Source organism: Taurulus bubalis (assembly GCF_910589615.1).
Source record: "Taurulus bubalis genome assembly, chromosome: 11".
Classification (NCBI taxonomy): Eukaryota; Metazoa; Chordata; class Actinopteri; order Perciformes; family Cottidae; genus Taurulus; species Taurulus bubalis.
The window spans coordinates 24,518,419-24,662,597 of NC_136599.1; the positions used below are offsets into that span (position 1 = coordinate 24,518,419).

The following is a 144,179-nucleotide window of genomic DNA, read 5'->3' on the forward strand; positions in this document are numbered from 1 at the left end:
CTTTAACTTCTTTCTTGTGTTGTCAATGCAGAGGAAAGAGCCAGTGGGGGAGGATGAGCCTGTGCCTGAAGAAGCACAGAACGTGGAGTCCTTAACGGCTGAAATACTCTCGGTACGACGGGTTTATGCACTTTCCGCTCACCCCACCTGTGTGGTGGCCTTTTTTCTTGCTACAGACAAATCTACATTTTTCTTTTTCTTTTCTGTATCAGCCCCTGACGGTCGGCCAGATCAAGAAGGTGCGCCTGTTGGTGGACGAGGCGGTGGAGAAAGCCGACAGCGAGAGGATGAAGCTGGAGGCGGAGCGCTTCGAGTACCTGAGAGAGATCGGCAACCTTCTGCACCCGTCGGTGCCCATCAGCAACGATGAGGTGGGTGGTTTGACACAGTCCGGTTAAAGTAGGAGCCCATTACTCTGCTCGGATTTGATGATACACTTGAAGTCGCTGTTAATCCATCGGTCTTCGCCAATGAGTTGGATTAGGTAATAAATGGTGCAGCAGTTATCGGGAAGTATCGTAGGGGTTGATGAAAAGATGGACAGCACTGTCATGTCTGCACGCTAAATTTGAGAGCTTAGTGTAAAGAGACTCTCACCCACTCTCATCACTTGTCTTCAAACTGCAGCTTCAAACCTTTTAACTTCAAACTATAAACAATATATATTTAAAAAAAGAACAGTCACAAGCATCAGGTGGCCTGATGGGACCGTGTGCAACAGAACTCAGAAACCATGGATCCTAAAACTGCTGCTTTGCTGGACTACACGTCATCATTAATATCAACTGGAAGAGATTTGTTCCAGCAAGCCGAGGACGGACGTTCAAAAGCTCGTGTCTGCTGCGATCTCTGTGTGCGCGCACTGTGAGTGTTGTGTGAGCGCTGGAAGCCCCGCCCCCTCGAGCCCCGCCCTGCATGCAGGCGGACAACAGAGAGTGGAGGATTGCGCTCTGATCCGCGCTATTTTAATAGTATCGATACATCAAAATCCTATCGTTTTTAACGTGCGGGTACCGCGCTACCTTTTTAGTATCTATATACCGTGCAGCATTACAGAGTAGTGTAAAAACAAAAGTATTTAAATCGGCTCAGGCACCGGAAGAAAGCACCGAAATCTGCGTTGCTTTTCGGTCCGGTAGGTACCGGACGTGTTGGAACTCGATACCCAACCCTAGTGCTAACGCTACGAAGGTGATGGGGGCAACAATTGATTCCTCACCGTTTAGTCTCACAGAAACGCTGTAGCCAGCTATCTGGCCCGTTAGCTCCGGCTAGCTCCTTGTTAGCGAATCCTTCAGGCACTGAAGCTGCGCCGTCAGTCCCCTCCAATATAGCTTTGCTCAGGACTCTTTGCTTGGCATCTTCTGACTCACACTGAAGCTTTGCATGCGTCGTAAGACACGTCCATGTTTAGATGCTCAGACGCGGAAGTGGAAACCATATCCGCCAGATTTGAAACCATATCTCTGACGTATTATTGCTACGGTCTAATTTTATTAAAAACTTAAACGTCTGCCGCCGCTTCGAAGCGGGCCCCGCCCCCAAAGGGTTATTGACTTCCTGTCAGTCGACCAATCACCTCAATGTAACCCTCCCTGTGATTTCCTCCCAACAGGACGCAGACAACAAGGTGGAGCGTACCTGGGGCGACTGCAGCGTCCAGAAGAAGTACTCCCACGTGGACCTGGTGGTCATGATCGACGGCTTTGATGGAGAGAGGGGAGCTGTTGTGGCTGGGAGTCGAGGCTACTTTCTGAAGGCGAGTGTGACTGTTTTGCTCCCGTTACATTTTACTCTCCGTGGCCTTGATTTCCACTGCAATATATGTCCTGCATCTCTATGGAAACAGCAGAGTACAGAGAGAGAAAAGATGTCTGCAGTATAACAAAGTTTAACTTCTTTAAAATAATTGGAAAGCAATAGAATCTATACATCCAATATGTTTTGTTAGATTGTTGGTAGAAAATTGAGGCTCTACTTGCTATATTTATCTATACTTTTTCTGTTCGTTCTACAACTTATTTTCTTTTTTTACAGTTGTTGGTTAGAGCAAAGTGTTTTTTGGGGATGCAAATTTGGAACAGGACATGTAGAATAAAATGTTTTTGCATCAATAAAGTTTTCTTACAGCTTCTGACTATCGTAAACGGTGTAGATCTGGGGATTGTTTGAAGAAAAAAACATGGGGTTCAGAGGGTTAACACATGCAGGACAGACTGAGCAACGTTCCCTCTCCTTTTTGAGATCACACACACACACACTCTCACACACTTAGGAGAATAATGTGCATCCACAGGCGAACCGCTACAGCCCTTTTGTGTCCTGAGACTGAAGAACCCGGTTGTTTTCTCTCCTCTGTTGTGTTCAGGGCCCCCTGGTGTTCCTGGAGCAGGCCCTGATCAACTACGCCATGAGGCTCCTCCACTGTAAGGACTACACCATGCTCTACACGCCCTTCTTCATGAGGAAGGAGGTCATGCAGGAAGTCGCCCAGCTCAGCCAGTTTGACGACGAGCTTTACAAGGTAAGGAGGCTTCTCCGGAATTCCTCAACGGCTCCTCTCAAAGAGAGACCTTGTGTCCCGCTAATGAGAAGAAATGATTTGAAGTCGCTTGGGAATCAAACACCGGCCGTATGGAAGCCAGTTTCAGAGTGGGATGTGCAGGCGTCCACATACTACCATGAAGTGTAGTTCATGAAGTGTAGTTATGCCCCCTGGAGGCTCAAAGGAGTACTGCGCGTAGTTAGGTAGTACTAGCAGTAGTACACGTTGTGCTGTGAGGAATAGTTTTCAGCTTCCAGCCACTAGAGGAGACGCTTCTGAACCTTCTAAGCTGTCAAACAGTTCACTGCATTTAAAATCCGTTTGATTATGTTGACATGATTTTGCATCATGGTAAAAATATGAATGTGGTTTATTGTTAAAGGGAGACGCTACAAGTGAATAGTGTACACATGTGAATAATAGATGCCACTATTAAACTTCCCCAGTTTATTGCTGTGATTAAAGACAGTTATTTATTTATAGTTTTCTGAAAATGTATTTACATATACAGTCAACGGACATAAAGAAACAAAAACAACGTTTCGTCATGTTTTTAGTAATACTATGTTGTATACATCAGGCTATGAATGTTATTTGAACACACCCCTCAGTAAAAACTGGATATTTGGGTGGAAGTAAGAGCTACTGAAGAGGAGATTTGTCTCTGAGGCTGAGTAAACAGCCTTTTTAATAATAAAATATAATATTTCTGAAAAAAAAATTCCCAAACCTTCCTCGTCCTGGGAAAAAATTAAATAAAAAAAACCTTTCCCGTGTTTTTTTCTTCTTCTTTTCCTGTCCCTTGCTCCTCCTCCTCAACCCCTCGTGCCCTTTTGACCCCCAGGTCATCGGAAAGGGCAGCGAGAAGTCGGACGACAACTCCGTCGACGAGAAGTACCTCATCGCCACCTCCGAGCAGCCCATCGCGGCCTTCCTGAGGGACGAGTGGCTCAAACCCGAGGACCTGCCCATCCGCTACGCCGGCTACTCCACCTGCTTCCGGCAGGAAGTGGGCTCCCACGGCCGAGACACCCGCGGGATCTTCAGGGTCCACCAGTTTGAGAAGGTCAGTCGGGTATTCCCAGACTTTTCGTCTATTTTGAAATGCAACATGCGGATGAGTAAGCGACGGAGGGTCTCGGGGGTCTTTGCAGATCGAGCAGTTTGTCTACGCCTCACCGCACGACGACAAATCGTGGGAGATGTTTGACGAGATGATCGGGACGGCAGAGGAGTTCTACCAGACGCTAGGAATTCCTTATCGCATCGTCAACATCGTCTCTGGTAGGTCTTCCCCACTCACAGACCCTGAAGTACTGTCATACTGAAATTAGTATGACAGTTCTTTGGTGGGGCTCTTGAGGTGATGGTAATTCATCACGGTGTTACACAATTGAAAGGAATTCTCCACTCAAAACATGATCCTACCAACCCTCTGAAGCCAAACAATTTCTTTAAACAATCGCCAAAACGACACCATTTATCACAGCCAGAACCTGTAAAAATAGTAATAGCTGTCCAAATTTCATCTTTCCTACGGCCCTTGAACACAACATGTCAGAAAAAGCAACCGAATCTTAAGCTTAAAATTGTGATATTTCGTCAAAAGCATTTTATTCCAAAATCTTGCCCCGTAGAAACCGTTTGAGGAAAAAAAGAAATTCTGAGCTCCTCAGCGCAACTAAGAAGCCATGATGGATTCAGCTGAGACAAACATTCACAAGACTATTATATTAATATATATTAGTATGAGGTACCTCCATTTGTTCCCCCCAACATTGTAACATTTGTGCTAACTTGGAAACACAATGTATGTATAGATATATAAATGCCTGCAGTCCAAAACGCCCACTTGTTTACTTACTAGTAATAAAGAAGTAATTGGCAACTATGTAGTTGATAATCATAAAGTCCTTTTTATATATCAAAGATGGCAATAATCCAGTAATAATTCCAGTTTGTCAAATGTGAGGCGTTGCTGCATTCCCGTCTGATATTCACGTGTAACGGAACATGTCGGCTGCTCTTTGATCAGCAGAGAGAAATGAGATACCGCTAACGTCCTGCTGCCGTACGTCTGCGCAGGTGCCCTGAATCACGCCGCCAGCAAGAAGCTGGACCTGGAGGCCTGGTTCCCCGCCTCCGGTGCCTTCCGAGAGCTGGTCTCCTGCTCCAACTGCTTGGACTACCAGGCCCGCCGCCTCCGCATCCGCTACGGCCAGACCAAGAAGATGATGGACAAGGTGAGCGCAGACGGAGAGCTCGGTTCCAGGATGCGGTCGAGGCCCCTCCCCCTCTAAACACGCCTCCTCTCTGTGCGTCCCGCAGGCCGAGTACGTGCACATGCTGAACGCCACCATGTGCGCCACCACCCGCGTGATGTGTGCCATCCTGGAGAATTACCAAACCGAGGACGGCATCGTCGTGCCAGACGTGCTCCAGCCGTTCATGCCGCCTGGTAAGCTGTGTGTGTGTGTGTGTGTGTGTGCGCGCGCGATTTTACTGATATGGATTATTGTTGTGGTTTTAATAATGCATTTGTTTGAATGATTAAATGTTTTTCTTTATTTTTCACACCATCTTTTTTTCTTTCTTTCCCCCGTCCAGGTTTGACTGAGTTCATAAAGTTCGTTAAGCCCGCTCCCATCGACCAGGAGACGTCTAAGAAAGCCAAGAAACAGAACGAAGGCGGGAAGAAGAAGAAGCAGAAGCAGGCCGGCGGGGACCAGAACCTTCCCGACGCCATGGAGACCATGTCCGTCAACGACTCGTAGCTTCGTCACGCAGAAAGACGCCGATGGAGCGGAGAGCCTCCTGTGTGCTGATCCTGGGTCAGCGGTGCTGTTACCGTCGATGGAGGACAGGCTCCGTCACATCTGTCTGTCTGAATGGATGCTGTTCATCTCGGCTGTTCTTCCCCACAATCACATGGAGCACCCTGTCTGTCTGCCTGTCTGTCCCTCTGTCTGTCCCTCTCTCACCTCAGCACCTCTTGCTGCTCAAATTCCGGCTTCACTTTATTGCAGTAGTTTGGAAGACTTAAACTTTCCGAGTACATGTTTGTCTGCAGCTTTTCGGGGTCTCTAACGGGCAATAAAAGGTTTTCATTTACTAGTGTTACTGATCGGTAACTGAAATCTCCTTTCATCCGCTTTTTTTACGAGATCAAAACCCGCATCTCTTCTGTCAAATGCAGTTAATACGATTCAGAAATGGATCTCGATCAATGATCGGGTATTTGAACCGGTCTGATTTAGACTTCCCTTCATCTTCCTCTTCGACCACAATCATCATCATCTTCGACCATTTTGCGCAACGTCATTGTCGACCATAATGCTTTTCCTGTCTTATGATTGAGACATTGTATGAACTCTTAATTATATATATCTATATACACAAATGATTGAGCATTGATGAAGTTGCACTATGGTAAAACAAATATTAAAAACCTTTGATATGGAAGATAATATTTGTGTGTGGGTTTTCTTTTCCCCCATTGAGTCCACAGTACATTTTTCTTTTTTTGAACATCGAGCCAGAAATCCAGATGGTTGAACACGCTGTCGCACTCGGGACTCTGCAGTGGGTTTGAATCCCGCATCTGTGAACGCGCAATAAGGAAGACTCAGCAGTTACTCATTGACACCCGGCAGACTTTACACCCTTATGGAATGCAATAAAAAGCTGATTCCCATCTGGTGAAAGTGCGTATACACACACAGGTGAGACTCATTTCCCAGCTTCTCCCTCCCGACTCCAAGGCGTTCAAACCCTGAACGTCTTGGTTCTCGTCCTGCAGAGTTCGGGTTTGGCGCCGCGCGTGTTGAACATGAGCGACACCTCGGAGGACGATAATGAAATCTCCTTTCAGGTCAAGGTATGTACGGAGGTTCGAGAGCTCAAAAGGGGGCTTTGAACCTATAGAGTCGAGTACAAGGTGAGCTACTATGATGGCGGCAGATCAATGAACTTGGGTTCCGTTTGGATCGTTCCGGCAGCTTCTCCTCACGTGACCTTGACCCGACATTCAGCCTCGTTTCTTTCTCCAAACTGCAGTTTCTGGGCCGGGTCGAGGTGCTGCGGCCCGACGGACTGCAGATCCTGTCCGAGGCCGCTCAGAGCCTGAAGGTGGGCCCCGCCGCTCCGTCACACCGTCACGGGGAAGCCTTTCTGTCGTCTCCATGTCGATGTTAACCCTCCCGTTTTCTCGGGGTCAAAATGACCCGTGCACGAGTGTGTATACATGTGTGTGTTGATGGGTCATTTTGACCCCAAGACAACGGGAGGTTGAAGCACCTCTCTGACTTGATTGTCCTGCACGTCAGTAACTTATATTCTAGTGGGGGCCTGGCTTGTATCCGCTATAATCAGTGATTCTCAACTGGTGTGTCCATCCCAGGGCACATTTTTCATGTGGCCTGGTGTATAACTCCAGACTTTGACACTCTTGTCTGGAGCAAAAAGCATCCCCAGTTCTCCCAGTATGAATTCCTCCAGACTCAGGTCTGTGTCAGTTTGAAGTGAGTGCTGCTTCATGTTTTTCAGTATTTACCTACTGATAAGGCAATAAGAAGAAAAGTTAATTTTGTAAACTTGAATCTTTTTTAATTACACTTTTTGTTTAATTCATGTTGAGTTTGTGGCTGAAAGCTGTTTCCCAAGACATAGTGCAGCGTGGGTTGTCATAGATTGTGATAGTGATGGTGGGGAACCACTGCCCTACATCAAACCTCCATCCTCATTAACTAACTAACATCCTCCACCCAGACGCCGGAGAAGTTCTCCTCCGAAAAGGCAGCGAAGAGGAGCAAAGTCCATCTCTTCCTGTCTCTGGGTGGAATAGACGTGCTGGAAAACAAAACCAAGGTGTGTGACGAGTTAATCGCACCGGCCCGACAATGCAAAAGGTTTTTGAACGATCACTTTGAAATGCTATTTCATTCTCTGCTCCCCTCAGTTCTTGCTGTACTCGTGCCCTCTGTCCACCGTCTCCTTCTGTGCCGTCCTGCCGTCCACGCCCAAAGTCTTTGGCTTTGTGGCCAGACACCCAGCGGCGGACATGCACCACTGCTACCTGTTCCAGAGCAAGACGTTTGTGAGTTACCTGCTCTGCCTGCAGGAGCAATTGTTGGTGGTTTATTGTTTTTAGGTCGCCGATATTAACATTGGAAGTATGATTTTTTTTTGTTTTGTTCAGTCCCATGTGCTGGTCTCGGCCATCGGGGACGCCTTCCAAGCTTCGAAAAAGGAGGAGCGCATCAGAGGAGGGAGGGACCTGATAGTGGAGGCCCTCCGACATAAGGTTAGTTCACATTACTGTGTGGGTCAGAAGTTGTGTTTCAGTTTTCTCATTCTTTTCTCGATTTCTTTTTCCCAGAACAAAATGCTGCAAAGAGAGAATGCTGAGCTGAAGAGGCAGCTTGCAGGACAGACTAACTAGCTACAGCTCCTATTCAATTCAGTTTATTTTGTATAGCCCAAAATCACAAATTACAAATTTGCTGTTGCACACATACACACTAAAACACTTGTGAAAAATCAGAATCAGAACCATTTATTTGCCAGGTATGTTATACACATGATGCATTTGTCTTACATACATTAGACAAACAACAACAATCTACAATCAAAACAGTGCAATAGAAACATATTACATTTACAATAGAATGTAAAATAAAGTGCACATATAACAGTACTGTAAACAAGTGTACTGTAGCTGTATGTGTTAAGTGTACAAATAAACCACTGACCCTGTTCTATACTGTTTGGCCTTATAACGATAATAACAACAATAATTGCTGGTGCTGTGTTTGTCTTCTTCTTCATGTTGACTCAATTGTAGGTGCAACTAAAGAAAGTCTTAAGTAGCACAGAGACGTGCAAAACAGTTTGAGCATAAACTACTTAAGGAGCAGTTCCATTGTGTCCTGTGGCCTGTTCCAAAATAAACCAGTCAAATATGTTTTAGATTTATATGATTGTGTTCTTTTGGTTTCTCTGTTCTCCAGAAGATGCTGGTTGAGCAACTGGAGAACGGGAGGCTCAACATTAGCAGCTAAGTCGCTAGTTTATTATGTGTTCTCTTTGTTGCCAAGGTACTGGACTGAGACACTGGGTCTTCACCATCTGGTTAAAATATGTTCATTGTAGGTCTGAACAACAAAAGGACCACAAACTACTGTCTTCAAAGATTTTAACTGTTGTTTCCCTCAATAACTTTTATTATGTATGTCATTAAAATAAATCAGAGAGCTGGAAAGAGGAAACACTTTTTACAACACGTAATGAAGAGAAAACATATTTATATTGTGGGTTATTTTATAATGATGTCAGAATTTCAAAACATACCGACGTAAATAATAAATAAATAAATAAGACGCATTCCGCCGGTAGAAATGGATCCTGCGCGTATAAGCAGGACACATCACAGTATATAAATACTCAATGCAGATTATTAAACGGAAACAGACGACAGAGAAAACATCTCCACTCTGACACTCATGATAACTGTGTCTTTATTAATGTAAGTAGTAGTTTAACACCATTAAATCAACTGAAAACATTTGTATCAATATTTTAAGTGCATTTTTATTGGAATGTTCGCTAAAAACTCTCCGGACAAAACTCATCAGCTGTTAAAGCGACTGACAGCGGATCACATGTGATCACAGCTGATCAGATGTGATCCGCTGTCAGTCAGCTGCAGTCATCATAAACCGATCAATGGAGCAAAATAATGAACCGGAGTGGGGCTCTACAGCAGTGATTCTCACCTTTTTTTTTTTTTTTTAGCAATGTACCCCTATGGAGTACCCACTAATCAGCGCAAATCATTTTTGGTTGAAAACACAATGTAATATACAGCGCTGAGCCATCAGTGTCTGATTTAATATAGAATATATACAATTCAGTTTAAGAATGTACACTTATATATATATATATATATATATATATATATATATATATATATATATATATATATTTTTTAAGTATTTGTGAATGTATGCTAATTTTTAATATATTTTTTTGAATGTCAAGTACCCCCTGGGGTGCCTTCAAGTACCCCCATTTGAGAACCACTGCTCTACAGAACGTATTGCGAGTAAATGGGGGCCGTTTAGTAGTTGGGACCGGAAGAGGGCGGTAATGCAACGAATGGGATACAAACTGCCGTTAAACACCACAGAAGAAGAAAGAAAGAAAGAAGACGAAGACGAAGAAGAAGCAGCAGCAGCAGAAAAAGAGGGCGGTACGCAGCTGTACGTGAACCCAACTTTGGGATGGACACGTTCAGCCGTTTGGTGTGAAGAGTAAACAAAGAGTGTAGTTAAGCGGACTTAACGTCACGAGCGGCTACAGCCACTTCCCGCGTGTAGAACACCAGTTAGCAAACGAGCTAACTAGCACAGAAGCGCCGCGCATGAGCAACTTTGGAGTCCGCTGACGTTACGTGTTGACTCCGTCAGCCGTGGTCTCGCTGGTCGCTGACCGGCTCATGCAGACCGCCCGGGGGGTCGCTGAGGAACCGGCTTGACGGGTCCGCGCGCGCAGCCTCCGCCATGGGAGCACGGTGGTCTCGCAGCCCGTCGCTGCAGCCGGAGAGGCGGCACTGCGAGCGGCGGGAGGAGGACTCGGACAACGACTCTCTGGACGGGCTCGTCCGACGGGAGGACATCGCGCAGTTCCCCTACGTGGAGTTCACCGGCAGGGATAGCATCACGTGCCCGACGTGCCAAGGCACCGGGCGGATACCCTCCGGTGAGTACGAGCAGCGCAAGTAAAGCTACGCACCTCACCTGGACTAACGGACTGATAATTCAACTTAAACCTAAGAGGTGTGTGTGTGTGTGTGTGTGTGTGTGTGTGTGTGTGTGTGTGTGTGTGTGTGTGACACACATTTGATAGACATTTGATAGACTTCTCATAGCATTGAATGCGTAGTGATGTAACTCCAAGAGTCCCGTGTCCCAAACAAACGTGTATTGGAAGAGGGAGACTCGTATCGATATGTCGCGTGACTCGTTATCTCCCTCCCGATAGATCAAGTCAATGAACTGGTCGCATTGATCCCGTACAGCGACCAAAGGCTGCGTCCCCAGAGAACGTGAGTAGTCCTGCTTGAGTCAGCCGTTCTCTTTCCACATCCTTAGAAACGAACAAATCATCTCTTATCACTGCATGCAGAACACCTGCGCACACCTTGGTGGAGGCCCCGCCCCCTGTGAGCCGCGCTAACGGAGTCCTGAGAGGTTTACAAGTGGATGTCCCACTTGCACCACACAAAAACCCCTGTTTACAATCATGGAGTAATATCACATACTAAATGGGGCTTTAACAGGGACCCTTCATCAAAGATCTCCAGATCTGTAAGGGGTGAAAACAAAAACCCATTTTTATTTTGTATAGCACAAGGGGCTGTGAGGGGGTATCAGGCAGGGGGCGTCATAAAATATAGATCCCAAATTCAACATTAAATAGACTTTTATTTAAAATGTTCTTTTCATTGTTATAGCTGATTTGTTGTATATGACTCTAAAATAATTAATTTTACAGTGCATCTTGTTCCTTTTTTGTTTTATAAACCATCGCTGTCATTGGTAAATCAAATGACTGATAAACAAAAAGTACACCGTGTACTCTGAGGACGTGTCAAGAGGATCAGTGACTCGACTAAAAGCTGGCAGCTGACCTGTCGTAACGATGAGCGTGCGCTTCTCCACGGGCGCCGGAAAAAGATTGAAAGCGCTCTGTTGCACGCTGTTCATATTCTGTAGTTCTTTAAGTGAAGTTGTGTTTGTGTCATTAAACTATTGTATGAGCGTTAGGCGCTCAGGTCGGAGAGAGGACCTACTTTGGTTTTGTTTGCGGCCCCAGGAAGCTGTACGTGGTCCTGTCGGTGGTGTTGTGCCTCCTTGCTTCCTCGCTCGTGGCCTTCTTCCTCTTCCCTCGCTCCGTGGTGGTGGTGGATGACGGGATACACTCGGTGACCGTGCGCATCAACCCCTCCACCATGAACGTCCTCATGAACATGACGGTAGGGTGTTTCTCACTCTGTGACTATGAATAATAATTAGATAATTAGCCACAATAATAGAAACGGCTGTCAGCGAGGTGACGGGATCTACCGGCCACTTGGTTTTTAATCCCGCTAAATCTGACCTGATGAGATCAGCAGATTAAAGGAGAACATTGCTTTTTAAGATAAACTGCTCAACGTGTTTAAATCTGTTCTCTTCAGACGTGATAGATGCTCTATTTGTGCCATAATGACCGTTATCGTCTAAATTATAACTGTTTTCACAATTTATTTTGACAGAACAATGAATTGGTGAACTTTATAAAGTGGTTAATAATAGTGTTAAAAGTAATTGTTAGTTGCAGCCTAAGTCCAAATGTTCCTATTCCTTCTATTTCTGATGGGAGGCTGAGCAGCAGAGTCTAATTCTTTGTGCGGGAACCCGTTCTTGGCAAATCCATCCGATTCTGGTCTCGAGGTCTGAACCTGAGCCTCAGTTATCATACGGCGGTCTAAGTTTAGAACCTGTAGTCTAACCGTGTCCATGTGAGACCTGCCGACTGTTGTGAAGCTTCTCTCCCTCTCCCTCCCAGAGCACTCTGAACCTCAGCAACCCAAACTTCTTCTCGGTGCTGGTGCAGAGTGTGAGCTGCCAGGTCCTTTACATGAAGATGGTGATCGGAACTCAGCAGCTGGACCACGTCACCACCATCCTGCCGCTGAGCCAGAGTCAGGTAAGGAAATGGAGAACCAGGCCCGGTTATGAGATATCTATCTCTCTATCTCACGAGCGAGGCTGTTTACTTTGTGCATAAAAACATTATCACTGCTCCCGGTACAAAGTGCATAGCCGTGCCCGCTATCTGTTTGGCGGACTGTTTAGAACACCAGCGCCTGGTGAACGGCTCCTGAACACACGAGTGCTACAACAACAACAACTACTACACTGGAAGAACGAGGCTGACGTCATTCTGCGTGACTCGCTGTCAGCAAAACCAGGACTGACTGGATCCAGCTCATCGCTGTCTCACCACAAAAGCCCACAGCTCCCCGCTGACGTGCCGCTTGCTCCGCCCACACCGCGTTCCTCATCTACCGCGGAGATGGGAGCTGTAGTGCCGTGCACCGTCCGGGCTGCCACCGGTGCAGCGCTCGCTGATGTGACAAATCTAAGGCTGCGTCAACATCCATCAGACAGGAAAAAAGAATCGCCAACTATTTTGAGAATTGATTAATCGTTACAGTGATTTTGAATGCAACTAAAATAGTGGTAAGAAATACTGTTTTCAGCCTCTCAAACGTGGAGATTTTTCCTGTTTTTTTAATTTTTTTTTAATCTTTTCAAACTTCATTTGTCGGTTCAAAACCTAAAAAGACATTCGAAGACCTCGTCTTGGATTTTAAGAAACCAGGACGGACATTTTTCTGTATTTAAAAATAAATAATTATGTTGTAGACTAAACAATTACTTGAATAGTCGATAATGAAACGTCAGTGTTGGTTGCAGCCATAGACCAACCCCTGGTGGGGAGAAGTACAGAATGAACTTCTGTGTTGGTACAGTTTGCTAAATACTACAGAACCAGCTGATGAGGAAATGATTTAGCCTTTGTGTTTAAATAAAATTGAGTATAGGTTTTGTGACCCGTTTTTAAAGTCAGCATATTTGGTCAGGATGAACGGCCACAGACTGACCGGGGGGTTCGAGAGAACACATTCTCGGCTTTGTTTCATCAGCCAAGAAGGAACTAAACTCTCCTCGTCCTGTCTGAAGCCCCGGCTGCTCATGCCGGAGCAGCGGCACTTTCCTTTTCTTTTTCCCATGAGCCATCAGGAAAACCCTCCCTCTCACCATCACCTCTCTGCTGATCGACGTATCCGTACATTTGCCACTGGAGTATGACGTCATAGCCTCATCGGGGCTCTGAGTAACGTCTCTGTCTCCTGCAGGTGAACTACACCGTCAGCGTGGAGATCGGCAGCAGCGCGCCGTACGTCTAGTAAGTGTCTCCGCCCAAACCGCTCAAACGGCCTCTTCAGGTGTCCATATGTGACTGTGACCTCTTCAATGGTGAAATCTCATCGGCTTCAAGGGCTTCTCATGTGATTTAAAAAAAATAATAATAATAATTTTACAAGCTTTAAAAAAACGCCCGATCCTACGTTTCCCACAATGCAACACAACGCCATCTTCTGCTAGACCTTCCCAGTCTCCTACATGTCCATCTATTCAACGCCTCCCCTGCAGTTTGTCACACAGGCGTTCTGATATTGTGCTTTTTATTTTTATTTTTCCCCCGTCTCGTCGATGAAGCCTCGTGTGAATTACACAAATAAAAATAAGTGGAATAACGTTCCAGTCTCGCCCCTTTCTGTTTGTTTTTCAGCGCCTTCTGCACCATGCCCAGCATCAAGGTCCACAACATTGTCGTCTGTATGCAGTAAGTATCTCTCTTCAGAAGTACTGTAAGTACAAGTAATGATACAGCTGTGTGTCAATCCTCCGTGACAAGTAGAAGTCCTGTGTTCAAAATGTTACTCCAGTAGAAGCTAAGAAGTACTGGCAGCAAAATACTGCATTTAATTAAGTACTTGTTGCCTACTTTCTAAAATCTTAAATATCTCAATTTCATAAAGATGTTTCTGTCCTGAAAAAACCATGTGCGTTTAAAAAAAGGTTTTATTTTTAATCCACTTGTCTTGAACATGAAAGAATATGACGGGTTGCAACACCAGAATGATGTAAAAATGTTCTTTAGTTTTAAAGTAAGAAAATAAAACTAAGGACAACATTCCAGACTACAATGACTTGATACAATGTGGTATTCATCCCATTTTGAAAGCTGACAATATATTTTACTTAAAAATAATAATTTGCAAAATTTGCAAAGTAACTGCAGCTGTCAGATAAGATAAGTGTAATAACTTGCACAACATTTCCCTCTGAAATGTAGAAGCATAAATAGCTGCAGTACTCAAGAGGAAGTGGCTCGTGCATTAAAGTCTCTCAGCTAACTTGCTGCTCGTGTGACTCCAGCACTTCTTAGTAGTTTAGACTCCACACACTGGAGATGACCAAACTAGTGCTCTCTGCAGGGTCCCCTCGCCAGTTATGACACATGACCTAGTGAGAGGGGGGCACTTGCTCTGTGATGGAAAACGCTGGTCTTTTTGTATTTATTCCCCCCCTCTTTGCTTCCAGAACCACGGTGAAAACCTCCTACATGGTGCGCACGTCCCAGAACAGCCTGGAGGCGTACCGCTACATAGACTGCGGCTCCAACACCACGCGCTACCGGGCCGGGCCCCCGCCCATCTCCTCCTCGCCGCCGGCTCCTCCACCGTGAGCCGGACGAACAGATCCTTTCTCCGGTGGTCGGTTTGAAACCAGCGGGGACAAATTACCAAAAGGTGCTTTGTTGTGAGCTCACTCCCATAGAGGGAACTATAATGTTAACTTGTGCCTTTTTTTTTTTTTTAACTGCACATTGGTTTTCATCAGACATCCAAGAAGGCCACCGATAGATCTCGTGGGGTTGTTGTTGGGCTTGGCTCTTTCCCGCCACTTGGTTTTAGTTGCTGATGGCCTGAACTCACCATGTCTATAGTACGTTTTAACAAAGGTTTATTTTTGCTATTTCAAACTGAGCTGAGAGAACTCTGCTTCAACGGGAACAGGGCCCTGGCGTTCCATCGCCTCGAAGACGTTCTGGTAGTGCAACACTGGTTTAGAGACCTGCTGACGTCTACTGTGTGTGTTTTTTTTTTTTTTTTTTTTTTTAATGCAATAGAGGGATACTTTTTTTTTTTTTTTGGCACCTGGGAACCCGGGACGCATTCACTTTTTGCTTTTGCATCGTTATTCAATGTTTCCCGGATGTTTTTTAAATGTAACTAAAAGTGAGTTGTCGGCGCCTCTGGTCTGAGCCTGAACCCTGAGGTTCTGAGGTTTTAGATCCCGGGGGATTCCAACATGAGCGTCATAGAGCGGGAAAGTGCTGATCCTGAACGGGAGACCACGGAGTGACTTCCAGCATCTCGAAGGTCTGAACATTCTCACTCCTGACTGAGGAGCATACTGAACAGGATCCCCACGGGTCTTCCTAGTTTTAATCCAACCCCGCTTGGACGTCGTTGGAACGCGTTCATTGCAGATCTCGGTGCTCGACTTCACATCCAAGTATTCTCAAATTAGTTCTGCTCCAATGTCATAACAAAAATGCAATTTTTTTTTTTTTTTTTTTTATAAAAGGGACTGAAGATTTTTACCAGGGTTTTTAGAAGAATACAGTTTATATTGTCATTCAATTAAAGGGACGTGTGAATAAATAAAACTAATGATGAACCTCACTGCTTGTCGTTTCAAAATGATTATTTCTTTCTCCAATTGCATCGTTGGAAACTAGAACCCTCATCATTGTAAACCCACTGTCTTATGAAAATTAATTAAAAATAATCAATAGCTGCAGCACTTAAAAACATTAACCACAAATAAGCAGTTACCCCAAAAACACTTCAGGTACCACATCATTTCAGTTTAATTCTGTTTTTGTTTTTTTTTGCATACAAAATAGCATAATGTCCTTTTTCAAACATACAAATGTTTCCTTTTTAAATGTCTCATACGTTGTCCTATAGCTGCATGTGAAAATATATTACTACATAATACAGAGATCAACATGAACAGACAATATATTATCGCTGTAATACAAGTAGTGTTTTTCTAGGTTTTATTTTTTATACCAAACAAGGCAACACACTAAATAGATGCAATAAGTACAAAAATATAGCTGAATAAAAAGCTTATTAATACAGGAGTGCTTTGTCTTTGGTTAAGTGCGTCTGTCGTCAGGCCACGCCTTGTGTGTGTGTGTGTGTACATATCCTCTCTTTGTTGGCTGTGCGTGTGTGTGTGTGTGTGCGTGTGTGTGTTTTTACCGGTCCTCTCTTTGTTAGCTCCTGCATGTGTGTGACTGTTTCATAATGAATTTGGACACCAAACATTTCACGGCAAGCGGTGTGCTCCAACCCTGAAACGTCCTTTTCCCATCTACACATACATTTCTTTTTAATAAAGGACGTTACCGATTCCCTGACCCGACATTATCTTCTGAAAATCCCCTCGACACGCTACTCCCTCACTCACACACACACTTGTTAAACATTAAAAACCTCACATTCATGTTTGCTTTCATCAGACCTGCGTCCCTCGCTCCGATTATTAAGTGTACGTGAGTTTGATTGTCGATTGTGATTACAGGTGTTCCACTTGTAAAAGGTAAGCGTAAATGTACATACGTCTGATCTACAGGAAATAAACAACATCGTCGAGCCTTTTGGCCGCTGTGTTCACACAAAGAAAACATAAACAAACAGCTGCTGTGTTTGAAGCCGGTCGTTATGTAGAAGTGTTGAAGGTCCTCTTTGTAGTTCACACACAGTCTGCGCGCGTGTGTGTGTGCGTGCGTGTGTGTGTGTGTGTGTGTGTGTGTGTGTCCTTGAAGCTGAAGTCATCTGTATGCTGAACACCAGTCGAGCCCAGATGATAAAAGCTGTATTCAACCAGTCTGTGCCATGAAGTGAGGCACTCTGGGTAGCCGGTATCATGACACGTGGGCGGAGGACCTGAAGTCTCTGGAAACTTGAGCTGCGCTCCAAATGGCGTACTTTTACTTTCAGTACACACTGGTCGAGCAGTGTGCACTCAGCTGGGACGTCGTACTTCCTCTTAACGTTGGCGCCTTGAACTTTGAGCCTAAAGGACTTGTGGGTCGGAACGCCCAGAAAAGCAAAAATACGCCCCGCTGTGGCAGAACATCCTGGTGTTCTTTTGGCATCCACTGCATTTGACCCGCGATGTATCGGGACGTTCTGGCATACTAAATAGTTTAGTAGTGCGGCTATTGGAACGCACAATACTCTACGACTTAATTCATGAGTGATATTAAATATTTAGGACTAAAGCAGCAATCAAAAGTAAAAAAAATAAGAACATTTGTTTTTTGGGGGGTTAATATGGCGGAATAAAACAGACACCCGGGGGGGGGCTCCATGTCGACTCTGAACTGAACCTGCTCTGAAAGGTTCTTCAAGTGAGCCCGCTTCACGATACCAGGGGAACCCAGAGTTCTGCTCATTCTTCCTTCGGGCCCCTGGTAGATGGTCTACATTTTTTTTTTCTCTGACGCCTCCCTCTCCTTGGAGGAGTTGTAACACAAAACATATTTTTAGTTTTTTTTACTTGGCTATATTAGAAAAAAATCAAACGGGAGTGTTATTACGTCACCCGAGCTTTTAGGAGAAGGACATTTCAGGGGCAGAGAGTGAAAACATGGTAAGACAATGATTTTCAGTTGCCTTCAAAATGGCCGACTGACTCGACAAAGGTGGCGTTAGCGCCCCGGCCAGAACAAGCGGCGGGCGGCGCTTGCCCCCCCCGTCGGTGGCCACTGCTCGTCTGCTCCCGAGTTGGGGGTCCCCTCTGCGTCCCCCTCTACCGGCGCGGAGACAACATGACCTTGTTGATGAAGTTGATGATGGCGGAGGCCGGCTGCTCGGGGTCCAGCTCGGCAAACAAATGGCAGACGTTCTCGGCCAAGCTGCCCGGCTTCTTGGCCACGAAGCCGAACACCCTGAGAGGGAGGGGGGGAATAGTGTGAGGATACAAGTCACTGAGCATGAGGATACAAGTCACTGAGCATGAGGATACAAGTCACTGAGCATGAGGATACAAGTCACTGAGCATGAGGATACAAGTCACTGAGCATGAGGATACAAGTCACTGAGCATGAGCGGAAGCTCAGGTAAGAGAGAGAGACAGAAAATAATGGCGATCCATTTTCTAGGTCTGACCTCTGTGAACTCAGGTGGGGAAAACAGCTTTGGCAGTGAAAAACTAAATGTTATTGTCAAGATTATTTTCTTCAAGTGTTTGTTGTTGTAATACTCATTTCAGCCACAGGAGGCTGGAGAGCAACACACACCCATAATTAGACTTATGTGACACTTTAAATAGTGGATTTTTTTAGCTACGATATACGATAAAAGATTATTGCTGACTGGAGTACAGCTTCTTAATTTAAATTTATAATTCTGTCTCTTAATACATCACTTCTAGACTTGCAAACACATAATAGGGACCTTGTGTTTGAAGTGCATGGGGAAATTCAAATCACCCAAAAAAGCTTTCACAGAATAATAAAAATGAACGTAGAAAACTATTCTGGCAAAACTTTGTATTTATTTTTTCTTCACCAGGTAAAACCTTTTTCCCCTCTGATGTCGCAATCTTTAAAACATTTTTTAAAGGGACTAAGGAAAGATTATCCTGAAAGAAAACACAGAACAATTATTTAGATCAGACTCAGAAAATGGATCTCCTGCATTTTTTCTTTTTCTCAGGGTTGACTTGATGAGTATTATGTAATATCACGTGAAACTTGATTTTCAATGTTAAATCATGTTTGCTGGAATTAAGTTTGCCAAGGCTCACATGCAGAGGCTTGAAGGTCACTTCTCAGCTACAGATGGGGAGGAGTCTACACACATCCTTTTTTTATTTTACTCGCATGCAATACACTCCTCCTTTCTCTCCATCATCAAACACAAACAGAGCACTTACTTCACGGCGGCGTTGTCTGAGTTAGTCCACCTAAAGGTCAAGAGAGAGAGAGAGAGAGAGAGAAACCAAACTCAGACACACACACACACAAACATACATATACACACACACAGGCAGAGCGGCCAAACAGCTGATGCAGCCTCGGCATGACTCAGCGACACAAAACAGACGTGCGGTCCATGCGGCGGCTGATCGTGAGTGCAACGGATTGCGGCGACGAGTCTCTGATTTCTGCTGATTTGAGGTTAGTTTTGGTTCAGACTGCGGCCACGGGGATCAGAAGGGAGAGCCTCGTGGCTTGTTGTTGCCTACCTCCGGTCCTTGGGGTCGATGCTGCTGAAGGTCACGCTGCTCACCGGGTAATGTCTACGGAAGAAAACCCTGGAGGAAGACAGACGAGATGGAGCGAGAGACAGAGACATCGTCACTAGAGAGGACTGAGAGCATCGACTCTGGTGTCCATGAGCGAATAAAGACTAGAGGTGTGGAGGGTAATCGGGTTTCCTCGACAGCAATACTTTAGTTTTCATAAGACAACTTTTCCACATAATGCCACTCATTTATTTCTGACACTTTTTTTGCACGTCCCGAGTGGAAACCAGTCAACAAAGAAACAAACTCCCACCCGTCAGCAGGGTCAACGCTCAGGTCTTACCGGCGCTGGCTGTCGGTCAGCGTGATGCCCTGCGACGTCACCTTGAACTGGACCACAGTGGCGGCGGGACGGGGGTTACGACCCAAGGAGGCGTCGGCCGCCTTGGCGATGGCCTGGGGGCCGGTCAGAGACTCCGTCTCCACCGAGTTCAGGTAGAGGACGTTACAGGCTGAGGGGGAGGAGCCAGAGGAGAGAGGTGAGCGTGATGACCACACCTCTGAAGGTGTGTCTGTGCTTTAGGGAGAGAAGTCACCTGCTCCTTGTTTCAGCAGGTCAGCGGCCGTGCTGATGTTATTCACCGGTTGAACCTCCGGCCCCTCCCCTATCAGATCTGAGGGAATAGAATAAGAATCAGAATACTTCTATTATAAGTTAATAAGTATAATAATTTCTTCTCCTGATCAATGTGAGCTTTAAAGGATCCATCTGTTCAAATTTGATTCATCTCAAACAATTTGTAAATCAACAGAAAATGAATCAGCGATTATATTGACAAATTAAGCAAAAATGTGTGTATATTTATAGACAAAATGATTAAGGTAGAAAATAACCTGGAGATGAATCAAAAACAGTATCTTGTTGCAGCCCACCAACCTTTCTCTGTGATCCTCAGGGCGCAGGGCAGAGAGATGGGCGTGATGGAGTGCTGGTAGACTAATGCAGACAGACTCCCTGTGGACGGCAGGCAGCAGGAAAAGTATTTTACATTCCTTCGAAGTAGCAAGACGTACAAATAGAATGAATGGTACTCAAAATATTGTCCTCGAAACGCAGATGTGAAATCCGTACCAAAGTAGGGCTCATTCTGGCACCCTTTGATCTTGACTCCTCGAGGGCCGGTTTCGATGAGGAAGTGCCGGACCAGCTGCTCCAGAGGGTCGCTCACTGTAACAGCAGAGTTCACCGTCAACAAGCGGCCCGCCAGGGACAGAGCGGCCGCCGCATAAGTGTGATGTTGAGAGGAGGAGCTCTATCTTTACCCTTGCCGCCGTGGTTGTTGACATTGGGAGGAGGTGTGGCCACCTTCAGGGCCAGGCCGTAGGCCCCCTGGAAAGAGTTGCTGTCCCGGATCAGGAAGGTTCCTGGCTCCCTCTCCTTCAGAGCTGCGATTGCTACACAACCAAGACGTTAGGGAATGTAGAAGAGTGGAAAGCGTTTGTAGAAGAAGACAAAATAAATGAGCGGCCTACCTTGCTCTCTGGAGATTCCGGGCTTGTACCAGAACCTTGAACTGTCCTGGACGAACTTCACGCTGACCCGATTCGCGTTCTCACTCTCCACAGACACCCCTGTGTCGTGTTTGCCTGTGGGGGTTGCAATTTCCCCCACGGTGGGAGAGAAGGTGACGTGGAGCTGATGCTGGGCGGTGCCGCCGGCAGATGGCGGCGCGGCGCCCGCAGCCGGCCTCAGGGTTCCCGCCCCGTCGCTGGGCGAGCCCGGCAGGACGGGCTGGTGGCGCTTCTCTGGCAGCGGCGGCTGCGGGTGAGGGAGGGCGATGGAGATGGTGGAGTAATTGGAGTAGGAGGACGGGGAGAGCTGAGCAGGGTGAGCGGAGGAGCAGGGCCTCTTGGTGGAGTCCGGAGCGGAGGCGTGCCCGGCGGCGCCGTGCTCTGTGCCAGGGAAGTGGTGGTGGTGCGGGGGCCCGGGCTGCTGGATGTGGTTCAGGTGGTGGGGGTCGGGCCCACTCAGCATCAGCCTCCGACCCAAAGTGGCAAAGCCGGGAACCGGGGCATCAGAGACCGGGGAGCCATCCTTACTGCTGGAGGCCGTCTGGGCGGACGAAGAGGAAGCTGGGTTGGGAGATGCGGGGGCAGACGTGGCGTTGTGGGTGGGGCTCAACACAGGTTTTGCGGCTTCTGGGTGTGGTTCCCCGGTAGGAGGAGATCCGGTGACCTGTGCTGGTCTTGTCAATCCGCTGGCTTGGGTCTGGCTCTGAGGCTGGGGCTCCGCCTGTGCCACAGTGGAAGGCAGAGCGGCAGCCTCTGAGGGACGGGGGCTCTGCAGAGCGAGAGGGCCGGGCTGGGGTTCACACGAGGCCCGGCTCGGGGACGGGGGGCCCCGGCAGAGCCCCTGGGTTGATGTCGTCGGAGTTGCAGAATCCGAAGGAGACGGGTTCTGCGTCGTCGATGCTGGCGGTGTATTCGGGCAACAGTGCTGCGGGTGTGGCGCGGTGGGCGGCGGCTCCGTCGCTGCAGTGCAGTGGTTGGGGGGCTGCGCGTCTCTGGCCGGCGGCGGCGGCGGCGGCTCTGTGCCGCTTCTTTGGCTTTCCGGGGATTCCCGGGCGATGAGGTCAGCGCGATAGTGTCCGGGAGCCTCGTAGTCACTGCCGATGATGTCAGTGGTCCGGATCTCGTACTCCCTCCCTCCTGGACTGGGACTTAAAAGGACAGACAGAGAATTAGTGTCCCAGACCTGCTTGTGATCCAGTGAAATGTTTGCATCGTCATCAATATTCAATTGTCACCGTGCTGTAACATGCAAGCTGTATCCGGTTATGCCGTCGGGATAAGGAACACCTGATGTGCTGTTGTGTAAACGAAGAATGCCATGTGATTGATCGGGATCAGTCAGATCACATCGGGAGGCGGTCTGTGATTCGATCTCTGCCGGGTGTAAATGTGGTCCGATGGCATTCTTCCAACAAATCAATATAACAAATTTCCTTTTTATATTATATTATTATATTAAAGGGGTCCTTCTGTAGATTTAAAAGCCCATGTTTTGGATCTAAGTAACTAATGTGGACAACCACATTAGTTCGCAATTTCTTAACCCTAGAACACTAACGTCAGGTCATCTTTACCTGTGCGATTGTGGTTACGTTATTTTCATTGTGTTGCTTTTGTCTGAATTGCGTGGGTCCTTGTGTAGCTTCATGCACAGAAGTTATTTAGGGTGGCCGTGTCTCTCTGCTTCAATCCCGTTAGTGATAGAAAATGGATCGGGTGGACCAAAGAACAAGTTCGGTGAGGAGCGCCTCCTTAGTAAGAGAGAGCGTGTAATACCTTCCCTGCGTGCGTACAGGGCTGCTGGTGTGCACGGGGGTGGACGGTCCAGACATGTCGGACGGCGTGGAGCATGCGGCGTGGCCATCTCTGTGGACTCTCCTAAAGGATCCGTGGGTAACGTGGTCCCTCCAGCCCACGCTTTCACCGGAGCTCCGGAGGCCGTCTGAAAAGGAAGGGAACAACGGATTACATGACAAAGAATGGAAGCTCAGTGGAAACATATGGAAGGAAAAGGTGGCTAGAAGACCCAGTTTGTGAGTAATGTGTCGGGAAATCTATCTGGTTAAGCATTACTAGTTCAGTGCAAGCTTTTGTTGGTTATGGATAATTCAAACGTGTTGCTCAGGGAAAACACATTTTTCAACGTCTCCGGTTCCGTGTGACTCACCAGTGTGTGAGTCAGAGCCGTATGACTGCTGCGAGTCTGGATGGTGATGGTTGTGGTCTGCCGGCCCGTTGCTATGGCTGCAGGGCCCCGTCATGGAGGACGCCGGGGGCAGCGGGGACGTGGACTCGGACTGGTAGCCCGAAGCATAGCCCCGGCTTTCAGACGGCGATGGCTGGTAGGGCGAGCAGGGGCACACCTGGCGGGGCGTCTGGTACCCACTGCTGCTGCTGCTGTACTTCAGGTCCAGGTGGGAATGGGCATGGGACCGCGACGCCTCTGGGTAAGCCGGGTGACCCGACGGCAAGGGGTCAAACGTGAAGGCCGGAAGATCGTGGCCCTGTGGCCCGTAGGAGGCCACGGTGGCCCTCCTGTGCCAATACTCCGCCTCTCTGTCCCGCTCCCACTGCAGCTCGGCCTCCCTGTCTCTCTCCCAGTGGATGGACATCTCTCGGCCTCGTCTCAGCCCAGGATCCCTCTCCCAGTGGAGCTCTGACCCTCTTGGTAACTCCGCCTCCCTGGCTCTCCTGAGCCCCACCTCCCTCTGCTGAAGCTCCGCCTCTCTGTCCCAGTGGAAGCCGTCACCTTGGTCCAGCCTCAGGCTGTGATAGGCCGCCGAGTCGTCTCTCCTGATGCCGCAGTCTCTGCAAGGGCAGCCGGGCGGTGGCAGGCCATCCAGTAGCATGATGTCGTGGTAGGTCGGGCTGGTGGAGGGTTTGGGGTGGTGCAGGTGTGGGTGGTGGTGGCTGTGAGGTGGAGGAGGGTGGTGATAGGGGCCGTAGTCGTCCTCTCGACAGCAGAGGTGGCCCGGGGCCGACAGGGGGTGGTGATGCGGGTGGTTGTGAGTGTGAGGGTCTGGGGACGGGTAGGGGCAGGTATGTCGAGACGAGGGAGCCTCCGAGCAGGAGCGGTGCAGGTAGTGCGGCGGGCCACCCTGGCGATCCCACACCAGATTCGGAGGCGGAAGGGACTGGTGGGAGTGGGGGCTGTAGTGCTGGCACAGATCCATGTGTGACGGAGGAGACGCTGGGTTTGGGCTCGCAGAAGGGGTCGCCCCGTGGTGCCCATTGGTGCCGGGGGCCCGGTCGAGGCAGTAGCCATTGGGCATGAGGAGAGTGCGGTCGCAGCCGGGCTCGGCACAACGCTGGGACCGGTACCCGGTCCGGCAGGAGCAGGACCGACTGAGCCTAAGCGTCCCGCCCCTCTCGGAGGGCAGAGACTCTCCGTCGTCCAAGATGGCCGTCTCTCGCTCTCCATCCCGGTTCCCCTCTATGCCTCCCAGAAGACGATCCAGCTCCTCTCTCTCATGCCGGGTCGGGGGCATCGGGCGGACGGGATCCTCCTGGCGCTCCGGATACACGGACGATTGGTTTAAATGGACGGAATGGGCCGAGAGGCCGGAATCAGAACCGTGAGCGATGGCGTGACCTGGCCTGTCTTCCTCAACGCCTGCCGCTGGGCTGCTGCCATTGGTTGAGGTGAGAGATCCGGAGCCGGGACCTCGGCGCTTCTTTATCTGAGCGTAGAGACTGCCATCTACAGGACCTCTGGTGTGGGCGATATCGACTGCAGGAGAAAGAGACGACCACGGTCAGCTCTCGTATTGACAGTACTCGTTGGCATATTACCATCTATCGACCTGAAATCTACTCAAAGTCTGTTTTTACGAACGTCTGCCAACTCTTTAGTGAAGACATTGAAATCATGCTGAGATCGTATGTGAAGAGAACAGTTAGTGTGTTACCCTCCAAGCTGTCCTGGTATCGCTGGTTAAAGTTCTCATAGGAATCCCAGCGGACCACAGGGTCGGCGGTGTTGTAGTCCACTGTGACAGCCGGGTCGTTCTTCTGGTACTCGCGGCCTGCGGAAAGATCGGATTAACATTAATTTGCATTGTTAACTAAAGTTAGTTTTAGATGTTTAAACAAGCTTTATTAGAGCAGTTGAGCAGTGTATCTTTTCCACATTTCCCCCACTTTCAAAGTAGAACAGCTATTTAGGAGAACATGGAGTGAACCCACCTTTGATTTTCTCAGGTCCAGAGGAGAAGACAAACTCAACTGTGGCGTCAGATGGAAAACGCTCATCTGGGAGTGAAGTGAAGGAGAAACAAAACATAGAGGGAAAAAAGTTGCTAAAATTCTCAAAGAACACGGCAAATATCCCCTTTTCCCTGTTTCTCTACACCACAGAATCAAACGTGGTCTCGGCTCCCAAGACATAAAATATGCAAATACCTTCCACGCATGTGCTCCGAGTTGCATGATGTGTTCATGTACATTTGAAAGTGAGTGGTGTAATGGACTGAAGACCACGTCCACAACAGAGGTGAAGTGAAACCAGGCAGGAAATGAGGTAATGAGCGCTTTGGTTACAGACTGGAGCAGCAGACCAGAGCTCACTAACGCTCTCTGAGGAGTACTTAGACCCTCGCTCCCTCCACCACTACAACTCATCCTCGATGTACTCGCCTCCAGGGAGCTATCATTATGTCCAGGAGGGAGATTAAGCTCCTACTATTAAGGGATTTATTCAACCTCAGTGACGTGAGGCCCCTCGAGGCAGCAACCCACTGTGAACACATTCCCACAATGGTTATTTTCAAAGATTGCGTCCGTTAGTTGTATGCAATGATTACCCTACAACGATTTACTAATTGTGCCTGAACGACAGTGTCTTTAAAAGAAAGAAAAAATGCACTCTGGCCTTCACTGAACAAAATAGACTGCATAACCTTTGAAAAGGAATTACCACAAAATGTTCTGAATAAAAAGATGAACTCATAAGCAACTCGATAAGTGCACTCAGGAGAGAGCTCTCTGCCAGCTGTGTCTGCAACCACCACAGCTGTCGTGTGTGACTGCAGGAATACAAACGGCCGCCTGTCTAGATTACAACAGTACCAGTTGTATTTTTCTGCTGTGTGCTTAGTTTTGTTAGCTGTTAGTTCTGTTAGCTGTTTTAGACCCATTAGCTGTTAGCTATGTTAGCTGTTAGTTCTGTTAGATGTTTTAGACCCATTAGCTGTTAGCTCTGTAAGCTGTTAAATTAGTTGTTTTAGACCCATTAGCTGTTAGCTCTGTACGCTGTTAGCTCTGTAAGCTGTTAGTTGTTTTAGACCCATTAGCTGTTAGCTCTGTACGATGTTAGCTCTGTAAGCTGTTAGTTGTTTTAGACCCATTAGCTGTTAGCTCTGTAAACTGTTTTAGAGCCATTAGCTGTTAACTCTGTTAGCTGTTTTAGCCCCATTAGCTGTTAGCTCTGTTAGCTGTTTTAGCCCCATTAGCTGTTAGCTCTGTTAGCTGTTTTAGAACCATTAGCTGTTAGCTCTGTTAGCCAAACAACTCTAAAATCAATTCAAATCCTTCAAAAGCAGGCTCTTAAAATACTTGATAAAAAGCCCAGGAGTTATCACCACTGTGCAATTCTAAGTAAACACAGTCTCCTGAGCTGGGATAACATCACTAAATTCTCCTATATGTATCTTGTTTTTAAAGTTCTTCATGATATGGCTCCTCCTCCACTTGGTGAATTTATCAAACAAAACACGCAGAGTGGTAGACAAACTAGATCTGAGAGAGAGGTGACTGTATCATCCCCTTTAGGAACAGTTCCTTTAGCCAGTCTGCATCCTCAGTAAAAGCAGGACACCTCTGGAATGCCCTGCCCCTGCATATCCGCACTAGCAGAACATATCCCTCTTTTAAACGGCCTGAAGAACTGGCTTATTAGCAATCAGGTGTGTGAGCATGAATCGTGACTCCCTCCTCAATGATTGTGTGTACAAAATGTGTGTATGTTTATTGATCTTTATGATGTTTTTATGATTTTATGATGAGGCCTATTTATATGTTTGATCGTAACCTGTATGTTTATTGCTTTTTATGATGTTTTGTTATAACCATTTCTTTCCTTTAGTGATGGCTTGTTAATCTGGCCACAGGGACTACGGTTGAAATTTAGCCTTAGCTAAGACTGACACATTTACCCCTGGGTTGATTGATGTGTACGGTCCCTGTTCAAATAAATAAAAAATGAAATGAAATGAAACTAGCTCTCCTCCTACCGACATGAGAAGCAACCACAAGAGCTAATACTAGATTAATTAATTAAGAACTTTAGTGCAAAATGAACACAACACTGTGGTATTGGCATTGAACTGAGTAGTTATGTAAAATGGGATGTAAAAACAAAAACCCCATTCTTTAAATGATACTCCCTGAAAATATTTCACATCAGATTTTTCTCCTAAAGTTGAGCTAGCATGTTGTTAATCTTGATATACGTTTTAATCACTATACGATTGAAAGACGACAAATGATCATAGCACAGCTAATATGGCTCCATATTTGGTCTAATGACCGAAAATGAGGACCGCAAACGATCATTCATCTGCGGATATTGCTATGGTTGGGGGGGAAATACTAATTTTTATAGTCATGACAAATGATCATTGCACAGCTAATATGGCTCCATATTTGCTGTGCTATGATCATTTGTCGTCTTTCAATCGTATAGTGATTAAAACATATATCAAGATTAACGACATGAAAAAAATGACATTTTGGCATTTCATAGCAGGTGAGCACAGGTGTAATTGATCAAATGAACTATGGTTCCATTCTATTTAGTGTGTCAAAATTATTCCAGTGAGCCAGCATGCACAGTACCAGGGTCCATGGCCCACTCACATGTGACAGAGCCAGAATAAATGGTACTGTTTACACATGCGTTTACCCCACAATGACATGTCAAAATGGCTGCTGTGAAAAGGGGCCTCTTCATTTCAGTAGAGCAGGGAAGCTGCTGGGCACTACTTCTCTGTGGGTTCAGAACACGTGTGACCCGTTTCATGTGAAAATAGTCATGTGATTTCATTGTAAACACAAAACATATGAGAGACAATTACATATGCTTTCAGGGAATGCTGATACAATTGTAGCCATTGTATATGCCCCACACTACACAGGATACCTGCTCCCCAAAAGAGGAAGTGTTGTTTCGCTAGAGGATTAAAACATGCTCAATGCCACCTGAACAAACGTACCAGTACAGGCTTCGTCCAACTCCCCTTTGCCGAACCACAGCTGGGACCCGTGGATGGTGCAGGTGTGAAACTGCAACCTGAACACAGCGTCTCTGTCAGCGCTCTGGGCTCGCCTGTGGTAGCACTTGACCTGCAGAGGGCGGCAGAGAGGGGAGAAGAGGCCGCAGCTCAACATGCATGTGGGATACCGAGGCGCTTTGGGCAGAACATCGAAGGCTTTGTGCTCCAAACGGAGCGGCACCTACACTTTACCAAACTAACTGGGACTCCTTGTTACCAAAGGGACAAAGGGACTAAACCTTTTCCCAGAACAAAGTGTAGACTTCAGAGATGATATGGCAAAAGTAAAAAAAGAAAAAGTCAGTGTATGTACTTTATATAAATATTTCTCCCGTCCGTTGAAGATGAAAAGCGATCACGCCGGGCTCGCGACCCCACCCACGCCACGGGTTCCTCTGTCGTGTCATGTCCTTCCTGTGTGAACTCACCATGATGTCACCCTTCAGCAGCAGCGCCGGTTCGATGGTCACACACAGCCGCCGGCCTCCGGTGCCCTGAAGGTCACTGTCGACGACAAAGCAGACAACCACCAGTTAAACAACTCAAAGATCTCGGGGACGCAGAGTGTGGCCAACGGATTTGTTTGTGCATGTGTCACAGGCTGCTGTTTAAATGATCGATTCCCAGCGGCGTTCTCATGGTGTTTTCACTCGTCAGTGGCCGTGTTCTCGTGTGCGGGCTTGGAAAGGCCTTGAGGTAAACAATCAAGTTACAAGATACGAGTTCAAAGCTGCATCGGAAGAAGAAGGATGCCCTTTGTGTAATTTCCTCTGCTCCTATCTTGTTAATCCCTCCGTGACGTTGATGTTGAAACCTCAGCTCATGAGCGAAAAAAACACCCCCGAGCCAACGAGCACGCCCTGATCTGTGCCATCAGTTGGTCATGTGCCAGCAGGAGAGACTCACTATATGCCCGAAGTGTAGACCAGCTGCATGGACTGGTAGATCTTCAGGAAGGGGTAGTAACCTAGCAGGAGGAAAAGAAGGGGAGACATTCAGATTTAACGAGAATTATCGGCATAAAGATTTGAAGCAGATTAAAGATAAACAAGATTATAATGGTTTGCGTGGGTGGAGGGTGAATGAGACCACGAATGAGAGCTCTGCAGCATAAAGCCCTGTCAGAGCGCCATCAAATCACATTTTATCTGCACGGATGGACAGAAGGGGAACATCTCCGTTCACTTAGTTGTGTTCATGTTTTCCGCCGGAGGAAGAGAGATAACAATAAAGATGTAAGGGAAAAAAGAAATCCAGGGAACAAGAGACGTCCTTTCCTCTTTGCCGTTATGTGATGCAACGTCACGATGTGATGACGGTTGGCCCAGCTGGATCAGCTGTCCGTCAGGTTCAATAGCTCTGCAATCGTGGAACCCATCATCTATCGGCTTGATGACGATTAAAGCTTTGTTCGTACTGGAACGGAGGAGTTTATGCTCAAAGCGCTGTTTGTTGCATTATTCTCCGAAACGCCAGAGGGGGTACAAACAAAATGAACTGTGAGGAACCACAAAGACAGCAAGTGTAACCCAGAGACTGTCCCATAGAAGAGTAACCGGCAAAAAGCCATAAACTAACCTCCACAATGCCGAGGAGGGATTGTAACTATCTGAAAACTCATATCTCATATTCATAGTCTACTTGTTTCTAAAGCATTTAAAAACAAATTAGCCATGTAAATAGTTCTTTTATCAGTGAACTATTTGTGACAGTCACATGAGTTGATTACGTCATTTTCTGGTCTTCTTCAATACAGCATGAGGCTCATTGAGTAAATGATGGTCCATTTAGGACCATAAAGCAGGGTATGCTTTATGGGGATTGACAGGTTGCTGTCAATATATGGCCTGCAGTCCTCTTAACATGGTCTCTGTGTTCACTGGTTGTAAAAGAGCTTCTAAGCAGCAGTCCACAAACCAGAGGATTATGCCCACTTCTTCCATACAGTCTGTGATTGCAGCCAGCTGATAATGCAGCAGACTCGCTGGTCATTGTTTACAGTCCGATTAGCAACTTGAGACCAAAGACTGGAGTTGAGAGACGACGTACACAGCTACTCTGTTAAAAACAGATATTTGGGTATAATTATTTTGTAAAAGCTAAATCGTTGTCAGATGATAGCCACCAGGTGTATCTGCATGTAACCAAAGCCAGCTCAGACGTGATACTACAATACTACTCGGCTACAAACAAAACCAGAACGCTTCCGATACCTAAATCCTGTCTGACACATTCTGCATCCACATGCAGATATTTGCTAAATAATTTGATATTGATAGCTCTGTAATGCTTTTCTATGCCGTGGAGTTTTTATTTGCAGATAAAATGATGTCATGTCCAAACAATAATACTATGGGCCCATTGTTACTACTACTACTACTACTACTACTACTACCACCCGTTAGTACTTTCCACTTAAAATCCACCCACACATACTGTACATTAAAAGGTACTTCTTACCATTTCATAAACTCGGTCCCATCATTTTTAGAAATAATAGTCGGTTAAATGATGTAACTATATCTGGTGATTTGGCTGAAAAGACTTAACAAACCTCCTTCTCCCTGGAAGTTGGGGAGTGATGGGATGAGGACTTGGTGGAGGAAGAGAGGGCTGCTGTTCATCTTGATCGCCCCGGACAGAAGACCCCCAAAGTAATAGATATACCTGAAAGAGACAGATTGATGCGACACCAGTGAGACCAACATGTGGAACAACAATAACAGATGGAGAAGAGTCTTTACGAGGGTAGAGAAATGCTAACAGTCCCGGAGCAGACGGTGCTGTTGTCAGACAGCCAACAGCAGTTTCCTCAAAGCAGCGAGGCAGGTAAAAGAAACAGGAAAACATCTCTCGGAGTATTTTCCTAAAACGATTTGCCCATCGGTAAAGGACATATTTCTTGTGACTGTCACAGTTGAACGTTATTCAGGGATGTTCTTGAATCAGTTGTCATGGTCTTGACCAGTTTTCTGCCTTCAATATGAGCATGCATCCCAGTCGACAGGAAATGTTTTTGTATTTGTAAGCTACCCTACGCTGCTACCCGCTACGCTAGTTTGACGAAACATATAATGCCAACATTTTCTCTTGCAGGTCGGAGTTTTGAGATTAAATCTAGAAGTGTGTTTGGTACTTCAGACACCAATAGCAGGGCTGGCTGTTTGCCCCTGCTTCCTGTCTTTAGCTAAGCTCTGGATCATTCTCTCTAGTGCAGCAGTCACCAACCACCGGGCCGTGGGTCCCTTGGTACCGGGCCGCAGAGAAAGAATGAATGAAAAAAGAAAAGAAAATCAAGGTCGAAAAAAAATAATTGAAAAATGAACGGATTCATCCGTCTCAGCGTAACCTTACGTGATGCGTTACCCCAGAAATGAAACTTAAAAGTCCGTTCCAACTCGGTGTTCTGGATTAAAATCAAGGAAGAGTATCCTGAGATCGCCAAAAAAGCTCTGAAACCCTGCCTCCATTTCAACACCCTGTCTTTGTGAAGCGGGTTTTAATGAAGTGACAGAGTGACATACAGGTTTAAGGTACGGAGTAGAGTCAGTAGACTGGACATAAACAACAGACGCCGGGGTCTTTTTCTCCTGTCACCTCGAGACGAACCGGCTCGTAGCAAAGAAACAAGCTCAGGGCTCCACTAATTCGGTGTAATGGTGAGTCGTATCTTTATGCACATTATAATTGTATTTATGCCGGTCGTATCATTTTTTTACGTCATATTTATCGCCCACATCGTGAAGGCCGGTCCGTGAAAATATTGTCTGACACAAAACCGGCCCGTGGCGAAAAAAAGGTTGTGGACCACTGCTGTAGTGTACGTCTTTTTTTTTTGCAGGGAGTGAAATGGGAAGGCATACACACTTTGAACTTGGTTTCATTTTATTATGATTATTTAATAATTTTCTTTACTCTCGATGACTATATCACATTGCTTCTCTACATTAATATTTGAGTGTTTTATGTGCCTATTTCACAGGAGACATTTTGACTCATCTTAGCAGGAAGAGCCCAGGTAGCTATTGGTATCACTACTAACATTAACAATCCCTCAGTTCTATTCAAGTGTCCCAGCATGCGCAACACCAGGACCCTCAAACTGCAGCAGCTGAATGGAATTCGGCCATCTTATTGTTTTACACCTACCTTGACGTGACAAAAATGTCAGCTGTGAAAAAGACCAAAAACCCAAAGGTATAGATGAATCAAACACAGCAGTTGTACGTGGAGGGCTGCTTCCCTTACATAGGATGCTAACTGGGGGTGCATTTCATAACATCTGTTGTGATGTGGAATCACTTCCCCTCACCTGTTTTGGGACGGCTGGAGGGAAGAGGACACCTTATCTTCACAGAACTTCCTCATGGCCAGAGTACTGAGAGCCTGGTCCGCCCTGCACATAAATGCCCGCAAACACACACACACACACACACACACGCTTTGAGTCAACACTTTCCATCATGGGCCTTGCACCAGACCCTCCAGATGCCAGAGAGTACATGGAGAGGATACAGCTGGCACTGGCCACAGGATGAACCCGTTTCCACAGTTCCTCAGCAAAATCCACTGGGCTTAATTCATCAAGCGCCCCATCAACAAACAAAAGCCTGAATGGAAATCATTGTGCTGCGAATACTTGAATTACAGCACATCAGCTACTAGAGGTACTAGTTTTCCAACATACTTGGCATGGCTCTGTGAAAAGTTGACCTTAAATCCAGTGTGACATCTATAACATCTGCTGTGTACCATAAATGGATATTCTGAACAAGAAAAAGATCAAACTGTTGCTTTCGGATGCCCCCAAACTCACCCCGCGGAGATCTTGCTGTAGTGCATGTAGGCTGCAATGATCACGCCCGTTTTACCTTTGTGGCCCTGTAGGGAGAGAGAAAGAGAGAGAGGGAAGTCACGATGAGCTGATCTTCACATCTTGTGACATGTGACGGGATCATTTCTGCAGGGAGAAATGACGGAGCGGCAGGGACCAGCGGCGCTGAATTCAATTCAAAAAGCTCCCTGTGGCGTTTGTTCTGCCACACCGGGTGCTCCTGACTTCCTGACACATTCCGAAGACATTCCTGGCCTCGACGCTCCTAAAGCGACCCCTCCAGACACCAATGAGGAGGCCGCACCTCGGCCCGGGGCGCACATTAAGGCTGGTTTTGCTCCGCGGGCCCCTCAATGGAAGGTTCTTCATTGACTAGGTCAAAAAAAACCTTTGTGTTTCCTCCCGACCCCGGCGTGATGTGCAGCTGGGAGAGAGTCGCCTGGAGCTGGAATGTTCTGGGGAGTCGGCGGTCCTCAGAAGCAGTCTGGTTTCAGCATTTAAACTCAACCAAAACCGATAAATTAGACAGACAAGCTGTGGGAGCTCGGTCGCCCCTCAGTGTTCGCTGGTTCACATTGACACTTGTTTCCTGGAAGCATGACGTACAATGGAGTTGACACAGCGTGAGGCAGATTGTAGGGTTTGTTTTCTGGCTCGTTGAAGTACACGGAGCACTCTGCAATTTTGGTTTTAGTCAAGTTATATTTTCACTGCAATATCCAACTGGATTTAGAGCACTTTTACATCAGACATGGTGGATGGAGAGATTACGGTTGATTGAACACGAGGAAGTGAGGTAAACTGTCACACGTTCCTATTTTGCCAAGATGGCCGCTGCAGCCTGTAATCATAAATAAGAACTCAGGTGGTTTGTTTCTGTAACATTACTCTATTCTGTGTTAACAGCCTTTTAATATCTGGCAGAGGTGGAATGCAACCAAGGACCTTAGGTCTTTTTTTGTATCCTTTTGATGTACTTGTTCTGGAGTTATGTTACTTTGAATATCATTTTTATGTACTTGAGTTTTTTCCTTTTGAAACGGAGCAAAAGGGCAATATTGTACTTTAACTCCATTACATTAGGATTTTACACACAAAACAATATTTATTTCTGAAGATGACACATTGTAACACACCATACTGGAAACAGTGTAGTTATACAATTATGTTGCATGAAGAGAACTCTTACCCTTGGTAGTTTGATTACATTTTGCTGTGAGGGATCTGTACAAAACTTCAAATTTTCCATTGAGCCTCCCAAGAATTCCGAAGCTCTTACGTGTCTTAAAAAAAGTGTCTTAACTGAGACGACAAAATGCCATCGCTAGTCCGCCTTCACAGCCTCGTATGTTTAGCCGTTGTAACGTTAGTGCTTTGCTTCTGCCGAGTGCTTTCACGAAAAAGAAGTGTTCGTGAGTATCAAAAAACTTTGTAAGGCCACAGAACTTATTTTCTTCAATCATCCAAAATCAAAAGGAAAGGATGTAGGATGGAGCCAGTGTGAGGCTAACTTCCTGCTTGGCATTTAAAAGCTACATCGTCTACTCTCAAAGCCCTTTTCACTTTTACTACAGAACTTCACTCATTACTGCACTCCGAAACTTCCGCCCGTTTCCGAGCCTGTGAGAAAACCCCGGCGGCCCCCCTGAACTCTGACCTTGCAGTGCAGGACCACCACGTGCTGGGGGTCGGAGATCAGCCACGTCTCCATGGCCTTGCATATGGCACAGATCTTATCCAGCGGTGGGGCGTGGAGGTCGGGCCAGCCGAAGTCATGGACCTGGTGGTTGAGGCGGAGAGGAAGGGTTGTGTGGTTGAAGCAGGGTTAAACCAAAAAAAAAGTCAGCGAACTGGATGCCGATACGAGAAAGGCTCTACCTTTGTATTCAGCCGGTTGATATCGTGGCGCCTCTCGGAGAGGTTCAGGAGCTGAAGGAGAAAAGGTGTTTATCGGTGTGGTCGGTTATCCCTTCAGCTGTTTTATGGTGGGTGTGACAGAAACAAACACAACCAGACTGATCGTTTGTGGGTCGCTAAGTTTACTTCCTGTGTCAGAACCTATCGTCTCTATTGCGCAACAAGCATCTTCAGCTGCATGAAACCGTGAGGAGGGGGCGTAGAATCTACGCTGCAACAAGACAAACCACCACTCCTGCCCTTACTGTGTGGCGCTTCTCTGCCCCCTCACCAGAAACTTGTCCTGGTGCTTGGACTTGAGCATGGCCGCCACCTCCTTCAGGTTGATGCGGTACCGCTGCTCCTCCAGCTTCGGGGGGAAGAACACGGAGATGATCCTCTCGGTGATGTAGGTCAGGTCGAAGTCGTAGTGGCGCTCCATCACTCTCTCCATCACGCGGTCCACGCTGAAGCTCCTGGAGGAGCGCAGAGGAGAGAAAAGAAACCCCGGAAGGAGCAGATGTGGAAACACATCGACATGGTTCGTCAGTCATTCTTTTTCTGGCACTTCAATAGCAGGTCGTCGTTATGAGCAACGAATGAGATGACCTTTACCTCGGCAGGGTGTTTCTCTGCTTGGTATAGGTCAGCGACTTGGTGGACCCCTGTGGGAAAAAGAAGATAAGGTTGGTTCATGAGGCCATCCCATAACCCAAACACATGGTGCAGTCATGTTCAAAGGCTTTTTTGTACATATTTCCCAACAATGAACCAAAACATACGTCAACCATATCAACTGTATATGTCTACGGTTACAATCAAGAAAATGACTTAAACATTTAAATTGAGTAACCCAGAGGTGGAATGTTATTTCATAGGTTTTCTCTCTGATACAATTTTTTTAGAGAAGGAACATATTTCTCAAAATTATAGATGTGCTCAGTGCACAGCGGCGGGGACTAGCCGGCTGTTGGACAAAGGAGCTTGGATTACAACACTCCCTGATGGTAGACATTACTCCATATATACGTTCAGCACGGCTTTAACGTCAACTTCTTTATCATCTGTGGAGCACAGTCCACACCTGATCCATCCTCCAGCACCACTGGGCGTCGGCAGCGGAAGCACCTTTCAACGCTAAACATACACAGTGGCTAAGGGAATACAGCGCATCACGCCATGTAACCTCAACCACACAGGCTCCATTCCGGCCTTGGGACCTTTGTTGCATATCATACCTCTCTCCGCACAAAAATACATGCAAGACTGTTAGACAACCACTGCCCTCAATCAATACAGGTCACAACATTATTCCATTCTATTTACTATTTAAACAACAATGTCTGGGGACAGGAAGTCTATGTGCCGAATCAAATTCAATGAAGCCACAAACGGGTTTTCAAAATAGATACTGGGGGTGAGGGAAAAAGGAAGATGCAGAGAGAAAAAAAGGTGTGCGGGTTCGGAGGACGAGGAGATAGAATGGGAGGTGTGCTCACCAGGTGCTGGATGTTTCGGGACGGAGCGGTCCCTCTGCGCTGCTGGATGCAGGGAAGGGGGCGGGGATATGACAAAGGGGAAGAGAAGGAGGAGGATGGTGGAAAGGAAGTAGGGCAAAAGGAGGAGGTCGAAAGGAGGTGAGGGAAAGGAAGAACGAGGAGAGGGACGGGGGAAAGAAGGAGGGCAACAGAGGAAGGAAAGGAGAGTTAATTAAACAAACAGACTCTCTAATGGGTACACATTACTACTGTAGCAACATCAACACATTTTGCTTTTGCTTCTTCTCTTCGAGGCTGGAATCCTGCAGTGCTCCAGGAATGAAAGCGAGCTCCAACCGGGTTCAGGGCTCGGCTTCCCAAAAGGAATTCAGCTGGAGGAAACCATATGCTGTTTGTTTTTTTGGGGAAGCCATACCTCGTAATAAGGCCAGGCAGAGAAGGGAAAACCAGTCGTTGTACACTGAATGCTACCGAGGAAAAGAAAAAGGAGGCTTACCAGATCATTGGCGGGGGCCGGGATGCACGCCGAGGTCACCTGGAACACACACGGACAAACGCTACACGTGAATGCAACAGGGAACGGAGGTGGTGGATGATGAGGAGCAAATGCTTCCTCAGACAAAACAGATCCACGAATAAAGCCTAAAAGCTGACGTTAAAGGAGGAGGGAAACATGCTTGTTCGCTTTCTTGCTTAGAGCGGATGAGAAGAATGACACCACTCATAGTGGCGGCCGGCCAATACAGGGCCCCACCTTGAGCCACCAAAAAAAGAAGAAAATTGTTTTTATATATTTATAATTGTACTAATTATAAAACATATAATAATATCAATAAATTATACAAATTGTCAATATTTGTGTTTTTGAGCTATGGAATATAGAATAGGATAGATTTACAATAGACAATAACCTCCGCCTCTGTATTGCTGCACAGGAAAATCATGTATAATTGCCAAAGAAGAAAAAAAGAAAAGAAAAGATTTTCACCTTGCATCTCAACTTGTCAAACACTGGCCAAATCTAAGATTAAGATAGTATTTCACCACTTACAGCTGAGCGGTGGGAGGGGAGCAACACTTTGAAGAGGAGGAACGGAGCCCAAACACTGTCTGTGAAGCTACTCAGACGCACTTAAGCGCCAGGTAAACACAAGTGCAGCAGATGTTGGAGAGCATGTCTGCAACATGTAAAGTGCACCGAAGCCAAGTGCACAGCTGGAGGAGCACAGCCACGCCTCCAACTTCAAGTCTGTTATGGGCCGACAGGTCAGTGGACTGTGACCAAAGGAAGCAGGAGCCCAACAGCAGCCCTAATGAAGTAGGGGCGGGGGGTCCCAGTCATGCTTATGTAACACACACACACACACACACACACACACACACATAAAGCAGAGTTCCCGCAACAAGGCCCTTTTTTGGACTGTTTATTTGGATACAGGAAAAGGGCAAGGGCTTGTGTATATCTCATTGTGCACAAAGGGGAAGTTGCACAGACCCTGAACCTGCGGGTGTGTCACCACAGTGTGTGTGTGTGTGTGTGTGTTGTCCAGTTAATCTATCTTTCTTCCTTTAGTCTTTCTCAAGCAGTCCAGCCCTGTCTCTTACCGATGCCGTACGTAACTACAGGCATCAACAGGAAGCCAGAGGAACAGATAGTGAGCTAAATCCAGGCTCGTCTCGTTTGACAGAAGACGCAGGAAACGGGGTTCAGGTCCGGCCATCAGACGACTAGTTTTTTCTAATCTGTAAAGAGATTAATCTCAAATTGTATCCTGTGTTGTGGTCACTTTTATTATTTTGTAATTCTCTGCCTGAACCCAATTAATGGGCTCTAGTTCCCTCCGGCTGATGCAGGTCACTTTCCTTCTGCTACGATGTCGGTGTGTTTGGTGTCCTGTCTTATTGTGAAGTCCTTGTCTTGTGCGTCCTCCGTGTTCCTGCACTTCCTGTCCCCGTGATTGTCTGTCGGCCCTGTTCCCTGATTGTGTATTCCTTTCACCTGTGCTGCCCTCATTGCTTCCACCTGTTCCTCGTTACCTTCCTCTCGTATTTAAACCCTGTTTGTCTCCTGTCCCCTTGTCGGATTGTTCTGGTTCCCCCCCGTCTGTTACCGGTCGTCTGACTAGTCGTGTGAGTAGTTCCGTGTCGTCCCTGTTTTTGGATTCCTGTTTTGTTTTTGTTCGTTCCACATCCACTTTTGAAGCCTGTCCTAAGTTTAGTTTTATCGAATAAATTTACTTTTTCAACTGTTGCCCCACACCTGACACATTCCGTTCTTAAAATCAGAGCATGTGAAGCGACGCCTTGTGCTTTAAATCACACATGGAAAAGTCACGCTTTATAAAAGCTAGCGAGCTCGCCTCTGCGGCGACATGTGAAACTCATCTGCCGTGACACATGTGGGTCTGTGCTCTCTGCACACCGCAGGGCTCTTTGCATGCCGAGCCCTGCTTCTGTCATTCTTGTAAACTAAATACCCAACAGCCACGGCAAGCAAGCAATTACCCTACTTCCTGTCCCGGTCAAATCTCTCTTTACAGATAGCAGTCATTTCGCCCAACGCATGTCCACAGTTGGATGCCGGGCTGAATGTGGAGATGTGAGACCTGGCCTCAGAATGATCGTCAGGGGCTGCTTCCCTTTTCCCGGCAGGAATTCCCGTGGGACCCTGGGACTTTTTGGCAATGTGTTTGTTTGTTTGTTTGTTTGCGCGTTCCTGCAGTCGCACAATGAACATCACTGCATTTACTGAAACACGGGCGCCTTCTCCAGACCGCAGTGAGGCTTTCACGCAACTGCGAGACAGTCTGACCTCAAAATGCGGCGGGTTAGTTCTAGTTTTTGAGAACAGCTGTTGCAAATAAAATGTATATTTCATTTTTTTTTTTTTTTATTGAGCGATGGAAGCAGAGTATATTTGGGAAATTTCCTCGGAAATCTGGGAGGTTCAGCGAGCGCTGGGGTCAACGAACGCTTGGCCCGACATTCGGTGAAAAGCCACAATGAAATCTGGTGGTATTGCTGAAAAAATTAAAATTCAGCATTCAAACTAATGAAAACCCTCCTGGAATCATCTCCCGGTTCTGCTTTCTCGTTAATCCTGAATGTGGTTCACTTTCTTTCATGTCAACTTGCTACGACCACAGCTTTAACCGCTCTTTAACTGCTTTCATTTTCCTGATCGAGTCAGGCGTCACCTGGGAGGCCGTTCCTCTTCCTCACTCTTCCCTCTTCCTCCTCTTCTCTCTCCGTCCTCTTCTCTCTCTCTCTCTCTCACTCCTCTTCTCTCTCTCTCTCCCTTCTCTCTCCTCTTCTCTCTCTCTCCCTCCTCTTATCTCTCACTCCTCTTCTTTCTCTCTCTCTCTCTCTCCCTCCTCTTATCTCTCACTCCTCTTCTTTCTCTCTCTCTCTCTCTCCCTCCTCTTCTCACTCACTCCTCTTCTTTCTCTCTCTCTCTCTCCCTCCTCTTCTCACTCACTCGTCTTCTCTCTCCCTCACTCCTCTTCTCTCTCTCTCTCTCTCACTCCTCTTCTCTCTCTCTCTCTCTCCCTCCTCTTCTCACTCACTCCTCTTCTTTCTCTCTCTCTCTCTCCCTCCTCTTCTCACTCACTCGTCTTCTCTCTCTCTCACTCCTCTTCTCTCTCTCTCTCTCCCTTCTCTCTCCTCTTCTCTCTCTCTCACTCCTCTTCTCTCTCTCTCTCACTCCTCTTCTCTCTCTCTCTCCCTCCTCTTCTCTCTCTCTCTCTCTCTCCTCTTCTCTCTCTCTCTCTCTCACTCCTCTTCTCACTCACTCCTCTTCTCTCTCTCTCTCCCTCCTCTTCTCTCTCTCTCTCCCTCCTCTTCTCTCTCTCTCTCTCTCTCTCACTCCTCTTCTCACTCACTCACTCCTCTTCCCTCTCCCTCCTCTTCTCTCCGTCCCCCTTCAGCCGGCCCCCTTCACTGGGCACTGGGAGCCTCTAACCAGAGCAAACACACTACGGTCAGATTCCATCTCCCTCGGCCAACGCTTACGCACAAACTTCCTGCTAGTCGACCTCCACCCATCTCGTCTCATCCAGCTCTGTTTTTCCCTCCCCCCCTTTTCCTTGGGCTTTTCTCCGATGTCGTGTTTCTAAAACTTCAGCTCCTCCAAATATTCCACTCTCTATTTCCCCATTTTAATTTCTCTCTTTTTCTTCCATTTTCTTACTTTTACCTCCATCTTTTCTTTTTTCAATCTCTTTCGTTCTTAATTCTCCCCCCTCCCCTCCCTTTCTTTTCTCCCCTAATCGATTTTCGAACAAACAACTTCCCGTTTGCCTTCCCCCTTGACAATCTACGCCGTTGTTGTTCTCTCGCGTCTTTGCTGGTCCCCACGGGCTCCAAGTGTCCTAAAAAAAACTGGAAGGTCACACAGGTTTGATCCCCGGAAACCAAATATCCTTGAAGGAGACAAAAGGACCCTCGGCTAGCTTGTTCTGACTTGCTCCAGATTCAAGCTGCCCGTGACACGTCTAAAAGGTCCTTCCTTCCTCCATCCCTTTCCTTGCCCTCTTCCCTCCTCATCTCTGCCCGACCAGCCCCCGGTCCTCGTCCTCCGCGTCATGTGTTTTCTCGTTGTTCTGCCGCAGTATCCCCGGCTTCTTTTACGCGCTCTTTGATCCATCAAAGCCAGAAGCAGCATGGCCAATGGATACTGCACAGCTCTCCGCTCTGGACACGCGGCTTAAGAGCTGTGGGCTCCGAGAGGGATAACTAGGGGGTGAGGTAGCAGCCCTGGTATGCTATTAGTGTGAGGAGCGGGTGTGTGTGTGTGTGTGAGGGGCCCACCAGTTTGGGAGCGATTCAGTGTGTGTGTGTGTGTGTGTGAATAAAAAAAGGCACATTTACTGTGCTGTTCATTTTAATGTATTCATTGTGGAAGTTGCAGTTTGATTTCATTAGATCTCAATTTTCATTTTATATTCAAACTACAGGGACAGTCCCAAAACCTCACATCTTCAGCCACTGCCGCGCCAGAGGCTTAAAAAAAGACGACTGACGGACTAATTTGAGCGGTGTGACGGGTTAATGTACCGAAGAAGTTCACCACCCGTTTCCACATACCGAAACACAAGGCGATAGCTGGTCAAGAGTTTAAGCAACATGCTACGTCTCAATGTCTTACACCTGTTTCCTGTCAGAGCTCGAATTCCACACAGATGAACTGTAAAAGGAATGCATGTAAAGAAAAGAAGAGCCAATCAGAATCATTCTAAACAGGAGGGAAATACATAACAAGGAATGTTAGAGTGTGTGTGTGTGTGTGTGTGTGTGTGTGTGTGTGTGTGTGTGTTGGGACTCGAGGTTGGCCATCACATGCTCTATTTTTGGGCCGTTTCCACGTGTGTATCCACCTGTTAACTAAAGCCCTCGTGGTTACCGTGGGTGGAAAAGACTGTGACTTTAATTCTGTCAGCTGGGCAGGCAGATGGTCCGTCTTCTGCACGGTTACCTGCCGCGGCTTTACGACCGGCCCGTCAAAAGCACCCCGCATGTTGAATGTAAAACTTAATCGGGACAAGGTGGGCTTCGGGAGAAAAGCAGCCAGCCCGTATTGGCGCGAGGGGACTTCAAGAGCAGAAACAACACCTCTGGACTCAATGTTATCCGTGTTTTTCTGCACACGTTTCCCGCTCTCTCACTCCTTTGTCCCTCCTTCCCACACTTTCTTTTCGACTCCAGCCGTGGGTTCCCTGCAGTGGAGCCTTTTAATGACCCGAGGAGGGTGGGGGGTTGGGTGGGGATGCAATTCCCTGTTATGGAGCTGGGGGGTAAACAATCTACACACATGCGCAGATATGCTCTTAAAGTTATGCAGACGCCCATCTGGAAGCCCGGAGCCGGACGAAAATAAACGCGGATAAATAAACAAAGCAGGAAGTGGTCCGGGGTGAGATTCGCCGAAGAGGTCGGCGATGGGAGCGATGGGAGCGATGGGAGCGCCTCCTGGACACACGGGGCGTCATGACAGCGTCAAACGCACTCAGGCAGACTTTGTGCACAGTTGCTTCGATCAGGACGGCTCTGTTGTCTTTACGGTCCGAGGAGGTGAATTTAGGACAGCGGGACATTTGCTATAACCTGAGACTCGTGTCTGGCACCAGGAGGTGTGGGAGGTGTGGGCACCGGCCAATTAGCACGTTCCCCCTGGTGGTGTCTGCTGGCCTGGGTCACAACTCGGCCGACTCAGCTCAGTCAAGCCTGCGGTTTTAACTCTCAATTGATTCAGAAGGTTACTTACAATAAACCTTTTTTTTTATGCATGGTTTAATACCTTAACCTGCAGCCGTGGCACTGAAAGCCGCTAAACGCTACGCTGTTTTAACAGCAATGAGACATATTCCTGGAGCATCATCACAGGAAGCCAATTTAACAGGAAGTCAGTAGGGTGAGGGTCCGTTTCTGTTTGCCGGACTAAAATAAATATAAAATGACGCAGAATTGAGGGGAACGGCTCCAGCAAAGGAAGAACGAGGCTCAACAGTAAGTTGAGTTTGCAGACTGCCCGCCTCCCCCAGCTGTCGCCCTCTCATCTAGAATGCATTTTCCTTCCTAAAAATAAAGCAGGACTCCAAACCGCAACTGTCCTTTTATGTTGGAGGAACATCAAACGCTGTTGCTCTTCCTCTCATCCCTGCATCCGCCCCCACGTCCGCTCCATCTATCTGAACTTGATTGGACATCCTCTTCTTGTAAAGAGGAGCACTTCTCCGCTCGGTCTCATGTCCAAACGTTGGTTTTCTTTTTCGACGAGATAAGGACGAGATCCCAATGCGCAGAGGGGAAAGGGACACACTCTGCCAACTATCTGTCCATTTGTCTTATTGATGGATGTCAATTATACCAGGAATGTAATATCTTAACAAAATGAGAGCTAAATGACTCTATTTAGTTATAGAGAACTATGCAAACAAACTTCTTTGTTCTTTCCGCCAGAAGGCCGCTGTTTGTTCCCCGTGTGGAACGAATCGATGCAGAGGAGGAAGTCAGCTGACAAAGTCTGTCAAACAGGACTTTCACCAAGACATCGCTGTTCGCGTCCCGTGTGAAACCAACAGTCAACTTGTGGAGTCATTTAAATGTTACGTACGGAACTAAACAAACCGCAATCTCCTAGTAGTTCTGTTTCCAAAACCTGGCACCCATCAGCCACCTGCTGAAAGCGATCGGTTTCACAACGTTAAAGAGAACGGTCATGCGTGTCATTTTGAGAATCATCGGCAAACAACCTACAATCCCATTTTGGTATCGTGTTGATCTCGAGAAGAAGAAACTCAAAGTGGTCACACCCGGTCTACTTAGGCGTAGCAGTCAGCCAAATACTTTGAGTCACTCCACATCAATCCCGAGTCTGAGAAGAGTCCAAGGTCTTCAGCCATGCAGTCGTTCAGCGGAGCATTTCTCCTGGCTCTTCCGTCTGTTCCCCTCTGACCGGCGGAAATGCCTCTTCTGGCCTAATTAGGCCGGCATGCCAGTCAACTCGTCACGGGCTGCATTTCACTAATTCTAATCCTTCCTCCTCCCACTGTTACCCCCCACCACCCCATGTCTTTCCCCAACCTTCAAGTCCCTGCAGACTAGATTTTCCACTTGGGATCAAAGACAAGGAGGAACAGCGATCTGAGAAAGAGAACATGCTGAGATAAAGCGGTTGATGACCTGTGTGTGTGTGTGTGTGTGTGTGTGTGTGTGTGTGTGTATATAGATTTTTGTTATGTTTTGTAATGGAACTGAGATGAGTCAGCTGGAGGCTGTTGTGGGCAAAGAGTAGGGAACACAGTGACAGGAAACATAGACGTGCATCCCCAATCATTCTCTCTCTAGGAGGAGAGTTTGAGAATGAAGCGAAGGGTTTTTCCAGAGAACTAAGCAGGCCGGTGCCATCAATTAAAAAGATTTGTCACCGAGCTTACGGCAAACCCCTAGCCGGGTGGAAGTGTGAATGGGAGCCCGGGGAGAGCGGGATGGCACACAGATGACGGACCTCCGGATGTGCGAGCGGACATGAAGACGCGGTGAACTCTCTCGCGGAGGAGGGTGAAGGTGGAAGGATTCGTACGCGAGGTCGTCGGTAATAACTGCCAAATGTGAACGAGGTGCGAGCGAGGGGGGGGAAACACCTTGGACTAATAAGGGCTCGTGGGAAAGGAGGGCTAAAGCTAATCAGCGTAGCAGGCCCACCGCTGGGACCTGCTAGTGAGAAGGTCTCGGTGCAACAGATGCAGGGCGTCCTCAGCCCCGTCCTAACACAGTTTCCCCGCCGACATACGGTATGTATATATGTTAGATAACAGCTGATGGACATCCGACCGCTCCCTTCCTGGGCAGCGGCGATGGAAATCAGTCTCTAACAAGCAGCCAACAGCTGGACATCAGGCCGTCACAGCACACAGCAGCCCACTCCTTTCTGGAGAGCGAGGAATCTGCTTTTCTTTTTGCATAATTGGTTTCATCTTAAGAGAGAAAAAAACATTACGGCTAATGAGATGACCTGATGAACAACCTCGCTACGTACTCATGACAGGAACAACGGTTTGAGAAAATATATGAACTTGCAAATTAATGGCAAAATAAATACAATTTAAAAAAATCCCCGGTGTCAGTAAAAAGGCACCCATAATGCCACTCAAAGAAAAAAAGAAAGCCCAGAAACCGACCAACTCAGAAACCCTAAACAAAGATAAAAGCCGACGCCACAAGTTGCGGTGAGAAGCGTGATTTCAAAGCTTGCGTCAACGCCATCTCTTCATGTGTGATCTCACCCTCGGGGCTCGGCTCTCGGATGGAAGACGAGGGAGCAACGAGGCCCGTCTTTGCCACGTGCCCTTCGCCCCACTGGCTCTCTGCCTCAGCCTCTACACCCCCCCTCTTCATCACTTTGGCATCCCCCCCCCCTCTGCATCCCTCTGTCTATTCATCACGCCGTCCCCTCCGTCAATGATCCTTTCACGGGGCTGGTAGCGTGGGGTCGGAGAGAGGCTCGCAGCTCCTTCTGAGGAATGCGACTGAGCAGGCTTCATACGAGCAGAGCCGGCCAGACGCCTGCCGCTGTCACGCGTGGTTTCACGCCTCGGAACCAGCTCACATACGCATTTGCATATGTCACATGAACATATAGAAAGGCTGACTTCCTCCCACTAAGATTAGCGGGTCAGCATCTGGGCTTAACCTTGAATTAGTAATTTAACCTGCTAAAGAGAAGGTTGTGTCAAAACTGATTGATTTAAATAGTTTATTCTACTACAGTGATCAATACAGATTGATTTACTTAATATCAAGCTGTCTGAATTTAAAGGAATTGCATCGTATGGATTGTGGAAAGATTTACCGGAATTATTACCGGAACTATGTCACCAATGCTTATTTATAGGACCTGTATTTAGTGACGTAATCCTTTTATGGCTTACGAGTAGCAGTGCCTTTCACAGTTATGTTCTACTTTTCAAAATTTGGGTTCATACTAAAATAATGATATCATCTGCCACGGCTGATTACAACAATACTGTCCATGAGTGTATCGCAACTGTTGACACTAATTATTCTGAGGCCGTGCTCTGGAAGCGTGTGTGTGAGGTGCATCCTTACCTTGGCCTCACACTTCCTGTGGGTGGTTGTCTTGCAAACTAAGAGGAATGAGGGAGGGGAAGAAAGAAAGACGATAAAATGAGTATGTAGCCGACGCAGCGGTGCCTTAAACCTGCATTCTTTCTAATGGCCATCAGGGGGCGACTCCTGAGGTCTGATTGTATAGAAGTCTATGAGAAAATGTCTTTCTTGATTTATTAATTTATAACATTGTAAACATGAGTTTATGTCTCAATCTCTAGTTTCAAGTCTTCTTCAATGAAGCATGATGTTCATTTAGTAAATTAGGGTCCATTTAGAGTTATATAGACCATGAATAGGGTACGCTTTAGGGCTACCTTGTGATTGACAGGTCGCTTTTCACAGTTTGTTTTCTGTTCATGAAATGTAATTGTTACAACTTGATCTCACAAGAATGCCTTCTTCAGTGTTTGGTGGTACTACGCTCCCCCCTCTGGAGTCCCCTCCGACTGACTCGAACCCAAGAAGGCGCCAAACTCGAGGCTTCAAAACTTGATGATGTCACGGTTACAACACTTATTCTATACAGTCTCTGGTGATATGCAGTTATTTTGTCATGTTAGCTCACCAGATTTGGCCTCCGTATCCCTTTTGTCAGACAGGGATGTGCGGCAGGGATCACACCTGGTGTGTGCGCTGCCCTTTAGTCATTCATACGTGACACATCCTACAAACTGCTCGACCGCCGACAACCACACAACCTTTACCTCTGCAGAAGGAGCCGGCGTTGTCCACGTTCTGGCGGCACACGCTGCACTGCCGCCTCTTCTTGAAGGTCTTTTCCTTGAAGACGTGGGGCTCTCCCTTCCCCCCCTGCACACACACACACACACGGGAAAACGAGATTCAGGCTCAGTCAGAAACCCGATACAGCACAGAACCAGACGTGGCAACGCAGTCTGTGGAGCTGCCTACTCTCGGAAACAAATGCAAGAATCCTTGTTTGACCTTCATCCAAGAGTTTAACCCTCTGTCCTCTTCAATCTGACAGGAGGAAACTTCCCCAACTCTTCTCACAAAAGGAGAAGAAGAAAGAAGGAGTAATGGCGTGTGAGTTTGCCGTCTGTAATGATGACAAGAGCTCAGAACTGTCAGCTTGAACTTGTGTGAAAGACAGACTTGGGTGCATGGAATGTATGTGCACAACATAACTACATCCATGCTCTACTCCCTTTGCCTCTTGAACTCCTGTTCTGGTTGTGTAACTGTCTTCCAGTAATAATCCTTGTGGTTCCCGCCCATACCACACTACAATCCTTAGTGTGTGTGTGTGTGTGTGTGTGTAGGTTTGGGAAAGAGAAAAAAGGAGCAAATGTGTTCGTTTAATTCTTCACCGCATTTCTTTCTCATGTCCATGTGTGTCACAATGTGAGTGAGTGCATATACCTCAGTTGGTGTGTGCGTGAGTGCTTGTACGTCTATCTTTGTGAGGACCAAGTCGAGTGAGGCCCCCACGCCGTCAAAGGGCCCCGTTTGAGGGTTCAGACTTTTAGGTTTCACGGTTTGGGTTGGAATTGGGTTCAGGATCGGGGTAACGCATTTAGTCGGAATGGTTAGGGTTAGGGTAAGGGGCCTGGGAATGCAGTGTTTTAATGAGGGTTCTCACAAAGAGAGAAGTACGGGGATGTGTGTGTGTGTGTGTGTGTGTGTTTGTGGCAGTCCTTCCCGCCCAGTGCCCCTTTGTTACCCAACATGGGATTATGTCTACAGATGACTGGGCCTGACGTGACTCTGTGGGGGCTTTGAACATGAGAACTCTAACAACCCAGGGCTCAGTATGGGGATTGCTTAGCATGTTTTCTTGCATGGCTACATGACGGTAGGAGAGAAGTGAGTGTGGGGGTGGCCCTGTGAACTAGCGGTGTGTGCAATGTAATGCTGAAGGGAAACTGGCAGGAGTCCAGTCAAAGATGTAGGACGTGTTTTACCCGTTCACTCCGGAGAGAGAAGGTTGTTGCGACACCAATACTGGTCTCGTAAAGGCCTAGAGAGCTGGATCAGATATTAGCAAGTACGCGAGTCCATATCATGTCATATCATTCATCAGCTCATTTGTGCTCCACGGGAAGAACAACAACATGCGTCACTCGCTATCCAATCCTTACATCCTGCCAGATCCCTACTGCACATGTGCAAACTGATGATGATGGTCAACAACTGCTTATTATGAGAATAAGCAGTTGGACAGCTAGTTAAGGTTAGCTGTTAGCAGCCGTTGGGCCGCACAGTCCTGCTCGGCTAAAACAACGGCGCTAACAGCGAGGTTGCATTGAGTTACATTATGATGCGTTTGTAATGGGCAAAGGTACATTATAACGCTATAATGATGTGTTTAAATGTAAACTTGTAAAATGTAGTTGTTTGAAAATGTCACAGGAATATAAAATAGATATTAAAGAAGGAATTGACTTACTAAAACTAGCTCTAAGCAACTATTTATGCCTTCTTTTTTTCTCTCTTTTGCTCTTACTTTAACCAAACATTTAAATGCAAATACATTAATTAATTTCCTAATCATTTGAATGGTGTTTTTATGTAATATAAAGACTACAAGTATCAGTAGAAAAAAATGGTATCGGAACATCTCTTGAGCAAACACACCATCACCACGAGAAAACAGCTTTCATGCCACCAAACCTACTCAGTGTCCACAAGTCTGTAGCTTTGGATAATTAACCTGACACACATAACGCTTTTTTGTTTTGCTTTGTTTCCTCTGTGCGTGCTTTCCCTCCTTGGTAACAGAGAAAGGCTGCTGTTTACACACTCCTTTCCCATTATCCTGCCGCTCTGCACTGGGCCGTGTTTGGACAGCTGCCTGCCTGGCATCGCCCTCGCCAGCCGCGTTCAGGTGGTGCTGCAGCACAAGTGTGCGCTCGGGCCGCAGCACGCTGGACGGTGGAACCCGGTGGGCGGCTCGGGGGATGGTGGTGGACTGTTATGTAATACGGTGTGTTTATGGGGATTGAGATTTTAGTACTTTTGGAAAATCCTCCATTTCCAACAATTTTATTAATCGCCATTTGACTCTTGCCTTTTCTCGTTGACACTCGCAGTAACAAACAATTCGCACAGACTTCATGAAAAGTTCTCTTATCTCGATCCTGTTTGGATGAATCCTTGATTCATCTCTCCTCCCTTATGCCAAGTCCACACTTTCCTGAACCCTTAAAACGTGCCAAATGCTGCTTCACCATTTCAACAACATCACGTTATCTCTGCCTTGACTTTTGACACAAAACAACACAAAACTACACAAAACAACCGCAAAATGATTCTTATGTTGTTGTACATTTAGTCTGTAGTATGCATTCCTTTTGTTCTGTGAACGTGTGCATAATATTTTAAAGTGTGTGTGTGTGTGTATAGGCTATGTACACATATACACACAAGGCTATACACTGAGTTTTAAAAAAGCAACAAGTTACTGTCAGCTAAACCGCAGTGGTGATGTGGGCTGAGAGATAAACACATAGATTGAGAGGTTGGCAGCATTCTTCCGGTTACAGACACAATCAAGACCGCGATATAGTCCGACCACAGGCACTCGTGGTCAGACAGTGATACACCGTTATGCTACTGAATGCTGTTCACAGCCCCGTGTGGATGAGCGGCTGTACTCTGGTTCATGCGAGTGAACTGGATTTGGAGTGTAAAGGAATGACGTGCTGAAAGAAACAATTATCTTCCCAATGCTACGGTAGGAGTGTTCAAATGTCAAATGCAACTTGATATGTGAGCCATCCCCCCCTCCCCCTACAAAAAAAAAGGCTGCAGGACAGACACTTATTTTAGTTGTAAAATTGTAATTATCTTATAGAGGTTAAAAGTCAATTCTTTACCTTTTTGAAACCGTTGGTCCATTTGGTAGGACAAGCTTTAATGCCAACATGGAGGCCTTAAAGATAATTCCATGAAAACTAGGGGGGTAAAGAAAAATCCTGTGATAAGCTCCAGAATCGCTACAATGGCCTTTGGTGTGAGAGTGAACCGTATGTCGCATGGTAAACGAGACAGGTCCGCGTTTTCCAAGACGGGTTGGGTGGGAAGCAAATTTTATAAACATCTGATTTGGCTAAAACCCTAAATATTTACAACATGAAGTTCGTTGGCAAGTCAGCAAGTCAGTTAGTTCAGGAGCTTCTCGGTTGCAAAAATAAGTCAGTTTGTATAGAAGTCTATGAGAAAATGACTCTCTCTTCTCTCTTGATGTATTCCCTCAGTAAACATTGTAAACATGAGTTTATGTCTCAATCTCTAGTTTAAAGTCAAGTTCTTCAATACAGCATGATGTTCATTTAGTAAATGATGGTCATTTAGAGTCAAACAGACCATGAAGCAGAGATTACAGTGCCGGCTGTAATCCAAGATGGCGACAGCACAATCTCCAAACTCAAGGCCACAAACCAACGGCTGACGTCACGATGACTACGATCACTTCTTATATACAGTCTATGGTTCAGATACATAAATTACCTTTATGTTGTCAAATATATGCTAGCCACAGTGTCGTGTTAGCCAGTTAAACTAGCCACTTGGCCTAATATCTGATGAAATACACTTACGTTAGGCTACACAGAATCACCAAACAAAAGCTTTTAACGAACCAAACGTTTTGCTCATTGTGCAGAACTCACGTTAGCAATATGGCCGGTTGACTTCATTCTCTGCTCTGGTAGACATTACTCCATATACAGTATACTGCTTATATTTACTTGGCTAATAGTTTGTTGTTTACTGCCATATCAATGCTCTAAATGTTGTATTAAGCAACATTAACATTCACATGTTATGCAAAGAAAGAAAAAGAAAAAGCCATATTTCCAATCACCCCAAAATAAGTAAAGCTAACTTGGTTAAGTAGTATTATCTATTCGAAACAACTCTTCACAACAAAAGGAGTCCAGCCAAGGGAACCGTCAGTGAGGGAGGTTTACAACTTTAAAGGGTATTTTAACAGAGGAAGCAGAAAACAGCTGGAAGAGCGTAAAGAGTAGAAGTACTTAAAAAACAACAGCCTGTGATGCTGAGTCGGTTCCCCAGGATAGTAATTACCGTCACCACCGTAAAGGATGAAAAACATCTTCCCCTGGTAAAAACATGTGTTATCTGTCACGGCGTGGGCTAATAAAGTCACCGGGTTAGATCACTGCTGCTGCCGGACACAAACACGAGCTGGGAAACAGAATGAAAACGTTCAAAACAAGAACACAGTGATCACCCACTTAGCAGGAAATGAACGAGTAAATTCAGTCACTCGCGCTGCCGATGCGCGCAGGTGAACCGGACCGGGACCACCTGCCTTCAGACAGCAGCACACACAGGTACATGTGACCATTTGAGCTGCCAGCTGAGGGGAAGGGGGGGGGGCTACACCTACACACACACACACACAGAAGCTGCGCCCAAAAACACACTCACGTGTCGACGCGTATCCCTGCAAGACAGTCCAGTGGAAACAGACAGCTCTTTTCTGTACCCCTTGAGCCGGGACAGACCCCACCTCTCCTACAACATCTGCTACGCACAAGAGGGTCCCTTTTCTAATATTTTTAGCTTTTTTGGCAGAAAAAAAAGGAAGAAGGGGGGAAGCAGAGCTTTACTGGAGTCAAAGAAACGCTTTCTAACCAGAGATCCCCCCCACACACACATACACATCCACACACACACACACACACACACACACACACACACCCTCCACCCTTTCCTCGCTGCACGTCTGCCAGCCGTCACAGAACAGGAGCTGGATTGAACCAGGGAGGGGTTGGACGCTCGTACAAGAGATGCACACACACACAGATTTTTGTGCATACAAACAAAATACACAGAAACTATTTGTGCGCACACACACACACAGACACGCACCTCCCTGGAAACTCTTGCTCTTTTTCTCTCTAAAAATAGTCTTGATATTTAGACAATGATGGGCATTGTGTGGGACTGGTACATGACTGACTAGAGGCCTGTGACCTCAGCTTCAGCTGCAGAGGGTCAGTGAGGGCACGCATCGGGAGAAGAAGCCTCGAGGGGGAAACTTCCTCCTGATCGTGACATTAGACGACCTCTGAAAGAGTACCTTTTGTCTTCAGACCGTCGCAGCTTCTGTTCAGTGACTTTGCTCCGGGGTGAGTTCTGATCTGAAGGGGTCTGATCATTTGCCCACGCCGACCTACTTCCTACGTAGCGCACTTGAATTTGAGCGTCTCTGATAACCACCGGGCCAAACTGCATGACATCATCTCATCACTGATGTGGCTCGCCCCCTCGCTGACAACTGCAACTAAAAATAGTTTTCTTTAATAATAATGTTAATAAAGATGATTGATTACTTTGCTGATTCACTTCTTGATTAAAAGAGCACGCCATTGAGTTATCATTACACACGTTTCTATTCCACGCATTCTTCCTTCTTGTGAGAAACCTAGCACCCACATTACCCACAATGCAACGCGACTCCATTCACCCAACTGTACAGATTTGGGTGGGTTATTCTAGTATTATGGCTGATGTAGCCTCTAGCCTCTAGCCGCTAGCCTCGAGCAGAAGCTAACTCCACACCCTGGGATTTAGTAATTTTGCAAACTTGCAGTCTTAATATTCTTTTTCATTAGCCATGTAAAGCACTTAGTAGGGAATATTATCTTCTTCTTTTTTTAATATGGGCGAAACCCAGGATGTTTTGTGCATAGAAACGTAGTCAATGGCTCAAGTGACATCATGGAAGAACATTTTTCAGATTTTGTGCCGCTCCCTCTGGAGCCACAAAAGGCTTAATAGAAACTATGCAAACTGTTTGTTAACATATGCAGTAGTGCTCTGAAACACCTGGAGTTCCCTTTCAAAGATTTGGGCTCCAAATGCAGAAGATCTTGGAAAAATGTGTGGTTCTCTTAGCTTGGTGACGTAAAGACGACACCGGCAACATGCTAGCACTAGTCAGAGAAGTCTGGGTTTCTTTCTGTTTCCACTGCACTGGGCTGTTTACTCCCTTCTGGTATTTTAACTTCGGACATCATTTCATTCAACGTAGAGTTGTTGGATGGTAATATGCTCTCCCCTCCTGACTGATAGCTAGCAAGCTTGTTAGCTCGGCTGCTAACATGTATCAACCTCCAGACCTGAAAATGCAGAAGGATTTCTCTCTAATGACCATCAGGGGGCAACTCCTCTGGTTGTATAGAAGTCTATGAAAAAATAACTCTTCTCTCTTGATGTATTCCCTCAGTAAACATTGCAAACATGAGTTTATGGTCTCATCTCTAGTTTCAAGTCTTCTTCAATACAGCATGATGTTCATTTATTAAATTAGGGTTCTTTTATGAGAAGGCGAAGCCTCAAATTTGCCAGTCCACAAACCAAGGGGTGATGTCATGGTGACTAAATCCACTTCTATGGTTGCTAATGGTACAATTATTTCACAGAGGTTATTCAAGAGATGGATTTGTTACAGTCCAGAACCCTTAAGATGTTTTACTTAACTATCATATAGGACATTTTTGCTAATCTTTAATGGAAAAACCCTGAGTCTCTTTCTCTGAGAAAGACAACAAGCCAGATGTTTGTAATGTCTGCTTATTTAAGTATGTTTCATGCAATTCAACTCAAACAGCTGTTCAATTCAGTCATGTGTTTGTGACTCCTTGTGTACTTAAACCCCACCCTCCATTGAGAGCGTCTCACATGGGTATGGGCATCCGGGTTCCTGCCTCATTCTGTCGGGCATCAAGGCCAGCGTGTGTGTTCATAAAATGTGCGTTGATTCACTCGTAGGCAAGTGTGCATGGGTGTGTGTGTATATGTGTGTGTGAGTCCAAAAGGGTGGGACAGGCTGTGGTGGGAACAGAGACTGCCTGTTCCCGAGGTGAGGTCAGCGTGCCGCCATGTTGCACTTCTGTTCACTAGCTGCTGCTAAAAACACAGAAACAAACAAACACACACACACACACACACACACACACAGCGGCATCCAAAAACACAACGATGCCGTCTACCATGGGTAACAATTAGCAGGACATCTCTGAAGCCAACAGTGGAATCAGCTGCTAATCTGTTCTCCAGGGGCCGATGACGTCGCTTGGCGTTGCAAAAGCCAGACAAGAGCCCGCTCAACTTTTTTTGATCAGATTACGGCCTCAGACCACAGACTGGACGTTGTCACTGTGATGTCATTGGTTTGTGGACTACGGTTTTGAAGCCTTGAGTTTGGCATGTTTCACAGCGCCATATTGGTTTTGGAAGTCGCCATCTTGGTTTTGGATGTTGGCATCTTGCTTTTTTTTGCAACCAGAAGTGACACGAGAGGGTGGAGCAACCGACCATTGATTGACATTTTTCGGCGACCAAAATGTTACAATGTTAACAACGAGGGTTAGAATTGTGAGACAAACACACGGCCAACACCAACGCCGTGGTAGTGACCTTTCAACCACAAGGTAGCCACGCCCTAAAGCATACGCTGTTCCTGCTGGACTAAAACACAAAATCACTTGGAACCCTTCCGTTATATGGCTGCAGGATTTTTCCAGGTTAAGAGTGAATGGCTGCTCCCGTAGATGGAACGCAGCATAACTGCCGGCTCAAGGGAACGTGAGCGCTCCGTTTCAGCCTCTCAGCCTGGCAGTGAACAGGGGTGCAGCCATAATCGGCCATTTCTGAGCCATCAAACCTCCCAGTTACACCCAACAATTACCCATATAGAATACCGATTGTCCACCGGGCACAGCAACAGTATTGTGCTGCTCCTTACTCCCGTGCCTTGCTCCAAGGCAACGATGTTTGTCATTGCTTGGGTTTTCCCAAGAAAACGGAAAAAACTATTAAAAACACAAGCTCCTTTTCCAATCGGATAAAAATTGACCACCGCCTACATCCACATTACATACGGTCCTACGGGAGGAGAAAAAGTGCTCACGACCACACGGTTATCGCCAGAGGAAAGCTTTGGAGAGGTTGGACAATGTTATCTTGTTGTTAATGCGCGGCCGCTTTCCTCATGTCGCAGAAGCAGGATGGGAACCCTGACGAGGGATCCTGATGCGGAGCCAACACTAATTGAGGGGTGTGCGAACCACTATTAACCGCCATGTATCAGTGCGGGCAGGCGTCCATACACACACACACACACACACACACACACACACTACAGTGAATGTGATCATGCATGCACACAACAGGGGGGGGGGGCAAAAGCTGGGGTTTGTTGAAAGCATCTTTTTTAGTCAACTCGTGGTGTTGACGTGCCCTCGGAGCATTGTGCATTACACACGCTCAGCCGCAGCTCGTCATCGCAGTCCGTCTAGGACCGACTCAAGCCTGCTTTTTATTTGGCAAGGCACTACTTTTTCAGACCAGAATTGCAGCGTAACTAAACTATCTGAGCACATTCTTTTTAATCATCGCCCTAAAAAATTGTCAATTGACAGTGTGAGTAAGAGAAACAAGTTTACTTACAAATACTTTAAGATTGGCTTCTTTCAACTTAAACATATATTTTCTACCTGCAATTACATTTTAATTTTTATGTAAAAAAATACAAATATTTCTAAATACTTTAAGATGGGCTTCTTTCAACTTAAACATATATGTTCTACCTGCAATTATATTTTCATTTTTATGTAAAAAAACACAAATATTTCTAAATACTTTAAGATGGGCTTCTTTCAACTTAAACATATATGTTCTACCTGCAATTATGATATGATATTATTTCCATTTGAAGTCCTTGTCATTTTCGTCTACAGACACCTCGCGCTCATGACTACATGACTCTAACATGACTTTGCAAGATTAACATTGACTGACTGGCGCTGACGTCACAGGGGGCTCGTGAAGGGGCGCTAAACGCGTCACGTGACTTCAGACCACTTTTATGTCACTTTAATGAGGTGCGACGCCTCGAGCGAAGTCTCGCAGAACAAGTCCAAGAGACTCAACTTTCACACAGTGAATGAAATACCAGCCAACACGCTAATAAGCGCAGCCTATTATAATGCAGGGTTATCAAAAAGAAAACATAGCGCAATTAAACACACCGTAGGGTCACATTAAATAAATCTCCCTGCCGAACGAGCTCAAAGTACTTTTTCTTAAAAGGAGCCGCCTCCGACAACGAGAAGAAGACAATCACCAGAGTGCGCAACTGCGCAGCCGACGCATGAAAACTCAGCATCACGCAGACATCCCCACAAAAACCCTCCATGCTGACTTTTAGGTGCAACGAGAACTCAACCAGACGCTCCCTTTCTCTCACGGACTGCGCCGTCTTACCTTGTTCATTTTCCCGCTAATCATGACCCACGGTTTTCAAGAGCTGCCCCTCATTCTCAGAGGAGACCCTCGCTCAGTAACACGAGCTGCCACTGAGATAACTTGTTTTCTTTTGCTCCGGTCCAGCCCCCCGAGCAGGGGCTGCTGGGGGCTGGGCTACGTGGAGTGTGGAGTAGGTACTATTACTGGGATTTGTGTTGCTGTTGTTCAATAATTTAATTAAATAATAAGTACAATTTCATAAATTGACAGTAGCAAACGGAAACATACATTCATTTACAGTTAATCCAACAAGTCAGGGGGGCAGCCGCAGAGACAAACAAAAGAAAGACAAAGCCTAAAATAAAATAAAAAAGAGGACACTAAATCACAATTGTGTAATTACAAACATATATTACTGGCAATGCATGCCGCTACAGTTCTCATTGCCTTTTGTTCGTTGGAACAGCCTTTCAGAGTTGTTATATATAATTCAAATTCTTTGTAAAAAAAAATTACATTTGTGAATATAAAATGTGGCAGATGATTAATACATTTATAATATCTGTCTTTTCCTTAAGTGTTCTGTCATAGCTAACAAATCCAAATATACCATGTTCATAAACTTCTAAGGAATATTGATATCCCCTGGATTTGTCTTCATGGAATTTTTCATTATTTTATCACACGTAGCCTTGATCACATGCTTTCCTTTCCAGCATGCATATTTTTGATGTAACCTTTATTCATATAGGTAATCAGGTTGAGACGCCAGGTATTGTATTCTCAACAGCGATACAACACAAGTTGCAGGCGGACAGCAATAAGTGATGAAGTTCCAAAGCTGTAGTAAATCATGACAATGATGTGGCCGTGCCATATTATGGTCATAAGAAGTTCCAAAAATAGAAATAACTGTTAACTACAGAATCGCCCCGTTCTCTTCATAACAAGGTCAAAACTGGGGCAGTGGATCTGGGTTGAATGTTCACTTAGTAAATGATGGTCCCTTTAGATTTAAATAGACTGTTACTTTTATGATTTTTGGAATCGTGTGAAATAACACCAGGCTATAAACCATCTACATCATGCTTTCTACAGTCCTGTGACGGCCACAGATACCAGATTTATTTTTGTCTGAGCATTTTACTTTATTGATAGCGGTCGGGATGGAAAGAGAATCCTATAACAACAAGAAGATTACCAACCCTAGCAACCCTCAAAGCATGGTCAAACTTTGTATTTGCACTGCTACCTTTTTGTAATTTTTACACAAATATATAGCTTTTATGTCTTCTGTGAAAGAAACTTTTTTCCCCAAATAAACCTTAACTAATTGACTCCACAATCTGACCACATAAACACTACTAACGGATCCTTCCTCATCTTGGACTCTGGGCAGTCAGCACTCCTGTTTTCTCACAACATGTCCCCCAATAAACACACACACACACACACACACACACACACACACACACACAGATGTGCCTTGATCAACATCTGCTTGGGCACTGCCGGGTAGTGACTAGTGTGCTGGTAGCAGCACCAAGTGGTGGAATAAGACAAATGCACCAGCTGAGGTCTGGTCTTGACAATAAAAAAATGCCAAACGGACATTAATACAGCGGCAGATGTTTGAAATTAGCTTGAAAACACAAATAAAGCAATTTTGCGTTTTTCAGATTTTAGATTTTTAAAAGCGGAGCTTGGTGATGAATACATCTCTGCTTCCTTGCCAGCCTTTCTGTCCATGCTAACGGCTGTGCTTACACTCCAGACGTGTGCCCATGTGTGTGCGTGGACGTTCATTCCCGTGGAGTCTTAAATTGCGAGCCCATGATATTCCCCAGCCTCAGACTTGCTAAGGCACGGAGCATTACTTCTGTCTGCCGCCTCGATCCCTTAGTCACTTCCATATGTGTGGGATCGACATGCAGGTACGGCGCATGTGAAACAGGACTGTGAGTCACGGTGTTTGCAGTCCATTCCTTTCGCTCATAACCAGAGAAATTATGGCTCATGACAGGAAAAAAGATAACTTTTAGAGGGGGGCTGAGGGGTCAAGAAAGAAAAGGTAACAAGGTGGGAGAAGGTAATTAGGAGGAGGCCACATGCAAGAGTGAAAAAATACGTACGGGCCGTGAGAGACAGGAAGCCGGTATTTGGGATTGGAATGAGTAAAGTGGGGGAGGGTCGTGTTGGAAGAAAGATGGAGATGAGGAAAACGGGGGGTGGGGTGGTGGGGGAACGCTTGAAGCCTGAATCATGCTCCCTCTGTGCTTAGAGCTAAATGGTAAAAGGTCGGCGCCGTGAAAGCAAGGCCGCTCGATGGCGGTAATCGCAAGGATGCCAGGTGTCTAGAGTCTGGGAATTGGAGAAGTGGATTGGACTTGGATCGTGTTCGGAGGTAAATGAGAAAGCGGTGCACGGAGTCGGAGACGGGGCCGGGAGGAAATGAGGGGAGGGAGCAGGGAGGCCAGAGAAAAGGGGGTCCGCGTGGCTCGGCGGAGGATCGTGCGGGACAGCGCTGCGCCAAACACTGATAAGGTGCAGCTGTTGAAGGAGTGAGGAGAGCGAGGAGAGCAGTGAGCGAGACGCTGACGACACCGATGAGTTCAATAGAAATACTTTCTGTCGGCCCGAAAGGCATTCCTCAAAAACTGAGCAAACGTCAAGTCTTTCTTGAGTGTGAGAGACGAACATATCCCGTGCATGGTTAGGCCGTGAGGTGTTGCTTTCAAGGGCGGTGCTGGGATTTGTTGTTTTGTTTTTCTTCCCCAGACTTTCAGTGAGAGGAAACGGTTTATGTCTTTCCCTTTTCCCTTGATCAGCTTTCATCTGTACGCCCGACACACACAGCAAGCATTCCTTTACGAATCCTGCTCAGTTTTTGGGTCCGATCATTATTTTCAAGCCGCAGGAATCTAGTCCGCCACCCTCGGAGTTCATCTTTTTTTTTGTGAGTGTGAGAATTACCTCTGGTTCTATTCTACTTGTTCTGAGTGTTTTGATGAGGGGGGTCTATATTTAACCCGACCCGGTCAGCGCTGCTTCCTGTGTTGGCTGTGTGTTTGTAGTGAATGCCTTTGGCTCAAGGCCTCAGTATTGGTCACGGTCAATCTAAACTCTGTTGCTCATGAGAAATTACAGGGAAGCTAAACAAATACTTATAAAACCAATGTCACAACGCCAGCGCTCTATGTATTTCTAGACTCAACAACAACAAAAAGGAAACAGAACTTGTGGGACTGCAACATTTTACTCTGGTATTCCCAGTGGTACATACAGCGTGTTGAAAGAGTAGAATCAACTCAAATTCCTCGATCATTAGTATAATAAACAAGCAATGCTATAAGCCATAACGCATTCTAACGCGCTCACAGCATTAACACGCCGAATGTTAAGCATGCACGATACCAAGTTAACCAAGGTTAGCAAGGTAACGTTTGCTAGTTACACACTAAACACATTTCATGGCAATACATCCAAAAGGTATTTCAAAACCCAAAATGTCAACCTTATGGTTGCATTCGCGTAAAAGTCTTTGGATCACCAAAGACATTCGTACATATCTACTGAATCCATCCTTTAGTCGATATTTCAGTCTGGATCAAAGTGGTGGACCAGCTGACAATGGTATCTCCTAGCTAGCGTGGCTAATAACACCCCGCCATTCCACTGCAATGGAGGCAGTGTGAGTATGTTTGTGTTTTCCGGTTAGTGATTCTCAGACTTGAGCCGCATTTAGCCGTGACGAGGGGAAAGATATTTATACTCAACTTTCAATGCCAAAGCGGTCTGTTTGTGATCATAACACACAAGGAAAAAATGGTCATTGTATAACAAAGATAAAACCTCAATGTGGCAGTTTCATAACTTCCGTCCGAGGATCGCCTTCTTTTGATTTGTCCCACATGAATTCTGCGTCATTCGACTCGGTTTGGTGTGATATTTTTTTCAAAGAGAACCATACAAACTATCGTGTCCAACCACCAGAAACTGTTTATTTCAGGAACCCATTTTTAGAAGGTTGTTTATTGATGCTCAGCTTCTCTTCGTCAACAACTATCCAAGAAGCTTTGGCCGGTGCAGCAGTGAGGCCTATTCGCAATCATAAAAGGCTATGGGTTAATACTTAATAATAAAAAAAACAATTTAGGAAATAATTTTCCTAACGAAAACCATCAATGACACTGGAGGATGGACCCCACCCTGTGAAGTGCAAACATATATACGGCTCTACCGCATGCATTCTACCGCATGAAGTCGAGATTAAAAAAAGAAATGCCAATAAAAAAAGTCAAAAGATTAAAAAAAAAACATCCCTTTCCTGTGTCCATGACATAACATCATAACATTATGTAATCACACTCAGAGCAGCATGTGGATCAATTCTGTTGCCAAGTGTTTCCAGCAAGTACTTGGCGTGAGTTATGCTGTATGTTGGGGCATCGACATTTAAGCCAAGTCACATTCTTGTTCTCACATTTACGATTGTCTGCAGCTCCACGGAAAACAACCAGGAAATCATAAAAAATGGAAAGTGGAAAAGAACGACTTAATGAAAACAAATGAGCATAAATAGATGAGACGTCTCCTCCTCGAGGACGATCGGTGGGATCCGACTGGTTCCCACACCCCTGGAGCGGGGTCAGTCACTGCGGGATGACGTCGTCCAGAAGGCTCCACATTCCCACGCCGCTCGGCATGCGATATGGAGCCACTGAGACTGTGGTGCAACCGAACACACACACACGCACACACACACACACACACACACACACACACGAAAAATGCACGCAAACACATTCAGATTGATCCACACATCTGGATGCGAAAGCCACAGAGGCTCTTGTGTCTGTGTGTGATTCCATGTGATGTAAACTGGTGGACTTGAGATTTAGGATCGCAATGTTCCTCTGAGTGGCTAATGGCAATTTTACGATGACTCCGGACAGCCGACGGGCCTCTGTTTACGTGGCAGTAATTCCCCGGCAGATGCTGAGGGCCGACCACAACACTGCCATTGTGTCCGCACAGATGTGAGCTCAGCTCGGAGACGCCGTCGTCATCCGCATCGTCATCCACATCGTCTTGCAAATCAAGGGGTCGAACAAAACATACACATACACAAACACACTCTCCTTGTATTGAGATTCAACAATCACGTCTTCAAACTTCAGCACATGGGGCATATATAAGGTAAATAACAACCCATTGAACTTTAGCACACCCAGTTCTTCATTACTCATTCCCAACTCAAAATACTTAAATGTGCCTGCTCATCTGTTTACAAAAGGTAGGTTGTCCAAAACGTAGAGCCATCACTGTGGGAATGCTATCAAATGAAAGAGGCTGGAGAGTTGTATTCTTGGACATTTGCACGATTATCTCCAAGTAACAATTAAAAAAACATTGTTCAGCATTATTGGATTGACTTCAAGACACCAACGAGCGAAATTCAATCAAAAGAGAACTCCACTGAATTGGCATTGCGATGCAGCGGAACCAGAGTTATTGTCTTTTTTTATTCCAAGCATTCCTTGTCAAAGCAAGACGCCTGGATTACCCACAATTCAACTAGCAGTTGAATTGACAGTTCGGTCGGGGATTTGAGCGCGCTATCCTAGTAGCAGCTGATGCAGCCTGGAGCTGCTAGCCTCAGGGCTAACTCTACTTTTTTTTTCATCGTCAAACTTGTAGCCTTTAGACCGATCCGACACTGACTCAAGAGACGTCACTCAAAGCAAGTTATCAGATTTCAACGACTATTGGCATTCGTGTCCGATAATTCATACATATATTTCAAATCAGCATCACATCACACCACGCGGTTAACGTTGTGATTGGTCGGGTTGAGGCAAAATAGTCGAGCTGGTTAAGGTTAGTAAAAAGATCATAGTTTGTGTTCAAATAAAGACACAACAACCGCTAACATGTGACCAAAGCTCGCCCTGAGCGGACTTTCTTGCATAACGTTGCGTAAACAAACGAAGCGATGTTTCTCACGGGACACGAACAGCGGTCTCCCGGATCAAAGTCCCGTAACTTTCAATCACAGACATCCAATACAATGCGTCACTCCTCAACACCTGTGAGCAGACTCATCTACTTTCCCTCAGTTGTACCTTTGATCATGCAAAGTCCACCATCACTGACTAAACACAGGCCATCCTCTCGCACGCCCGATCACGTGAACACCTCATGCACACTGACCTTCGTCAGCCTCATCCTGCCGCTCTCGCTCCTCTCCAGACTCCTTCTCTTCAGCGACGAGCTTCTGACCACCGTCACCAGTTGCGCCTCGTCCTCCCCACACCACTCCGTGCTCAGGACGCAACCCATGTAGATGGACGGGGGTCCTGGACTCTGGACCCTTTTTTTTTCTTTTTTCTCCTCCTCCTCCTCTCTGTTCTCGAAGCAGGCTCCAGCTCCGGGGCAGCTGTTTTTGTCAGCTGGAGAGGACAGGGAGGTCCGTCCTCCTTTTCCTGGCTCTCGTTCAGCCCCGCTGCGGGGACCGAGGGAAGGATACGCGCTCTCGGTCACCCACCCCCTTCTCCTTTTCTACACACACTCTGAAAAACACCTCTCTCGCCAACTCCGTCCTGCTGCAGTCCCATGGACCCCCCGCCCCCCTCAAGGTGCTTTCTTTGTTTTACACACACTTGAGCTCCCAACTTGACTTTTTCTCTCTTGTTTCTTTTTGGCCAGTCAATCGCACTCACTACACCCCCCCTCCCATCCGGGACGCACACCCATGACCCTCGACGAGAGAATGTCAACACTCGAGGATCCTCGCTTCGCTCTCCTCCTTTTTTCCGTCTTCGCCCCTTACTCTCACTCGCCACCTCCTGTCGCTCCTCTTCCTCTCTCCCAGTCCAACCATCCCGAGAGCGTGCGTCTCTCCCCTTTCCTCCTCTCTCTCTTTCTCTCTCTCTCCCTCTTCTCCCTCTCCTACCTCTCCACTGGGGTTGCCTCACTCTTACATATACAATTACCTCTCTGTTCTCACCCCCACCCACCTCTCCTCCTCAGCGGTTTCCTGCCTCCCCCACCCCAGACACAGGCAGAGTCTCCTCTTAGCTCGGGCAGCACATTGTTGGTATTGTCCAGAAAACAAACCAAGAAAACCCAACAGTGAGGGCAGCTGTCGGGATGCCGGAAACCAGTGTTTCGGAGCGGGCCGAGCCCTCCGCTGGCCTGAGCCTCGCCATTGTCTACGACGCTGCGAGTGTGAAACAAGGCCTCTTTCACCCCCAGAAGCCGTGCACCTAACATATTACAAAGGATGCTCGAGGTTGTACCACGTCAGAGGCATCCTTGTCTTTTGTTTTTGATGAACGAAAGTGGAGCAGGGGGGTGATTTCAAGCACAAAGAGGCCCAGTGGATGTTTAACAGGGCTAAAAGTGTGAGAGACATTAGCACCGCTCAAGTTCCCTCTCCTCGCCGGCCTCTTTGCTGTTGTTTATTTATTTCTCCCGAGAGTGGTTTTTGGCCGCCGCGCCGGAGCTCACGAGGCTTGGAAGAGTGAGACTGTACCCCATAAAAGGCAAATTCTTGATGCGGCTCCAAAGGTCCTCGCCTCTTTGTGTTCCCCCTGCTCTCCCCCTCCGCGTCTCCCTCGTCCTTCTTTTCCTCCCCTCAGACAGAACCCAGTGGCCGGGCCGTCTTGTTGTTGCAGGCACTTTGCCCCAGACAGGCCTTCCAGGTGTCCTTCCTTCTCCTCCCTTCCTAGACACCCTTCCATCCATCCATCTCTCCCTCCTCCTGCTCACCCTTTGCCCCCCCTCCCCATTTGACCTTAGCCCCGCCTTTTCCTTTGCCTCTCCCCTCTATGTTTATGTCTTTCATGCAAGGCCTCAGACATGAGCTCTCGCAGCCTGAACCCCCCCTCCCCCCACTGGTTTCACATGCCGTGATATGAACTCCTTCTAATCAACTCAGGTCCTGCCAAAAATCCTGCTATTGCATCTGGAAAGTATAGAGAGAGACGGCAGAGCCATTGACCCGGGCTACTGCGTATCCAAATGTGATTTGAAATATAATACTAATACTAAGTCTTTTTGGGCAAAGATGTGGCTGCATTCCGTTGCAGCATACTTGGGCCCCGTTAGGAGTCTTGGCAGAAACCAGTTTCAGCCTGGATCAGTGAGGATTAAGGAGAGATTTCTAGGAGGTTATTTTTTTTGATAAGGAGGAAAAGAGGCAGAGAAAGGATGTCATCTTAGAAGAAGAGTTTAGAGAGACTAGATAAACTAAGTCCAAATATGGAGAACACAGAGCAGTGACGCAAGGCAGTTACCGTGGATCCCAGTTACCAGTCGTGAAGCACACACACACACACACACACACACACACACACACACACACACACACACACACACACACACACACACACACACACACACACACGCGCGCCACACGATCAAATAGAGACTTGACGTTGGACAGCAAACATACTATCCATCAATTATCATTGCATATGTGTATATGTTAAAAAATATATATATATGATATAAATGATTCCTTAAATTTGTTTAGTTTTTATGGTTTTTACAGTTTATGTAGAATAAGCAAATAATCACTACTGACTATTTTACCAAAACAATAAGAAAAATATTGAAGTTTTTCTTGTGCCACATTTGTAATTTTGGGCAAATACATTTAATGGTTGAGATGGGGTTGTTTTTTGAAAGACGTCTGGTTGTATAGAAGTCTATGAGAAAATGACTCTACTTCTCTCTTGATTTATTCCCTCAGTAAACATTGTAAACAGGAGTTTATGTCTCAATCTCTAGTTTCAAGTCTTCTTCTATACAGCATGATGTTCATTTAGTAAATTATGGTCCATTTTAGAGTCAAACAGACCATAAAGCAGGGTATGCTTTAGGGCGGGGCTACAAGGTGATTGACAGGTTCCTATCACGGTCTGGAAGTTGTCCGTGTTTTCCTTTTTCAGCTTTAACTCTTTCACAGTGCGTTTTCAGTTCATGAAAGTTTATTGTAACATTTTGGTCGTTTAGAAATGTCTTATTGAGCGTTTGGTAGCACTTAGCTCCACCCTCTCGTGTTACTTGTTGTTGCAAAAGGTGACCGACGGCCAAAAAGCAAGATGGGCATGTAAAAAAAAACGACATTGCTCATGGCCAAAGAGGTTTGGATGCCAAAAACCAAGATGGCAACTGCATTCCTCGGTGACTACATCCACTTCTTATATACAGTCTCTGTTTTTTCTTTGTATTCACGGGGTTGCAACTTGAATCTCTCTCATCAGCGCCTTCTTCTTTCAGCACATTGTCAGATGGGCCCCAGTGCATCTGCAATGTCTATATCGCAGATGCACCGAAAGAAACAGAAAGAAAGAGAAGGGATTGTTTAATCTGAAGACACAAAGGAGTACAGAAATAGTTGTGACGATGTCAGGGGACGACGCTACCAAAGCCGTCTTTCACATGTCTTTCACATGCTCCTTCTTTAAGATGGAGGCAAATACAAACGACCGCAACATATGTGCATTCAAGGAAGATATAAAAGAAGGAAGCGTCAACTTTGGTGACAAGTATATGGCCAAAATTTGAACAAATTCTTTCCTCAAAATCTTAGAGCGATGAGCCTTTCGTGTGCATAGAAAAAGTCTCTTATGAGCAGAAACAAAAGAGGTGCCATCAGGGTTTTGTTCAGTGCATATGAGGGCGGCACACGTTTTGCTCGTAGGCGCCAAGGTCAGGGACGTTTTCCTCTGTCTCTGTGATTGACGTCAGATTTTAACACATGAGCACTCAGTGACTACAAAAGCCGGAAAACAGAGTGTCCAGATCTGGAAGGCTTCTGGCTCAGCCAGCACGGAAAATATGAGGGGGAAACTAAAATAAAAGTGAAGCTTGGCTAAAGATTTCTCCAAATCATCTGTCTGAAAGCGTCCGCCGCTGCATTCTCCTGTCTCAGAGAACAAAAGGAAGCCAAGTAAAAAACGTCCCGCAGTAAATTAACACTGTAACTCTCCAGCAGGTTACAGTAGTATTCTGCTTGGTGGCGCCATAGGAGGTTACTGCCTTGTTAGAAAGCCTGTAAAGCTTTCAGTGGAGCACAAAACGCTTCAATCTCTGGTCCTCATTGTCAGTTTGAACATAAAGAAGTTGCTTGGCCCGTTGGTCAACCAACCAGTGTTTACACGCCACACCTGCATCCCCATCCTGAAGACACTGCCGTCACCAACAGCTGACGTGAACTTGGTTACCCAGGGAGACCCGAGTGGACATCCCGGCACGTGAGACGTGGCATCGTGATCTCTTGGTAAGCCGTATGAATTGCACGCCACTTTTATTGGCGTGTCAATTCAAGCAATATGAGCTTGATTTAACACGATCCGGACGCACGGTCGCAGCTTTAGACGCAGCGTAAACGTTGTGAATTCAAACAAAACAGGTTCTGGAAAAGATCATGGTTCTTAAAATAAGGACGTTGTTCCATAAATTAGGTGAAAAAGTTTCGGCGGTTACGTAGTCAGCCAGAATGAGTCAATGGTTGAGATGGTTGGGCATCCCATTGGACAAGAACATAAGCCTCCTGGGTGAAAGTCCTGTGTTCATTCGACCTAAAGCCTGGAAATGAGTCAGCATTTTTGCACTTCCAGTTCCCTCGTCTCAAAGTCGTTTCGGTTAGATTCCCTAAATAAGGTCTGTGTTTAACAACAGCAGAACGTTTTGCTTCACGGTATAAAATATGCCAGTAAATACCCCTCTGGCGAATTCGAAAGCTTTTACGTGTCTGAAACAAAACGGTTGCTCAAAAGTGTCTAAACAAGACCACACAACATCATCACGCCATCACGTTCTTACTTCCAGCCTGAATTAATGTGCTAACTATATTTGTTCTCTTTATTTGTAAAATGCGCCGCTCTGATGACAGCAGACTCGTCACATGCTGCAAACCCCGCCCCTTTATGTGAACGCACTCACAGCCAGGTAGACAAACCCTGGGTGGGTTTACGGAGTTGATGAGCAGTTTCGTAGGACAGAGGGCGTCGTATGCTAAGATTGTGAGTTGACTGATTGGTGGTGTTGGGCTATGTAGATCAAATTGAGCTGCTTGACTTGACAATATCTGGTCTTGTTTAACTTCACTTCAGCCTGAAAGCGGTATCTTAATGGTCAGAGTGAACAGGAGGAAGGATTACAGCCGTAACCGTTTCAATATGTATACAGCGGTGAGTGTTTAATTAAGACTATTCTGAAAAAAATGTGAATTTATCCTTTAATGTCACTATTTGAATGCTGTTCTACCCTCACGTTAATTACACATCAGATGCAATTTGATGTGCAAATGTTTGTAAGAAGTGAGTAATTCCCATCTATTAATATGTTTTGTTTTGCATTCTGATGATGCTGCCTGCTGTCGTCTCCTAATTTGAAAGTCCAATTAAAGTGAGCCATTAACCAGGTGCTCATGCTCCTGACTGCAGAACTATTCTGTATGGACAGAGAACCTCCTTGTGGTAGAAAGTTGTCTCTACATACTTCACACTGCAGTCCCTGACACACTTAGTGAGCCTGGTGGCTTTGAGAGACAACTGCAATGTATGAGAAGCACTCAGATGATGGAAGCACAGCCAGCAACATAAACAACCAAGCAGCAGACGGCCTAAACAGCTCATCCTCCTGCAAACGTACACGACAAATCTATTTGTGCATATTTTAGTCGTTGACAGGACTGTTTGTGACGTTAATTTCGTAACAAATGAAAACAACACGTCTGCTATGAAATGTTTCTGGAGTCATTCAATTCAATTCAGTTTATTTTGTATAGCCCAAAATCACGAATAAAAGAAGCAATAGATGTCATGTGACCAGAATGAATAACGTAGCAGAGTAAGTAAAGCAAGACGTTTTTTAGCTCCTGCTTCTCAAATGCAGATTTTCCCTCTTTTATATAACTGTTAATTGTGTATCTCTGCATTTTGGACTGTTGGTGCTTATTTTATTTTTTTACTGTTTTCTGCTATTTTATCAACTCAATGAATAATATAGATCAGCTATCAATCAGCAGATCCATTGATAATTAAATTAATGCCGGGGATGATCCTGTCGTGTTTTAATTCAATTCAGTTTATTTTGTATAGCCCAGAATAACACATTAGAAAGTCGCCTTAGAGGGCTGTACAATCTGTACACATACGACATCCCTGTCCCAGGACGTCACATCGGATCAGGAAAAACTCCCCTGATCCCCGAATCAGAAGCACCAAAACAGGAAGTGAATGGATTTAGTTTGGTCGTCCAGTGTTTTAACAGGTCAGGACATTTTGTTCTCACCAACCTACACTCTGTTACACACTGCATGCTGACAGCATACTGTGACAGTGGCATCTTGTGGTCAAAGCAACAACTACAAAATAAATCCTCCCCATGCTTCTCCTCAAGCGTCACCAGGGAGCAGTGCAGGCCAAGACATCAGAAGGGTTACTCTTTAAATACAGTTCCATATCTATGTCTGAACCTCAGCTCTCAGTTCACTGCTTGAGTTTCATTACAAATGATTATAAATGTCCAAGGATTGGTTGTGTCTGAAATACGTGCAGCTGACGTGTAGCCCCAATGGACTCCAGCGGCTGCTGAGTCAACGTGTCCCAGGGTTGTCATGTTCATTTCCTTTTACTGCCACATGACACGTGCGTGTCTTAATCGACTCGCGGCGTCACCGCTTCATGTGCCGCCGTCGCACAATACGTCGCCACGTCCAGCTGGTTCAACGACCCAAAACCCACCTGGTACCCTCCTTGGCGTCAGCTGTAATTGTTTCAGAAAGACGAGGCACGTTCACGTCCGTCCAGATAGCGTGTCCTTGTGTAACGGTTTTGGTTTTGGTATAAATCCCCCCGCCCCAAAGAAAAAACATGCAAGGTATCAAATAAAACATGAAAATCAGGGCTACAATAATATATAATCCCCATGTACAACCTCTAAACACAACTCAAACAATACATAGGATTAGGGGTTGGGGTTTATCGTTAGGGTGAGGGCTTACACCGAAGTAACGTGACAAATAAGTCAACTTTGGGTTAGAATAACTATGAAAGTGAGGTTTCTTAAGTACAGATGTTACATGACAAAAAACGACGGAAGTTGCATTATGTAAGCATTATTATTATGTAAGTTATGTGACAAATAAGATCAACTTTGAGTTAAAACAACCATTGAAGTGACGTTTCTTACAGGGCGGCTGTGGCTCAGTTGTAGAGGAGGGTCGATCAGAGGATTGGCGGTTCGATCCCCAGCTCCATGTCAATGTGTCCTTGGGCAAGACACTTAACCCCAAATTGCTCCCGTAGTTGTTCTACGGTGTATGAATGTTAGTTACTCCTGATGGGCAGGTGGCACCTTAGCTCCTCCCATTAGTGAGTGAATGGGTGATTGATGACATAGTAATGTTAAAGTGCATTGAGTGGGTGGAATAATAGAAAAGCTATACAAGTACAGGCCATTTACCATCTAGCAGCCCGGTCTGAATGGGGAAGTCTACAAAAGTGTGTTTATGGGGGCCATATAATCTGTGTAGAGAGAGAGAGAGAGAGAGAGAGAGAGAGAGAGAGAGAGAACCAGCGCAGGACAGTTTTTCACAGATTTTTTTTCCTCTGGTCATCAATAAAAGGACTCCTGGAAGTCTTAGTAACTCCCAAACAGTTGAGTCCTTGTTTTGACGACAGTGACTCCCCCACACATTCCACCAGTAGCTGCTGGGCCTGAACTACTGTCTATGGTTTGATATGGTTCTTCATTAATGTATCACCAAGGACAAATACTTTTTTTCTCCTGCTTTTCTTTTGACCTGAAGTGACTTTGTTTAACGTTCCGACGTCACAGTTTCAGTCTAGCTAATCATAGACCAGCAAAAAAAAAGGAAAAAAGGGGACTTTTTCTTTGGAGAAAAAAAAGTTACTGTACTGAGAAAGAAGCTCATTATTCACCCAGTTAACTGACACGCTTTTGCAACCGTAGTCTGGACAGTCACATGGATCACTTCCCATTCATTTTTTCATTGTCATGACAACGCTCAAAAGCATAAATGCACACCGGAGCTACCCGTCAGCGCCCGACAGGAAACAAGCTCTATTATTAGTGTGCATGAGTACTGAGAGAGAGGGAGGGAGCCCGTTGACACTCAAGACAGAAGAGAGTGTGTTTTAACAGATCAAGACAAACTCATTAATTAGCCTGACAAGGCTGCGCTTTGACGCCGCTCAGAGGACCTCTGTCTTCTGAAGGCCGGACTCTGGTCTCACTCACTCACTCACTCACTCACTCACTCACACACACACACACATACACAGCGCGGTTTGGTCGAGATTTTCATTAATTACAGGGATGATCCTTTTGTGTGTGTGTCTTCACATCATCTGCTAGAAAGCAAAAACACATGGAGCTGGGAAAGACATAAGTTATTGTACTATGAATAGACCTTGTGTGGAAAGATTTCCCAGAGTGGTTTTGACTCATTTTTTCCCCTCTAGTCATTTTTTCTTTAATTTTCGTTCCAAAACTGAAGCTCAGCAGAGGCCTGTCGTGTCGTATTATGCGTCCCAAAACTTCCTTGAGCTCAACCTTCTAAACTAAACACTAAATGCTTCTTTAAGGGAGTGCTGGTGGTATTAACAAACAGTTCAGTCATCGCCTCCCAATTTGATTTTAGTCCGATGCTTTCAACAGCAGCTCATAGTTAATGAAACCTGGTGTGATGATGATGATGATGATGGTGATGATGATGGTGCGAATAAAGAAATAATGACGTTCCGAGGTGTGTTCAAGGTCACGGTGACAGAAGGCTGTCCTCCCACAACGTGACCTCTGGCCTGTGTATTCCTGATGAACACACTGCAGCTGCACTAATCGGCATTTCTTTTTATTGGATCATATGATCACATTTCATTTGAGAGGATTAACTCCTAGTAATAATCTTGTCTGCGCTTCCTTCGTCAAAGTGGAAAGGAGTAATAACGTTTTTGGTTCAGAATAATGGTAAATGGACTGGTAAATGGACCCGTAATTGTATGGCGCTTTTCTAGTCTTCCGACCACTCAAAGCGCTTTAACACTACATGACATCATTCACCCATTCACACCCTGATGGGAGGAGCTACCATGCAAGGTGCCACATCAGGATTATCAACCATTCATACACCGTATAGGTGCAGCTACGGGAGACATTTAGGGTTTAGTGTCTTGCTCAAGGACACATCGACATGGGCTAGCGGAGCCGGGGATCGAACCGCCGATCGAACCGCCGATCCTCTGATTGAAGGACGACCCTGCTCACCACTAATCAAAAAAACTAAAAGAATAATAATAATACACTGCTTTTTCACGGCGATAATGTCAAGCGCAAAAGTACTCGTAACAAAATTATATCGTCATTGAATTATTGAACATGCATGCAATGTTCTATGCATGCACGTGGATCGTGATGCTGGCAAGTGTATTGTGTGTGGAAGCCCAAGACGAAATTTCCTAAATAAAGTATATCTTTATCTTAATTATTGACACGGAAATAATCTACACACACTGGACTATGCACACTCTGCACACTCTACACACTCTACACACTCTACACACTCTACACACTCTGCACACTCTGCACACTCTACACACTCTGCACACTCTGTACACTCTACACACTCTGCACACTCTGCACACTCTACACACTCTGCACACTCTGTACACTCTACACACTCTGCACACTCTGCACACTCTCCACACTCTGTACACTCTCCACACTCTCCACACTCTGTACACTCTCCACACTCTCCACACAGAGCAGCGGCCCACACCACTGACCACAGATGCCAGTGTGATTATCCCTCCAGAGCCAAAACATGTCTTGATTTGAGTGAGACCTCTGTGTGGCTCCTGGCAGAGTCATCTCCCGAGATTCCTCAGCGTGAAGACGCTTCAGAAAGCCTCTTTGCTGAGCTTGAACTGAAGGGCTTTCAGACATTAACCCCCCTGCCCCCTTTCGGCTCGCACTCTGGCCACGCCGTGAAAGAACTGCATTGTCCACGTCCTTTTTACAGTCTGAAGAACAAATGAATCAGCTAAATTGCTCCAAAAGGTTTCATAGAATATCTTGGTCTGAGAGTTTGGTTGGAAGAATACAGTGTGGCCTTTATAGTATTTGATTTATGGAGTCAAGCACTGTTAATTTCGCCCCTGGAAGGCTCTTCAGGCCATGCTTGTAATCACGTTATCACACTAACTACATGCGGATGTGTGAATGCACGTGTGCGTAACACATTAGGATCTTTAAACGTGCAGGTGTCCCACACGCTACTGGCATGTTCAAGAGTCTTCTTGCACAGAACGGGGCAACAAACCAGCGGATTTATTGCCACATAAAAATGGCAGAAAGAGACACTCTGTAGTTTTGTAGTTGTGAGCAGTCACCCTCTGAAAGCAGGTATGTCAGTTACTGTGGGTTCTGGCAAGATAATGAAGGTGATGCCATACAACACAACTGCGTGGTCAGTTATGTCTTTTCTTTTTCATTCAGGAGTGTGTTTCTTGTATTGACACCAGGGTTTACATATTCCCAATTATTTATTTTTTACCCTGGATACAATGTACAAGTTCACCATATTGAAATCTCTCCAGTCGTCATGTCCTCTTTGTCTACATTGAATGGCGAAATAAATGCAGACAGACGTTCTCAAAACCAAACTGATCATTTACTGTATAGAAGTTTAATAATAAAACGTTTTTTTAAAAAGGGCTGTGTGCACCAAAAATACAAACAGAAGACAAAAAGAACATTATAAATCGTGAATGATCACTTGTTTTTAAGATCATTGAAGTCTTGCAGGGCCATCCTGATAATGCTTGGAATAAAAACATGGTAATGGAACGAGTAGCCTCCACCTTGTCACCTGACTCTCAGCGAAAAGGACAAGTGTAACCTCCCCCGGTGAGCGGCTTCACGGTGAACCCCCGGCGGAGGCAGCGACTTGTTTGCCTGTTCATCGTGCATCACCGGAGGCCTGTCAAGTGAAAGGCTTACCGCGGCACTGAGTCATTTTAATTGACAGCTCCCACATTAATATCTTCCCTTATCTCAACACTTTCTCTAACTCCCTCGTCTCTTGTCTTCCACTCCCAACCTATTTTTTGTTGGCGCGCAAAATAAATCAGGTCTCATGAGTTTTTCTGGAGGTTTGGCTCACGGAAAAATGTCAGCTGGGTTCATGTTGTGCTTGGAAGCGAAGAAAGACAAACATCAGAGAAAGGTGGAATTAGACGTGCCCCTTTATAGCCTCACATTTATTTAGGCCCGATTTGACTCTAATATCGACTGTTCCTGACACGCGTAAAAAACAAAAACCCTTCGTGAGTTGTAACGCTTTTACAGCCGCCTTGTTGGTGGGTTACATCACCTGTAGACATAGAGGTGGCGTGTGAACCCCGGTCAAGGAAAGCCGGTGGGATTATAGTATCACACAGTGATGCCATTCTGGGTTACACAAACTGACATCACCGCTTTGGAAAGATTTCCCAAACATTCTTGTTATCTTTTCATTAAGCGTCAAACTAACACTCCCTTTGAGACAGGTGCACGTCATGCAATCCAGCTTTTTTTTTTTCTGTTGCCAGGAGACCGAGCTGATTTTAGTTTTCGAACACGTCGGTTTGTTGTCGTCCGACATGCCCGGGCTTTAGACAGCGCTTTCTCCTCGACTGATTGGAGACAGAAGACGGTGATCTCATCTTTAAATTGGGTCGGCGTTATCCAGCTTCCAGTTTATTTGAGGTGCCAAAGCTGTGTGTGTGTGTGTGTGTGTGTGTGTGTGTGTGTGTTTGGTTTACACTCGTGTCTTTTTTTTTGTCTCGACAATTCACGGGATAATGGAAAAGCCGGGAGTACCAATTTGGGGATTTAAAGGGGGTTTTGGTGACTGGTTTGAACATAACTGTTCCCAGCATAATCCTGTCCAGTGATGAAGATGGATGAGGAAAGAAAATCCAGACATGTTGGTAATACCTCGAGCAAAACTAACATCAGACCCGCGCAGTCAAACAAAAGGTTGAAGTGTCTCCTCGCCCTGAAACTGATGTTTAAGTAAAGACAGCAAACAGATCCAGTAGCGCCTCATTGTGATGGGGCGAAACTAAAAAAGACATCCGATGTGGAATGTGTGACGGCCTTAGATGAGAAGAAATGTTAAAACCAACTGACAGGAACGTAATTCACAGTTCAAACCTCTCTCAGTGACTGTCTGGCGAACATAGTGGAACCTTCAGCGTCTACGGAGTTCGATTTGTCCGTCATGAGTTTGTTTGAGACCAAAGAACTTTTATTCTCGTGAGTCGCTTTTTAAAGATGACAAACCATCGCGGCCCAATTCACTACAGTCTTCAACTATAAATCAGGAGAAGAGAGAAATTGTGCCTGAATGAACATTCCTGACCATTTTTACATCCATCTCCACATCACCTTATATTATCTTAAATAGGTAAACCAGCCATTTTGAAGACATACGTTTGATACAATGTTTGCTTAAGTGTTACTCTATATATATATATTGAATATTGAATAAAAGATGATGGTCGAAATTCTGGAAACTTATTTGGCGACCCTAATGACACCTCACGTGACCCACCTTCGAGATGTGTTGGATAATGTGTTGTTGGAGATGTGTTGTATACAAGTCGCTCAGTGGCGCTCAAAAAGAGTTACAAAATGTTCCAGCTCTCTGGGTATGTAGAACAAGGGCATGAGCGTTTCCACTGAACCCCGCCTCCAAGGCCTCGTTATCGGACTAATTCACATGAATGGAAGCATAAAAATAACTCTGGATTCGGCTATTAATGCATTTTATATCTGTTGGGAGCTGATTTAAAAAGGGGCTATTCAAGTGTTCTTACTGGGAAGTTGATTTGAGTTACAGACATCTCTTTCCCAATGTAAATCAATAAAAAAAAGTGTATTTTTCTTCTTCATTGTCTGGTTTTGCTTGGACATAAAGGGGTTAGATCATCTGTCGCTGAGCATCCAACCTGGAAGCTTAAAATGCCAACGCTGCCATGTCCGCTTCACGCTTGGAGTCAAATGTTTGGTGTCAGTAGCAGAACACGTGATTTGTTATTCCTTTCACACTCGGGGAAGCTGCATTCTGCTCCCTGCTCTTATAAGGAAGGTTTTGTTGTTCACTAAATCGAGCGCAGAGGAGGATGTGATGATCTGAGCGGGTATGCCGAGGTGAGGCCAACCCTCCAGAGGCCTCGGAGAAGTCAAGACAAAACATAAAAGCAATTAATTGAGTGAGCTCACATGACCAAAGAAAGAAAAAAGAAAAAAAGGAAAAGGAAGATGCCTTTAAAATGAGATCACTGCAGGAGTCCCCCCCCTTACATAGTCCTCTATGTGTCCGGAAGCACAAAGTGGGCCCCAAAGACCACAGGAAGACCAGAGCGCTATTTGGCCTTCTTACATAAGATCCAAGACTAAAAGAAAAGTATTCTGTGATCAAGCTGTCTGCTGTGATTCAAATTAATTTCCTCACATTCTTTTGAAGTCTTTCCTCATTACTGTAAGGACTTGTTTGCACAGTGTGATTAGAGGGGGCCAGAGCAGAAGATCAGTGCCTGGTGTTTTGGCAAAACCTCCCTTTTATATCAAGGTACAAATCAAGAAAGAAAACATAGTATAAATCCTCCCCAAAAACATGTTAGGTATCAAATGAAACATAAAGATCAGGGCTACAATAATATATAATCCCCACGTACAACCTCTAAACACAACTCAAACAGTAAATAGGGCTAGGGTTTAGGATTAGGGCTTAAAGGGTTTCGTCCCTTAGCTCTTCATGTGCTCTGGCTCCTCTCCCGTGTAGCTGTCATGTGGTAGACGTGAATGTTTGCCAGGACAGATAAAATAACTGGTTTCCGCACTCGCTGGACTGTATCAGGTGGGTTAGTTAATAAGTACACGTGCCGTGTATCAGAGGACCGAAAGGTCTCGCTGTTTACCTGCTTGACATAGGTGGCGGCTCTCGTGTGTAAAAGCAAAAGCTTCCCGCCTCCCTCGTCTGGCGCGGTTCTTACCAAAGCCCCCCTCCCCTTGCGTTAACCTTCAAGCAGCATTTTGCAACAGTCTGACTCCTTGTGGGTGAGAGCTGGAGGTTCCCAGTAGCAGCGAGAGGCCTTTTTTGGTCATATCCCAGTATGACAAGCCAGCTGGAAGAAGTCGCATGGAGCTGCGTTACTGCTGCCTGACCTACCGCTGGCAAAATTCATCGGCATGCACTGAGTGTCTTGGAAGGGGCCGTTTTGGAGATGTGGATCAAGGAAATAGTTATGACCCCGGTTATTAAATTAGGATTCATAAAACAGAAGATTACCCCCCTCCCCCACCTCCCTTCAGGGAAAGGCATCCCAAGAATTTGATTTGCTTCGTTGGGTCTTGTGTAAACTCTTTGGAAGAAATAGATGTGACCAGACTTTGGTGTTTCTCCACAGGGGGGAGTGAAGCGCTAACGTTTGCAGCTGATGAATACATGCAGACACACAAACTGTTACTCACACACTAACTGTCCGTCATGTGCGTCAGAAATTGAAGTCACGTCGGAGAGAAGAGCGTGCCGCACTGTCGCATGTCCTGTACAGCGAGCTCACAGACCGAAGGCACGGACAGTGGCACTTCCTGTCTGCTAGTCATCGCTAAGCGGGGCTCCCTTGGGCACGCCGTTTCCTGTGGGGAGGATGTGCTGAAGAGGAGGGAAAGGGGTGGACATTTAGTGCCAAATTATTGCAAGTCCCACTAATCTACAGTATGAGTCCAAAGTCAACCTTTTAACATCAAGACCAGGAGCTAGAATGTGGGAACAAAAGAGTTAAAGGGCCTTTGGTGTGTGTGTGTGTGTGTGTGTGTGTGTGTGTGTGTGTCTACTTCAGGAGTCAAGAAGCTCTCCTACATGACTGGTCCGTTGAGGACTGTGATGGTTTAGTCACGGCCACGCACTCTTGTGAGGTCATAGGGAGGTGTCGCTGCGGTGACAGACACTGGCTGGCCTGTTAACACTGCAGGTGGAGACCGCCACGCACAGCTGAATGCAAATGCAGAAGCGAAAGGACAAGATAAGACACACACACACTTAGATTCAGTTACATACCACAAATGAGAAAACTGCACGATTCATTATCCACGATGCACTTCTCCTGCCCAGCTGTCTGCTACAGCCATGTGAATAAACTGCTCTAATGACAGTGGTGTCACGGGGTGTGACTCCACTGTCAACGCTGTGACTTGTTTGCTTCAAGGACCCTGAAGCGGGCAAGTAAGATTGTAGCCGACCGCTCTCACCCTGGACACAACGTGTTGGAGTCCCTTCCCTCTGGCAGGAGGCTGCGGTCCATCAGGACCAGGACCTCACGCCACAAGAACAGCTTCTTTCCAGCCGGCCCCGGGACCCCGCTGACTGACTCTGACACCCCCGGGACAATTTCCAACACCCTTGCACATCTTTTCTTTTCTTATTAAAATACACTTGCCACTTTTATTTTTTTAAATATATACTTGTTTTAAAGTACCTGTTTGTAATATTTACCATATGCATCTATTATTGCGGGCTGCACGGTGGTGCAGTGGCAAGCACTGTCTGTCGCCTCACAGTAAGAGGGGCCCGGTTGAGGATCCCAGTCTAGCCGGTCCTTCTGTGTGGAGTGTGCATGTTCTCCCCGTGGCAGCGTGGGTTCCCTCCGGGTTCTCCGGCTTCCTCCCACAGTCCACAGACATGCAGCTCAGGTTAATTGGACTCTAAATTGGCTGTAGGTGTGAATGTGAGCGTGTATGTTGGTCTGTTTCTACATGTGGCCTGAGATAAACTGGACACCTGTCACTGGATCTATTATTGCAATTTTTGTTTTGTTTTTATTACATTTTTAGATTTGTATTATATGTCTATGTTTATTGCTATGCACCACATTCCTTGTATGTGCAATGTACTTGACTTCTGGTTCTGAAAAGCGTGAGGATGAAGCCTTGACACATGAAAATGGCCGCCGCTCTGACCAACCTGCCACGTCCAGTTGAATGGGGATGTCCTTTCTACTCCGTCTCTATTTCTATGGCAGCAGCGTACAATCTCACAGTGTTCACTGCGTCACCGTGACAACCGGGTAAACAGAGAGCAACAGTATCCCTGAATGGCCCTAACCTTTGCCCCGCAACTGTACCATCAGCAAGAAAGATCTAGTTTGGCTCTCCGCTTCTTTCAGCTCGTTCCCACTCAGTAGAGACCCAAGAACCCCCCAAAACATCCTGGGTAATTAATGATGTTCTTTCCTGAGAATATATGAGCAAGTAAAAGAAAGAGATGCGATTCATGAGAGGAACATGGAGCGAGACCAAGGTCTTTTACTAAGAACAACAAACAATGAGCCGCTCAGAAGGGTTTTAATGTAACAACCTCTCCTATCGCTCTCGACCACCAACAGCAACGCCTCATAATGCTGCTCAGGCCACAGTGGGCTTTGTCACACTGACATGGGAACCCACTTGGGATTTTTCTGTTGGGTAACAACAGAGGATGTCGCATGTGTACAGATTGTAAAGCCCTCCGAGGCAAATTTGTAATTCATGATTCTGGGCTATACAAAATAAAATGAATTGAATTGAATTTACTGAGTGCATGTATTCACTGCATTTAGAGCTAGAGTTGGTTATTTTCTTCAAACCCATTTTGTTGTTGTTGTGTTTGGTAAAATGACCATTACATCCAGACAGCATTAAACAAAATAAAAGGGTTTGACAAAAAAAAGGAAAATAATCTTTTTCTATGGCTGTCGCAGGACTGTAATGAGCCCGTCCAATCATTTTATCTGCCATAAATGAAATGATTGTAAAAGTGAAAATGCCTGCGTTTGTCTGATCCATCCATCCACCCCAACACGTGGGCATTCACAGGCTGTGATTAGAAACGTAATTGTCAAAACAAATGTATTTTCGGTGGAAAACACATTTGCATCAAAGCGTAATAGACAATTTTATCGTAGAATGACATTATAGGGAGATCAGCCTGAACAAAAACATTTGCTAAGATAAAAGTTGTAAACCATGTGATTCCCCTCATTCACTGTAAACCCTCCTGCTTTCACTAGTAACCACGGGAGAGAAGCCGTATAGCTTAGTTCTCACTTTCTGCCTCATCTACTAAGATTTAGGTTTCACAGCCAAAGCGTTGTCAAGATTAAGTTACACCGGCCTTTTGTATCCCTGTGAAGCATGCAGGTGTGTCTGTGAGTTGCTTTGAACTGTGTGTGTGTGTGTGTGTGTGTGTGTGTGTGTGTGTGTGTTTGTGCCTATGCGTCACCCCTCATGGGCATGCCGGAATGGCCGAGGGTCATTTCAACTTTTGCAGCTCTTTATCCGCAGACTCTCCCTTCCTGTGATGGAAATTCCTCCCGTCAAAAAGAAATAACTCTCCCAAACGATCTCTATATTTAGAGCTGCCTCTGGAACAGCATCCTGCAGTAAGTGGATTACCTGGGGTTAGAAAAAGATCATTATTGAATACACAAAGAGGTCTCAAAGTACAAAGTGCCATGGCTGTTGTTTTATTTCTTCAACCAACAATCGTCCCGAGTTGGCATGGTGAGCATATTTAAATGATTTAAAAAAATCACAGAGCAATAAAACATTTTATAGAGCGGATATGAGAAGGGTCAAGGCTGGAGAGTTTGCTTATGCACTGTAGGAACCAACCAATATTTTGAGAGTACAGATTGTCCCAACCAATATTTCAGTGGACTCATTATATTTGTTTTGAAGTCCTATTGGATCATTTCGACGTGCCCTGAGAGGCTAGTCCTTTAACTTTATGGATTGCATAATCGGCTTGTAAAAGGAACCCACCTAAAACAATTAAAGACAGCTGTTTCAGCATACAACCAATTAACTTTTCAAAACAATAAATAGTAGAGAGCCTAGGAAGAAAAGGAAATACAAACAAGGATTGGAATAGCAAAAGTCCTCACTGCTTTCATACACTGTGTCATATCTCATTTACATAGTGTCGGACTCGTCAAGAGAAGTTCTTTCAGATCTTTTATTGAGAAATCTGAAATAAGTTTTATTTGAAGGTATTTTTCCTAGATTATAGGAAAGTTATAGGAAAGGAATCAATGCGTGTTCCATCAACTGGTTTGGAGAATAAACTCGACTACGGGGCGACTGCGGCTCAGTGGTGAGCGGGGTCGTCCTTCAATCAGAGGATCGGCTGTTTGACCCCCGGCTCCGTTAGCCCATGTCGATGTGCCCTTGAGCAAGACACTTAACCCTAAATGTCTCCCGTAGCTGCGCCTACGGTGTATGAATGGCTGATAAGCTGATGTGGCACCTTGCATGGTAGCTCCTCTCATCAGTGTGTGAATGGGTGAATGATGTCATGTAGTGTTAAAGCGCTTTGAGTGGTCGGAAGACTAGAAAAGCGCTATATGTATGGGTCCATTTACGTCACAGTTTCATTAGAAGTGAGAGTTTGTTTCAATCGGTCCAGTTTGAATTGTTCCTTCATGTCAGCTTGTATTGTATTGCTGTCCAGAGACTAAGAACCCAACAGAAACAGCTGATCAGTCATGTGAGTTAAATGTTCGCTATGACAGAAGTTTTTCAGCAAAGGCGTTTCTATTATCCAATCAGCTCATCAACTCCTCATCAAAACCACTTCAAGTGAGCATACACACTTTTTGTATTCGCAATTGTAGAAGTTTTATCGATTTATGTAACCTACATACTTAAGCTTTTAAGTTCTTACATGAAAGCTACGTACTTAGCCGCTACGAAGCTACATAACAAGCATAACCAATGTACTTGTTTGAACCCAAACCAGAATGTTTTTCCTAAACAGGTTCTGCACTGATAGCTTGCAACATTCTTTGGAGAACGCCTAAAAAATAACTTATTTTGAGATATCGTTACAAACAGAGGACACGTTGATCACGGATGCAGGAATGCTACGTCTGCCACTCACACTCCACAAAACCATCGGCCAGTGAGGGCAGAGCTGGGTCTGTGGTTGTTGAGGACACAGGTTTGTAGTTCCTACCGGCTAAAAAAACTACACATGGCTGATTCTACGTAATAAAAGTGGAGCAAAGTTTGCTCAATCTTCATTTTGTTGAAAGAAGTTTTTTGCACCCGGTTGACATGCTACTTAATTTAGCAATAGTTAGCCAGCCGAAAAGCAATCAGTTTAAGGGAGGGTGTTGTGGTGGATGAATGGGTCAAACTCAGGACTTTCACCCAGGAGACTGGGCTTTGAGTCCTGTGAGAAGCATATTTGTACTCTAAGTTGCCTTTTTACTTTTTTCAGTCACAGGCTACATACACACATGCAGTATCCAGTGGCGGGCTGTGGATTCTGTACCTACGCCTGCTGTTTAACAGCTGATCGCGGCGCTGTGCGGCTCGCGGCTGATGTGTGCCTGGGCCGGGTGCAAATAACATATTGTTTGGCTATGGACACCTGGGTGCTGGTTTCTGCCATATTTACACCGGGATGTAAATGGCCACATTGTCTAATCCGCCCAGATGCAAATAGTATTGTTGGCACCATGAACGTGTGACGCAGCATGACTTTGTGGTATCCGGCAGGAATCGGTGGTACTAGCCCATACGAGCTGAGCTCTGTTCCTACACTGTATCTTCTGAACTGCCCTATCATTTACCCCCAGAACACAGCAGCACAGTCCACACTTGCAGTTTTAATCATTTACCCTTCGCTCTGGAATGTGAGTTAGTTACTCAGTGAGAAAAAACGTCAAGGTCAATGAAACCACCTTGGATAATGTGAATTTGAAAAAGGCAATTGTATGAAAAGGAAAGGCAAAGAATCCACGCCGCTATTTCACGAAGAAGAAGAAGCATCTAACGTGTTAAACTCGGCTTCTGTTTCAGGCTGCCTTCATCGCACCGCTGTATTTTTAGAAGCGCTGCAGCCGATAATCATCTCGCTGCTTTTGGGTGTACGGCCCTGCGACTTTCATGGTCAGCGAGTTCTTTTTCGGTTAGTTTCCACAGAAAACCAGACGAATGAGTCATTTGACAAGTTCAGCCAACTCAGCTTCAGTTTGGGTCTGGCTTTCCATCTCTCTGTCTCTCTCTGCCCACTCGACAGGGCTGGAAAATGAAAGTGGGGAGAAAAACCGGTGGCTGGATGGCCCACGGCCCAGTTCTGTTCTTACTTAATCCTCCTCCTCCTCCTCCTCCTCCTCCTCCTCCTCCTCCTCCTCCTCCACATCTCATGCTCTCCCACACTTCTGTTTTGCCTCTTTTCATCTGTCACTCGCTTTCAATTTTCCCTTTCCCCTTCAAATTCACATTTGGCCTCCCCTCCCCCTACTTTCACCTCCTCACTGCCCTGGACCTCAACCACTCTTTACGCACATTGGTTGCTCAAAATTATGGCGAGACTTCCAGTAACTGTAAGAAAAGAAGAAAAAAAGAGAAAGTTTTGTGTGCCGAGAAGTCTACCATTGTATTCATATATTCCACTGCTTTTGTGAAACTAAGACCTTTGGTAAATAAATTTCTAGCACCAAAACAGCTTGTCCACGTGAGTAAAGTTATGTTTTCACAAGAGATATGACGAATTTCAAAAATCAAGCTTACATTTTTCAGCTTTCGGGCCATATTATCACTTTACACTTGTGCCTTAGGACAATGGTGCCTCATTATATAGAGCTGAGATTGTTCTGCAATTTTTTTTATGTAACACATGGGTATGTATCTCATATGCAAGTGCCGTTACGACAAGCCACAGATCTCATTCTGGTGAGTCGAGTTCATTTACTGTTTGGCTTCTGAGTGCAGCCTTTGATTGCGACCACACTTGGTGAGTGTTTATTCTGCCAATCAGAGTGGATCTCCTGCTGCTTTATTTCGTTATTTGTTCCCTCCCTCCCTTCACGGCCTCCATTTCTCTCCGCTTACTTTACCCTAATTTCATCCCGCCCTGCGGTCTGGGTGTCCTCACGTGTCCTCGGACACACAAGCACACACCACACCCTTCTGCAGCCACCACTGCTCCCTCAATACCCTCCCCCACACCCCTTCTCTTTTGCTCCTACTGGGAGGAGGCCCAAGCGAGTTGGGAGCACTGGTCTGACTCACGCCTGACACACCTAACAGATGTGTGGAGCAGAGGGAAACATCAGGAATGTATGTTTATGTGCGACAAAGAGAGAGAGAGAGAGAGAGAGAGAGAGAGAGAGAGAGAGAGAGAGAGAGAGAGAAAAAAAGAGAGAGAGGGAGGGAGAGAGAGTGAGACAGTATATCTACTCTCAGCCTGTAAAATGTTTTACTGGGTAAAAAGGCGCAGAATGAGATGAAACAGTGGCCTCTGACTTAGTCCGCTCCAGCTGTTTATCTCTACTCATGATAGCTGCTGATAAACCTTCACGGGCCTCTTCTCGTTAAAGTTAAAAAAAAAACATTGGTATGTGGAGTTGTCAGATGTCAAATGTAGTCACTTTATTTGTTTTGTGGGGGGGGGGGGTTGCAATATTTATCTGAGACTCGGGTGCAGACGCTCAGGGAGGAGCACAGTAACAATCACATGCCACCTCCATTACTGATTCTAAGATCGCTGCCTTTTCTGTCTCTGTCTCTCAGTGAGACCTTTTATTGATAATGTTTCATGTTCCATTTTTAGACAGAACGAGGACTGTGGATTTTGTCCCCCATCTGTGCATAGTGTAGTCCGCTAAGGACAAACACGGGTGAAAGTCCCGTGTGAAATCAAGTCCCGTGTGAAACCACGTCAATATTGACATTGACTTTAGTTTACTTACGGAACAAACATACTTATTTTTTGTACTTTTTTTGCATAAGTAAACCTACATTTGAATTTTATTTTGAAAAGAGACACTGTATGCATGTAAAACCTGCACGCTGTCCCTGACACGTCCACAACTGGAGAGGAACCTAGAGCGTCCTAGTTTGAAGCCTAAACCACTGATCAAACGTCAGTGTTTGACTAGTTGGGCGTGAAAACCTTAAAGCTTTAACGCAGAGGTGTCAATCATACGGCAGGGGGTCCAGTCCGGCCCGCGGGATAATTGTTAAAATTGCAGAAAAGAATAATAATAACTAGCAGAGCCAGGGCTCAAACCACTGATCCTCTGACTGTAAAGCGGGCATGCTAACCATTGAGCCACAGTCACAATTGATAGGAGCACAGACATTACTAAACATATTGAGAGCCCAGGCAGGTAAGCAGTGGGCTGATGTCTGAGCTTTTGGTCTTTATGTTTCTAGTTTATTGTAGAAAGACCTTTAAAATAGGGTTTATCATCCAAAAACCTTCATCAATGATCGTGTATCTATGCGTTATTATGCTGTGATTTTACTGGTCCGGCCCACTTCAAAATCGGCAGCATGTGGCCCCTTAACTTAAATGAGTTTGACACCCCTGCTTTAACGCTTTAAAGTTTTTGGCCTCGTTGCAGCATCCACTTCTACTGGGGTTGCTGAGATTATTTGGAGATTAATGGCAAAGGAAAGTGAATCCTCAGAGGGCCTCCTCTCTCCATGCAGAGAGAAAGGTTTTGTTGAAACAGTCCTTTGTGGGGCCTGAGGAATTACAGGCATGAAGCAGAGACATGCACTTGTAGTCCCCCCCACAGTCTATCCCCCATCTGTCTCATATGTCCGTCAGATCCCTTCTTTTCTGCTCTTGCTCTGGAATTCCCTCTCTCTGGTCTTGTCTGCGCAGCCTCTGTTCTGGCTGATTGGTGGCAGAGCCAAAGCTGCAACAAAGGCCCAGAGTGTTAGGGAAGACAGCTTTACGACTTCACCCACAACAACGGACAGCGAGACTGCACACGAGGAGCCACACACACACACACACACACACACACTTTGCATAACACATAACAGCCGTCGGCAAACTGGCGCAAATTAGGAAACTTTTACTTGTTGTCAGATGCAGTTGGAAAACCAGTCTCGAAACAGATCTGGCAGAATGACTAATGGGGCTGTCTGTGGAATGTTGCAATTGAATATCTCCACAAAAAAAACATGTCGTTGTGATGATGAATAGTGGATTCATTGGTAAAGGTTGAGTTCAAGCACATACACTGTCCAAAAATGTCCAAGCCAATTATCATAATCTGTTGCTCCCCGGAACATATGATTTAGTGATGCGGCGTTTCATCCAAGACCAAAAGAAGCTGCTTCACACAGGAACCAGACTGACTGATGTGAATGTAAATAAACAGAAAGCGGAGACATAGCACTGCTTGGACACGGCATGGGAACTGGGGCCTGCAGTTCTTATCCTCGTCCCGTAAAAGGCACAGGGCAAAGAACTGCAGGTCACAATGTGAATTTCTCAGAAGCTGAGAATTTCCCGCACACACGTGTGTGTGTGTGTGTGTGTGTGTGTGTGTGTGTGTGGTGGGGGTTATGTGCATAATTTAAGTTAAAGTTGTAGAGTGATATATAATCATTTTCAATTTATATTTCTGGGTTTTATTATCTAATTCTAAAAGTCTGGAACTGATATGCGGCTTTATATTATATATGTTTAACTTAATTTCCAAACATTTGTAAAAACAAACAAACAAGAAAACATTTAGAAAAACAAGCTTATTTTCTATTAAAAAATGTTTTATTGGGTTAGATGAGAAGATTGACTGCGAGCAGCAGGTTAGCGTAGCTTAGCATAAAGACTTGAAGCCAGGGAAACAGCTACCTTTGTTTCTGTTACATCTTTTTACCCTTGGACAGACTCAGGTTAGCTGTTTCCAGTCTTCATGCTAAGCTAAGCGAACTACTGGCTGTCGCTTCATATCTGACGTACAGACACGAGAGAGGTAGCGATACTCTCTTACGACTCTTGACAAAGAAGAGAACAAACATATTACTCAAAAAGTTGATCTATCACTTTAAGGGAATTATAAATATGAAATATGCGTCTAATAATTACTAGATAGACGATAAATGCATCACTGTGATTGTAATGATTGCTTGCTCCTTAACAAAGGGGGCCCCCACAAATCAGTTTCTAATGATCAGCAACCATCGAACTGGATTTGACGTCCTTGCTCTCAGACACCACTTTGCCATCCACCAGGGTCTGAGTCACTGTCACCACTTTGGTCTGGACCACCTTTGACTCAACTGCATCCTCCAGACTGCAAGAGTGAACAAAACAGCAAAAATCATGACACGGTTATTTATTTGTGTACGGGGTTATCTGATATATCCACATGCTGAAATTTAGCAGTTGAACTGGGAACCACGGGAGGAGTATTGTATCGACGGATGGACTACTACTTTCCATATCAGCGTCGCTTTCTTTGCATGCAGCTAATTTGAATTTTTGCAAATTTGCAAAAGCCTCCCCAAGATGACCAAAGCTGCATGTTGAGCTCTCAGCAAAGATATAAACGAGCAGCTTTCCCGCCGGTTCTTTCTCATACTCACGTAAAGTTTGCCTCGCCGTCCAGCAGCCTCCGGTACTCGGCGATCTCCGCCTCCAGCTTCACCTTGATGTTGAGCAGCCTCTCGTACTCCATCGTGTTGTGCTGGATGTCGGTGCGGATGTGAGTGAGCTCCTCCTGCAGCCTCAGGATGACCGCGTTGTACTTCTCCACCTCCATGTTGTAGCGCATCTCGATGTCGCGCAGGGTGGCCTCCAGGGACGCTTTCTGTCAAGAGGCAAAGAAGGAGCACGTTCGCTTGATGCAGTAGGGGAACAGAAGGAAAATTAGGCCCTGATCACTGAGCATGAGTGTTCTTACCAGACTAAGTGCAGCCTGCATCTCAATGTCCAGTGTCTGATATGTCCTCCTAGTGTCAGATATCACAGTCGTGGCTTCCTTCAGAGCTGTTGAGGTCTCAGTCACCTGGACCTGCACCTCTGTGATCTGGACACAAGACAAAATACTAATAGTACATATAATAACAAACAGAGCTATTTAACCCGTAGACGAATCTTGGCATTGAGGAATTACCTGAGTTTCATGCCATGTTTTGAGCTCCTCCTGGTTCTTCAGGGCTATCTTCTCATACTTGGCCCTCATCTCATCCATGATCCTGGCCAGGTCCTGTCCTTTAGGAGCGTCAATATCCACACGGACACCAGCCTGGGTGATCTGGGCATGCAATTCAGCAACATCCTGTTGATGGGGGAAATAGTGAGGGAGTGAGTTCCTGAACAGGTTTAGTGGGGTTATCCGGTGCAAGGATGTTCAGGGAAAATTACAGTTGAGTATTGAGATTATTCTTCTCTTTGAATTGCTATTCCATCGTTTAGTTTGATTGGGCCAAACGCAGTAGTCGTCTACACGGATCATTTCTGACCAGTATCACTCACCGTCTGGTGGTTCTTCCTCAGGTGGATCAACTCATCCTTCAGAGACTCGATGTCGCCCTCCAGGTGCAAGCGAACAACGTTGGTGTCATCCAGAATCTTCCTCAGTCTGGTCACATCGGCCTCCACTGTCTGACGCATGGACATCTCATACTCCATCCTGACGAATCAAACCATATTTCAAACACGTTCACGCCGGATGGAGAGCTTGTTCAATTTTGGAAGAAAAGCTGAAACACTCACTTCATTCTGAAGTCTTCGGAAGCCAGGCTTGCGTTGTCGAGATCAATAGCAAGACGCGTGTTGCCCTTGAGCATGTCAAATATCTGGAGGAAATTAAATTGTTTTGGGAATTTTTAGCATGTGAAATGCAAACAAACGGCAGCAGCACTCTATCTTTCCACAATCAATTAGATGGACTGCAAACTGTAACTTTCATTTTGATGAATTGTGCCGATTAAAGTGCTGCCTTTGACAGCACGCTGTAAGTCATACAAAAACAAAGGGTGTTGTCTCTCATAGCTCGACACGGACGGGAAGATAAGAGTGTGACTAGATGTAATAAATGTTGCAAAATCAGTCAGAGAGATCCATAAACTCTCATGGACAAACCCATCATGTATAATAATAAAAAGTGCCTCAGCCTGGAATCCAACATCATGAATCGATTTCAAAGGAAGGACAGTTGATATAGAATTGAGATCGTGGTCAATTAAAAGTTCCAGTACCATAACATAGATTTGGGGCACCAGTGTGAAATTACTATTTCCTTTACTTGGGGAGATTGCATTGTCTGTAAAACCAGAACACCTAAGGAGACCCAGATTTATCACTGGCACGGTGTGGTGAAGTAGAATATAAAGAAACCTTTTTGCTTTTCAATTAATAATTTGCAACAAGCATCATTAAGATTGACTGATTGACTCACATTGGCCCTCAGCTCCATGATGGTTGCGTTGTACTTGCTGAAGTCTCTCCCCTCCAAGGGGCCTTTCTTCTCGCTGGTCTCCCTGATCTTGATCTCTAGAATGCCGTTGGCCTTCTCCAGAGTCCTCACCGTCTCAAGGTAGTTGGCCAGCCGGTCGTTCAGCTGCTGCATGGTGGTCTTCTCGTTTGTGAAGGCCAGGGTTCCAAAGCTGGACCCGGAAGACAAGGACTGGTAGTCATACCCGCCACCGAGGCTGCTGCCGTGGGCCGTGGAAATCCTGATCCCACGACCGCCTGCCCCTCCGCTGACACTGTGGGCGTAGGCCCTGTCCACCTGGAGGGGTCTGTAATTGGGTGTCGAATTGACAGCGAAACGTCTGAACTCCATCGCTGTAAGAAGTGTGCTGATCAATCAGAGGGATAAGCCGTCCTGGCGCGAAAGGGTTTGGCAGCTAAGAGGCGGAGGCGAGTCTTTGGGTCTTATATATCACTCTGACAGGAATTATTCTGTCCTGCAATTCCTCTCCTATCTTTATTACATTTGTACCTTTAGCCCGCTCGCTTTGACTTTGTTCCCAAATCACCCACTGTGAACAAATCAGTGAAAAGCTAAAATGAGGCTTGAGGCATGAGGCTGACCATGTCAGCAGATTCCATGAAAAGACTAATATAATATAATATATTCCTAATATATAACAATATTGTCAGTGTATTAAATCCCTGGTATATCGTATTCTACACACTGGGTAACATGTTGCTTCATTATACTGACTGGTTTGTATTTATTTATGTACATTTATGTTTAATAAATCATACACCTTTGTGATGCTGTTAATACTCACCTGGGTCCTCATTACAGAAAAATGTCTTAACTGCTTGTATTCTCTTAGTTTACGCTTCAAAGATAGGAAAAGTCCTATCTTCCTGTTACAGAATAAATTCATACAGTCACGGCTGTGTCCTATCCTATCTCAGACCTCTTATCTTATCTTAAGAAATCATAACTATAACTAAATGCTATTCTTCAATTGGCACTCATCCTGTTATGCCTACGTGCATGTTTAGGATATTCATCCGACTGCCTGTACCTTGGATCAGTAAGGAAACATGCTTCTGTAACACCAAAAAAAATCTAAACTGAGGTAACATAACAGATTTCAGATTTAGGAAGTTTTGCAAGCCCCCCGAGCACTAAATGTGAATGAATCTGTAGGAAATAGTTCAGAAGCAAAGCATCATGTTAAAGTAAAGTTTACTAAAACCCTACAGTTGCCAGCTGTTTATTATCTTGCCTTTGAAAAAAAGAAGGCATATAAGTGACACATTTTACAATGGTCATAAAGAGTTATAAAGACGGCCTTTTGAAATGATTGTGCAGCGGTTTATAACAGTGTGACTCTATGATCGCGCTATAAACAGCAGAATTACCCCGGTCGGGTTACAAGATAATCCAGCAGGAATGTGTACTTGCGTGTACTTCCACACAGCGATACCGTATGCGCTCGCCCACTCTGGCAAAGCAGTGAAATTGAAATGAATGTCGGTGCTGCGTTTTTTTCCGTAGGGTTTCAATGTTGCTCTGAATCCGGCAGCAAGGTATCCTTTGATGTGTTTGGTAAAGTTTTAAAGGCAGCGGTGCAGCTGAAGGCTAAGGTTTCCACAATCACACATGAACTCTGGGGCCTCGTTTAGTGTCGGGCTTGAAGTCCCCGTGAAACGGAAGTTGCAGCGTATTTAGTTTTCTGTACTGTGATGTTTTTCTCTGTGAAATGTTTGAGCCGTGTGCAGTGAAAACGGGTTTAAATAAAATCCTTTGCATTTGATTGGACCGCTAAAAAGTGGGCGGGCTTGGAACGTAGCATGATACATCGCTACAGAGCATTGCTGGACCTCCCTCAACGCTAAATGTTGGATGTAAGATTGATTAATGGATGGATGAAATGATATTACTGGTTGAAATTGGTTGGGACTAGTTTACGTAAGCATATATTGTTAAATAATAACATAATAGGACAGGGGATGTGATCTAAATAGGTTAAAAAGACATTTTTCATTCGTTTACCCATTTATTTGTAGTTTAGACCCCAGCCAAGAGTTCAGTGTTGCACACCTTTTGTTCTTTTCAATAATGAATGTATTTTTATTGGAAATGAAAGCTGTAATCATTTCTGTCACTATTTTCTGTCTTGATATGTTAAGATTTAAGACACGATCACATAATGTGATTCATCTGACGTAACTCATTTTTAGTTTCAATCAACAACACCATATTCACACCGAGATAGATTTCTCAAATGGACTTTATTGATATGTTTGAACATCACAGCGCAACAGGCAGACTTAACTGGACCAAAGGAAAACCAAAGATGATGACATATAAAGCATGTTTTGCATTCATTTGGACTCTTGTCATTACTTTGAAATATTCAATCACTTCAATTAGTTTCGCTCTGGGAGAAAAAATAAAATGAAAATCTCACAGCACTCCAATTCTGAACTTTTGTTAAGCATCTGCGGGTCAAAACACAAACTCATAAATATATCATGATGAAATAAATAAAAGATGATTCGATTTTCCTCTGATCCAGTTTAATTATTATCGGCCTGTGGAGCAGCGGCATGACCTAGGAAGTCAAACACATTGAGCGTTGGTTAGCGCTCTGAGACTAAGAAGAAAGGAGATTTATTTGGGCCAATCATATGTTAGTGTTAGGATGAGGTGACGGGGGTCGATGGGAGTGTCAGGCGGTTGTTTCCAGGATTCAAAGGTTCTTGGTTTCTGTGCTGGAGGACACCACCTTGCCGTCCACCACGGTCTGTGTGACGGTCATCACCTTGGTCTTCACTGTCTTCTGGTTCTCCAGAGCGTCCTGGAGCCTGTACGGAAAACATCAAGAACAAAAACGTCAGGTCGTTGCTGTACACAGATTCAACGGTTTTCCTTCTGAAGGGTTGGCTTTAACAACTCAGTCGTGAAAAGATTCATTCATCTACGTACGTGAAGTCTTCCCCATCCAGCAGCCGCCTGTATGTGGCGATCTCCACCTCCAGCTTCATCTTGAGGTTGAGCAGGCTCTGGTACTCCTGCGTCTGCTGCTGGATGTTGTTGCGCAGCTGCGTGAGCTCAGATTCCAGCCCCAGGAGGATGGTGTTGAGGGCCTCGATCTCCATGTTGTAGCGCATCTCCGTGTCCCTCAGCGTGCCCTCCAGAGAGGATTTCTACGAGAATGATGAAGGGGAAAGAACGGGTTAAAGATTTTCACAGTGAACCCAACTCGCTGATGGCAGCTCCATAGCGAGGGGTCACCCGAGTGTAAAGCTTGTGTCAACAGAGTCGTTGCGAGAGCCTTGAAGTGAGAGTGCTGAGTCGGCCGTCGCGGCGTGCGTTGGGGTAAATGAAGTGTGTGCTGACTGAGTGCCTCTCACCATGCTCCTCTGTGACTCCAGCTCGATCTCCATGGTTTGCACCTGTCTGCGCAGGTCGTTCACCTCCGTCTGGGACCCCTTCAGGGCCTCAGTGCTCTGGCAGACCTGGCTCTGCACTTCTGTCATCTGAAATAAGGTTTGACAGTAAGTCAAATTTTCAGAACTCACTAATGGGACTTTGCACATGGCAGTTCCCGTGTTGATCGTTTACCTGAGATTCGTGCCATGCTTTGAGTTCTTCCTGGTTCTGCAGAGCATTCTTCTCGTACTTGGCCCTTATTTCTGTCATGATCTGAGCCAGGTCCTGTCCTTTAGGGGCGTCGACATCCACGTGGACTCCTGACTGGGCGATCTGGTTACGGATCTCCATAACTTCCTACAGAAATGAATATGGATAGGGGAGTTCAGAGACAAAATCACATACTACAAAGGAGTTTAACCCAAGCTGTTTGTGCCCTGTGTAAAACCAGAAATCTACATCACTACATCCCGTACATAATGTAGCCTACTTAAGTATGTTTCATATGTTACGTGACGTTTCATCGTCACATATGTAATGTAGCTATGTCGCGTATGTCGTAGCCTATTTAACTACGTTACATATGTTACGTAACGCTACTCCATCGTGTTCGTAAGGCAGCCAACTTGACTACATTATATATATATATTATGTAACATATACATAGCTTACTTAACTACGCTTCATATCACATAGTGATGCTACATCGGTTACATATTCTAACCTACCTATGTTACATATATTACATAACAATAATACATTGCATATGTAAAGTGGCCCACTCAACTATGTTACCTATGTTGCATTAAGATACTAGGTTGCATACTCAACATCGCATATTTAAGAGTATTATCTGTATTACATAACGGTACTGCATAGCCTACTGAACTATGTTACAACATCACTACATAACAAACATACTTGTTTTATTTAACACAATCTTTTCTTGAACCTAACCCATTAATTTCTTGCAAAAACTGAAGTTTATTTTGAAAAGACAGGGATGTCACCAGTAGAAATGGTCATGTTCTAAACTGACACTAGAGGGGTACGTAGAGCGTCACAGCGTGACGTGTAGAGCCACGTTGGATACAGCACAGCTCGAATCCTGTGAATCGAGACTAGTTTTTATTGTCGCCTCTTCCCACTATAATCCCGTTATGGTTAGGTAAATATACAGTAAATCCTTCAGTAAACTAATGGTTGTGTTTTGGCTCATTTACCTAAAAGATAGTTATTTGAATTCTTTGGCATTCTCGCCGTTGCCAATTATGGACGGGGATCATTTTACTTTTTACGAGGAGGCTTCCCACACAATTCTCATAAAAGATATTTCTGATTTCTTAACGAAGCTCCCTCTTCCCACTGTCGTTTTCTCCAGCTTGCATTCAACAGCGACCTGCAGCCGGTCAAGGACGTGGCGGCTGCAGGCGCGGCGTCACACCAGGTGATGATGTTTGAGGGGATTATGGAGAGGTAAGCTAATATGTATTCAAGCCTTCTGAAGGGCGCGGCCGCTTGCTGAAATTATGTCCAGAAGTCCGTTAAACAGGTTTTTTGTTTGGATTTCATTAGACTTTGTTGAAAGTAGCACTTCAAATGTCAAGAACAAAGGCAAAATGCACAGAAGCTTTGACTTTCACTGACAAAATGTACAAAACCACAACTTAAGTTTATGTTAAAGGCACTGAAAAAATATTTTCTTCGCCAGGTTGCTATTTTTAAAACTGTTTCTTTTTTTCCAGAGATTTATGCATATCCGTTAATGTCCTTGCTTTTTTCACTGGTTTGAATTGTTTGAGTAGTAAGAATAACCATGTTCGCTGGGGAGTGGCATTGGAACGAGGCCTGAAGAGACGGGCTGTCAGTGTTTGTCGACTTCTAGATTTAGTGACTTTTTGAGCTCGTGCTGCTTTCATTGGAAAAGAGTTGGCCACACTGGGCCGTGTTTGTTAAGGTTGAATAATTATTTAAATCTGCCACTCTTGCTTGTTATCCCAGGATTACCAACCCAACCTTTAAAGTTTTGGCACATTTGAATCAACATGCGGGTTGTCTGCCATCACACTCACATTTTCGTGGTTCTTCTTGAGGTGGATGAGCTCCTCCTTCAGGGTTTCGATCTCGCTCTCCAGGTTCATGCGGCTCATGTTGGTGTCGTCGATGAGCTTCCTCAGACCGACGATGTCGGCCTCCACGGACTGGCGGATGGCCAGCTCGGACTCAAACCTGGGTCAGGGCAGAGAGGCTACCGTCAAAGCCCGGTACAGGAGTCACGGCCACTTCGTTAGACTTCGTTAACTGAATAACTTAATGACGAAAGCTACTGGATAGACCTACACTTGGTCGCCAACAGTCTTCTTTTAGGTATCTTTCCACACTTAAATATATGTGGTAAGTATTTGCTCAGCATACATTATTCGACACAGCTGTGTTTGCCACAACATTTAACGATGCGAAGGTGATGAGTTACGATCACGTTCCCCGCAGCTGTCTGACTTCGTGCTTTACAGTCGGCGGGTGGAACTTACTTCACCCTGAAGTCATCGGCCGCCAGGCGAGCGTTGTCGATGTTGAGAATCAGACGGGCGTTGTCGGTGGTGGAGTCGAACACCTGGGGCAAAAGAAGGTGGGGGATGGGGGTTAGGTTTGGTAACTGAGGACGGGCAGCATAGTCAACCAATAGTAAAGTCAACCAGCTTCTCCGACATATTCTGAGAATTTGACATAAGAAACAAATAGTATTTAAACTGCATACACTTGAGCTTAAAAATGTGGTCTTTTAAATAATTTCTTAAAACCTATTTATACAGACTGGCTTTTATTTGTTGTCGTCTTTTTTTTACTTCTTCTTATTATTTCATCAATATATTTCTAAAATACATTTGATTTCGTAGTTTAGTTTAAACTCTCTTTGTCTGTGCTGTTTGAATAAAATTGCTAATACTAATTGGTTGAATGTCTTTATTGATATAAGTAGTAAAAATGTCCGTGCAAAAAAGCACAGCGCCAGAGGGCCCATCAGAAAACCAGTTGTTTGCAGTGTTTGCTTGAGCTGTCACGGCAGATAAGGGCTGGTGAGCGGGTGGCATCCAGGTGACAAAGTCCACGGGCCAATCGGCAGCTGCCAGGCAGCACCTGTCCCGTCTCCAATGTGGAACAGGATCTATCCTGTCAGCAGCGCCCAGGCAGGTGATTTGCATGAGGAAGTTGGAGATGGTTGTGTGTGTGTGTGTGTGTGTGTGTGTGTGTGTGTTTGCATGGGTAGTTGCTTTGTGTCTGTGTTTTTTATCCCATGGGAGCTGCGGGTGGAGGGCACCAGTCGAGTGATTTTTTATTCACTCCAAAAGAGAAAATATATGAGGCAATTTGGACGTCTGTGTGTCCCAACACACACACACACGTACGCACGTACGCACGCACACACGCACGCACGCACACACTCACAGTCACACACACACACTGGAATGTTTCATTTGGAAACTGCACTGCATTTTCCGGAAAAGGGTAAATGCAGCTTTGAATAAGGAGCCTCGGCAGGCGGGGGTCACACAGTCCGGTTCTCTTTCTTTGCATTCGGCGGGGAAAAACCCAGAGTGAATCATTAACTCATTTTCCCGGATCGTGTAATGTCTTCACTTACTTTCAGTTTGGGAAAGTTAACACTTAACCCACACAGGTAAAGTGTGAAGTGAACTACGTTATCAGAAGGGTTGCTCAGAAAACAAATCGAAGGAAAGCTACACCTCGGACTATTCGATTCCCATTAGATGAGTTGTCCTCTCTCCCTTCCCTTATCACCTTCTGTTTAATGTACACACAGTAGCAGTGAGAGTGCGGCGCCATTGTCCAGCCAACAACACACCAGGGTTTGTGTTGCGTCAATGAAGCGGAAACAGGTCCGTAAAAGTCATGATGTATGTGTGGCCCTTTCTAGTCCCTGGACTCTGTTGTGTTTCTCACTGCCTTCCTGTTTTCCTGACCCCCCCCGCCCCCCTCCCCTCTGATGGTCCAACATTCCTTCACCATACTGTTTCCGGTCCCACCTCTCGCCCCGCCGCCCCCCACTGTGCCAAGCAGTACCAATGGGATCAGAACATTTCAACAAATCAACACATGCCCATTCCCGCCCTCACCTTTCTCCTCAGGTCGTCCAGGACGGCCTGGTACTTGCTGTAGTCCCTGAAGTCGGGCCCGCTCTTCTCCAGGGCCTCCTTGATCTGGATCTCCAGCTTGTGGTTGGCCTGCTCCAGGTTCCTCACCGTCTCCAGGTAGTTGCCCAGCCGGTCGTTCAGGTTCTGCATGGCGAACTTCTCGTTGCCCATGATGTCTCCGCTGTTGCCGCTCACCTGCGCGCCACCGGAGAAGCCCCCGGCCCCGGAGCCCACCGACCCCATGCCGGCTCCCAGCCCGCTGCGGACGCTGGAGGAGATGCTGACACGCGTCCCGCCGGCCCCTCCGTGGATGGTGGGGGCCCTGTAGACGGGGCCGGAGGTGCGCTGGAAAGAGCCGACGGGACTCTTGCTGCTGGTGGAGGAGCGCACGGAGTATGAGCTTTGCCTGGAGGTTTTCATTGTGGCTGGAGAGTGTGGGACTCAGGGAGAGAGACTGTGAGTAAGAGAGAGAGAGCGGCTGGGTAGGCAGAAACTCACAGACACAAGGCTGGAGCAGAAGGGAAGCTGTTACACTATTTAAACCTTGTGGGCCCTCAGGTCCGCCCCTAAGAACACTCCCCCGCACCCTGAGTCACCTCCCTTATTTCCATCGGCCTAAACCACGGAACTGCTCACAGCATGCCTTTGTCCTTCATGAGCTTCCAGGAGCCCAATTCTGAGAACTCAGTGTAATTCAATAACTTAGAACGAGACATTTTTATTATACATGAATGGTGAATATTACTTTACATCCTTTTATCTTTTTTTTTTCAACAATCCCGCCGGAGATATAAAAAAAAACACGATACACTTCTTCTTGGTTTTCTCGGACGACGATGGAGTTGTGTGACAGTGACGGTAATTATATGAGCGACCAGAAAGGTGCACTCAGCACAGAGCAGATCTCCCCCACAATTGCCCTACGCGCAAACTTAATCTTTATTACTTATGTAATATATATATAATTTTTTATTTTTTTATCTATTTGTTTATTTTGCGGGGACGATGCACACTAATCAACAGTACAACTGTAAGTGAGCCAGAGAGGCTAATTTTCATCTGCTTTTTTTTATGGCAGCCTGAAATTACAAAATTTCCAATAACATAATGCAACTAAGATTCGATGATAGACAGACAGTAAAGTATAGGCAAAACTAATTCCCATCAAAGCAAAAAGTGTACCTACAGTATAATCACATATAAAACACTGGAGGCAGATAAAATACATCAACGCTAAATACATGAAATTTGGTCTCTGCATTTAACCCATCCATAGCAACTGGGGGTTCATAGACCCAATCTCACTCTCCAGCCTTACGGACTCACGGACTTTGAGGCTCCGTGAGGGTTTAGTTCTGTCCCACTGTCACATCGTTGAGTTCTCGAGTCTCTGGCAGACATTTTGACCCCTTTATGATCCCTTTCCGTAAGTCAGCATTAGATTGACTTTGCCTAAGGGAATTACCCACAATTCATTGCAATGTGACGTTTTACACGCAGTTCCCAATGGAAGAATGGAGACGGTAAACAAAGACACGTGGGCGTTCAGCCCGATAAAATACCTTCACTACTACAACACTACGGATTAAAGATGGAACATGAAAACACATGAAATCAGAGGAATGCAAGCAGTAAATACATATAATCATATTTTTTTTACATTCATCAAACATTTCGTTTAAAATGACTTCTCATCTCGTGAGGAAGACGTTCAAATCAGTGAATAACAAGTATGAAATAAATACTAAATAAATAAAAAAAAGTTCAAGCCCTCACAGCCTCTCACACTCAGTCACTTAGCAGCTGACGTCAGTGAGTCCCTGAGGGTTCAGGGTGGAGATTGGGCCATAGTCTTGCTCAAGGAAACTTCCACATGGGAACTACGGGGAGACCAGGGATCAAACCGTGACCCTTACGGTCACAAGACGGCCACTCTACCCATGAGCCACAATAGTATATATATATTAACCGATATATTAAGCCAATGCACCGGCTCTGTGCCGCTAAACCACTGTTCAGTGCTTCACACTCCACGCTGACCGCTTTACGCTTCCTCTGAACAAAGTCTGTCCTGTTGGAAGAACAGCGAGGAGTCAGCGGACAACGACGACTTATAGCGGTCAACAAAATGTGTTTTCAAAAAGCGTTGACTGGCGAGACGACCACGAGCACACGACCGTACATGAGCACCAAGAGCGCTTGACTGAGTACAAATTACTTTATAAAAAGATGAAATAGCGGTTAAATAATGTTACCTGGGTGTGAAGCTTTACTGGGGGGAGGGAATTTGTTACAAGGTATCCCACAATCAAATATTTCAAATTGTGTCACTCACATTAGACTCATCGAAACACGCTATTGGTTGCGTCACACACCCCCGCCCGAAAAAACAACTTTACGAGAATGCGTGCAATCGGCTCTGCATGTTACCGCAAAGGATGTCGTCATCCTCTCTCGTCTCTCGTCACCCCGGCAGGGTGAGACCAGGCCATGTCACACCTGGGGGAGCGAGACGTCTCGTCAGTTGATGAAAGCATTTCAACCTATATGTGCGTCAGGTTTGTCACGAACAAACACTTTGTAGATCGTGGAAAAGGAAACATCTGCACTCCCATGCAATGGTTTTAATGGTCCATATATATTTCATCCCAGTAACTAGAAATCACCCATAAAGTACTTTAAGTTTAACTGTAAATTAAACGTGTTTTATTATTTTTATTGTGTATTATGAAAATCTGTCCAGAGATAAATGGAAAATAATGGCTTTAAACTGTCGGAAAAAGTAGCTTTAAAGATTTAAAACAGCATGTATTTAAAAAAAATATATTATTTGAAAAAACACAATGGTGTGGTCCCTTTAAAAATTTGATGTGTTAAATCAGATAGTTTTGGAGGCGTGAGGTGGCTCCAGATGTTGTGCAGACGTCGTAAGTCTGATTGTCCCCCTCCCATAAAGGATATGCTCAAACAAAGGAACAATTCCACAGTCTCCTTCGTAGAAATGTCAGAACAATGACTTTTCTAAACCGGTAAACAGATTCCAGAAGCCCCCCTGCTGGTTTTTAACACGAGCACATTCCACACAAACGGTACGTCTACTTTACACCGGCTTTGTCCTTTGAACAAGGACAGAAAACACACCTTTTCTTTTGGTTTCGGTCATTTAAAGTTAAGCCTAAGCTTGGCTTTCACCAAAGCTTGAATTTCTTTTCTTTTATTCCAGGGTACAAACCACGGAGCAACAACAAATATTTGGATATCATATTTTGTCTGCATCAACTTCTTCCCATATAGAATTCCTGCTGAATTTTTTTTGTGTTTGTCTGTAGTTGTGTTCCTTGCCTCCTGTCTTCTCTGTTTGTTTTTCTGGAAGGAACACGCAGCAGGATATTGAAGTACAAAGAGCTCCTGATGAAAAAACAAACAGCACTTGTACTGTCACAGAGCAGGCAAAAAGAATGGATTCCTGCAATTCATAGCAATCCAGTGGCCTTGAAAGAGGTAAAACGTGTGTTATATTAATAATAGTACAAACGGCAATTATGAAATCCAAGCAATTTGTAAGATCTTGTTAAAAAGGCTGGTTTGTATCTGTCTTTAAAGGGAAAGCCACAGGGAAAGAGGGAGACAGCGAGGCAGAGACAAAAGACGGATACACATCAGACATCCTGAGGTTTTTTCCCAGAACTGAGTAATCCCAAATACAGACAAAACCAGCATCAGCTTGGGTCTTTTCTTTGGTGAAGAGGGTTTTCGTTTGTCTAGGGTTGGCAGTGATGACTGTGGTGTTTTGTCTGGCCGATGGCTGCCACGCCCGGCCCACAAAACAAAGATTAAGGTACAGAGATGATCGCCCGTATAGAACAGATACAGGTGTTGAGTTTCAAACTCGAGAGTAAGATAAATGAGCGGGATTACTGCAGGCTTCAGTATCAGTGCCTGATCCCAACATCAAAGAGATGCTGTTCTTTTTACAAGGTTATTTCATGGAAGTGGTCATTTAATTCAACAGTTTGGGGGAATGAAGAGAAGAAGATTGATCCCGCAGGTGGCAGGTAGAAAAAGATAGCCTGGCTCCCTCCAATGTGGAATGATAATGCCTACCAACATTTTGTTAAAGTGTGTTCAACCTTTAGTGGATATCACGAGGGGTTGTAATTTGGGGATAGTTTTAACACGAAAACACAAAATTGAAAAAATAAATAAATGTAGCAGTGTTTTTTTTTTTTTAGATAGCATTGCTTACTTCTGCAATTTGATTTTTCCATGTTGCAAGCATTCCCCTATACAAACATAAATGTACAAACAATGTTGTCACGGTGAGGTTGCGAGGTATGGTCTCATCGTGCCTGTAAAGAATCCTATACTTAAATATGTGCTCATCAAACACATCTAGAAACCAGCTGTTTTCTAATTAGTGGGCTGTTGGTTGGCTAGCTGTTTTTCGCCCTGCTCCCGGTTTTAATGCTAATCGCTAAACTAATCTCAGTGTTTAACGCAGATACGAAGTTGCTTTCTATCTCTTGCAAAGTTTTTTTGAAAATTATTATTTTATGAAACAAATTGGTTTAAGGGGCTGCCCTTTGTTCCACCGGGTCTAATAGCATAAGAAACACCTTTCACCCAGGTGTGTGAAATACATGCTTCTCCTCTTTGTTCATGTTCCATCTTGGCACGACTTAAATGTTATTGTTGTCCGAAAAACATGAATTAGACGTAAAATCAATGGTCACAGCATTGGGGTAAACCACCCATGTATTCCAAAAGTTTTAAACTTGATTTCCTTTGTATAATGGTCCAAAATAGTGGGCCGACCATCAGCTAAGAATGGTTGCATCTAACTACCATCTCCTCTCAACTAACAGAGGACTTTTGATTTGGTTTTGAACATCTTTCTGTAAAGATTTTCAAATAGAAAAGGGATAAATGCAGGTTTTTGGAGAGGTCCTAATCAAATGTTTGATGTGTTCCGTGCTTTGTCACAGGTTTTGGCAGGCAGCAAAGGTCTGCCTCGGACTTACCTCAAAGGTTCTGGCCCATTATCAAGAATGTTGGTCTTTCATGCCCGTGATCGTCGTCCCCCACTATGAACGGTTCTCCTCCCAACTACACTCTAATCTCTGTTCCTTCAAGAGGCAGAACACAATGTGTTCCCGTATGTATGCACAACATGTGGATTGCTTCACATGTCTTTGAAGTGTTTAGAAGTTGTTATTGTGTTTGATTGATTCAATCTGAATGTACAACTTTTTTTTTTAACTCACTTTGGGGGACTGCCAGTCGAAGTCAGCAGTCCATGCTCCTTTTCTCTTTTATTTTCTCAGCTGTCTTTACTCCAAGAGCACTTACTATCTTGTAAACTGTGATGAACAGCAGGAAGCATAGTGTGTGGCAGAAAAACAATCACTTTCAGGTGTGCAAGGAGATAAAATCTGAAAAGACTGAAGCGTAATACAAACCAATAGGCTGTCAGGCGTCGTAGAAAAACACTCAAAAACACTAAAAAACAAGCTGCGATGTATGCTTCATATAAACTACCTGATGTACTCAGCAGTGTGTGTACTGTTAGTTCCGGTAGCTGTTAGCTAAAAACACAGTATAAAAAAACAATATAAGTGAGCTGAAACGTCCCCCCCACTGTGGGCTCAGAGTAGTGTCCGGAAGTCGGCGATGTACTCAGCTGTCAGTGAGGTGTCAGCAAAGAGGTCAATGGCAGTATAAATCATGTGAAAAAGTGTTTTGAGAAAGTTCGACCCACCCCAAACCACTAGAGGTCCTTGAGCATGCAGCCATAACTGGGCAACCAAAGATATGATTCAGTTTGCTGCAGCAGAATAAAAATAATTAGCCGTGGACAGACACAGGGAGGCACACTCCTGACAGAGATAACCCCAAGTTAAATGAAAAACTGTGTTCTTTTTAGATTCAGGGACTTTCACATCGAAGTGCACTTTTAACACCAATGTAAACCTGAGTATACGTGCCAGTGCTGGGTATGCTGGGTGCAAGGCTTAGCCCCTGTTTACCCAACTCCACCATCCTTATCAACCTTGTGTAATAATGACATTGACGCAGAGTCTGGGAAGTCACAAGACAGTCACACCTGCCGTGCGACAAATGCTCCGCCAGGCAATGTTCTCACTTTCGCTCGATATGTGGGCGGGTGAAAGAGCCAAGTGTGTACGTCTATATATGGTATTTATCATGTCAGCGTGAAAACCACCTCAGTGTTTCTGTTTGGACAGTGCTCTATTTGGTTACAAGGGTTATGTTTGTTGTTAATGCTGAGGTAATACACTCATGAGTTTGACTCATGATCATCTGATTTTGTGTTGAAACTCTTCACCGGGAAAAGAAAAGAGCTTGATTTCAGCTGGCTCGAGCTGCTCACACAGACCGCAAGTTCTTGTTCAGCTTGACCCTCCTCGCTCGGTTCTGATCTCAGGGGTCAGAACACCCACAGACATTGCTGAATCCGCCCCGACAGAAGCAAAGCAGTCTTATTTATGGGCCTGGTCAAGGGATTGTCCAATAACTTGGGTCAGATATTGACCTAGCCCTTAGCTATTTATCTCTCATCCAGTAGGAGGACAAAACACCACAGATGATTTCAGTGGAACTCTCATTACGACTCCAACTGACACAAAGGCCTTCAGTCACAACTTACTCACAGTGTAAATGTATCATCTGACAACACATGTGTCTATGTGACACCTCTGACTGAATGTGGGAATATGCGGCACCCTCCAGAAAGCGCAGAATGCCATTGTGCGATAGTAACATCATAAATAAGCTTGTAATGACCCACGCAGATGGAAAACACTTGCGTGCAGACAGTTCACAGGTGTGTGGGACATTCCTACCAGGTGCAGTGGTCCACTGCAGACAATGTGACTCACTGGTCTGATATGAGACAGATCTAATACCGGGAAATGTTTGTGTTCCTGTTGTGTGTGCGTGAGATGACAATCGCAGATGTGACACCAGTGTTTTTCTTTGCTTCTGTGCCTGTAACATCAAAACAATGTGTTTTGCTCAAAATGAAAGCGATGACTGATGCTCAATTCCAAGCAGCCAGACATGTAGTTGTTATGCAGGTGACCAAGATGAGGCAGAAGAACTTTTATGAGGGTTTTGTCAAAGGTGTTTTGCGTTTGAAATTAGCACTTTGGTTCCATAGGTAGGGGCGGGGCCAGGGGTCTTAGGGCCCCCGAGTGAGCGGCCTAACAGTCAGAAGGTGGTAGTTGGCTTGTTATCATGGAGGGATTCCTGAATAGGCAGACTGGAGCCGGCCCAGAGCCCTGGACCAACCCTCTCTATGAAGTTAATATTGCATGTTGGACAGTCAAACGTAACAACAAACTACAAAGAGATGCAGAACAACCACAAAGAGACACACAACAACCACAAAGAGACACACAACAACCACAAAGAGACACAAAACCACCACAAAGAAATGAAAAACAACCACAAAGAGACACACAACAACCACAAAGAGACACACAACAACCACAAAGAGACACACAACAACCACAAAGAGACGCAAAACAACCACAAAGAGACACACAACAACCACAAAGAAATGAAAAACAACCACAAAAAGATGCAAAACAACCACAAAGAGACACAAAACAACCACAAAGAGACACAAAACAACCACAAAGAGACACAAAACAACCACAAAGAGACACACAACAACCACAAAGAAATGAAAAACAACCACAAAAAGATGCAAAACAACCACAAAGAGACACAAAACAACCACAAAGAGACACAAAACAACCACAAAGAGACACACAACAACCACAAAGAGACAAAAAACAACCACAAAGAGACACAAAACAACCACAAAGAGACACACAACAACCACAAAGAGACACAAAACAACCACAAAGAGACACAAAACAACTACAAAGAGACACACAACAACCACAAAGAGACACACAACAACCACAACGAGACACAAAACAACTACAAAGAGACACACAACAAACACATAAAGACGCAAAACCACCACAAAAAAGCAAAACAACCACATGAAGACACAAAAAAGCAAAACAACCATGTAGAGCTGCGTTCAGTCGGTGCTGAAAGACTACGTTTGAATAAAGGAGGAGTGGACAGATGCTCAAACGGAATGTGAGGCCAGAGGTGCCTGGGTGGGGTGGAATCTCAAAGTTGGGTATGTGGTCTTCAGGGTGGAGCACTTGAAACAATAACAAAGGAAAGGTGCAAGTAGGGTGTCATAGGTTGTCTGTAACAAGGTCATATTATAAAAAACATGAAATAATGTCTGTTTAACAACAGGATTTAACATAAGAAGAAGAATGAAATTGGAAAAGGTAGAAATTGAAACTGAATCAAAGACTCAAGACTTGGCTGTTCCAAGTCTTGAGTCTTTGATTCAGGTTCAATTCAAGTTTCAAGGATACTCGATCAGGAAGAGCGTTACGGAAATTAATCCCCTATGTTTTTCCGTCAACTGAAGAGGAAATATGACTTGTTGACATATTTGGTTTTCTGCAACTGAAGCTGTGACCTGCGTTTACCTGAGCTCACTGACGCGGAGGAGCGAGAGAATGAGTGACACATACATTTCAAGAATATTTCGTATTGATCGAAGGCAAACAAACATGGAGACTGTGGTTTTGGTGAAAATGAAAAAAGTAAGTTTCAAGCCGGCGTTAATTCTTCAAATATTTAACTTTGTGCCCGGACACTGTCAAGATATGAATCATGCTTTCGTTTCCGCGAGCAGATATTGTATGAAAACAATTGAAATATGTGGTCAATGAATGTTTTGAAGACACCTTCTGAATGGACACTCTGCAGATACGTTCATCGAAAACATTTCCTTATTATGTTGATTAAAAAACAACAACCGGAAGGCATTATGTTTGTTCTGGCAAATAAGCCTCATATAAACATGTTCAGCTGTTTCTGCATATTTGTGTGTGTCCTCTCCCTTATATTTGACATTTTCAAATACAAGCGAGAAACAATGTACAATGTATTTGAAGGGCAGATGAGTTCAGGGGGATTTAAGATCGGAGTGTGAAGTCCTCCAGAGGAAGAGAAGAGATGCGTGGGGAGGAAACTGGGCCGAGGAGGGTGATGTATGTAACTGTAAGCAGTGGTGTATAAAGTACCCACAAGCCGTACTTGAGGAAAAGTAAAGATACCTTACTGGAAAATAGTGAAAGTCACCTATTAGAATACTACTAAAAGTCTTAAAATATCTGATATTTTCTGTACTCAAGTATCAAAAGTATTTTTCTGATATAGAATGTACTTAAGTATTGAAATTAAAAGTACAGGTAAATGCTGAAAATAAAAAAGAAATGGGTCAGAATTTTGAGAATTATGAAGTGTATTCTTTTAAGTGCTGTGGCCACCAGGACCAAGGACAAGGAGTTGTGTTGAAAATAATTGGGTTGGCTGTGATCCATCCAGGAGCAACAATGTTCAACATAATATATTGTACATAAGTATACTCTTGCATCTACTATTATCATCATAATTCTCCAAAAAGCAATATGAAGGAGTTGTAAGTATGCTCGTTTCGCCTGGTACCGGTCTGTGGGTTCCGTAGTAACGGTCCATGGGTCTCTTGGGTCCTTTAGTACCGGGTCGCACAGAAAGAATGAATGAAAAAAAATTCACAAAACAAAATCAAGGCCGGAAAGACGTTTTATTTTGAAAAATGACCGGATACATTCGTCTGTGCGAAACCTCAGACGGAACAGCTTGACAAATGTCAGGAGGTTACGTGATACGTTCCCCCAAAAATGAAACTTAAATGTCTCTTTTAACTCTGCTGGTGTTCTGGATTAAAACCAAGGCAGAATATCCTGAGATCGCCAAAAAAGAGCTCTGAAGGTCCCGAGGTCGGACCCGGTCCGTGAAAATATTGTCTTCACGTAACCGGTCCGTGACGCATAAAGGTTTGGGACCGCTGGGCTAGAGGATGTAGAGGGAAATGCATAATATTGTGATTCACAAAACCTGCTTGGTGGAGTCTGTGTTCCACCACAGTCCCGGATGTTGGTCTCATGATTCATTTTTTTTCTAAAGATTAGATTTTGTAGAGAGTAACGAAGGTTTCAGGGGAAATGTATCGGGGTAAAAGTATCAGTTAATGTACAGTAACGAAGTATTTCTACTTTGTTACTGTACACCACTGACTGTAAGGCAGGAGGAGACTTGAACAAGAACTGTATGAGTTCCTTGGAGTTGTGAGGACGATGCAGGAAAGGTGTGCCAACTCTTGGGACAGTGCTGTAGGGTGGAGGTCATGATGACTGCTCTGTATGAGCATTCAGGAAGCTCTGGATGGGACGGAGTTTGTAATCTGAGCCACCCGGCCTCATTTAAATGAAGCGAGAAAATGTGGTTATTTCGCCTTCTTTCTCACACACAAGTAGTGAACACACACGCTGTCTAAATCACTTTCTTTTCCGCTCCTCTGCAGCACACTCAGACATTCTTAGCCGCTGTGTCTCCTCCTCCTCTTCCCCATCGCAACCCACATTCCCGCTCGGCAATTTGCTCCTTCTGACACAGAGCGAGGGAAAAGAAAGTTCCATACTGTTTTGTTTTTTTGGGGTGCGGGGGGGCATGTTACCTTGGAGACAAGAAACAAATTTGCACAGTTCATTTTGGGGAAATTGCTTCGCTCAGCTCAGGGGCCTGCACGGTGGGCCTGCATAGACTTTTCTTGCCAAATCCCTGGTGGATTTGGCGTGCCGCATTTCACAAGCGCGTGTGAGGAACGCAGCAGCCGGGGGCCAGTTTTTCAGAGCCCCCGTCCTGCTCCCCTCTGCGTCCGACCTGCTGCGCTGGATGTTTTCAGACACAATGGCTTCATTTGAGTGGAAAATGAAAATGAAGTTCTCCAAAAGTGGTCAGAGTCCCAGTCAAGGATAAAACAGAATATGAAAAGAAGGGGGTGACATAATGAGCGCTGTCTGGTCTCAAAGAATGTTAGAACTGGCCAAGTTTGGCTCTCAGAAGAATCAGCCATTGATTGTGTATGTGTGTGTGTGTGTGTGTTTTTATGTGTGTGTGTGTGTGTGAGAATCAAGTGTTCCTTTTACAGCCAGTTACATGCTTGTATCGATGCTGGACAGCGTGGGGTTATCCTACACATGTAAATGATGGTTTACCTTTTTAGCCCCGCGGCGCCCATTATCGGACAAGGAAATACAAAAATAAGTCTAGTGACGTTTCCTAAAGTATCTCCGGAACAACAATGTTGATTAACTTCATTTAAATTGCTGAAATACAGTAAAGCCTTGTGGGAAGAGTTATAGATAACATTTTTTTAACTTACTGTTAACTAACCTGAAAAGGTCAAAGCAGCGGTCCACAACCTTTTTTTCGCCACGGACCGGTTTCGTCTAAGACGATATTTTCACGACCGGCCTTCACGATGTGGGCGATAAATATGACGTAATAAATATGATGTCATAAAATTATATGACTGGCATAAAGTCAATTATAAAGTGCATGAAGATAAAAATTACCATTACGCCGAATTAGTGGAGCCCTGAGCTTGTTTCTTTGCTACGAGCCGGTCCCGTCTCGGGGTGAAGGGAGACACCGAGCCCCGACGTCTGTTTATGTCCAGTCTACTGACTCTACTCCGTACCTTAAACCTTTATGTGCACCCTGTAACTTCATTAAAACCCGCTTCACAAAGACAGGGTGTTGAAATGGAGGCAGGGTTTCAGAGCTTTTTTGGTGATCTCAGGATCCTCTTCCTTGATTTTAATCCAGAACACCGAGTTGGAACGGACTTTTAAGTTTCATTTTTGGGGTAACGCATCACGTAATCTGAGGTTACGCACAGACACACTCATTCATTCTTTCTCTGCGGCCCGGTACCAAGGGACCCACGGCCCAGTGTTGGGGACCGCTGGTTTGAAGGGGAACACATTCTCCCTCTTACAAGTGAATGGTTGAATTTAAAATGAATACAACTAACCTGTGCTGGCGGCTAATGCTAGCAAGTGTTAGCAAACATTAGGCAGACACTGCTGTGTACGTGTCAATACCGAGTCAGATTGCTGCCTTTATTGTAGTCTTCCCTACTTGCTGTACTGCTACTTTAAATACAGGCTACTACAGTACTAGCACTCACCTGGTGTTAGAGCAGTGGTCCCCAACCTTTTTTGCGCCACAGACAGGTTTGGTGTAAGACAATATTTCAAGTTGTCGAAGATCAATATGACGGAATAAAATGATACGATCGGTATGAAAACAAAAAGCATACAAAATAGAACTCACCTCGCCGAATTATCGCCACATATTATGCAGAACGGGCGCGTGAGAATCAGCCTTCTTTTCCTTCTTCTTCTTCTGTCTCCACATTGGGCCTTCTCCCCTTTCAAGGGATATCTAAAAATGAAACAATGTCATCATATCATCTAATGATCCAGTGCCTATGAAATACTTAAATACAGTCAATTTGACTCGGAGCATCATTTTATTTTTATTCTAAATCTCTATAGATATTTCAAATGACTCATTCGCATGATTTCTTTTGGCCATGATAACTGTGAAGTCAAAATGTGACATTGTGACAATCCCAAGCTTGGATGTGTTCAAGCATTGTTTTGAGTGTAGGTCACCTGCAATTTTTGGCAGAGCTCAGATCCCAGCTCGTTCTCATTCACAGGGCGTCAAATACCGACGCTTTGTCCCATGGCATCTGATACCGATGCACAAGGTGCCATTTAGTGTCTGTATGAGAAGCCACGCGCTTTGAAATTACTACAATGTAAGGTCAGAATAAATGCTCCAGGAGACCAGTGTCCGTGTCCCAATTTGAGTTGCATATTTTGTCTGTCCTTGTGTTAAAATGTTAGCATTTTAACCCAGTTCACAAAGATATGTAATCCCAAGCATGATGTTTGTCCTAAACCCTGCATATAAAAAAAACATGTAGTCACCGTGACGCCACCCATTTTTTAAATTTATTTTATTTATTTAACCTTTATTTAACCAGGAAGTCCCATTGAGATTAAAAATCTCTTTTTCGAGGGAGACCTGGCCAAAGACAGGCAGCAGCATAAAAAACACAGTTATAGACAGAAAACACAGAACAAGACAAGTTAAAAGAAACTAAAAGCTAAGAGCTAAGAGACAGTGACGTAGAGTTAATTTAAGAAACATTTACATTTTTGGGAACATGCCTCTATTTCTTTCATTCGAGATTTAAAAGCAGTCAGTGATATTAGTTCCCTGAGCTTGGGAGCAGACCAAGGACTGCCTTATAAATAAGAGTGTACCAATGAGAGAGCCTACGGGGCCAAAGCAGGCCATCCTACCCGAGAGTATAACTCACAGTGGTGAGTCAGAGCCTTACAGTTTGTAATGAACTGTAGTGAAGCTGGTAAACTGCGTCCACCCTACGAAGACAGTTAGCAGAGGCATGCGTATAAAGAAGATCACCATAGTCCAACACAGGTAAAAAAGTAGCAGCAACTAATCGCTTTTTTACATTATTGGAAAAGGACAGCTTATTTCGAAAATAAAAAAATAAATAAAAACCATTTGTTTGTGGACCGCCGTCTTGAAGCCTCAAATTTGGTGTTGTCTTGGATTACAGCCATTTTGACTTTTACCAACCAGTGAAAGGAAGTGACCACATTTGGAATGCAGAAGAGTGACGTAGAGTCGCCGTATACAGCTCTAGTAGTGGTAGTAACCTGTCAATCACAAGGTAGCCCTGCCCTAAGGCACACCCTGCTTTATGGTGTATTTTGATGGTCTATTTGGACAGCATGAACATCCTGCTGTATTCAAGACGGCTTGAAACTAGAGACTGAGATCATAAAGTCACGACTACAATGTTTACTGAGGTAATAAACCAAGTGAGAAGTAATATAGTTCACATATCAATACCTACCGAAAGTTATTTTTTTTTTTTTAATGTTTTTCATTTGAAAGAGTATGCATTATTGTTTTTGAATGTAACCTTTCATTTGGAGGAGATAGGATGGGCTACATCTCCTGCATACGTTACCTTGGCTTTCTTTGTCTAGAAATTAATATAAACATTACTGTTTGAAGTTAATATCAGTCATTATTACCATTCTGTAAAGACAAGGTCAAAACTGCTCGTTCGTGAGACAGGAACAGAAACCCTCAGGTTGAACAGGTTCACCCTTATTTTGTTCCTATTTTTTATCTGTTCCCAAAGCCAGCAGCTATATTTGTTCTATCTGCTCCTACAAGCCGTGTATATTTTAGGTACGGCGGTTGACTCATTCCTCCTACTTAATTACCTCCCGGCTAAAAAGGCGGCGCCTGGCCGATTTTAGAGTAAATGGCTCAGCAGCGAGGGAGGCCACTTCAGGGAAATCCCTCTAAAAAAGGGGGTATCCCCATCCCAAGGAAACTCTCTACATCCCGTCCTCCCCCTTCTCTTCAGCCGGTCATATGAAAACATACCAACTCCCCACGGCTTTCCACACCTCCCGTCAGTCTTTCCATCCTTTTCGTTCCATGCCACGCAGCCGTGGCCGGCTGGCTGCATATGGATTCAATTTCCTCCAAATTCCTCTTGCTGTGGCCTTTTGGGATTTCTATAATTGTGCACACATTGATGGACAGTGGGAGGAGGAAGAGAGGGGAAGAAGGAGGAGAGAGACAAAGCTGGAGCGAGAAAGAGAGGAAGAGCCAATCGGGGGAGTTGACAAATATTGCATATGTTCACGAGTTGCAGCATATGCGTATGAAAATGCTAAATTACAATCTGCGGCCACCTCAGAGCCCCTCGTGGTGCTGATGTCTGGTCTTGGGGGAATTTGTCTGTCTGGCAGCCATATGTTGGCATGTGGGGAAGTCAACCTGTGGGCCATCCTCTGACCTCTGGAGACGCCCCCTCCAGCTCGCAAATATTTCACTTAAAATTATAGAAAGGCTTTCAAATGCATATTTACTCTTCTTTCTTGACTTTGTGGAAGCTTCCAGCATGTGGGTGGGTGTTTACATCGGCAGTGGCTGGCAGAGATGCATGCGTCACATAGGTTAGTCATTTAAGACGCACTGTGTGTTCCGTTCATCACGTTAAACATTTGGAAAGAACATTCAACTCAACTTGGACTTTAGTACCAGTGACTCACTTGACACATTCCCTCAAGCCCAAAGATTGAAATGTATGTTATTAAAAGAAAAGAAGTGCCACCAATCAGTCCTTTTCCTGAATCAACTAACGTTAGCGCTTAACAAACACAGCAAGATTCCCCAGGTCCCTTTTGTTGGAGACAATCAAGAGGAAGGGGAGAACCGTGACGAACTAAACGTCTGACAAGTAATGTTAGAAAATCGGACACTAGAATACAATTCCAAACGTACAAAGAAAATGTTCCCCTCTTAACTCGCCAAAGTTTGACCGCGGTATAATGTGTGTTTATTCGTGTCACCCGAGCAAGAGACGCCGGAGAGGAGGGGAGGCCTACCTCCATGTATCAACATATGGAAGTCCCAAAACCTAAACACTAGCACCTTAGTCTGGGTTCATGAAGTCATCAGGGGAACTTCACCGAGATGAAGCCTCTGCATCTATCAAGCCACATGACGACTGGCTCACTGCATCGAAATCAACCCAAAATAGACTTTTTTTAAACCATAGCGTCCAATTTAATATTTCTACTATCTAACAAACACAGAATACACGACACGTGCGTGTAGAGGATTTGGAACTTAATAATTAATAAAGGCCTTGTACCCTCAGTCAAATACATATTTGTTTACTTCCATGGAATAACTAACGTGCATATTCACAGAGCAATGGGGGGAATCCCAGTCCCGGGCTCAACTGCCACTGCTGGCGTTGGAAAAATAGTGATTTTATGAAATATATAAATATATCATTGCGTCATTTATATTTCGGCACCGACGAAACAAATCGTCCTCCTGAGGAGCGACAACGTATAGCGGGCTGCAGAAAGAAACATACAACTCTAACTGTTTTGACGGGAAGAAAACTATTCACAAATGAAAGACAAACACCAAGGAAATCTTTACTTTTAATTTAAAAACATTTAAATTAATTTAATAAAAATACAAATTTGAAGGACATAATCCTCACATACTCTGTTTGCCTTGACCTCATGACCCACATATTCTTGTTCAGTGTGTACTTTCAGTACAACGTGAGTACCTGCATACCTGTGTGTGTGTGTGTGTGTGTGTGTGTGTGTGTGTGTGTGTGTGTGTGTGTGCGTGTGTACAGTATAAACGTGTCTCTATTTGCCCGGTTGCTTGTGAGTGTGTGTGCTTCGCTGTCATCATGCATTTATGAACCTCTCTGCATGTGTGTTTGCACTGTATGTGTTCAGCGGAGGTTACGTCAGATCGTCATTTCGCTTGACCTTTGACCTGGGAGTGGCAGATGCTGACACAAGACCACGTGGAAGAATGCAGAAGTCTGGCCTCCCTTTCCCTCCTGAAACTGTCTCACTTCCCGAATGCTTGAAACTCTCTCTCTTATTCTTCTTTTTGTTGTCATTGTGTATTTTCCTGTATGAACCCGTCTTCTTATTTGTGTCCTCTTCCATCCCCTCGTGGTGATTGTACTTTTTTATCCGTCCTCGGTCTTAATTGCTTTCGAGCTATTATCTCCTGTCCGTTAAGCTCCTTCCTCCACTTCCATCAAGCTACACCTACATATTACATTTTGCTGTTATGTTATGTCTCCCATGGCCATCCGTCTCTCCACCACCACCCTGCCTGTTACTCCCACTTCGTCCCAACCAGCTCTTGTGTGCAGCATGTGAGTCCTCTAATCGTTTCCTGGTTCTTAATGCCCCCCCCCCCCCCCCCACCCCCATTCTTCCAGCTCCACCCTGACCTTCCAGACGCAGAACTGTCCTCGGATCTCTCTCTGCACGGCCCGCCTCCCCCTCAGGAATGTGCTGTTTGTACATAAACATAACAAGAGGAGTGATAAGAAGGTGTCTGCACAAGGACAGCATTCTAACCAGTAACATAATACTGCCATGGGAACTGTGGAGGAAGCAAGAAAAGATTAGCCATTTAATTCTAGGTTTTGGTTGGGTTTTGGTTTGGGGGGGGATTCCTGACTGTTGGGTCATTGTGTAAAGGCCCTAAACATATAGGTTTAAAATGATCATCATGTGGTTACTATTTTAAGAAGCATTGCTTAATGCAACGCAATGTTTCTGTCCGGTATTAGCTCAAAGCTGGCGGTCCAGGTCTGAAAAGTGAAGCCAATGCAGAAGTCCCCTGAACCTGCAGTCTCTCTAATGGCCATGAGGGGGCGACTCCTCTGGCAGCAAAAATAAGTCTGGTTGTATAGAAGTCTATGGGAAAATGACTGTACTTCTCGCTTGATTTATTCCCTCAGTAAACATTGTAAAGATGAGTTTATGTCTGTTCCAAGTCTTCTTCAATACAGCATGATGTTCATTTAGTAAATTATGCTCATTTAGAGTCAAACAGACCATAAAGCAGGGGATGCTTTAGGGCGGGCTAACTGTGATTGACAGCGTTGTCCGGTTTTGTATTTGTCTGGGTTTTCATCTACTTTAATCCTTTCAACCTTTCTTTCCTTTCTTTCCTTTTTTGTTGTGTTTTTTTGTAAGAGCATTTGATTTATTGATTGCTGTCGGGATGTTAAGAGAATTTCAACAAATCTCACAGCTTTAGCTCAGCGTTGCGTTGGTGCTACACTGACCAAGTTGGATCAATATTGAGCCAGGGATTTTGGATCTGTGTCTATGGAAATGTATTGCAACATTGATGCACAAACTACAAGCAGGGTTTCCCTGACATGAAGTCAGTAATATGACGGACAGACATTTATTTGATTTGCCGGGAAGAATTGGTTTACTGAGTAACCAATAGAGACCTTGAGTCAGACAGAGCAGCCGCTGGATGCAACTACTTAGTCATGGATGCCTGTGCCGATCTTCCGTGAAACGGCAGTTGGTGACTCCCCCGGTCTCCGTGGAAACAAGACTGACTCATTGACTGACATGGATGACTTCCATTCAAAGTTGGGTCAACCTCCAGCCCATTCTCTTGTCGAGAGACTTTAACTTCCCCGGGATTCTCGTTCCTCCGAGCAGGGCACCACACAGCGGTGTCGGATTACATTCAAATGCAGTTTTGCGGCCACACAATGGCTGTATTTTACTTTTGCCGCCGTGCTGAACAGACAGCTGGCCGTCGCCATGCCAGGAAATAATGCACAAGTGTTTTACCGAAATTGGCACCATTTGACCGAATGCATTGCTTATTTATTCTCCTTCCATGCAGAATGCAGCCGTTGCCGGTTCACAGGCAGCTTTTGCATGAAAATAACTTCAGGGTTTCCACTTTCTCACTACACGCCTCCCTATTTAATGGGACCGGCTGCAGCAGAAGGGGGCAGCATAGAGCCGGCGTTAAGAGCACAGGTAGAGCGTCAGGTGAGACGCATGATATATTTAATCTTTTTACAGATCTTTGCACCGCTCCCCTCAGTGAGACCAATTGCTGCCAAATATTGTGTAATGTTGCTCATCCGATGCAAGTTAGTTTGGGGTGATTGGAACTTTGTGTGTGTGTGTGTGTGTGTGTGGCGGAGAGAGAGAGAGAGAGAGAGAGGGCCATTGGAGGGCAGAAAATAAGCTTATGGGAATCTGAAAGCGTGGGCGTGGGGGTGTGTGCTCGGAATCAGTGTCCTTATCAGCGGCGAGGGGGGGCGGCAACAATAAAGGTGTTGTGACTGGTTTCCAAAACAAATCCTCATAGAGAAAATAAACCACTGTTATCGCAACACGGCATACTGATTGGGTAGGAAATAACAGGTCTGCACCCCTCCCTGCCCTGTTGTTACCTTCCCCTCACTCGGCCTTGAGCCGGTTGGTTCTACCCCTTCACTTCCCTTTGTCTCCCTCTCCCCCTCCCCTTTAGCGCGACTTTAATTCACTGGTGTTCTCCTCTCCCCTCTTCAGACCACAGCCCCTTGCTGTTGAACCTGTCTGCCCAGTTTACGTTGTTTTGGTCCACACTGCATTGTGCAGTTTTGGTAACAAGAGGCTCTACATCTTCCGTCGCAAACTAAAAACACATCTTTTTTGACTATACCTTGAATAAGGAAGGTAGCACCCTAGTAGCACTTTAGTAGAACTTAAATGGCACTTACCTATAGCACTTTGTAGTTTAACTTTATTGATGAAATTGTACTTTCTTGATTCTTGTTGTTCTGAGTTTGTACTCATGGTTGAATGCACTTATTGTACGTCGCTTTGGATAAAAGCGTCAGCGAAATAAAATGTAATGTAAAGAGGCGCAAAAATTCTGGAGCAGCTGGGATCAATGTGGAGAGGAGGACGGAGCAGGACGGATGTACAGTAACGGACCAGAGGCTGTGTCGGTAGGTGGAGCCGGCGGAGGTGGAGTTAGTCGTAGCGAAATGACATCGGCCATCTGCAGAAAGTTTTAGGTGCAGCGCTGAGGCCGACTGAAGGAGCAGAGGCACAAATGATACATATTAAAGTACTACATGGCAAATATAAATGTGTCCCTTTTGGAGTTCAATTTGACATTTTATAGGACATTCCAATTTGTACATATAATCATTTCCTTCATCTCTAAATATACATATACTGTACTGTTATACAGACATAACAGTACAATCGCAACATTTTTGTGCAACATATTGTATTTCATCACGTTTTTAATGTAAACAAAAAGCAGGAGTGCCTTAACAATGGACTCCTTATCATCATCATCATCCTCAGTCTCTCCCATGGTCAATATCTGAGGAAAACTGGGTGCTCGCCGCGAAGATAAAGAAAAGAAAGAAACCCACAAACGTAAATTTACACTAAAGTCCGGCATCAGTTCAGCAAACACCACGTTAATCCCCCACATCAAACTCTACTTGAGTCGCTGACGGCCGGCAGAGATAACAGTGACTGCGCTGGCGGTCTGCACTTGTGAACTACGTCTGCTGCGGTGGAAAGGTAACCCACAAAGGCAACTCGTCCTTCGAGTCATAACTCGTAATAGGGCAGCTTGGTCAGCCGCCCGATGGGAAATGTTTAACTATCAAACCAGAGGCTTACAATTGTAGAATTTGTTCATGGAATTATCGTTTTGTCATAACCACGAGAACAGATACTTTTAATGAAACACGTATATAAACAACTCTTTGAAACAGTTTTTTCTTTCTTTCTCATGCAAGCTGACATGTAGGCTATTCAATTCAATTTATTTTGCATAGCCCAAAATCACAAATTTTGCTTCAGAGGGCTTTACAATCTGTACACATACTGAGTGCATGGCCTACGTCACGCATGATTGGCTGGAATGAGGTCACGTGATATATTTTACGATCCAGAAATGAATTCAAACAAACTACTGACTGTAAGAAATTATAGTGCATTATAGCACTTTCGGACTTATGAATCGTACATCCTACAGAGGGCCATGTTATGGTAACACTACGGTAATAATCGTACATCTGGCAACACACTTCAAACTCTGGCGCTCTACGTAACCCTCTAGCATCAGTTTTGTGTCGTTCGATTTACGTCTTTTCAAAATATACTTCCGTGTTCACAGGAAACAAGGTGATAGGGTTTAGGAATCAAAACTACTTGCTTTGGTTGAGGAGAAGTTCTGGGTTGGGTTCAAATAAGAACGTTGATTAGTTTAGTAGGCTGCCTTACGTAAGCAAATTAAGGGAAGTACGTTACATTCCATTATGTAACCTACGCTATATAACATGACCGTACAAGACTTAAAAATACATCTATGTTGACTCTTGGCTTCACATGGGACATGGACACCGGTCTCCTGGGTGAAAGTACTTTTCTAGCCGACTCCACACAGGCCGTCGGGCCAACGACCAGGCCGCCGTGTTTGAGGTGGAAACGCAAGCTTGTGTCATGACAAAATGTGTACGAATCAAAATGCACTCCTCTCGCTACAGGTGGGGCGCGGGGGGAGATGCTGTTTTTATGTTATTTTATCATTTTATTAAAACAAATTAATTAATAATCCTTTATTAATCCCACAGTGGAGGAATGATTATCTGCATTTTATCCCTCTTTTATAATTAAGGAGCAGTGAGCTGCTGTGAAGCACTGGGGCTTCAGTGTCTCGCTCAAGGACACTTCAACATGAAACTATGGGGAGAACGCGGATGAACCGACTACCTTGTGGTTTCAGGACGACCACTCTCCATGAGCTACACGAGAACTTCACATATTACAAAAGTACAAAGTACACGGACATAAAACATGCGCGACTCGCAGATTCTTGCCGTTTTGCCAAAAGCAGATCTCCGTGAGGTCGGCTTTTCTGCTGTTGCGTCTCTCGAAACAGAAAACATATTTAAGCTCAACATTGAGCATGAATTGCGTTGCTGTTATTATCTTCAAAGGATATTCAAACAGATTCTTAAACAGGTTAATTGCAGCCACAATAGGCAATTTACTTGAGGTGGGGCATGAACATTTTTCTTCCTCCAAAGTGGGGCGTGGTAAAAAAGTTTGAGAACCACTGTCCTACATGGACGCTGCAGCTGCTCCCATGCTGAGCCGCAGAACTCCATAATAGGTGCAAAACCCAAATAAAAAACCCAGCTGTTGCAGTGCGACTGCTCCACAGCGCTATCAGCATGAGAGAGCGCAACAGTTTGCACTGACATGACATTGAACAGTTAATCTTTCCAAATAGTGCAAGTTGCATCAGCATCTGCAGAACAGCAAGGACAGAGAAAACAGCTGATTAGAGCTTTGCTCAACACTCTTGTGCCGCTTATAAAACCAGGTTGTGTATTTCATCTTGACAAATCCTCACATTTTTTGAAGATAAGGTCGAATTGTAAAGTTGTGAAAGGCACTTTTTTATGTGTTCATGGCTGGGCGTGAGGGGCGTGAACACAGTGGCCAGGTGCAGACCCGTATCAATAATTGATACTGTCTGTAGAGCGACCACAAAAGGTGTTGAAGTATGATGACACCCTCACACGGCATGCAAGGACTCTTCCTCCTTTTCTATTAACCATCACTGCAGAGGCAAATCAGCTGCACATTTGGATTCCTTTGATCGGTCGAACTTGAAAGCAAAGTTCCCGACTTGATGAGCATTTTAAGGCTGAAAAAGGCCAAACAGAGCGCTGTGGGGAGGATCACACACACACACACACACACACACACACACACACACACACACACACACACACACACACGCGCGATTAGCATGTGGAATATGTTGACCCAATTCAGGCAGGTGGTTGAACCTGCCTGGTCGGTCGCAACCAATCCATATTATTTATCATCTCATCCGTTGCCACAGGAGTATCACTTGTGTGTGGTGTGTTTTATTTCAACCTGTGCTACCGGATGTGACAGTCCATGTGTGTGTGTGTGTGTGTGTGTGTGTGTGTGTGAGTGTGAGTGTGAGTGAGTGTGTTGCCTAACAGGTCAGGGGAATTGAATGATCAAACTGTGTGTCTGTGTTGGACTGGATTGGTCAAGCACCATTGTTCTGCGTGTATTTGTTTGCTTGTGGCCACGTTTTGCAGTGAGAGTCTGCATGTGTGTGCAGTATGTTGGTTTTGGGTGCCACTGCACAGATGTTATAAGGGAGGTTAGGTAATATCCCTGGTTCAGCGTAGCAGGGTTCCCCTCGAACGACCCCTCCCGACCTTATGTGCTCACACACACATGACAGACGCAGAGACCGCTCCCTGACGGCCCTCTCCTTGTGGTTCGGGTCACTCCTAATTCATTCCAAACGTCTGAACTAAATTGTTGAACTGGGCGCGGTAGTTCACTGGAAGTAAGCGGTTGGGCAATACATGATTAGATAACACAAAATTCTGAAGACGTAAGAATAGAACAGTTATATGAAGGTGTTTGACTGGTGTCTGACTTTATTAAACATTGCAAAACAGCACCAAAGTAGAACTTTTTAACGCTTAAAGCAGGACCAGATTTCACAGGCCATCCCAGGACTTATGGTCTTGACTGTGAATACGCCCGGCGGTACGTTTCATCCTGGGCCAACATGGACGTGTGGGTGCAGTCCAGAGACCCAAAAACAATTCAGCAACCACCATTTTCATTTTTTCCTTTTGTTTTATTTTTCAGGACGCCGAAGGTTTGCGTCCAAAGCTTTGCGTCCAAAGCTTTAATGCTGAAGATAAGAGGTCGTAAAGACAGTTAAAACACCATTCACTGCCAGCCTCTGAGAGCAAGATTACGAGTTGTGGGTAGAAGACAAGTGAGGAATTGGACACCTCACATTCTTCCCTGAAACCCATAAATCTGGCTCTCCGTCCACACTGAAGCTCTTGTTTGGCTCTGACTTTTTTTAAATTCCACTTCATTCCTCTCTCACTGCTTATCCCATAATCCATGCTTGTATTGCCAACCTTATTGTTTGCATGAGAGACAGTTTGTGAGGCTACGAGGGCTCTCTCTCTGTCTCAGTTGCCCTGCAGTTTTATCTCTTCTCACGGGGCGCTTCAGCGCCACCTATAGCCTGTGTTTCATTGTGCTGTCACGCCACAACCTCTCGGAATAGGTGGACATTTTGTAAAATGTGACGTGAAAGAGTTAGATGAGAAAATCGACACTACTCTCATATCTGTCCGAATGAAAATGAAGCGCTGTGCTGTTAGCTTAGCTTAGCATACAGACTGGAAGAGTGGAAACAGCTAGCATCTTTCCCAACGTAACAAACAGTTTGCAAAGGGGATACAGCGTGTTGTTTCGTGAGCGTTTGGGGAGTCAGGCTAGCTTCTTCTTCTTACAGCCGTTATGCAAAGCTAAGCTAACCGATTTCTTCTCCAGTTTCACATATAACAGATAGACATAAGAGTATCTTCCCTTTAAGAAACACAGTCAGCCTGGTCTCACCCAATGGTGTAAGATTAACAAGCTAATGTATTATTGCTTCTAGCTAGTGATGTAGAATAACAAGCAACGGTAAGAGCACATGACGATATATGAAAAGCAAGAAAGCCTACTCATGGTGGGCGGGACCGGAGGTTTATTGGTCAAAACAAACACAGGACTTTCACCCAGGAGACCAGTGTTTGTGTCCCGTGGGATATCAAAAGTCTTCTTGACTTACTTGAAGTTGACGTTTATGGCGTGTTTTATTTACTTATGTTACATAAATTTCCAAACATAGTTTATGTAGTTTACATACTTATTTCAAGCCCGACCAAAACAAAGGAGTTTTGTTGACTGAACCCACCTGTGCGACCGTTACCGTAGTTTTGTTGCCGAAGCCTTTCCATGAGTTCATGTTGACACAGGAGATGTAACATGAGCAGCACGTATGCAGAGCAGCAGACGTGTCTACAGGATGCGTTCAGTATTGAGTGTAGGTCACCTGCGCTCAGAGCCCTATTTGCAATCACTGTAGCAACGTGGGTAAAACAGAATGTCTATTGATTTAGACTTTGGATCGAGCTACCGAAAAACCAATGTGTTGACGCACGCAAACATATTTCCTATAATGTTGAACTCAAAATGCATGTAAAGCGATGGGAATGCCACCATTCCTACAAAATTATTTTCATCTAACGGGACTTTTGCTTAACTTCTTCACCCTCCTCAGCCCGACCAGAACTCCCCTCGTCCTGTTGCCATGCCACCATCCTGCAAACCCCCCTTTCCTTCCCTTATCTGCATGCCTCCACACACCCACCGTCCCTCCCTTCCATCCCTAATGACCTTGTTTCATTCCAATCCACTGCCATCATACCTTCTTTTCACACAGGCCCTGCAGTCCACCAGTTTCCCTCTCTGCAGTAAACCAAGTTTTGGACAAAGACTCTTTAGTGTTACTCTGGACTCTTTGCCCACTGTTCTCAGCTACTGAACAGAGAGAAAGAGCATAAAAAAGTGGATGGAACTGCCAATAAACTTGGGGTTTATTTGTGCATTCAGCAGAATTTTGCACATGCTCATTTATCCCATTGTGCGTATTCCACTGCTTCAGATTGTTTTGCTTGTGGGCTCATTTTCATGTCTTTGACCAGCACTGAAGTCTGTAAACTGGTGCAGACAGCAGCCACGTCCTTTCCGCTAAACATATCAGGGCCCTTTATGACTCACCCCTGGTCAGGACAGGAAGCACAGATCCCGATTTGAGGCTTGGATTTTGAGATGCTCATATGATTTGGTTTAGTGCCACTTCTTTTTTCTCTTCCTCACAGCGGAGTAGCCATGAGGGAGTGAGTCACATCAGCTTTATTTCCCTTTTCGGGAGTGCCCGTACCATTGTGTTTCTCTTTTTATTGTACTCCTCTCACCGTGCTAATGCACAGCTTTGCTTACTTTGGAAGGTGTTAAAAGCCGTATTGCATAACCACATCTCAAGTTATGTTTTTGGGGATGAATGTGGTGTGCGAGATGCCAACATCCAAGTTTTTTATATGCTTGGGAAAGTGGTAACGTTTTGCAAATAGAGGCTGAATTGTGATGTTTGAACAGCCATGCCTTTTCACCTCACAGGAATCAGAAGTGTTAAAAGTGCAAAAAAATTCCCAGTGAACACCCAAAAGGCCAAACACTGGCTGTTTGATCCAGCTAGTGTTCCAAAACCACACAAAAAAAATAACACAGATTATCAGTGTTACTTATCTTACTGTACCGGTGCCAAGTTGACACACCTAGTCGCAGTACAATAGCAGTCGGGTTACCCTTTAGCCCTGTGTTTATGTTAATTCAATTCTCTGATCTCCTTTGTTACACCAGATGGCATATACAATGTATCACATAGTGAAATCCAATCCCCCACAGGGAATTTGGTTCTGATCACAATGTCCCAAACTTTCACACTTTGCCGCACAGCCGTGATAGATTCCTCACACTTCGATAAACAAACGCAACCGTCCTCAAAAGTCATGTAACGGCTGTGTTTGGATGTAGATAATGCGGTGCAAGCTGTTGCCCACGGGGAAGTCTTGCTGTCTTGTGTCTCCCCTCACTGCACACCAAAGTGTAGCTTTGTGCTTTTTTGGTGAACAGACCGGGGGCTCTACTTGACCTATCAGGCATTTTTCTCATAACTCTGTTATCCTCTCTCTCTTAGTAAGGGGGGATTTGTCAGAAAGTATGCCTCTGCAATGCTCAACCGTTCTGTTTTCAGGGGTCTACACACAGATTGTTCACAGGCATAACGTCACGATGTGGAACATCTCAACAGTTTGTGCTCTTCGGTGTTCCACAACTTAACATGCTGTACAGTGGGCCGTTGCAAGACTTTCTCCTGAGGAATTTAATGGTCATAAATCAATAGAAAACTTATGTTATATGTTAACCAATACCTGGGCAAGTCCCATGCCAATGCTCCGAAGGCCCAGAAAATACGACAAACAGGAGCACACGGCTAATTATTATGCAGAATGATGTTGCTGGGACCTCCCAGTCAAGATTTACCTGATTGGCCTACCCTGATGTTCTTACCTTGACCCTTTTAGAGGTGCTGGTTGGCAAATAAAAAAAAAACTAGAGCGAGCACAGAAAGCTAATTCCGCTGTGGCTAAGCTAGCTGTTGTTTTATAAGCTACAAAAACAAGTTGTTTTTCTTTTGGTCAAACTGCTTTCTCTTTCTTTGTTTATATCCCACAGAAACACTTCAACAGCCTGCCCAGTCACCAATAATTTATTTTAGGCATTTTATGTTTCTGTAAACCACCATTACTGCTGGGTTGCAATGGTGGTTTGACTGTTCAAATACAGGACGCTCACCAAGGTAACCTCATGTGAAACCAGAAGTAAACATTGATTTAAGGCTTGTTACGCAGATTAGTTGTGCTTTTAATGTTATGTTGTTGTGCTTTTTACATAACCTTACAAAAGAATGTTATTTTAACATAGACCAATATATAAAACAAAGTATTTTTGTTGCCTAAACCTAAGCAATCGTTTCACGACGTTATCCATGTTGCATTATGCTTTTCTTCAAGCGCAATACGAGGCTGATATGAAATGTTTTCATGAGACGTTCAGAAACGTTGTCAGTCATCATATCCGGTCGTTTGTGGAGCTGTACAATGCAGACATTTTCCTGGCGACTGGGTTGTAGAGGTATGTGCTCATTTCACCTATTTCTGTAAGATTAGGCTGCTTTTTCTGCACCCTTTGCATGGAATGAGCTGCAAAATATCATTATCTTAGAAGTAGTGCCTTCTGTACTTGGATAGGTCTCAGGTGGAATGTGTTATGGATATCACAGGTTGTATTGTGTTGCCTTTTTGTGTTCAAACACATAAAATAGTTTTTTTTGTGAAAGTGCTTATGCTGCCATTTTTGACCAGGACTCCCTTGAAGAAGAGGTCTTCAATCTCAACGGGAACTTCCTGCCTAAATGCCAAAAAAAAGATCAAATAAAATGCCACCCACATTAAGTGGCCTCTATTTAGTCTTTTAACCCAAATTACGCCACATTACAGCAACATGAAGAGGGCCTCACTCTGCAGTCAGACATTAGAGTAGGCAATTTAAACACTGCAATCAGGCTCTGTATATCATACTCTTCTGTGTGAGTTTAAACATGGAAACACCCAGCTGCATACAAAGCAAGCAGGACCCAAGCTGGGACATACATGTATATGTGTGTGCTGTGGGCCACTATAGGAAAATGGTTTGCTCGAATAAAGGAGAAAAAGAAGAGTTTTTGTGTTGCATTTTTGTTCACGATAACCACCTACCTGTGACGCACCCACCCAGCTCTTTTAAGATCCCAGAGATAAAAACTGTAAAAAAAAACATGCTGTGGAACGGAGATTGCACATTGGCTCCTCTCCTCTGCACAGGACTAATCTACTATCTGTGGACTGAAGACTGTCTGTAGTATAATGTTGCACACTAATACCACGCTGCTAGCAGCGTATCCTTGTCTCGTACAACTTGTTTGCTAATCCCTTCCTTTGGACCATGCATGCTGTTTATCTTTCGCTGAATAGCATACTGTCTTGCAGAGGTCCGATGAGGCTACAACATGAATATCAGATCACAAAATGTATAGATTTAAATATAAATCTTGTAGACCTCTGTGATTTCAAAGTGAAATATGCAGACGTCTATAATAGTCATGTGGAGCAATGCGAGGCGAGATATAGTCATGGGGGTGGGGAGTGTCCTCGGATTTGATCTCCAGAGCAACGCATTGTACCCGCTCAGCACTTTTTATCTGTGTCTTGACTGCAGAAGACAGTGACCAAAACACATGGTTCCCACGGTAAAACGCTGGAACAAGCCACAAACTACAGTAAATCTTTCTGTTCAACCCTTGATAATGAGATCTTTTGTGAATGCCTTGAAGGGCAGCTGAAAAGAAGTGATTTACAACTGCATTAGCATCAACATCTACGTGATGCCAAAAGGTGTATATATTGGTGTACAAAGCATGTGTCGCTGTCTATAACAGTGTTGGCTTGTGTTTGTCAGTTTCAGGAAATATGGATGCATTAATGTTAAACCGCGTCGTAATCTGACAAAATATAAATGTACATTTACAGCCAGCAAACCAACAAGCTCATCGGATTACCAATACACATGAGCCAGTTGTAGCGCATTAGAAAGCAAGAAAGACACGATTTATAGGGAATATCCAATTGTGATCCTGGTGGCAGCAGCAAATAGTATGACCCATTATAGGATGCTGATATACTGGGTATATGGGTTTTTCCTGTTTTAAAAGGCAAAACAAGCTCTGTTCTAAGAAATGTAAATGTGTATTGAAAGTATGGGAGAGTGGGAACTAACGGGTGGGACCAGGTGGGAGAAACTCAAATGCGCATATTCAGTTTCATACCCCAGAAGTAAACCGGGAAGCTACTTATTGCGCCAGGTGAGCAATTTTCATTGAACAAAGGGGTCACCTTGGGGAGCGGTATGCAGTTCTCATAACACATCATGGGACAGCCTCGCCGAACCAGCATGGCAGTAGACGCTCATTCTTGTAACTTTTTGAGTGAGGTGTTCTGCAATCGAACCAAATTCCCAAGCATTTACAGTGATGTATTGTATCAATTAGATGTCCATGGAAGGCATGCATGGTAGTAGGGTCTGTGCTCTTCTGAATTGCATCCATTTCTGTTTTGAACAAGTGTTTAATCAATAACAGAAGTCTGTAATCTGGAGAAGGCCTGGTTTGCAGTAGAGACGATGGCATACAGGGTTTCCAAATGAGTACTCTGACGACACCAGCATAAAATAGAGCACTCATTTGGGAAATAAACATTATATACTGTATGTGTAGAGTATATAGCAAGGGACCATATACAGATCCTTGTGGGACACCTTTAAACATCTGGGGATGTAAGTTTGGCACCGGCAACTTGAACTCTGCTTGAAAGATATGATTTGAACCGTCTGTGAGTGGAATCCACACGCTTGTGCTCCTGAACGTACGTTGTCGCCGCCATCGTCTCATTGCGGTACTCGGACAAGAACGCCACGTTGGTTGAACGTGTTCGTACGGGGGAACATGAGGCTGGCTCAGAGACAGCCTGCATGGGAAGGCTAACAAATTAGCAAGGGACTTTAAAATGCTGTTGACTGTGACTTTAGTCTCACCTGTGTCTCAATTCTAACTAGATAATGACTCTCCCTTCTCACTGGAGATACAATGTGTCAAGGCTTTACAACCATAAAGATGGGATAAGGGTCACTCTTATGAATGGAACTATCACACATATTAGTCGACAGCATTGCTGGAGTATGAATCACACAGCATGCGGAGTGAACAGTAGAACCAGTTGTGAGCAGATATGTTTGGGCCTTTTAAAGATTTAACCTGACACGTGTAATTACAGATGGTCGACCACATGACTAATTCCGACTCCAGACACTGGCAGAGGAACTAAGATCAACACACACAAGTACACACACTATCTGCGTAAAGCAACACACTATGTGTCCATTGCCCAAAGCCCGACATAGCCCCTCTGCCATCCATAGGTTTCACCAAACCTCTAAGACATTTAGTCTTTCAGCAACGGCATGAGAATGAGCTAAAGTTAGGGTTTTATTAGTGTGATACATACCGCTTGTTGAAGTAAGTGTCATTTATCCCTACTAGGTTCTAAAATGCTCCTCTGACATTCTCAACGCAACCCAAAACACCCTCCTTTCTAGGCTCCACTCCAAGGTTTTTACTGTTACTTTTCTTTTCTGTGCTCTTTCTCAGCACCATCCGAGCCTTTTGGATGCAAAGCGCTGGAACTTAAAACACACGGTTGGTATTGTTCTGGGGCTTCATGGCGCGATCGCATCTCAGTTTATGATGCTTAGCAGAGCTGCTATTTTGATACTAAAGCTTGACAAATATAAGATTTACAACGTAGAGAGCGAGTGAGGAGGAAGGATTTCTTGTTACAGGACCCCATGTATTGTTTATTAGTTTTAAATCTATGCATCTATTTTTGCCACAGAAATAGAATAATGGGCTATTTGAACAAGCAACACTAATATTAGATTTGTGTTTAATTGTAACTTTTCAAACTTACTTTCACATGAGGAAAAACTGTTGCAATATTCCTTGGAAGTAATGCTACAAGCCTACTATAGGTAACTACTTAACTGGGCATGCACATTCTTTAATAATAATCTGAAACATGAAATTGGAATATAGATATATACGCAGATAGTTTTTAGATGGAGCATGAAGGTGTCATGGGGATGAATCGAAATGAACGAAACTTCAAGGAGCAGAAGCTGGTGGCTTTTGCTTTCATGTCTTTTTCATGGTCGGAGTTTATTGTTTTTGGTTATTTGTAGATGAAAACACTACTATTAAACTCAATTTTAATTTAAAACCTTTTTACAAGTCGTAGAGTACATAAGAATGTTGTTCAAAAGGCAGTTTGATGACTATATTTAGAACATCTGGAAGGTTCTACAGGACCTCCTGGACATTTCAGGATGGAAAGTGACAATTAAAAAAAACAATTAAATGAAATTTGTGTAAGAACACAAAACTAGATCAAGAAGACACCTTTTGACTTATCGTAAAATTATATATTTTTCTGAATTTTTGCAACACATCGCAACATATTTACACGATAGTTATGCAGATGATAAGTTATACTATTTGACCTGAGTACAACATATTAATAAACATGTCTCAACAGCCTCAACAGCCCTTGTGACGGATGAGCTCACGGCTGTGTTAAGTAGTAGTCGGCCTTCTGCTTAGTTGCATAACACTCAACTATCCCTTCATTGAATATCTTTCTAGCATTTCTGTTTCCACTCAAACATGAAGAGAAACCATCATACAGACATAGCCCAATCCCAATCTCCTTTCAAATCAGTGAATAACAAGAATAAAATGAATGCCTTGGACACAGCACATGCCCAGACAGCTACCACCAGGGGAGCAGAACACTCACAATGACTTTCTGTCTTGTTTGTAGGGTTTTAGCCGGAAGGCCGCGACGGAATGGCCTGTGACCATCGTCTGGCGTGCGACAGAAGACACACCGCCAATGAAAATCTTCACGTTCTACCCACAAATCTGTCTATTGCACTCGGGTATGGAACTACGCACAAGCTAGAACAAGGGAGACTATTGTAAGCAACTCTCTGATTGGAAACAGATTCAACACACACAATCGTCTGTACTCGCCCCAGGTGAAAAAAAGAAAAGAAAGAAAAGACAGACTCCAAAAAACACACACATTCGTAGACTTCCTTTTTCCGCTAAAAGCCTCTGCCAATGTTTATTTGTATTTGCATTGTTCTGCCGCTGTAGGGACTGCTTGGCTTACCAGTCATTTTGCTCCCAATAAAAAAGAGTGTCAAGGGAACACTCAAAATGTGTTTCACACGAGGACTTTGTCTGAGAATGAGTCTCCCCGTCCAGTCTCTCTTGAGAAGGCAACTTCAAATCCAGTGTTTCCACACAGAACTGCATCCAGCGCGTTGTAGTAGTTACACATTTTGTGGTTCCATGTATCTCCGTATCCACGGCAACCACACTCAAACCATTTCCATATGCATCTGGCAAAGTCATCATTGCTCTGCGGTAAACCCCGTTGCCACAGCGACGGTGGGTGTGGCCAAGGGGAAGAGCGACATGGGCGGTGGGCGGGGTGAAAACGGAGGGATCACATGGGGGCACGCACAGACAAATCATTAGAGGAACATGTGGTGTGTGTGTGTGTGTGTGTGGATAAATGAGGAAAAGGGCCCCACATACACAAGCGCACACATAAAGTCTTTGGTTTTATGAAAGCAGGAAATGCTGCGCAGGAGACAGAAAATTAAACAAGGAACCCAACTTCTTGTGGGCTCTGGTAAACTGGGCCCCTGAGCTGAGTAGGACCAGCTTTTTCCATGGAATATGCTGGGTTTCTCTCCGCTCCTCTTTTTCCCTGCATGTTTTTTCCAAACCCACGCTTTATTTTATTTGTTCAAGCTGCCAGGAGAGAAGTTATAAATATCAGGCAGGGAGCACTGTCGTTGAGGAAGAAACACTAGAATTGTCTTCCAAAATAGTAGTAAAATGCAGCCTGATCTCCTAAGAATACGTGATCTGACCAATGGAATGTAAAGTCAATCTGGATCCTCTGCGGTGGTGGGCACACAAATAAGTTCAACAGAAACATGTTTCAACGTGGGACTTTCACTCAGGAAACCCGAGTTAGTGTCCCGTGTGAATCCAAAAGTCATCGCCGAGTTAATTGAACTCAAACCATGACCTTTTCCTTCCTAAACCTAAACCAAGTAGGTTTGTTGCCTAAACTGTTTCCTGTAGTGGCGGCACACATAGTTGTAACACCACCACCACATAATGCGTTTTTAAAAGCACCATCACAATTATTGTTATGGTGTCTTATTATTTTTCAGTCAATGAAATACGCAGGCTTTTTTCGTTTTTTTTCATCAGGGTATTATATATTCCTGGCTTGTACAGAACCACAATACTTCCTCAGTGATTCCTCACACTGGCTGTTACTCTCTGCTGGATGACGAACAGAGGGATTACATAGCATACATGCAATGTTTGTTGTCATTGCATTACTGGGAAGGAGACCGCTTTCTCACATTTTCCATGAAATTCATCTCATATACTTAAAATTGTACGACTTGTAGAATTAGACTTTGCTGAAATGAAACTCTCCCTTTAGAGACAGACTTTGTTTGTGCGCTGATGACGTGTGAACGGCTGCAGTTCTCTCCAAGAACCCCCATCAACACAGACTGTCATCCACCTCCAGTGCATACTGTTCAAGGCATGACACGGCCAGATCTGTATTATACTGGTATGAAATGAAGTAGATGATCTCTCTAACAGGAATCTTAACATATTACGATGAAAGAGGAAGTATGTCTGCTTGTCCGTGTGTCTGTATACAATTGTATGTCCTCTACAAAACCTCCAACCAATTATGTTGTAATGTTTTAATTCCAGGTCTTTTAAGCCCCGAATGGACCTATATAGGTCCTTTTTTTAAATTTTAATTAAACTGTGTAAAACATTACAATAATCATGAACAAATATATTGATGCTACACATCAAATTAAACAAGAGAACCTGGGCTACAATAATCAGTCAGCCATTTCAACACAACTCAAACACCAACTAAAATAGTTATTAAAATAAAATAGTTATAATTTTGTCACGAGTCAGCCCACTCTGCATGTTTCCGGAACTAGCAGCCCGTAGCTTGGTGCTATCAGAAAAAGACAAATAGCAAAAAGCAAGACAATTCCACACAGATTCCAAATCTATTCACCAAATCCCTCTGCTGCAAAGCATCACCGAGATCCGAACCAAAGAACACAGCAACATAAATCGCTAAGTCAGCACATTTTGAAACTTTATTTTTTTTTGTTGAAAAAATGCATTTCCCCCAGTAAATCCACACTGATACAAGTTTATTTAACACCATAAGTTATATGAAAGTGAAATATAAGGTTTGCTACATGAAAAAATTCAAATGTCACAGATGCGCGAAAATATGCGCAAATGTGCCGAAATGCAAATTTTGGAAACCTCGCCTGAATTCTCTCTGTACTTTACCCAATCTGACTTTGTTCTGCTTCACTTTTTCAAGTGAAAACAGTGCAGAGAGACTGTTCACATATTGTGCTATGATTTGGGAGAGCCTCAGGGCTTCTTCTTCTTCTTCTTCTTCTTCTTCTTCTTCTTCTTCTTCTTCTTCTTCTTAGTGAAGCATCATTTCAAGGAGATAATCATCCTGAAAGTGCTTTTTTCTATAGGCGGACCTGGAACTTCTATTTGTTCTGTGTTTCAATCTTTATTTACTCTTAGCCAGCAACATATATACTAATATTTACACATCTGACCAAAAGCTCACAAGGGTTGCCTTTATTATGGCACCAAAATTATTCAAATAGCCCTTGTGGTTGCAGAGATACACCCTTTTTAGTTTGGGTATGCTATTTCGAGCTAAATCCTAAAGTATGCCTTGGGGCTTTAAAGGTTAAAGTAATGACTTGGTGCAGCACATTGTGCAAATCAGCAAAGGGCATGACACATGACACATTATTTACTATTTTTATTATTCAAACTATTTTTCAGAAGCTGTGTTGGTAACTGTTTTGCTTTTTCTCTGCACTCAGGAACATCCACATGAACTGGAAATATTATTGCTCAATCAATTATTAAGGCCTTGTGAACAGGTCCTATTCTTGCTAACTATCTTTTTACATTTCTTTAATCACAAATAAAAAAATTATCAAAAATATCATGCTACGTGGTATAATAACGAGTATGAAAGGCGAGAAAGTTCCCTAAGGGCAGGTGGAATCAGTGGTAGGTGTGTCAAACAAACATTCACACAGGAGACGGAAACCAATAAAAAATGCTGAAGTCTGCAAAGGGCAGTTATTTATTTACGCTAGTTACGTTACGTTATTGCGTTGTTACGTTGCTTTGATGTATCACAGCAAGGACACAGAAATACAAAAACAAAATTTAAATTAAACTGACAATGGCAACCCATTCAGATATTTTCACTTAAAAAATAAATTAAAAAACACTTAGCCTCACTTTCTGTGTATCTTTGGAGATCAAAGTGAGGCCATTATCTCGACACATACTGGACTGTGCTATATGTTTCAGGGCCATAAACTATTACAGATATAGAATCACATATACCTCACTGCCTAATGATTTACAATCCTCGCCGTATACATGACCCACCTACCCTTTTCATTTGACTATAAAGTACAACTTCCTTTTGTGTCAACCCCACTTTAAAGGATATGCTAAATTGTTTCAATTCTATCCTAAAACAATGCCTAATTCCTAAAGGGTTGATAATCAACTTGCAGTCCATAACTGGTGGCCCATTGACCATTATGAAATCATTCAAAAAGAGAATTTGTTCACACCCAGGTTAAAACTGTTAGCGCTGTTATCATCGTTAGCTCTGAGCCGCCGCCTCTTAGTCCATGTTCTGAGCCGTGTGCAGGCAGGTAACCCCAGCTGTATGGGTTGTAGCTGCTGCACGAGTGGGCCAATTACATTGTTCAACCTAAGATACATTTGCAGCAATGCAATGCGGTAAATATCGAATTGATCTGTCATATAGGCCTATGATAGATCCTCAAGTTAATTTAGTTAATACATTTAGTTAATAATAAGTCAGTTAATTTGAAAATGTATTATATATTTTTAAATGTTTTATTCATGTGTGTTTATTAACTTGCATCCTGTCATTTTGCCAAAGCAAGTTGAGTAACCCTTTGCTCTGTGAAAAAACAACAGCTTGAAAAATCTGTTTTGAGTTTAGGTTATTTTGTTACATATGGTGAAGAACACTTTTGATGAGACATTCCACAGAGAAATTAATGTAGGGTTAAGTTTTGTAAGGACAGCGTTCACTGAAAGGGTTGAATAAATGTAGGCATCTGTGAAATTATCTTTGCTTTTTAAAATCTTTTTTTTTTTTTATTGGATCATCTTTTTGAGGGATTTCTCATTTTTTAAATCCAGATTTAATGAATGTGCAAAAACACACTGGCTCATTCTACAATATGTTATCATTGCATGCCAGGCCACCAAAGGCTACTTTCTTCTCAAATGAAAATCCTGGAGAACTTGCTGTTCCAGAGGAAAAGGAAGAAAACTGGCCTGGTCTGTCTGGGCGTTAGTGTCGTCTATTACTTAATGCCCCAGAAGGCTCAGCGGCAACACAATGGGACCGTAACACAAAAAGGGTTGTTTAGTGTGAAGGGTCATTATTCTGTATCCTGCCAGGAAAGGCTGCTGGACAGCTTGAAGTTGTTCTTGTACTTAAGACACACTGCAATGAAACCAGTCAGCCCAGTCGTAATGGAAGACATGTTGGCGTTGTACGTTTCTACAAACCACAGATACGTTGAATGGCGACGTTTTTGCATTTGGACAGAGCAAGTGTCTTAGTATGTTGAGTATATATCAGGGTATATAACGAGCGAGGAAGTTACCTATGGCCGGGAGGTCAAATAGGACTTTCACCCAGGTGACTGCTGCTTGTGTCTTGTGTGAAACCAAAAGTAAACATTGTAATATTTGTTACATAGCACCATGTGAGAAAGTCTGCGAAAGGTGGTTGTTATTTATTTACGCTACTTACGTTGTTGCATTGTTACATAACATCTAAGAAAGTCCACTAATGGTGGTTATTAATTTACGCTAGTTACGTTGTTACAGTTGTTACGTAACATCACGTAAGAAAGTCTGCTAATGGTGGTTGTTATTTATGTACACTAGTTGCATTGTTATAGTTGTTGCGTAAGATCACGTGAGAGTCTACTAAAGGTGGTCGTTGTTTATTTACGACAGCTAAATTGTTACAGTTGTTACGTAAGAAAGTCCGATAAGGGCAGTTATTTATTGACGCTAGTTACGTTATTACTGCTGCTACGTTATGTTGTTAAGTCACCATTTTAACACAAACCATGATCTTTTGTCTCACCTTTACCAAGTCGTTCTGTTGCCTAAACCTAACCAATTATTTCACAATGTCAACCACATGGCATTGGGATTTTCTGGAAGCGCGATACAGAGCTAAAGCCCAACATGGCTCATGACAATGACACATTTTAGTGACGAAAGTTCCTTCAAATGCTACGTCCTTGACACATTTTGTAAGATGACTGAAGGCATTTACATTTTCTCACACAACATTAATATTAAGCAACATATTTTTTTCTGAGCATTTGCAAATGAAGGCATCAAACAATCATGTTTGGTGGAAAGGGTTGAGTCGCGCCAATATTTATAAGAACAACAACAACTCCGTCATATGAACATGATGGTAAACTTGAACTTTAACAGAGACAGCGCAACCAGATCTACTCCTTCTGTTCTTACCTTTCACAATAAAAGCCCGAAACATTTAATTTTTGCAGGGGTGTGAAGGCCAATGCGATACAAAAGTTTCTCCACCCTGTGTGTCTTTTATGGTCGAGTGGAGCGCAGGGGAGAGAGAGTTACATGCATCAGCACACACCCTCAGTGCTCCCCCCCCCCCCCCCCCCCCACACACACACACACACTACATTATCTCTGTCACACTCCGACACACCTTCTGACAGCTTTGTGCAGAGCGGACAGCAGTAGGTCCTCTGAGATGTGTATAGGGCGTTACAGCACACCCAGGGTTAAGGTCCGTCAACCAAGAAACATCAGTGGGCCGCTAAGCTTGGGACTTGCCTGCAGATATCAACCTGTGATGGCGTAATGAAAGACCAAGCATGGCGTGGGTCACGATGAAAGCCTCATTAGTATTGATTGAGGTGAATGGAATGTATGGCAGATCAACTGTGATACGGCTACCACCCTTTACAGAGTAAATAACTGAAACTCAAGATGAGATTCAATAGCATCAAAATCACATTGCATGATTGATTGAAACTGATTTTGTGTTTTCTTTTGGTGTCATGTGCTGTCCTGACCCAAGAGCAGTGTTGACTACCACGTACTGAACACATCTATTTAGGCCCACTTACAAGAAAGTGGAAGAGTCAATAATTTAAGAACAGCTCTCAAGGGATCACAGTATGCTCTCAGCAGGAATAGAAGATCAGAGACGAGGATTTGATCATTTGCCGTATTGTTTTATTCAAGTGATGAATGTTGTTCTGGAGAAGAAGAGCATGTATGCAATTCTGTAATATCCTGAAATTAATGGCAATCTAATTATTCTTAATAAATAAATAAAAAAGGATTAAATGATGAAAAACAGCAAACATAGAAACAACACAAATACAAAACTGGAGCTGGAAGGAATTCTGCCGCTGGCATGAGAGAAATCCCACTATATTATGAATTCTACATATTGCCTTGAATAATGTACTCAACAGTTGGATTCATAAGAGCGTGTGTGTTTCTAAACTGTCGGAAGTATTTCTTTTTTACTTTTATCGTTCACTTTCAGCATGACCAGAGTAATGAGAGTCATTTGATCAACCAAAGCATATTTCATAATTAATGGTGGAGCTACTGCAATTAAATTAACTTCCAAGCGCTCTGAGAGAGGTCACTTCTTGTTTCCGTGGCCTTTGAATGAATATGACTCAAAACCTGGTGATAACATATGATCGCTGTCATTTCACTGCAGCCATGCACATTTCACAAGGCAGAGAGGGGGTTGCGCTTTGGATATGTTTATTTCTGTTAGTTACCGGATTCACAAACTGAAACTCACAACTATGTATCAATATTGCCACATGCTCTTTTTTTAGTCTGAGTCCATCCCTTTGAGCTTTGCAACCCCGTGCCCTGCAGTCGCTAGTGCCTCACTCATGGGCTGGCATCCATTTTGCCTGAAAGGGGGCGGGGGGTGGGATTTTATTTGGGTGTGTTTCCATGATGATAATGAGGCCAAGAGTGAAAGGCGGGCAAATGAGGAAGTTAGAGAAGGTGGAGGCGAGAGGATATGGTGGTGGTGGAGGCGGGGGGTTTGGATGGGTAACGCCAGGACTCATGACTCATCGTGATTAGGGGCTGGAAGAGGAAATAAATGTTTGGGGGAGGAGAGGAATGCAGGGCCGATATTGGTGGAAGGACCGCCATGTATGCCGCCATAGCTGCACGCTGCTTGCTGCATGGTGGGAAACATGATTCAGTAACAGTGCATGCAGGAGTGATGAGAGCATTAATTGCTCTGTTATCAGTGTGGTGTAAGATTTATTTTAGCAACGTTTGCACAGTGAGTAGTTCTCTCAAGAATACATATTAGCTATGATTTATAGACAGATGGTTATAGACACTAATGATGCCCCATAACTCTGAGGAGCTTGTTGTGTAGCCACATAGACACACACATGAACAAATGGCTGAATGTAAGGATAGATAGGCTCTGACTTCCATTGTTTGTTTTTTTAAAAGCCTCAAGTGAAATGGCGTCAACCGAACATCCCTCTTGTTGGACAGCTGGTTAGTGCGGTTCGCCTGGTTTGCAGACACAAGCACACACAACTCTACATGTGGTATGTATTGCGCACAGGTTTCCCGCAGCACCCAAAAAATGTTGCGTCCTAAAGCATCAAAAACTGCTAATCCTCCACTAAAATGAGTTATTGTGGCATGCTGCTGTGGTAACGGTCATACTCCTGAAGGTTGAAACGTGCGCTTGCTAACTGTTGGACTTCCCAAGTGCTTCTTAGCATTATAATCGTTTAACTGGTGTTTTTAAAAGAACAAGCATCATTTGTCTTGAGTGGCGTTGCTTACGACTGAGTTGAATGTGCTAGCACAGCTAGCAAAAAGGTGCTGTATGCTAATCAGTATGACATCCTCTGTTGTGTTTATGACTGCTCAACTCCTCTGGGTTAATGCAAAGGTTTGACTGCTTGCTTACATGCAGAGTCTGACGAGTAGAAGTGAAGCTACAGCACACAGCTGGGGAGCTAAGGTTAGCATAAAGACTGAAAACAGCCTTAAAGTAAAACAAAATATTATTATTATACAAATATAACTAAACCATGACACATGCAACACGTTCTCTTAAATTACCCTGTGCTTTAAACTAGGACGCTCTACATACCGCTCTAGCGTCAGTTTAGTATGTTACAGCTCGTCTTTTCAAAGTAAACTTCCATTTACATTTAGAAAAAGGTTGTGTTTTGGGTTAGAATAAGCAGATTTGTCACGTAGTAGGCCCAGTTACTAGACTATACTATATTATAGTATAGACTTCTATACAATCAGACTTATTTTTGCTACCGGAGGAGTCGCCCCCTGCTGGCCAGTAGAGTTATTGCAAGTTTTAAGACATTTCCGCATTAGCTTTGCTCTTTGCCTGGTAGGGCCACTGACCAAGCAACACTATTTGAAGAGTTGGAAGTGAGAACGGGCTGCATGATGATCACTTTGCCATTTTTTAAAACTAATTACATAAGCGACAATTTGTTAAAAAAAACAAAAAAAACAAACAGCTGAGGGATGGGAGGGTCATGAAATTCTTAGCTCGCAGGCTCCCTCCAACAATGCTCATACATATTAGAAAATTAGAATGTAAGTCATAAAAAAGTGCTGCAGCCAAAATGTAGCAATGAAATATAATGTGAAATATAAGTATATAGAACAGAATAGAATATGGTACAGTAGTAGACCGAAGAACAGTAATAGATAAAGTGACAAATTATACATTTGGAAATAGTTTAATGAGACTGTCAAACTAATAGGAAGTATGGTGAAGGAAAAGAAAAGGGAAGCAGAACAGATTATTATTAAGTGTTGCCAAATTTACGATAATTGTTGATTGTTAAGAGATAATTACCGGTAAGTAACGCCACACACACACACACACACACACACACACACACACACACACACACACACACACACACACACACACGTTTTTTTTTCTGATACAAATCTGCAGAATACAAATTATGTATATTTTCAAGAGACCTGTTGAATCAGCTGTTGGGGGTTTTTGAGCAGTTTTTCCTGGACACACGCACACACACACACAAGCAAACAAGAGATCAAATAAATACAACTACTCGACAATCCTGTCAGAAGACAAGGTTTTCTTTACACGGAGAAGCCTGTAGAGGGACCAGGTAATGCTTTTGAGTGACTGGACAATGTGTCATAGAAGTGTAATGTTACAGCCCTGCCTCCCTCTCTCGCCCAGACACGCAGGCCAATGGCAGCTCTGCACAGTCCCCTCCCACAGCCACAGGCTTTAAAGCTCCTCAGTAGGTTCTTCTCCCTTCTATCCGCTCTGGTCTCTTTCCCTCTGCCTGCCTGCCCTGCCTGCATTGCCAACAGAGCCATTGCAGTCTGACCTTCCCAGACTCAACCACAAGAAACTCCTCCAGATTTCAGAATGAGCACTTACAAGAAGACCAGCAGCTACAGCGTGAGGAGTTCCACCGCCCCGCGGAACTTCAGCAGCAGCTCCTACTCCGGAGGATCAGGTGGCATCAGCAGCCGCAGGAGCTACAACGTCAATAGTTCCTATGGAGGAGGCAACAGGGGCTACGGGGGCATCACCAGCTCCTCCGCCTATGGCCTGAACTCAAGCATGGGCGGCGGTGGCATGGGCTTCAGTGGTGGCATGGGCGGCGGCAGCGGCATGGGCATGGGCATGGGCATGGGCTTCAGCGGGGGCATGGGCGGTCAGGCCCCTATCACCGCTGTGACTGTGAACAGGAGCCTTTTGGCCCCCCTGAACCTTGAGATTGACCCCAACATCCAAGTCGTCCGTACCCAGGAGAAGGAGCAGATCAAGACCCTCAACAACCGCTTCGCCTCCTTCATTGACAAGGTAAGAGCTTGTAATCGAGGGCCGATACAGGAACGTGTCAAAGAAATGTGGGTTTCTATTTATGCGGACAGAACCAGCTTTGGGTGCGTAGAAAGCTCGGTCACTGTGCAGTCCAAAAAAGTTTTTATGTTTCTCTCCAGCTGCTGTTATTTGATACAGAGGTCCATATGTGGGCCACATATCTTGCAATGGTGATTTTCTGAAATCTGAAAGTAGAATCCCCCCCTCCCCCTCGCCCTGATCTCGTCACCTCCCACAAAAAATGAAATGTGCCATCGCGCAAAGTTAATGTTGGTCTCTCTATGGTTTTACTCAAGCTGCCCTTTTATAGTGATGAAAAACAGACTTGCAAAAAGGGAGAGACTGGGAAAGACAAATACAAAGGGAGAGAGAGAGAGAGAGAGAGAGAGACAGAGAGAGAGAGAGCGCTAAGGGTGTGTCAGGGCAGAGCTCCAGGCTTGTGATAGGAGTTACCTTGGGAATGATCCCTCCCTCCGCTGGGGTGTGGCTCTTTGTGCTGCCCTGGTGGCCCCCACCACTCCCAAACACACAATATTCTTTCACGGCGACGCATTAAAAAAAGGAGTGTCCATTGGGAGTTTGTTGACTTTTATTCATTCAAATCAGCATGTTAGGAGTTTGTGTGTGTGTGTGTGTCCTCTGAGGCCTCAGCAGTGGGTTAATATTTAAAAAGGTTTCATGTTCCAGTCAACGTCAGCTGACGGACTACGTATCAGCTCTCCCTCTCCCGTCGCAATGATTACAAAAAGGAAGATAAAGTGCGTTTTGCATGCTTCGACACAAAGCGGATAAACTTCCCCCCTTCTATCACCTGCTATCTCGCCGTGGCAATCCATTTTGAAGGCCCTTTATTATCTGCATTCACTCCGGTTCAAATGAACCATTTCTTGGTTGGATCCCACCTGTAGGGTGCAATGTGTCAGATCAGGGTCCACTGAGTTCACAGCCGTGCATTTTCCTAGTTCACCCCCCCCCACCCCCCTCCCTCCACCTCCTTCCCACTCTCTGTTCTCCCTCGATCATCACCTCGATAACGCGGTTAAATATTTACCTTCCTGCATCTGCTTGCGGATGCGACTTTGCTTCACCACCCCTTCTCTCTCTGGGCTTTCCCCTATTTGGCTGCAAACTTTGCTTTACAAAAACAGGAAGACATGCGGGAGAAGGGTTAACTGGCTCGGTTCATCCATCAGCTGCTTTTTCCAAACCTCGTCTTGCCCCCCCATCTACACACACACACACACACACACACACACACATGCACGCACGCACCCACACCCACACACCACCCCACCCCACCCCCTCTCCCTCCTGTCAGGATGCACGTAGGTCAGGCCTTCCGTTGGAAACTCAGCCAACAGCAGCTTACAAAGCTCCAAAGTTAGATAAGAACAACAATGACTGGAGACGGTGACCAGGAGGCATGGCGAGCTTGATACTGATGCTTGAGTATTTGGGATGGCGATGTTGTTTTGACACGGCAGAGCATTTACATCATATTATTATTATTTTATAATAATTTACAACTGATGACAAGGACTCCGTCTTTACATACTCGTTACCACTGTAACCAAGCATGTAAGAGATTTTATTTTTTGGATTGGTAGCTTACTCACAACTCATAATAAATGCTCCCCCTTCTTTTTCCACGCATCAGGTTCGCTTCCTGGAGCAGCAGAACAAGATGCTGGAGACCAAGTGGAACCTGCTGCAGGGACAGACCACCACCCGCTCCAACATCGACGCCATGTTTGAGGCCTACATCTCAAACCTGCGCAGGCAGCTCGACGGCCTGGGCAACGACAAGATGAAGCTGGAGGCCGACCTGCACAACATGCAGGGCCTGGTGGAGGACTTCAAGAACAAGTGAGTGTGGAAGGGGTCCATGCAGGTCTAAGAAACAAACTCTTCCACGCAGACTCTGGCTCGTTCTGGCCCCACAAAGAAGCACACTGTTTATCTAGGATTCACTTCTTTCATTTAGGTTGCACTGGAGGAATTTTTAAAATGCCTAGAATCTTCATTCATGAATCAAATACAGCCGGAGATTATTTTTTTTTGTTCTTTGAGACTAGCCTAGTCTTTTTGTGGACTACTCCCTACATCTGTCCATTGTCTTGCGTCATACACAACCTGTAGGGAATTACAGCACCGAGGAGGCATGTTTCAAACACCCATTGCATTACATTACATGTGACCAAAGGTAGAAATCATTTCACATGCACATGTCTCGAACACAAACAGCTACGATAGTGCCATACGTATCGGCTTGTTGAGACAGATTAAGTGTATCAGCTGAATTCCGAGGGGGGTCCGTCCCCGCAGGTAGAGACGTAAGTAGGACCCTCAGGCTTGGCCCTGGGTCAACACACTTTGTTAGAGGCAAATGTCCCAAAGGAGTTCAAGAGATGGACTACTGGCGCCTCCTAGTGTTGCATCGGTGAATAAACCAAACGGGAGCAAGAAATAAGACTCTTTATGAACATTCAAAATCTAAACATGAACTGTATGGTTTTCCCTCTCAGGTATGAAGATGAGATCAACAAGCGCACAGAGTGTGAGAACGACTTCGTCCTCATCAAGAAGGTCAGCGTCATTATTTACTCAACTTGCCTTTGAGTTGGCAAATTTGACCTTTCTCCTGAAGGGTTCTTATTGATATTCTAACACGACTTTTATTGGTTCCAGGATGTTGATGAGGCCTACATGAATAAGGTTGAGCTGGAGGCTAAGCTGGAGAGTCTGACAGATGAGATCAACTTCCTCAGGTCGATCTATGAGGAGGTACGGCACAAAAAAAGATCGTCTCAGTGGTGTTGTTTGTTTCCCTGCTTTTTCTTAGCATCTGTTTCGCATCTTGACTCATCTCCCCTTGAAGCGCACTTGCCGGATGGGCTTCCTTGATGAGCTGGGGTTTACCAATCTCTCTCTTTGTACTTCTTCAGGAGCTTCATGAGCTCCAGGGACAGATCAAGGACACTTCCGTCATCGTGGAGATGGACAACAGCCGCAAGCTGGACATGGACTCCATTGTGGCTGAAGTCAAGGCCCAGTATGAGGACATCGCTAACCGCAGCCGTGCCGAGGCGGAGACGTGGTACAAAAGCAAGGTGAATGAGAGATCCTTTTGAAGTCTTCGTATGTACGGGTTTCCGTCAATTCTTTACCGAGAGAGGTGTTGCAAACCTTACTTGCCATGTGTATCGGTTAAATTTATACTGAAAGAAAGCTAAGTACCATTCATCAGTTCATGAGTCAGCACAGGTTTTCTGGTCGATAGGGTTTCCAGTTTGTAATATCTGGTATTGTATTTTGTTTAGTATGAGGAGATGCAGACGTCCGCCAGCAGGTACGGAGAAGACCTGAGGGCCACCAAGACAGAGATCTCAGACCTCAATCGCATGATCCAGAGACTGACATCAGAGATTGATAACATCAAGGGACAGGTATGCAACATGTGTTTTGGCGCCATGGTACAAGAGCCATCATATATAGTTTGTTATAGTCATTTAACAATCAGAAGAGTGGACAAAGCCTTATCTTTTTGGCGGGCCATTTTTCTTCTCCCAGCGTGCCAACCTGGAGGCCCAGATTGCTGAGGCAGAGGAGCGCGGCGAGATGGCAGTGAAGGACGCCAAGGCCCGCATCAGGGACCTGGAAGACGCCCTGCAGAGAGCCAAGCAGGACATGGCCCGCCAGATCAGAGAGTACCAGGACTTGATGAACGTCAAGCTGGCTCTGGACATTGAAATCGCCACCTACAGGAAACTGCTGGAGGGAGAGGAGGACAGGCTGGCGACTGGCATCAAGTCCATCAACATTTCCCAACAGAGCAGTGAGTCATCGTCGCCATCCTTCGCCGTCCCTGACTGATGTCACAACTACCGGACTACATTGATTGGATTTTTTTACATTTCTTTATCAGTTTTCTACGTCTGACTGTTTTCTCTGGCCTCCCTTCTCTCCACAGCAAGCTACGGTGGTTACCCCATGGACGGCGGCGTAAAGAGCAGCTACTCAAGCGGCTACTCCAGCGGTTTCAGCGGCGGGTATGGAGGCGGATACGGCGGGAGCATGAGCGGCGGGAGCATGAGCGGTGGCTACAGCAGCGGCGGCGGCTACAGCAGCGGCAGCACCGGCGGCGGCGGCTACAGCACCACCCAGAGCAAGAAGAACGTTGTTATCAAGATGATCGAGACCCGGGACGGCAGAGTGGTGTCCGAGTCCTCTGAGGTCATTGAGGATTGAGCTGTCAGGTTTAGAGGTGTAGCTACCTGTCTGCTATTATCTCCTCTGCCTCTTTGGTAGTTTTATACAACCCCCCTCCCTTAACCCCCAACTATGAAGTAAAATGCTTGCCAGCCACTCTCCAACGGAGCCTACACATTTCCATGAAGCAATAAATGATCCTAACACTACCAAAGAAAGGGACCAAAGAATTTATTTTGTATGTCTGATGTCTGATTGTCTGAACTAAAAAAGAGTAGTTTTGTCACAGAAAGTGATATAAAAACTGGGCAAATTGCAACTAGGAAAAGTATATATATATATATAAATATATAACACTCCCTTGAAATCTATGCAACAGCTATTCCATACACAAAGGGCTGTTTCCTTCAATACAGTGATGCATAGACAGTGGTGTTGTCAAAGGAATGTGAATGTACTGAAACAGTGCTCCAGCGTTGTTGGTCAACCAAGTGTCTTAAAAAATGGCCTGCTACAGTAGGTAGTGCATGTCTTCCCTGTGCGTGTCCTGTAACTGAAACTGTTCGACCCCTTAGGAGGCTGCCCGCATCATACTGTTGTCCTGAGGTGCTGTTTTTGCTACCAAACCAAATAAAAAAACGTGTTTACTGAAGGAAAATTATGCATTTGTTTTAATTTCTTAATGCCGATGACTCAAAGAGAAATAAGTTGTAATAAATAAGAATTTAAATTAAACTTAAATTCCACTAAATCTGACCGGAATAAATCAAAGTATCAAAGTAACAAAGTGTCTAGAATCTGTAATCAGGGACAGTTCTTAGTCATTCTTTTAAATCTCAAGGAAAATTTGAAAATGACACAATCTTGGCATTTCATTTTTGAAACACAAAAAGCTTCAGCATGTAGGATTTACAGGGAAAACTGGCAGAAAAGGAATATGATTGTTTTAAGTACTGTTTCTACAGTAGCCCAGATTGGACAAACCAAACACTGGCTCTAGAAATAGCCACACTTGTGTTGACCACAGTATTTCTCCCTAACCCTAAGCACACGTAAAATGTTTCAGTCGGCTGCAATCTACCACCTCACCACTAGATGTCCCTAGATCCTACATACTATCCCACATGTAAAACATAAAAATAGCTGATCCGGACTTAAAAAAGAAAAAGAAAAGAAACATGTACTTTATTAATCCCCTTGGGGAAATTCTTCTCTGCATTTGACCCATCCCTGGATGGGGAGCAGTGGGCAGCCCTGTGAGCAGTGTCTTGCTCAGGGACACTTCGACATGTGAGCTATGGGGGGACTGGGGATCGAGCCGGCTACCTTCTGGTTGCAGGATGACCACTCATCCCCCTGAGCTACAGCTGCCCTAAGGTGAGGCTTTGGATCTATTATATCTGGTTTCTTTTGATGTCGTGGTAAAAGATTATTCAAATAAATGAACACTTTTCTGACTATAGTGATAATTCCATTTTCAACATACAATACATCTTCAGCGCTTAGTAACATCGTGTGAGATATGGTCACAGCTCTTAAAGTAAGTAAAAGACCGTTAAGAGGTAACAGAAACCTAAATCAATGAGCAAATGTGTAGCTAAATGTGTTAAATTAGAACCTGTTTAATTCCGTGTTCACACCAGGTTTAAACTGTGTTTTCTCACGGTGAGAAAAAAAAGGTCCAAAGGAACATTGCATTGTACACTGGGTGTCGCCTTTGATGTTTTATTGACAGTTCATTGGTCCAATGGGCCATTTACCAGCTCGTTGGGAGAGTGGCGTTGACTTCTGTACAGGGTCAACTTGAGTTCACCAAGTCACCACACAAGTCACCACACAATTAATCTGCGCAATAAACCTTTTTCACGCGGCATTTACACTTAGAAAC

General features: G+C 44.8%; 5 protein-coding genes across 5 annotated transcripts in view; 3 read left to right on the forward strand and 2 right to left on the reverse strand.

Moving 5' to 3' along the window:
- The window catches only part of sars1 (seryl-tRNA synthetase 1), a gene marked incomplete at its 5' end in the record, with an annotated part of 7,429 nt that extends 1,423 nt beyond the window's left edge, over window positions 1–6,006 (forward strand). Inside the window, 9 exons of the mRNA XM_079226386.1 lie at window positions 32–112; window positions 213–371; window positions 1,616–1,759; window positions 2,369–2,524; window positions 3,390–3,611; window positions 3,700–3,829; window positions 4,631–4,788; window positions 4,874–5,003; window positions 5,153–6,006. Coding sequence (XP_079082512.1) covers window positions 32–112; window positions 213–371; window positions 1,616–1,759; window positions 2,369–2,524; window positions 3,390–3,611; window positions 3,700–3,829; window positions 4,631–4,788; window positions 4,874–5,003; window positions 5,153–5,319 — 1,347 coding nt within the window. The 3' untranslated portion in view covers window positions 5,320–6,006. The remainder of the gene's footprint in view (window positions 1–31; window positions 113–212; window positions 372–1,615; window positions 1,760–2,368; window positions 2,525–3,389; window positions 3,612–3,699; window positions 3,830–4,630; window positions 4,789–4,873; window positions 5,004–5,152) is intronic.
- A 4,098-nt stretch (window positions 6,007–10,104) lies between these two features.
- LOC306743281 (transmembrane protein 106C-like) lies at window positions 10,105–15,245 on the forward strand (the record flags this gene model as incomplete). The annotated part of the gene is made up of 7 exons (XM_079225786.1): window positions 10,105–10,303; window positions 10,586–10,649; window positions 11,420–11,579; window positions 12,155–12,295; window positions 13,512–13,561; window positions 13,949–14,002; window positions 14,764–15,245. 7 exons carry the CDS (start codon window positions 10,105–10,107, stop codon window positions 14,906–14,908), a joined length of 813 nt encoding a protein of 270 aa, XP_079081912.1. The 3' UTR covers window positions 14,909–15,245.
- A 70-nt stretch (window positions 15,246–15,315) lies between these two features.
- On the reverse strand, window positions 15,316–63,051 carry tns2a (tensin 2a). The gene is made up of 28 exons (XM_079225785.1): window positions 62,655–63,051; window positions 46,901–47,006; window positions 46,173–46,210; window positions 37,063–37,101; window positions 36,567–36,608; window positions 35,683–35,732; window positions 35,360–35,543; window positions 35,050–35,100; window positions 34,829–34,951; window positions 33,154–33,218; window positions 32,650–32,733; window positions 30,892–31,004; window positions 29,244–29,304; window positions 28,766–28,841; window positions 28,278–28,407; window positions 25,252–25,317; window positions 24,975–25,091; window positions 23,234–24,796; window positions 22,843–23,008; window positions 21,028–22,214; window positions 20,818–20,949; window positions 20,627–20,722; window positions 20,432–20,509; window positions 20,091–20,168; window positions 19,838–20,006; window positions 19,495–19,563; window positions 19,183–19,212; window positions 15,316–18,193 (listed from the first exon to the last, which is right to left on the reverse strand). The coding sequence occupies exons 1-28, from the start codon at window positions 62,781–62,783 to the stop codon at window positions 18,055–18,057; spliced, it is 5,181 nt and encodes a 1,726-aa protein (XP_079081911.1). The 5' UTR covers window positions 62,784–63,051; the 3' UTR covers window positions 15,316–18,054.
- Window positions 63,052–85,130: 22,079 nt separating this feature from the next.
- On the reverse strand, window positions 85,131–96,813 carry krt18a.1 (keratin 18a, tandem duplicate 1; the record flags this gene model as incomplete). The annotated part of the gene is made up of 15 exons (XM_079225885.1): window positions 96,304–96,813; window positions 94,699–94,781; window positions 94,240–94,396; window positions 92,360–92,524; window positions 92,149–92,274; window positions 91,721–91,941; window positions 91,489–91,599; window positions 88,724–89,066; window positions 88,039–88,121; window positions 87,799–87,955; window positions 87,437–87,601; window positions 87,224–87,349; window positions 86,907–87,130; window positions 86,508–86,614; window positions 85,131–85,225 (listed from the first exon to the last, which is right to left on the reverse strand). The coding sequence occupies exons 1-15, from the start codon at window positions 96,739–96,741 to the stop codon at window positions 85,131–85,133; spliced, it is 2,601 nt and encodes an 866-aa protein (XP_079082011.1). The 5' UTR covers window positions 96,742–96,813.
- Window positions 96,814–137,509: 40,696 nt separating this feature from the next.
- krt8 (keratin 8) lies at window positions 137,510–142,967 on the forward strand. Its single transcript, XM_079225671.1, has 8 exons — window positions 137,510–138,061; window positions 139,740–139,948; window positions 140,608–140,668; window positions 140,771–140,866; window positions 141,028–141,192; window positions 141,403–141,528; window positions 141,653–141,917; window positions 142,053–142,967. Exons 1-8 carry the CDS (start codon window positions 137,621–137,623, stop codon window positions 142,328–142,330), a joined length of 1,641 nt encoding a protein of 546 aa, XP_079081797.1. The 5' UTR covers window positions 137,510–137,620; the 3' UTR covers window positions 142,331–142,967.
- The last annotated feature ends 1,212 nt before the right edge of the window (window positions 142,968–144,179 follow it).

Bases quoted from the DNA above. Each gene is read 5' to 3' on its own strand.
- krt8 (XM_079225671.1), top strand. From the start codon at position 137,621: ATGAGCACTTACAAGAAGACCAGCAGCTACAGCGTGAGGAGTTCCACC. The intron at 140,669-140,770 runs GTCAGCGTCATT...TATTGGTTCCAG, and splicing joins ACTTCGTCCTCATCAAGAAG to GATGTTGATGAGGCCTACAT. The intron at 141,529-141,652 runs GTATGCAACATG...TTCTTCTCCCAG, and splicing joins TTGATAACATCAAGGGACAG to CGTGCCAACCTGGAGGCCCA.
- tns2a (XM_079225785.1), bottom strand. From the start codon at position 62,783: ATGGGTTGCGTCCTGAGCACGGAGTGGTGTGGGGAGGACGAGGCGCAA. The intron at 35,101-35,359 runs GTGAGGGGGCAG...TTTCTCCTTCAG, and splicing joins AGCACCAGGACAAGTTTCTG to CTCCTGAACCTCTCCGAGAG. The intron at 19,564-19,837 runs GTAAGACCTGAG...GTCTTCCTCCAG, and splicing joins CTGACCGACAGCCAGCGCCG to GGTTTTCTTCCGTAGACATT.